We start from the raw sequence: 126,617 nt of genomic DNA on the forward strand, positions 1-126,617 counted from the left end.
GAATCAGTCTGTAAATGGAAGGAAAAGATAAACATTGAACAGAATAGGGTTGAAGAAGATGACAACGTGTAACCCATAATGGGAGAGGCATCAAAAGCATATGATTTAAATACATATGTGGCAAATCAATCGGATGCAACCATGGACAAATTATTAGCCAAGTTAGCAAAGATTAGTGAGGTGGCAATGGTTGATCTTCTAGAATTAAAGGAAGGAGAGATCTTGATTTTATTCTAGATAAGGATATAGACCGTAGACACTCCATTTTCGTACTTGCCCGATTAATCAATTCGTCAATCCAATTGTGACGGTTCCCAATAATTGATGAATATTCTAATATTTTTTATTATTACTAAATGTGTTTCCAAAATTCAGATGAGATATTTCAAACAAGCAAACTTTAGATATCATGCAACGCTAGGAAAATATGACTCAAAAGATATAAATCATTATTTTCAAACAAAAAGAAGCTTTACGAGAAAAATCACTAAAAAATTATTAAATTACCAAAATATCTCTAACATCAAAACATCCCTAAAGCCTACATTACGTTTAGGAAAATCTTTTCGAACACATAAAATAACAAATTAAATCAAATAAACCGTTTCATCAATTTTCATAAAATTCAACAAAATTACGAAAATACCCTCACAGGTTCACGATCATTTCACGCCAAAAACCTATAAGTGATACAAACCGATACTTTCATTACATTCCTTATCAAAAAATGATTTCAAAATATCTCAAGACATTGAAAAATAACATCTCAACACAAAAGTCCTCTTTGAGGGCAAAATGATAACTCTAAAATTTAAAATTTTAAAACTAATAAATAAAATATTAACTAACGTAAAGTGAAATCTTAATAAATTAAATTAAATTTTTTTAACAAATAAAATCAATTAATTAAGTCCAAGGGTCAAATTTTAAGTGGTGACCTATTTATTTAAGTGGGGCCCACATGATATTTAATAAAAAATTCTCCACCGGGGTTCCCACAGAATTAAAAATATAATTTAACAAAGAACCCTCCATTGGGAGGTTCTTCAAAAACTAAAAAATCTTCATTCTAAGTCAAAATTTAAATAAAATCTAATTAAATCCAAATTGAAACAACTTAACCTTATCTTTAAAAAACCCTAATCTCCCAAAAGCTCTTTAAATAAGGGCCTTCATCACCTAAATTCAATGGTCAAGAAAAATCCTATGAAAGAGAGGCCAAACTTTTTAAAAACTTTTCAAAACCCTAAATCTAAAGCCCCAAGTCCATAATTAACACCAACACCCTATTTTTTTTACTTAAAAAACACCTAGTAATTTTTAAAACACTATGAAAATAAAAAATATTCAGATCTAGGAAAAGAAAAACTCATCTTGAAAATCGAAAACAGATTTAACGATATAGATAAAATTAGGAAGATTTACATGAAGAACGCACTCTACTGGTTTCTAAGAAAATCGACCGTCGCAATCACCCAAGTAACGAAGGTAATCTTTTTATTTTAATTTTTAAATCATTTTTTTTGCAATGTAATTTTTTTTGAAAAAAGTAGAGATCGGCATTCGCCGGGTGGGATTGGTGCCTAACACCTTCCAATCCCGTAATATCATCCCTGGACCTTTTTTTTTTTGTAGTTCAGTACTTTTTATCTGTTTAGAGTCATGTTTCAGTTCCTAGACCATAAAATTAGGTAGTGACTCCCAAAAATCATAAAAAAAAATGGATCTGCTCTCATGGATCGAATGCGCTTTCATAGATTAATGTGTTAGAGGATAAGATGCATTGTATTATGGTGCATGAGATACACTGTATTATTGCCAGAGTATTTCGACACAAATGAAAGGTTGCGATGGAACATTTAAAATAAATCAATATTGGATATTCTAAAATATTTACATTAGGCTAGTTTCCATGTATCTTGGTTGATGTAATGTTTATAAATATCCTATAGTGGTTTATGTAATTATCATCCAATAAATTTAGTTATTTTACATGGCATTATAAGCTAAGCTCTATTGAGAGCACGATCTTGGTGCCTTGTTCTTCAACGATGGCGATACGTCATTGTTGGACCTAAATCTTGTTTTCTTTCACTAATATTTTACTTTTTTCTAATAAAAATCTTGTCTTCTTATATTTTTTTACAAACATCCCTACTTAAGGCCATCATGTCTCATGATCTCTGTTTAAAAATCTTTCCAATGGAAGTTCTATTGTGTAAGTTGCACATTCCTATCTCGTATGTTGTTGAGTTTGATGATATAAAATCATCATTCCTTTCTTTCTCGGGATTCTACTTATTTTAATCTCGGCAAACCAGCCCACCTCTCGTTTTACTGCTGTCAAGTACTTGGCCATTTGCTCTTATTTTGCCTCATATTCCCCGTTACACTGATTTGCAACTAGCTGAGAGTCTGTAAACACTGCCAATCTACCGATCTTGAGGTTTTTTGCCATTTTGAACCCATTTATGACGGCTTCATATTCTACCTCATTGTTAGAAGTCCGTATATGAGTTTTAGTATTTTTCTAGCCTACCATTGCTTGGGGTAACCAATAGTAGTCCAACGCCTGATCTAGAGTAATTTGACGATCCATCAACGAACATTCTCCATCTTGCCTGTTTATTCCATACCTCTGGTTCCCCTACCGCTTCATCTTCTTCCTCTTGTTCTTCCCAGCCCGAGTCTTCGATTGGGAAGTTTACTAGGAAATCCGCCAGCACCTGCCCCTTCAAAGTTGTTCGTGCCTCGAATTGTAGGTCGTACTCTCCAAGGATCATTACCCATCTCACCATCCACCTGGACTTCTCCAATTTGTACATCATATCTTTCAATGTGTGATCCGTTACTACCTAGACTTGATGTGATAGAAAGTAAGGTCGAAGCTTGTGTGCCGAGTAAACAAAGGACAAGCCAACCTTTTTAGTCTTCGTGTATCTAACTTTCGATGAGCCAAGTGTTTTGCTGACATAATAGATCGGATACTCTCGTCCTAAGTCCATTATGAATAGCACCAGACTTGTGGATTCTGTCGTGGCTGCTAAGTAGATCCTCAGCTTTTCCCCTTCCTCCGGAGTACTGAGTATGGGTGACTGCCCCAAATATTTTTTTCAAGCTGAGGAAGACTGTCTTGCACTCTTCGTTCCATGCAAATACTTTACCCTTTTTTAGCAGGCCGAACAATGGTCGACATCTGTCTGAGACTCGAGAAATGAGCCTGTTCAACACTGCGATTCTTCTTGCCAGCGTTTACAGTTGCTTTTGGTTTTTTGGGTTTGGCATCTCGATCAAAGATCGAATTTGGTCGGGATTTGCTTCAATTCCTCTCCTAGTGATGACATACCCGACGAACTTCTTGGAAGATATTCCAAATACGAACTTTTTTGGACTTAGCTTCATCTGATATCCTCTTAGTCGTTCTAACGTCTCTTCGAGGTCCCGTAAGTGATCTTCCGCCCTCTTGCTTTTTACTAGCAAGTCATTGATGTACACTTCGACTGTCCGCTCGATCATATCCCCAAACATTTTAGTTACTAACCTTTGATAAGTCGCCCATGCATTCTTCAGATCAAACGACATAATTTTAAAATAGAACAATTCTTGCTCGGTTGTGAAATACCATCCATGAATGACATTCTCTCATGCTCTGAGGTGGTATCCACCAACTTATCAATCCTTGGAAAGGGGAAGCTGTCTTTTGGGCAAACTTTATTAAGATTGGTGAAATCGATACATACTCTGACTCTTCTGTCCTTTTTTTGTACTACGACTAAGTTTGTTACCCACTCAGGGTATTCCACTTCTCTAATGAATCCTGCCTTTAGTAGCTTACCAAGCTCTTCATTCACCCCTTACCTCAGGCGCGACGACAATCTTTCAGGTTTTTGTTGAATTGGTCGAAATGTTGTATCAACGTTCAATCGATGGCATGCAACCGAGGAATCTATCCCCGACATATCTTCAAATGACCATGCGAACACGTCCTTGTTCACCTTCAACAGTTGCACCAGTATGCCCTGCTTTTGTGCTTGCAACGTCATCCCAATGCTAACAAGTTGCTCCCTAGTAGTGCCAAGGTCCACTCAGTCCACCTCTTCAACTACCATTACCTGTTCTTGCCCTGGTTCATGCTTTAGCCACTATAACTGCTCCTTTCTAGTGAGTGGCTCCTTTCTCTTCCTCTGGGTCTCAGTATCAGAACATTTCATCGACTTTAGAGCCAAGTTAAAACACATTGGCGTCATTTCCTAGTCTCCCCTAATTTTCATCACACCTTTCTTGCTCGAAAATTGGATTACTTGATGGTAAGTCAAGGGAACATCTTTTATATCGTGTATCCATCTTTTCTTGAGAATATCACTATAGGCTGAATTCGAGTTGATCACCATGAACCTTGTCATGACCACATTTTGCCTACAACAATAGAGAGAGTAATTTCTCCTACCAAACTACTAGGGGCTCCACTGAAATCAAACACTGTGGAATGGGTCGGAAGCAAGCTTTCTGACATTCCCATCTTCTTTGCTGCGTCCAAGAAGAGGATATCTACTGCACTCCCAATGTTTAAAAGAATTCTCCAAAGGTCCACGTTTTCGATTGGGAACATTATGATGAGCACGCCTTGATATAGCATAGTCAGGTTGTCCTCTGTAAATACTATCGCCTGCTCTCCAACTGTCGTGCTTAGCTTCCTTGCCACACTTACTACCAGGGCAACTTGGCTAATACTGATTTCATGGCGAATCTTCATTACCCTCACCCTGGCCAGTTGCCTTGACTGTCTCTCTGAATCATGCACCCCCGAGATTGTGTGCACCACCCGGCTGAAAGCGCCCTCGATCCGCGGGGTGCGCGGATCCACTTTTGAACCTTGAGGTTTGGGAGTCGCCACCTAGTTATTGTGGTCTAGGAACCAAACTGACTCTAACATGGATAAAAAAGAACTAATCTACTATAGAAATCTGAATCCGGGGATCATGTTACGGGGTTAGAAGGTGTTAGGCACCAACCCCGCCCAGCCAATGCCGGTCTCTACTTATCCTAAATAGATCTACATTGCTAATGATAAACCTAGATTAAAAAAACAAAAAAAACTTACCTTTGATCTGCAAAAGTGCTATTCCCTCAGATCTGGTGAAAACAGCTCCTTGTACCGTGTTCCTTACTTCGTTCTATCTCTGGATCTGATTTCTGATCTCCGAGGTAAGGTATCTCTTTCTTGGATCTGGGTGCTTCGAATTTGTTGTGGATTTTTAGGATGTTTTTGAGAGATTTTTGGGTGTTTTTTAGGCTAAAATCGGAGTAGGGGTGTTAGGGAAGGAGTTGGGGCTCCAAAATTAGGGTTTTGGGGAGGTTATGGAGGCTTCTTCACCTACTTTTTCTAGGGTTTTTTTTTATACGAAAATAGGGTGTGGAGGCTCCTATTTATAAAGTTTTTAGAAGCATTTAGGGTTTGATTAGGGTTTCTTTTAGGGTTTCAATTAGGGTTTTGACTTAGTCTTTAGGGTTTTAGGGTTTTGACTTTAGTCTTATGAGATTGACTTGATTAGTTTTAGATTAGGGTTTGGATTTAGGGTTTTGACCTTAGTCTTATGAGATTGACTTGATTAGTTTAGATTAGGGTTTTGATTTAGGGTTTTGACCTTAGTCTTATGAGATTGACTCGATTAGTACCTTGACTTCAGTCTTGCTTGATTTACTTTTAATTTTTGGAGAACCCCCTTCTATTATATCTTTAATTCTTTGGCCCCACAAATGGAAGGGTCCTTAAAGAAATATCCCACGAACCCTCAACAATTTTGTCTGAGAGTCCAATTAATCGATTTTTTAGGTTCAACTTTTTAAATTAATTTCATTAATGTTTCACTTTAATTATTTAATATTTTATTTATTAATTTCAAATTTTTTTAATTATGTAAATTGTGAAATTATCGTTTTGCCCTCGGAGAGGATTTTTTACGTTTTAAGTCGTTTTTCAATGTTCCAGGATGTTTTGGAATCAGTTTTTCGTAAGAAATTCAATGGGAATGTTGGTTTTTGTCATTTATGAAGTTTTTTGTATGAAATGATCGTGAACTTTATGAGGGGTATTTTCGTAATTTTGTCAAATTTTGTGAAAATTGGCGAAGTGGTTTACTTGGTTTCGATTTGTTGTTTTATGTGTTTGAACGGATTTTCCTAAGCGTAATGTAGGCTCTAAGGTTGTTTTGAGGTTAGGGGTATTTTGGTAATTTAATCATTTTTAGTGATTTTTATCGTGAAGCTTCTTTTTGGTTTGCAAGATGATGATTTCTATGTTTCTAGGGTCGTATTTTCCTAGCGTAGCGTGGTTTCTAAGTTTTGTCAGTTCGAGATACCTCATCCGGATTTCTGAAACATATTTGGTAACAAAATAAAGCATTGGAATAGACATCCATCATTGGGAACCTTTGCGATCGGGTTGACGACTTGATTAATCAGGCGGATGCAAAAATGAGGTGTCTACAGATGCCCCTCTTTGGCAGAGGGTTGAAGTAAACTATATAGCAAATCTATCTTGGTAGATTAGTGCGATATCCGAATGCCAAAGCTAGTGACAGTTCATTTTGCAGCCTGATTTAACAATTCGTCGGGGTATTCGGATCATTGAGCATAAAACTCTCCCCGAACTAGAAAAATGTCGGGTCCTTGAGCGCGAGCTCTCACTGGCAGTGTCAGATCCTTGAATTTTGAAAAATTCTCCTTGATTGATATAACAACGGTGCAAGTGTGTAGGCTCCAAATCTGAGATAGATTTCAAAGAGTTTGAGTTGGAAATGAGTCAAAATGAAGTAAATTTAAACTGAGCGTAAACTGAGCATAAATCCAAGAAAACCCTTGGCGACAACCGAGCAAGGTCCAAGATAACCCTTGGCGGCAACTGAGCAAAATCCAAGATAACCCTTGGCGGAAACTGAGCAAAGTCCAAGATAACCCTTGGCGGCATCTGAGCAAAATCCAAGATAACCCTTGGCGGAAACTGAGCAAAATCCAAGATAACCCTTGGCGGAAACTGAGCAAAATCCAAGATAACCCTTGGCGGCATCTGAGCAAAATCCAAGATAACCCTTGGCGGCAACTGAGCAAAATCCAAGATAACCCTTGGCGGAGACTGAGCAAAATCCAAGATAACCCTTGGCGGCATCTGCGCAAAATCCAAGATAACCCTTGGCGGAAACTGAGCAAAATCCAAGATAACCCTTGGCGGTATCTGAGCAAAATCCAAGATAACCCTTGGCGACAACTGAGCAAAATCCAAGATAACCCTTGGCGGAGACTGAGCAAAATCCAAGATAACCCTTGGCGGCATCTGCGCAAAATCCAAGATAACCCTTGGCGGAAACTGAGCAAAATCCAAGATAACCCTTGGCGGCAACTGAGCAAAATCCAAGATAACCCTTGGCGGTATCTGAGCAAAATCCAAGATAACCATTGGCGGCAACTGAGCAAAATCCAAGATAACCCTTGGCGGCATCTGAGCAAAATCCAAGATAACCCTTGGCGGCATCTGAGCAAAATCCAAGATAACCCTTGGCGGAGACTGAGCAAAATCCAAGATAACCCTTGGCGGCAACTGAGCAAAATCCAAGATAACCCTTGGCGGAAACTGAGCAAAATCCAAGATAACCCTTGGCGGAGACTGAGCAAAATCCAAGATAACCCTTGGCGGAAACTGAGCAAAATCCAAGATAACCCTTGGCGGAGAATGAGCAAAATCCAAGATAACCCTTGGCAGAAACTGAGCAAAATCCAAGATAACCCTTGGCGGAAACTGACTGAGTAAAACTGAGAACAAAGAGATAAATCTGGGAGAGAAACGATTGAAAATGAGTCTGGAGAAGAGTGGTTGAATCTGGGAATGAATAAATTTGAGACATAATGGATGTCCTATCTCCTATGTGAGATTCAGAATGCATTTGTTTGAATCTCAAGGTTTTATCAAAAAAGTTTTGTACATTAAAAACCTGAGTTTGAACCTCAAGAGTTTTTTGAAAGACTGCTATCAAGAGGGTAACCTTAAGTTTGGAGTTCTCATTATTTTTTTTAGGATTAACATTGCTCAAAAACAAAATGTCCCTAGTTTGACAATAAACATGGCATTGAAAATAATTGAACACATCATTAAAAAATGCCCCTAGTATAAGGGGGGAAATTACATATCTAGAGGAAAAAGAAAAAATGCCCCTTGTATGAAGGTTTGAAATATTTGATTACCACAAGCGCAATAAAGATCCAACTTTTAATTTTGATTAATTTTATTAAAGATTTTGAGTCAGGCTCAAGAGAACAAAATATTTCCTTTTGAGACTCATCATAGAGTTCACCATTCTCTTCATTGGTTCACTTGGGGAAGTAAGAATTTTCAGATCGATCGTAGACAAGATACTTGTGGCTTCTGAATCTATGTCTGGTTTAAGCTGAGTATTGAACTTAATTATTCGGATTTCTGATGTTTCAGCTCGAACTGCTCTCAGCTTGTGATTTTCTTCTGTTTTTTTTTTATTGCTCTAACTTTTGCCTAGATCGCCTTTTCAGGTTTTCAATCTATCGGGCTTGCTCTAACTTTTGCCTAGATCGCCTTTTCAGGTTTTCAATCTAACGAGCTTTTTCTTTTTTCTTGGCTCTGATTGTTGCCAAAGTTGTCCTTTCAGATTTTCAACTTTGCGAGCTTGCCTTAATTTTTGCCTAAGTCGCCCTTTTCGGGTTTTCAACTTAGCAGGCTTCATCATTTTTTTTTTTTATCTTTTCATTTTCCTCTGACCTTCTAGAATTACTGTGTGATCATGTTCTACTACCCTCCTTGACCTTTTCACACGGTACTTAGGAGGACTTTTATAGGTAGGCTTGGGACTGGGTATAAAAGAAAAGGATTTTAAGGCTCAAAAACCCAAATGCCCCTTGTGTGGCATTTCCTTTTAAATTATTTCTTTTTCTTTAAATTTTCTTCCCCATTTTGAATTTTTTTTCATTTCTTATTGTGTGGGGAAATAGAGATTTTTTTTTTTTATTGATGTGGTCAGGCCTGAAGTAACTTCTCAGGTTGCCTACGTACCCCAACATTTTGGGATCAGACCAAAACGTAGTTCAGATTTTTCCCTCCCCTAGGTTAGGTGATCAGGCTAAGAAATAAAAGGCACAATTTTTCTCTTTTTGAACAGGCTGCAAAGGGGTTGAGAAAGGAGATAAATAATTAGGTAATATGAAAATTGAATCGGTCAAAATGGCCTCCTTAAATGTAGTACCGTTTGATTTGGTCAAGGTTGGTTGGTTCTGGTAACTCAATTCCATCATGATCTTGAAGCCTGACAACTTTTCCTGGTAGTATCTCCTTGATGATGTACGGACCTCCCCAATTTGGTTTGAACTTCCCTCTAAGGTCAAAGATAGGTGCCCGATTCTCTTTGAGTACTAAATCCCCGACCTGTAAGTGACGAACTTTGATCTTTTTATCAAATGCACGGGCAACTCTCCTTTGATAAGCTTGCACGTGATACAAAGCTCTTAGTCGTTTTTCTTCAATCAAATTCAATTCTTCATACCGCTGGCGAACCCAATCTGTTTCTGACAACTGACTTTTCAACAAGACCCTCAGAGATAGAATTTCCATTTCAATTGGCAAGACTGCTTCCATGCCATACACTAAGGAGTAGGGAGTAGCTCCAGTAGAGGATCGAATTGAAGTTCGATATGCCCATAGTGCAAATGGCAGTTTTTCAGACCAATCTCGATGTGATTGACACATTTTCCTTATGATTATCTTGAAACTCTTACGAGTTGCTTCAACTGCTCCATTAATCTGAGGACGGTAGAGTGATGATCTGCGATGCCGGATTTTGAACTTTGTACACAGAATAATGACTTATGCTTTGAAGTACAACCCATTATCAGAGATCAGTTCAAAAGGTATCCTCATATCGACTGATAATATGTGATTTGCAACTCAAGATGTAGTAAGGATAGTGCTGATACATTTTATAACATCTTCTTTGATTCCATTGATATAGACGAGTCAATATATAATCCGTGTTAGACAACACCCAAACTTGCACCTAACATATCCTCATAGGCCCACGTGAACAAGTCTTCGAAATTTCTAAGAAAATTCATTATCCCCTTGTGTTCTTCTAGAGATAAGATGGTTTCTATTTGAATTTCTTTAGGAATTTATTTTTCTTCCGAGGTCAATGACCTTTGTTTTCTTGAGCCCGATTCTTATCTTCTTGCTCAGGAGGGGGTTCCTTATTAGAGGAATTTCTCTTTGAAGCCAGTTATTAGTTAACTCGTTAATGCGCTCGAGGTATTCAAAAATTTCCTTTATCCAATCAAATTCAGAAGGGGCGATAAACACCTCTATAGACTCGACGAACTAACTTGACTCAATAAGAAAGAGTAGACTCAATCTAAGGAGGACATGACCTTACTAGGAAAAAGGACTCGAGTTAACCCAAATGACTCATGAAAACTCAAGACTACCCAAAACGGGCTTGATGAGAACTGAGACATTGCTTACAACCGGTAGGATTGAAGCACTATGATTTTCAAAGAACAATTGGATGATGTTGAGAAATTTTGAGGTCATTTCTGACTGTTGACTTGATATTGACGTTTACTCTAACTGACCGGATTTACAACCCTAGCTAGACGATAGACAATTGAGCTTAGATACAATGATAACCCTTAAAACCTCTTTGAAAGTGAATTTAACCAATTTCAGTGTCACCCCCTTAATAACATTTTAAATGAACCCTGAGATTTTATAGAATTTTGTGCACCAATCCGTTAAACAATTCATCCATTCAAAGATTATTCAGAAGAAAAATAATTTTATTGCACTCTTGAAAAATATTGGAAAATAATGTTTTTATTTCACAAATCTGATTATTTTTTGTAACATTTTTTTGGTAGTTTTCCAAGGTCCATAAAAACTTTTCATGCAAAAATAGATCTTTTACAAATTATTTTTCCTTCTTTTTCTTTTCTTTTGGGAAAATATTTTCTTCTGAAAAATATTTTTTCTCTAAAAAATAGTTTTTTATTTGGAAAGTATCTTCTCTTGGAAAATATTTTTGGAAAACGTTTTTTCTTAGAAAACATTTTTTTTTTAGAGAATAACACTTTTTTTGGAAAACACTTCTTTTGGAAAATATTTTTTCTGGAAAATACTTTCCCTTTGTAAACTATTTTTCTTCTTTGAAAATTTGATTTCTATTTCGATTTAAATGGCCCGGTCCATCAGGATTGTTAGATCGAGTTGGGCTGGGTCATTTGCAAGAGATGGATTTTTTATTGGGTCGGTGCACCCATTTTGATTTTCAAAAATAACATTTTTTATCCTTGAGGACAATCATACACTCTGATCTCATCATTCACATACATCCATTTCATCATTCACATGCATTCTGATCTCATCATTCACATACATTCATACAAAGTCTCACAAGATTTCATTCAATGAACAACCCGGGAACACCCACGATAAGTTCGAGTCGTGACCTACTGGGAAGGTTTCTAGACTCTAAGCTTACTACGTGCAATGCATTTTCATCTGGCCACCCTTGCCCAAGCACACCTATATACCTTTCGATACGTTGTGACTTAGTTTGATATACCGTATAGGTGATAATCTAAAACCTCAATTCACTTCTCTGAAGCCAAAAATAACCAGTTTGATCTCCAGTTGAGAGGTGGCGCACAATGCTGAGCAAGGGCCCACTTAAATACCTCTTGTCTAGAATAGACGTAGTCTATCCCCCTCGTACAGTAGGGTACAGCAGGGCAAGATCTTGCTTAGGCACCGGTTTTGACCAAGAAGTGCAATTGATATACTTAGATTACCTTTTATACCTACGGGTACGAGTCAAGAGTTGTAGCTTTCATAAATGGTTTGGCATCCCACGAGGGGACCGACCACGTACTAGTACTACGTTGGCAATCGGGACATGTGACTGTGTGGCTCACAATAAGTCAAAGGCTCAGGTCGCTCCAGCCTGGGTGCATCAACATGCTTCTCAGAATCACCTGATCAGATGGTATTGATGCCCCCAGTTTGATATACCCTAAGGTACGTGACTGGAGTTGTGGGTTTCATGAATGACGTCGCATCTCCGAAGAGACCGGGCCACGCACTAGTGCCACGTTGGCTAAATGGGACGTGTAAGTGAGTAAAACAGTAAACGTGCATGTGGTGTGTGCAAAACAGGGTGGGGTGTGCCCGGGGCCTTTTCAAACAAGTGGCCCCATGGGTCCAATCAAACCAATCATTATAATATGGGTTACATGAATATTCAACATAAGCACTATTCCAATCACATAAATATTTAATCACGATCAACATTATGACCAACATCAAACATGTATTCCAAATGATATTATGGCATATTAAATAGGCAATTAACATGAATTAATAATATGGTCCGAATAATTGAAATAAGCCCATAGTTCCAAGTCTCAAAAAAAAAAAATTTATATGGTCCAATAAAAATTATTTTGGGTGACCCTAAGCAAAATGAGGTTCCAAATAATATTGTACTAAGAATGGGATGATAATTGTTGAAATAATAAGCCATGATCATCCTTAAACAAATTGAAAGAGAAAAGAAATTATATTATTTTTTCAAAGATTTTTTTATTAATTCAATCAAATATTGTACTAAGAATGGGATGGGGACTTTTCTTTAAAATCAAATAACCCTCTTTTTTTTTATAAAAAAGAAAAGAAAAAATAAAAATTTTAAAATCTAGAAGGCCAATGCATCAAAACTTTTTATTTGATAATCCAAATGAGCCCAACAATATTAAATAAGATGTAATATCTTACTTAGTGAGTTATGATAGCATAGCTCATTAAAAATGTTTCAACTCAAAGTTTTTCCTTACTGTTTGTCAAGGGCACACACCCAATTTTTATCATGCTGCCCCCAACATGTTGCCAGCATCAACACCTCAATTATTTTTTTTATTTTTTTATGTAGATGTTGCTGCTACAAGTATGACTCAAAACTCATGATCAAATTACAACACAGCACACAATTTCACAACTCATGACTCAATTTTTTTTATATGTGCTTGCCAACAACACAAATAATTACCTTTTATATATAGTGCTGGCAGCAACGCCATTCACACGTGCACACTTCAACACACTCTCTCCTTTCTCTCTGTATCTATAAAACCAAACCAAGTTTTCCCCCTTTTTTTTTTCAAAAAAATTTAATTAAGTAAATAAATAAATCATCTACCAAAAACCGAAGCTAAATAAAACAAAAACAAACTCTTCATGCCACGGTCTCCACGAATTCCATAAACCAAGATTTCCATTTTCCTCCATTACCGATTCAAAAATTCCGATATTTTCTCGCGTTGCAAGTTTGATTAAATACATGAGACAGTGGAATTCTTGATTCAAATCGAAAACCAACTTAGATTTTCCAAAAGAAACCAACACAAATTAAAAAAAAAAATAAAAAATCGATTAAGATCTACTAATTATCAAAAATCAACAACTTCTGAAATTATCTTCGTTTTGGTCATTGTGGGCCATATTGAGAATTGGTGTTTCGATCATGGAGAAACAATGTTTTTTTTTTTTTCCTTGAACAGAAGTTTGGATTTCGGTTTGAACCATGTGAGACAGGGAGATATGAAGGTGAGAGAGAGAGAGAGAGAGAGAGAGAGAGAGAGAGACGTTTCTCTCTCTCTTTGCTGATTTTCGTTTTTTCTGTTGGGGAAGGAGATAAAAACAGCAGAAACAGAATTCTGCTAATGGCACACCACACGGAAAAAAATAATTTTTGCAATTGTTTTTTTTTATTTTTTTTTCTTGGAATTCTCTCCTCATCATGAACAACATTAAAAAAGACACTTTTTCTATTTCTTAGTGCATCATTCACAAATAATTTATTTTTCACCAATAGCCACTTATGCTTAGTAACATGCCAAAAATCATCCAAATTTTTTTTTCTTTTTTTTTTATTATAAAAGAATATCATAACTCTCATCCCAACCACCATCATTCCATCCTCAATTTATGTCAATTTGAATCTTTCATTACTTAGGGTCATCCCAAAATGACCTTAGATTGAATCAAAAAGAAAAATTATGCCAAATCCGAAATATCCAAAATTGAAGCAAAGGGTATTAATAAAGGATAATACCAAAAAAAAAAAAATAATAATAATCCAAATAAAAAATGAGTCAACACCCATTATTTTAGACCATTACCTTCCTGAAATCCTGCATGATTCTAAGGTCATTCCGAATAACCCTTGATGATCCATAAAAATGTCAAAACAAAATATTCAACATCCAAACCAATGCTCAATAATTGAACAAAAAAGAATGATAAATAAAAAAAAAATAAACAACTAAACAAATAACTAAAAATAAAATAAAATAATTATAAAAAAACTAGGTCCTACTGGCAATGTTTCCCATACTTGGGGCTTTTCAAGTCTGATCCTCAAATGTCCCCAGTGGAGTCGCCACTGAAAGCGCCCTCGATCCGCGGGGTGCGCGGATCCGCTTTTGAACCTTGAGGTTTGGGAGTCGCCACCTAGTTATTGTGGTCTAGGAACCAAACTGACTCTAACATGGATAAAAAAGAACTAATCTACTATAGAAATCTGAATCCGGGGATCATGTTACGGGGTTAGAAGGTGTTAGGCACCAACCCCGCCCAGCCAATGCCGGTCTCTACTTATCCTAAATAGATCTACATTGCTAATGATAAACCTAGATTAAAAAAATAAAAAAAACTTACCTTTGATCTGCAAAAGTGCTATTCCCTCAGATCTGGTGAAAACAACTCCTTGTACCGTGTTCCTTACTTCGTTCTATCTCCGGATCTGATTTCTGATCTCCGAGGTAAGGTATCTCCTTCTTGGATCTGGGTGCTTCGAATTTGTTGTGGATTTTTAGGATGTTTTTGAGAGGTTTTTGGGTGTTTTTTAGGCTAAAATCGGAGTAGGGGTGTTAGGGAAGGAGTTGGGGCTCCAAAATTAGGGTTTTGGGGAGGTTATGGAGGCTTCTTCACCTACTTTTTCTAGGGTTTTTTTTATTATACGAAAATAGGGTGTGGAGGTTCCTATTTATAAAATTTTTAGAAGCATTTAGGGTTTGATTAGGGTTTCTTTTAGGGTTTCAATTAGGGTTTTGACTTAGTCTTTAGGGTTTTAGGGTTTTGACTTTAGTCTTATGAGATTGACTTGATTAGTTTTAGATTAGGGTTTGGATTTAGGGTTTTGACCTTAGTCTTATGAGATTGACTTGATTAGTTTAGATTAGGGTTTTGATTTAGGGTTTTGACCTTAGTCTTATGAGATTGACTCGATTAGTACCTTGACTTCAGTCTTGCTTGATTGACTTTAATTTTGACTTCAGTCTCACTTGGTTGACTTTAATACATTGACTTCAGTCTTGCTTGATTTACTTTTAATTTTTGGAGAACCCCCTTCTATTATATCTTTAATTCTTTGGCCCCCCAAATGGAGGGGTCCTTAAAGAAATATCCCACGAACCCTCAACAATTTTGCCTGAGAGTCCAATTAATCGATTTTTTAGGTTCAACTTTTTAAATTAATTTCATTAATGTTTCACTTTAATTATTTAATGTTTTATTTATTAATTTTGAATTTTTTTAATTATGTAAATTGTGAAATTACCGTTTTGCCCTCGGAGAGGATTTTTTACGTTTTAAGTCGTTTTTCAATGTTCCAGGATGTTTTGGAATCAGTTTTTCGTAAGGAATTCAATGGGAATGTTGGTTTTTGTCATTAAGGAAGTTTTTGTATGAAATGATAGTGAACTTTATGAGGGGTATTTTCGTAATTTTGTCAAATTTTGTGAAAATTGACGAAGTGGTTTACTTAGTTTCAATTTGTTGTTTTATGTGTTTGAACGGATTTTTCTAAGCGTAATGTAGGCTCTAAGGTTGTTTTGAGGTTAGGGGTATTTTGGTAATTTAATCATTTTTAGTGATTTTTATCGTGAAGCTTCTTTTTGGTTTGCAAGATGATGATTTCTATGTTTCTAGGGTCGTATTTTCCTAGCGTAGCGTGGTTTCTAAGTTTTGTCAGTTCGAGATACCTCATCCGGATTTCTAAAACATATCTGGTAACAAAATAAAGCATTGGAATAGACATCCATCATTGGGAACCTTTGCGATCGGGTTGACGATTTGATTAATCAGGCGGATGCAAAAATGAGGTGTCTACACCGGCATCCCTCTAGTTCACGTAGCCTATCCCCCTTGGGCAGTTGGGGTTGTGACTCTCAGTTTTCTTCCCTCTGGGCCTTTTGCCTTCCTTCGTTGGTAGAGGCCACATACTTCCTGAGCTTCCCATCCTCGATCATATCATAGATGATATGTCATAGTCTGTAGCAATCCTCGATCGGGTGGTCCTCCATTCTATGGTATTCACAATATGGCTTCCCCAGCTTGCCTCGATAATCCCGAGGTGGTTGGACGAAATCGGGGTCACTCTGTATGTATCTAAGTATCACCGACAGCTTTTCGTTAAGTGGGGTATACACTCGACCTCTCTTCCATCTTGACTGCTCCTTGGGGTCTCGTCATCTCTTCCTATTACCCTTCTCTCTCAGCTTGGTTACTACTTTTTGGGCTTCCTGACCTTCCTCACTATTAGCGACTATTTGTGCTTCCCGTTCCTTATTTTTCATCGACTCTTTTACCAAGATGTATTTCTTTACCTTTGCATACAAATCCTCAAGCCGTGCGGGGTCTGACTTTATCAGTGACTCATGCAACCGTGTCTTAGGGACGATTGCCGCCACATAACCTGCATATGTGGTTGCCTCATCCATACCCTAGACAGCTATTGCTTTTGTCAGGAATCAGGTAACAAAGGTATGTATACTATCACCAACTTCCTGTCGTAGGTTGAAAAACGTGTTAACCTCGACCTTTTTCTTTCGCAACTGCACAAATTGCTCGACAAACATCTCCTTTAGCTCGGATAAGCTAACTATCGACCTAGCTGGCAGCCCTTAGACCTAAGACATAGCCCCATGCCTTAGAGTAGAAGGGAAGAGTTTGCAGAGTAAAGGATCATCATTCTGGTACAGGACCATCTGACTCCTATAGTGGAGGACGTGGTCCATAGGGTCCCTCGTTCCATTGTACATCTCAAACTTGAACGGACGGAAAGCTCTTGTGGGGCTCGAAGCTCATGATCGCTGACGAAATGGTGTACCCCTCAGTTCGCAGATTGCATTCCGAGCCTTTTGCCCAAAGTAGTTCCCCGTGCGAGTTCCTCATCTCTCCTCCTCAGCATTTTTTCTACTTCCTCCCTAGTCATGGGATTTCGAGCCTCAGAACTCCCCTGTTGCATTCTCATTGTTGTAGAGTCGACTATTCGATCTACCTCAGTTTTTCTTGCTGTACGGAGTATATGACCCTGACTTTCCTCCCCTTATAAGCCTCTTCCAGTCTCAGTTCCCTTGCCTTACCGCTGCCTAAGCTCCTCGTTCTCTCTCTTAATTGTTGTAATTTCATTGTTTTACTTGTCCAACCCCCTACGCATCTTTTTCCTCATCTCCGTTAGTAAGCATGGGATCCTACGATGTTGGAGTAAGTCCACTAGTAAGAGGTTTGATGCTTCTCCACACACCTCACCTCTAGTTCTCAACATGTTGGTTATTTTTCTCCTTGTAAGTTTCCCACAAACAGCGCCAAATTGTAGATGCGCTTTTTCGCTCTATGAAAGCGCCCTCGATCCGTGGGGTCCGATTTTGATTTTTGAGGTTTGGGAGTCGCCACCTAGTTATTACAATCTAACATTCGAACATTGACTCTAAAAGACAAATAACACTTATCTACAAAAGAAAATATGGGTCCGGGGATCACGTTACAGGGTTGGAAGGTGTTAAGCACCAACCCTGCCCGGCAAACGCCGATCTCTACTTTTCCCAAATAAAACTACATTACTAAAAGACCTAAATAAATAATAAAAAAAATAAGAATGAAAAATACATAGATGATCACAACGATGGTTCCTTTAGAACTGACGGAGAGATTCCTTGCTTCTCTTCCGTTACTGCATCTGCTTCGGATCTCCAAAATGAAGTATCTTCTTCTTAGATCTAAGTGTTTTCTAATTTTTGATAGATTTTTAGGTGTTTTTGAAGGGTTTCTGGATATTATTTGAGCTAAAATTGGGGGTTGGATGATAAGTAAGGAGTTAGGACTTCAAAATTAGGGTTTTGGGAAGGTTGGGGAACCTTCTTGACCTACTTTTTCTAAGGTTTTCTCTTGACCTATGTGTAGACACCCAAATTTGAGCAGGTCCTCGACGCAAAAATCCCCAAAAACAATAATAAAAATCGTATTGAACCCTCAAAGCCCATACCTTCAAAAGTCTTATTTCCCTCTCAATAAATGGCCCAAGCCTACTCACGTGGCCCATGGACCCAAAACCTTCTCCCTATATCCCTAAACTCAACCCAACATAAACCCAACCCAACCTAAGCTCATCACCCAAAGCCCAACTCATTACCCAAACACAATCTAATCCATCATCTACATCAAATCAATCACCAATTTAACATCAAAAGATGACACATGTCATCATCTCCTTCCACCTCCCTCATCTAATTACCTACCTCCATCACCTTTCTCTAAAAAATCAACCAACCATATCACTTCTCTTCAAAAATCATCTCAACCCATACTCTACCTTAACCTAACCTATCACCCTTCTCTAATACCATCAACCACCCACATCACAACCCATATCTCCTACACCCTAACCCATTACCTTCCCTTAAAACACTCCCACAAAATCACATCAACCCATACCTCCTACCATCATCATCAAACTAACCCATACCTTTCTCTCTAATCAACCAACCATCATCACCAATCAATTTTTCTCAGCACCACATCATCTCTTCCCTTTTAACACATGTCATCATCTCATTACCCCTCCCAAAAATCCAAACACCTAACCCCTTACACAACCCATTCTCCTAAATCTGGATTCATGTAGCCAACCCCAAATGGTTGGGATAAGGTTTTATTGAGTGATTGTTAATCTATGGTAGTATGTATGTTTGTGTGAGTGGGTGTGCATGCAGGGTTCACACTTGGATAATGCATCTTAATCCCAAGGTCGATATACTAAGCCAGACAATTGTGAACACACAACTCTCAAGGGGTAATGGGTTCTTGTGACATTATTCTTATTAATCCTTGTACAATTTAATAGCGCATAGCAAAATATAGAGGAAGATGGAGAGTTCTCTATTCTTTGCAATGGGTTCTCTTGTGCTATCAAGGGACAGGTATGGGAAACAACATAGCTAAATTTAGCTCTGCATATCTAAATGTGGAGGAAAAAATTTAGATTGCTTTGTTACCATTTTGTCTCAGCTTTACTAATTGTTTTGTTCTTAGTGTGCATATTGGAAATTGGAACACATGTATGAGTTGTTTGAGGGTGGTGATCTGCTTGGAATGGTTCTTGGTTTCCCTTTCTATTGCTTGCTTTCTTTTACAACCTAATCAAGAAAATAGATACATGGACAGAGCTCTCATTATTTCACCCAGAACAAATATCCTTTCCTTCACAAGACCTGCCCAAACTTCTCCGACTATAACAGATAAATACATACATGAAAGACAAGAAACACAGGTCTTGAATTCCCTACCAACCTCATCCCTCTTCCTTGTCCTACTTCGTCAACTGCTTAATCTACGGTTGTATTTACTTCTTACCAACTGCCAAGACTCGGGATATATAGTACTTTAGGCCACTCCCTACATAGAATCATGTTCTAACACTTTCGGTAACTAAGTTTTAAACTAGCTACTATTGACATTTGTTTTCCATTAGTCTTTTTTAAGTATTGAGCAATGAATATTGGTTGTGGAAACATTGAAAAACACTCGTAGCCCTGAAGTTATTGAATGGTGTGCAATTGAACATAAAACTTATGTCATACCAACTTTGTGTAGTTCTTTGGTGATTTACTTATGAATTGGTGTAGGATTAGTAAAAGTTAGTGTGGTAATAGCATCTCTTTTATTATTTATTTTTGAGTTTTCAATGTATAGTATAAAAATCCGCCACTATAGATAAAAAATCTTATAGTGTCTCTTACCCAAACAAGTGAGTACAATACAATTAAAAGAATTTTTCATATGAAGATAGATAGTTTCCCTTGTTGAGTTTCTCATATTTTTTTATTTGCCTTTGAAACACCAATAGGTGTATTGCAGAGAAGATAGACTTGGCTTGCAAGTGGGGTTACAAAAGTGCAACTCTATACAATCACCAATATATTGCATCTGCCAGATCATCCTCTATTCTCATACAAACCCCAAATCAAATCTCTGAGTTAAGGATCTCTCTCTCACAAAACCCCGCATATTCATCTTTGTCAATTTGTTTTGACAGTACAAATTCTTATGAATTTGTATTAATTTTATTGCATTTGTTCTATTTTGAATCTAAACCCTAAAAAGCAACGCTTTATACGTTAATCTTCCGTTACAAAGATTTTGGATTGTGATATATAGATTTTATTTGTTTTTTGATTTAATTTGTCTTTCAATGATGTTGTTTGAAAGCCTAATTAGTTTTGTTTTTTTTATCATTGTTATCCAATCTATCCCTTTTAAGTCTCAATGAAACTAAATATCTAAATCTATATTTTTCAAAATTTTAATTTATTTATGGTCTAGTTTTCATGGTTGATGTTCATGATGACAATCCTCGCAAATTGAAACATTAGAAATTGCCACAGGAAGGATTTTCCAAGGTTCTTTATTTTATGGTACTTGAATTTTGTGATCATAGGGTTCTCAAATCTCAAGTCTTTTTTGCTTTTGATCGTCGACCTATTGTTCGAGATATTATCCCAATTTCTAATATTTTAGTTATCTTCTGGACCTATCAAAATTCAAAACCATTAATCAGGTAAGATTTCCTTATGATTTAAAATGAGATTGTTGTTAAAGGCATGTTAATTACAGTACTTCTCTCTATGATTGTTTGATATGTATGAAGGATAAAATGGGAGAATTTAACATGTTTTTATTTGCAGTACTGAAGTTGAGTGCCGATGATATTAAATGCCTCCGTAGTGCGGATGAGCTGTGCCCTTAATTAGTTATTTTAGCTAAGAGAAGGTGTGGAGAGCTTTGTGGATGGCTCCATCTACTAAGAGACATCGAATGAGAGATTCTAGATAACCAGGTTCGGGAACAAAATGAGTTGATTCGAGAAAGGAGTGGGCGACCTTAGAAGCCTTAGCTTTGAGGAGGATATCGAAGAGGGCATTGAAGAAGGTAGAGTCAGGGGAGAAACCTTGCAAAGAACATAGCTAATTGAAGGAGATGAGGGCATTGTTGGGATGTTTGATTACATATTGGGTTAAGTTTGGGAGGGGCATTTGGGTCTTTTCACATTGCTTGCTGGGGTCAAGGGAGCATGTCATCAATTTCAAAACATAGGTGTATCTCCAATATTCAACAAGACATGAGGGAGCATTTCATCAATTTTAAAATACAGGGGTATCTCCAATATTTAGCAAGAGCTGAGGGGGCAAGTGTAAAATAAGCATTTTTTTTTTCAAAACTTACTCTTTTAGCGACAGCTTAAAGACCTATTTTATTTATTTATTTTTTTATACAAAGTTATCCTGCAGCAATGGTAGTTATAAAGTCCAAATTTAATTTGGAATATAGCGACAATTTTTGAAACAGTTGGCTGTCTGTAAATCGTATGGCTGCAAAGCCTTTTGTGGCAATAGGAATTTGCAATGGTCATGACGGTTTTGTTCACTGTAGCGACGGCCAACGACCGTCGCTATAACCCCTTTTTTAATTTATAGCGTCTGTAATACATAAATTAGCGGCGGTTTTTGACCGCCACTATAAGGTTCTATATGATCTTTAGCTACACCACCAATAGTGGCGTTACACTTGGCCATCACTATTCATATAGCGGCGGTGTTTTTGGTATTTAAGACGGTTTTTGACCCCCGCTAAAAACATAAAATTTTGTAGTGATATTCCCTCAGATTTAAATTAATCTCGGAAAAATCTGTGTTTTTCCGCAAATCATAACAGTCATGTGGATGGAGATCCTCCACCTTGGATTGAGCCTCGAAAAGTTCTTCTAATTTACAATGATTGACCATTGCTTAGATACATAGAATATCTCATGTAGCTGAACACTTTCCATGCTTTTGGCCCCCAAATGCTTGAGGGTTCCAAATTACAATTTGCCAATTACAAAGCATCTCCAACACTGCTCATAAAAGAATTCATAAGTGAAAAAGTTATAAAAAGAGAAAGAGAGAGAGAATCTTAGAGAACCCAAATTTCTCTCCTTTCCCTCCAAAATTGTAAATAGAAGTAGGAAATACGAATGTATAAATGTAATCTTCTATTTAATATATTAAATTATTTTGACATTATTTAATTGTTAGAGTTCACAGAAGGTTTACAAAAGATTACATTTTCCACAGAAAGTTAAAAAATATCAATTGATTCTTCAATACATTTAAGGATGTTCTAACCATTTTAACAGAATTCTACAGTTATAGCCATTTCAACAGTCAAAAGTTTGAAAACCTTGGGAACTACATTTTGGGGGCGGAGGCTTCAAAGTTATTTTTGGCAAGAAAAGACGTAGGAAATTGTTATATTAATAAAAATATTTTTTTAACAGACCAAAAATAACTATGACAATAAAAACAAAGAATGTATTTGTGCTTAAGATGGTCGAGGATTTTTCTATCATTACATATTACAAAGTGACTCAAAAAATTCAATCCATCATTAGGGTCATCTTGCCATCCGAGCCTAATATAATGGGTTTGAGCTTCTTCAAATGCTTTTCGGGTTGGATTTAGATTTCAAGATCATTTTGTTTATCAAATGGGTCTTGTTTTGTTGGCATCTAAATCAAACACAACAGAGCTTATTTATTTATTGGTAAGCCTACTTTTAATGAGTTCAATAGCTCGGTGCTGCTGGGATTTGAACCTAGGTATCTGGTATCATCACCCAAAGTATGGTTGTATCGAAAAACGACCCATCATTGTTCCAGTTTGGTTTTCTTTTCCTAAGATTCTTTTATTCTGTTATGTGGAAGCACATTTAAGATCCTAGCCTCGGTTGTGGGTGAGGTTCTAGTAATTTATCATACTTTTGAGAAAGGGGTCGAAATTTCATTAAACTAAGCAAGTTTGGATTGAGTATGAATCATAAGGATCCTAGCAAGAAATTGACTATAGTTTCACTCCTCATTTTAGCAAAAGTTGTAACAAGATTGGGAACAAAGATTCCAACTACTGAATCAAGAAGGATAAACTTTTGAAGGAAGTCCAAGGTTTAGCTACAAAAGCTCAAACGAAAAGGAGTGAATGAAGACCAAAATAGAAAGGACTATTATCCATTAGAGAAGGAACGATTAAAAATAAAAACAATGATGAATGCACGCAGTCTTGGTACGCTGTTGACGTGGCAAGGACGCAGAACCGGACATATTTTTCTTGTGTATCCAGATGAAAACGATCTATGATTCTATGCCCTTGCCACATTAGCCGTGTACGCAACCACATACCAAGACCGCGTGCATTCATCGCAACTCTAAAAATAATGATGTAAGGCTGCATCAGTTGGTAAATGGAAGGAAAAGATAAACATTGCACAGAATGGGGTCGAAGAAGATGACAACGTGGAACCCATAATGGGTGAGGCATCGAAAGCATATGATTTAAATACATATGTGGCAAATCAATTGGATGCAACCATGGACAAATTATTAGCCAAGTGAGGTGGCAATGGTTGATCTTCTAGAATTAAAGGAAGGAGAGATCTTGATTTTATTCTAGATAAGGATATAGACTGTAGATACTCCATTTTCGCACTTGCCCAATTAATCAATTCGTCAACCCAATCGTGACGGTTCTTAATGATGGATGAATATTCTAATATTTTTTATTATACTAGATTTATTTCTAAAATTCAGATGAGATATTTTAAACAAGCAAACTTTAGATATCATGTAACGCTAGGAAAATATGACCCAAAAGATATAAATCATTATTTTCAAATAGAAAGAAGCTTTATGAGAAAAATCACTAAAAAATTATCAAATTACTAAAATACCTCTAATATCAAAACATCCTTAAAGCCTACATTACGTTTAGAAAAATCCTTTTGAACACATAAAACAACAAATTAAACCAAATAAATCGTTTTGTTAATTTTCATAAAATTCAACAAAATTATGAAAACACGCACACAGGGTCCACGTTCATTTCACGCTAAAAACCTATAAGTAACACAAACTGATACTTTTATTAAATTCCTTACGAAAAATGATTTCAAAATATCTCAAAACATCGAAAAATAACATCTCAGCACAAAAGTCCTCTTTGAGGGCAAAACGATAAATTTTCAACTCTAAAATTTAAAATTTTGAAACTAATAATTAAAACATTAACTAACGTAAAGTTAAATCTTAATAAATTAAATTAAAGTTTTTGAACAAATAAAATCAATTAATTAACTCCAAGGGTCAAATTTTAAGTGGTGACCCATTTATTTAAGTAGGACCCACATGATATTTAATAAAAAACCTCCACCGACGGTCCTAAAGAATTAAAAATATAATTTAACAAAGAACCCTCCATTGAGAGGTTCTTCAAAAACTAAAAAATTCTCATTCTAAGTAAGTCAAAATTTAAAATTCAAAATTTAAATAAAATATAATCAAATCCTAATTGAAACAACTTAACCTTATCTTTAAAAAACTCTAATCTCCCAAAAGCTCTTTAAATAAGGACCTTCATCACCTAAATTCAAAGGTCAAGAAAAACCATAGGAAAGAGAGGCCAAATTCTCTAAAAACTTTTCAAAACCCTAAATCCACCCACCCCCCTTTTTTTTACTTAAAAAACACCTAGAAATTCTTAAAACACCATGAAAATAAAAAAATATTCAGATCTAGGAAAAGAAAATCTCATCTTGAAAATCAAAAACAGATCTAGCGATAGAGATAAAAGCGGGAAGATTCACACGAAGAACGCATTCTGGTAGTTTATGAGAGAATCGACAGTCGCAATCACCCAGGTAACGAAGGTAATCTTTTTATTTTAATTTTTAAATCATTTTTTTTTTGCAATGTAATTTTTTTGAGAAAAGTAGAGATCGGTATTCGCCGGGTGGGATTGGTGCCTAACGCCTTCCAATCTCGTAACATCATCCCCAGACCCATTTTTTTTGTAGTTCAGTACTTTTTATCCGTTTAGAGTCATGTTTTGATTCCTAGACCGTAAAACTATGTGACGACTCCCAAAAAATATAAAAAATGAATCTGCTCTCATGGATTGAAGGTGCTTTCATACATCAATGTGTTAGAGGATAAGATGCATTGTATTATGGTCCATGAGACACATTGTATCATTGTCAGAGTATTTCGACACAAATGAAAGGTTGTGATGGAGAATTTAAAATATATCAATTAGGAGATTCTAAAATATTTATATTAGGCTAGTTTCCATGTATCTTGGTTGATGTAATGTTTATAAATATCCTATTGTGGTTTATGTAATTATCATCTAATAAATTTAGTTATTTTACTGGTATTATAAGTTAAGCTCTATTGAGAACATGATCTTGGTGCCCCGTTCTTCAACGATGGCGATACGACATTGTTGGACCTAAATCTTATTTTCTTTCATTAATATTTTACTTTTTTCTAATAAAAATCTTGTTTTTTTATATTTTTCTACAAACATCCCTACTTAAGGCCATCATGTCTCATGATCTCTATTTAAAAATCTTTCCAATGGGAGTTCTATTGTGTAAGTTGCACATTCCTATCCCGTATGTTGTTGAGTTTGATGATATAAAATCATCATTCCTTTGTTTCTCGGGATTCTACTTATTTTAACTGCCGCAAACCAGCTCTCTTCTCGTTTTACTACTGTCAAGTACTTGGCCATTCGCTCTTCTTTTGCCTCATACTCCCCATTACACTGCCAATCTACCAATCTTGAGGTTTTTTGCCATTTGAAGCCCATTTATGACAACTTCATATTTTGCCTCATTGTTAGAAGCCCCGTATATGAGTTTTAGTATTTTTCTAGCTTGTCATTGCTTGGGGTAACCAGCACTATTCCAACGCCTGATCTAGAATAATTTGACGATCCATCAACGAACATTCTCCATCCTGCCTGTTTACTCCATACCTCTGGCTCCCCTACCGCTTCATCTTCTTCCTCCTGTTCTTCCCAGCCCAAGCCTTCGATTGGGAAGTCTGCTAGGAAATCCGCCAACACCTGCCCTTCAAAGTTGTTCGTGCCTCGAATTGTAGGTCGTACTCCCCAAGGATCACTGCCCATCTCACCACCCACCCGGACTTCTCCGATCTGTACATCATATCTTTTAATGGGTGATCTGTTACTACCCAGAATTGATGTGATAGAAAGTAAGGTCGGAGCTTGTGTGTCGAGTAAACATAGGACAAGCCAACCTTTTCAGTCTTCGTGTATCTGACTTCCGATGAGCCAAGTGTTTTGCTGACATAATAGATCGGATACTTTCGTCCTAAGTCCATTATGAATAGCACCAAACTTGTGGATTCTGTCGTGGCTGCTAAGTAGATCCCCAACTCTTCCCCTTCCTTCGGAGTACTGAGTATGGGTAACTGCCCTAAAAAAATTTTCAAGCCGAGGAAGGTCATCTTGCACTCTTCGTTCCATGCAAATACTTTACCCTTTTTTAGCAGGCTGAACAACGATCGACATCTATCCGAGACTTGAGAAATGAACCTGTTCAACGTTGCGATTCTTCTTACCAATCTTTGGTCAGGATGTACTTCAATTCCTCTCCTAGTGATGACATACCCGAGGAACTTCCCGGAAGATATTCCAAATACGCACTTTTTTGGACTTAGCTTCATCTGATATCCTCTTAGTCGTTCCAACGTCTCCTCGAGGTCTCGTAAGTGATTTTTCGCCCTCTTGCTTTTTACTAACAAGTCATTGATGTACACTGCAACTGTCCGCCTGATCATATCCCCAAACATTTTAGTCACTAACCTTTGATAAGTCGCCTATGCATTCTTCAGATCAAACGACATAATTTTAAAATAGAACAATCTTTGCTAGGTTGTGAAAGACCATCCATGAATGACATTATCTCATGCCCCGAGGTGGCATCCACCAACCTATCGATCCTTGGAAAGGGGAAATTGTCTTTTGGGCAAGCTTTATTAAGATTAGTGAAATCGATACATACTCTGACTCTCCCGTCCTTTTTTGGTACGACGACTATGTTTGCTACCCACTCGGGGTATTCCACTTCTCTAATGAATCCTGTCTTTAGTAGTCTATCGAGCTCTTCATTCACCCCCTACCTCAGGCGCGACGACAATCTTCCGGGTTTCTATTGAACCGGTCGAAATGCTATGTCAACGTTCAATCGATGGTATGCAACCGAGGAATCTATCCCCGACATATATTCAAATGACCATGCGAACACGTCCTTGTTCACCTTCAACAGTTGCACCAGCATGCCCTGCTTTTGTGCTTGCAACATCATCCCAATGCTAACAAGTTGCTCTCTAGTAGTGCCAAGGTCCACTTGGTCCACCTCTTCAACTGCCATTACCTGCTCTTGCCCTACTATAATTGCTCATTTCTAGCGGGTGGCTGTTATCTTAATGTACGCACGCAAGTATACATATTGAAATAAGTAATAAAGTGATAAGAAAATATCGTTCCCACGGAGACTAAATACCAATCTATTGCTAATTACCAATTCATCTCAGTCTAATTTTATCCAAACAAAAGTAAAAATAGGATTTAAAAAATAAATAAGAAAATAACATAGAGAGTAAATTTGCAGATTTAAAATCAATGAGTGATAAAACCTAGGTTTATAATTTCTCCCAAACAATCCACTTGATTAAATTCTTTTTTCTTCTATGATAAATTAATCCACTCTAAATTCTCTACAAGCTTCTTCCGATGCTCATGTAAAAATACATTTCTAAACTAACTCTCTATATGTTTATGAGAATTAAATCAAGAAAAATTCATTAAGAATAAATTCTCATAAAGGATACACACGCAACGTGAGTATATGCCTATCTCAAATTAGCATATGTTATTCTATCTAGGTCATAAACACAAAATAACTCTATCGATATTATTAAGATTCACCGAATCAATTTAATCAATGGCTAGTTAATTAAATCGCATTAAATATAGAATAAAATAAACCATCACATGTGGAAGTAGTCAAAGAAGAAAGACAGAAAATTAATCAAGCATCATGAATGGGTTACATTATAACCCTAGAATAGAAATTAGTTTATCATTGAAAAGAAAACAAAATCACAAAAGTATTCAGCCCTTCTTAAAGATTACAAAGATCAAGAAAAGAGATAAAGTTCAGAAAAATAAAACTCAAGAGTCGAATCTCTAGCTCTCTTCCTCCTTCTTGATCTTGTGCCTCCAAGAAAAATAAAAAACTTCTCTCCCTAGAATAAGGGTTAATCGTTTCTATTATAGGTATAGAGTCATTAGGGTTTAAGAGTCCCAAAATCCGTCTCTAATTCGATCCCAAAATTCACGTGTAAAGCTGGAAATGTAAGCAGGCCATGGCCTCCAAACATGTCATGCCGCGGCTTGTATTTTTATATTTTTGTTGTACAATTCTTGAATTCCCACCACGGTTTTGTTTTCTATCGAGTTACGGCTTGAAGACTTTTTAGCTTGTATGCTTAGCTTCCTTCTTCCGAGAGTGAATCAATTTGAGTCAGAATTTTCTCTTAAATATTGACAAATATCCTAATGTTCTATACTGTTCCTAAACTGCAAAATAAGCATAAAAATAAAATAGAAACATATAATCACATAAAAAGTATAAAACAAATTAAACTTAAATAAAAACAACTAAAAGACTCTAAAATTAACAAAATATTATATTTAAAAGTTGTTAACTCGCAGGTATAAAACCCACTCATCAAATACCCCCAAACTTAACATTTTGATAGTCCTCGAGCAAAATAAAAACAAAGAAAAACCTAACTAAGGGAAAGAAATCTAAAACACAAATAAAACAAAAGTGATAATACTATCTTGATTCTCCACACTTACTTCAAAGATTATGCAAATTTCACAATTCTCCAAAAACTTTAGAAATTGAAACAGTCTAGATTTTCAACCCAATTGTCATTCAACCTCACCTTGAACCCCTAACATATGTGCAAACAATCCTTTATCACTTAATCAGTTTTCACCCCAAATCAGTTTATGCAATCAAAAGTAAACACAGGTAGTCTCTAGATATTGATATTGATGAACTCCATAGGCTTACTTTTCATGCTATTCTCCACTAATGTAGGTCGTCACTCAATCAAGAATCAATAGGACTTTTATTCTGCTTGTAATGTGTGACTGGACTAAAGGTAGGATAAAAGGAAATTTTGTGACTCAGATCACCCCTTAAGCACATCAATCTCTTAGGATTCTCACAGAGCGCGAGCTTAGATTTCAATAACAAGTCACTCCGCATTCTCAATCTTATTTCACTTCATTTCCTTGACAACCTTTTATTCATCAATTTTTTTTTTCATCATTTTTTTTCATACTTTTTTTAATAGCCCACTGCACCCCCAAACTTATCTGATTCAATGCATTCTTTAACCAGAAGAGATGTAGTAATAATTTTCTTTTCTTTTCTTTCAACATAAGTACTTTTCGAACCCTCAACTAAATATTCTTGAAACTTTGCCTTCCACATTCCTGAAACTTCACCTTCCACATGCCCGAAACTTCACCTTCAACTCTTATTTGCATAGCTCAAAATTATCCAGTAGCAATCAATATGCCTAAAAGGTGATAGGTCAAATTTTGGAAAAATGAGACAAAAAGGCTTTGTTAGAACTGTGGGTGCCAAAGAACATGGGAAACACGACTTAATGGAGAAGACTAGTGATAAAATCAACATACGTAAGCTTAAAAGGCTCAATTGATCCAAGAATAGCCTAAATCATGTCCCTAATCAAGTGCAACCTAGGATTTTGCCTCGAGTAACAATCAAATAAGTTCTAGAATTCATTGAGATCATGGATCACACTCAAAGGCATAAACATTTTTCAAGTGTATCAAAAAACTAAGTGCATCAAGATTATAAGCTCAATGTAAAAGAGTTCAAAATAAGACTGAATTTCATCAGAGTTAAGCACACAAACAAGTTCAACCTCTATCATCTTCTAAGAACCATGTATATACTCAATCAAAATCATTATCATTGGCTGCAGATTATTAGGCAAAAAATACCACACAACACAAATATATATATTTATACTAATTAATACTAACTTAAACACACCAAAACCTAAACTTAACACATGAAAATAAATAAATAAATAAAAGTTTCAGAAATGTACTACTCCCATCCCCAAACTTAATTATTACATTGTCCCCAATGTAATCAATTAGAATCAAAGGTAGGTAAAAGCACTTCCCTGAAATTTTTGTCGATGGTCAAGCTTCAACCGCATCATCATCCGCGCAATCTTTATTGATATTGTCATTCATTCCTGGCGATGGAATGAAATTAGGCGATCAAGGATATGGAGGCATCGTTGGAAATCGGTCTACATTCATGCCATTGTTGATGGCGAGTGCTTGCATCATGACATCCAAGTTGTTGTGGCCTTCATGCTGATGATAAGCTTACTGCACCAGCCATGTTGTTTGTCGTTGAATGTGATCGACATGCCATTGGCGATATTTGTGAAATGTACACCATTGCTCTACTTGTTGGTTTTCCAAATGGGCAAGACGGTCTGATAATGTGCGGGAAGGTAGTTCTGATTGTGGTTGTGGCTGCTTGGGCGAACTAGCTTCTGAAGTGTATTTTGTCTCCTTGAATTGAAGAATTATACGGGTTACAAGCTCTCGAGCTGGATGGAGCACTTCTTTTTTCCTTGCTCTATTGTACTCCCGCCACAAGACATAACTCAGTGATCAATGAAGGGAAAAACAACCCACCGCTATTCGATCGAATGCAATACACTATCGACTCTTAAATGATACGCCCCACATTTATTGATTTTCCTTTTATAATAGCAAACAACAGTATGGCCCTATCTTTGGCTACATCACTTAAATGAGCAGTAGGCATCATTCTTACTGCAATGAAGTAATTTCAGGCCTTTGCTTCCCTATCCAGAGTAGTTCTTGGAAATTTTTCACCCCCGTCTCTTGTCGTCTTCCATGTAGTGCCAAGCTTGGCCAAGAGCTCAAGTACTTCATTCAAATTTGGACCATATGTAAGGTATGTCGTGTATTCATCATTATTAATGTTGTGAAGTTGAAAGAAATTTAGCTTCAAACACAACGATTATATTCCCTCAGATCTAATAGAACCGTTCCTCGTACAGTACTCATTACTTCGTTCTGTTACCAGATTCGCTTCGGATCTTCAAGTTGAGGTATCTCTCCTTCTTAGATTTGTGAGTTTTCTAATTTTTTTATGGATTTCAAGGTGTTTTGGAAGGGTTTTTGGATTTTTTTGATCTAAAATTGGGGTATAGATGTTAGGGAAGGAGTTGAAACTTCAAAATTAGGGTTTTGAGAAGGTTGGGGAGGCTTCTTAACCTACTTTTTCTAGGATTTTTTTTTATACGAAAATAGGGAGTGGAGGCTCCTATTTATAAACTTTTTTAAGTGTCTTTTAGAAAGAGTTAAGATTTAATTATAATTCTTTTAGAAAGAGTTATTATTTAGTTATAATTCTATTAAATATAGTTATTATTTAATTAGAACTCTATTAGGGTTTTGACTTTTAGTCTCATTTGATTGACTTTAGTCTTACTTGGTTGACTTTTAATATCTTGACTTTATTCTTACTTGAGTGATTTTAAGATCTTGACTTTAGTCTTATTTGATTGAGTTTAATTTTTTGGAGAACCCCCTTTATTATATTTTTAATTCCTTAGGCCCCTAGATGGAGGGGTCCTTGAATAAATATCTTGGAAACCATCAATAATTTTGCCTGAGAGCCTGATTGATCGATTTTTTTGATTCAAAATTTTAAATTAATTTTATTAATGTTTCACTTTACATTATTTAATATTTTTCATTAATTTTGAAAATTTTAATTATTAAAATTATAAAATTACCATTTTACCCTCGGAGAGGACTTTTGCGTTTCAATTGTTCCAGGATGTTTTAGAATCGATTTTTCATAAGAAATTCAATGGGAATATTGGTTTGTGTCATTTATAAAAAATTTTGTGCAAAATGGTCGTGAACTTTATGAGGGGCATTTTCGTAATTTTGTCAAATTTTGTGAAAATTGGCGAAATGATTTATTTGATTTCAATTTGTTATTTTATGTGTTTGAAATGATTTTTCTAAGCGTAATGTAGGCTTTAGGATTTTCTTGAGGTTAGGGGTATTTTGGTAATTTGATAATTTTTTTAGTGAATTTTACCGTGAAGCTTCTTTTTATCTTCAAGATGATGATTTTTATGTTTTTGGGATTATATTTTTCTAGCGTAGTGTGGTTCCTACAGTTTTGTTAGTTCGAGATACCTCATCTGAATTTCTGAAACATATCCAGTAACAAATAAAACTTTGGAATAATCATCCATCATTGGGAACCATTACGATCAGGTTAACGAGTTGATTAATCAGGCGAGTGCAAAAATGGGGTGTCTACAGATGCCCCTCTTTGATAGAGGGTTGAAACAAACTAGATAGCAAATCTATTTTGATAGATAGTGCGATATCCGAATGCCAAAGCTAGTGACAATTTATTTTACAGCCTGATTTAGTAATTCGTCGAGACGTTCGGATCCTTGAGGGCAAAACTCTTCCTGACTAAAAAAAATGTCAGGTCCTTGAGCACGAGCTCTCACTGGCGGTGTCAGATCCTTGAATTTTAGAAAATTCTCCCTGACTAATGCAAAAGTGCACGTGTGTGCATTGGTGTGATGCTAATTTTGGAAAAGTGCGTTTCTATTTTGCACATTCATAAAAAAACTGAGTAAGGTGACTGAGCAAAACATGAAATCTGGGTAAAATTTGAGAAAAAATTTGAGTTTGAACAAAGAAAAATAAGATATGAGAAAAATTCGAGCAAAAGTTGAATGTCCTACTCTACCTACCCTGGGTGAAAGAGTAATAAACTTAGCTTTTTGGGGAGTTCTACTCTACCTACTTGGAGTGAAAAAGTAATAACCTAAGTGAAATAGTAATGAGCTAAGCTTTTTGGGAGTCCTACTCTATCTGCTCAGGGTGAAAGAGTAATGAATTAATTTTTTTGGAAAGTTTTACTCTACCTACTCGGAGTGAAAGAGTAATGAACTAATTTTTTTGGGAGTCTTATTCTACCTGCCTAGGGTGAAAGATTAATGAACTAATATTTTTTTTTGGGAAGTTCTACTCTACTTACTCGGAGTGAAAGAGTAATGAACTAATTTTTTTGGGAAGTTCTACTCTATCTGCTCAGGGTGAAAGAGTAATGAACTAATTTTTTTGGGAAGTTCTACTCTACCTACTTGGAGTGAAAAAGTAATGAACTAATTTTTTTTTGGGAGGTTCTACTTTACCTACTCGGAGTGAAAACGCAATGAACTAGCAAAATTCGAGAAAACCCTCGACGGCAACTGAGTAAAATCCAAGATAATCCTTGGCGACAACTGAGTAAAATCCAAGATAACCCTTTGCGGCAATTGAGTAAAATCCAAGATAACCCTTGGCGACATCTGAGCAAAATCCAAGATAACCCTTAGCGGCAACTGAACAAAATCCAAGATAACCCTTAGTAGCATCTGAGCAAAACTAGCAGAGGAATGAATGAATTTTGGGAAAGAATAAAAGAATCTGGAGATGAATGATTAAAATGAATCTAGATGAGATTGAAAATGAATCTAGAGAATAATGATTCAATCAGGGAATGAATGAATAAATCTGGAAGAGAATGATCAAATCCAAGAATGAATGGATCTAGAAAAATATTAATGAATTTGGAAACGAAAGAATGTCTTATCTCCTATTCTAGGTAAATGAGTTATTCTCTAGGAGAAAATCAAAATATGAGATCAGGAATGCTTTTGTTTGACCCTCAAGGGTTTTTTTTCAAAAGTTTTATGAATTTAAAACTTGAATTTTTATTTCTTTTGAACCTCAAGGATTTTTCAAAAAACTGTTATCAAGAGGGTCACCTTAAGTTTGCAGTTCCTATTATCTTTTAGGATTAACATTGCTCAAAAATAAAATGCCCCTAGTTTTACAATAAACATGGCATTGGAGATAATTGAATACATCATGCAAAAAAATGCCCCTAATATAAGGGGAAAATTACATATTTAGAGGAAAAAGAAAATGCCCCTTGTATGAAAGTTTGAAATCTTTGATTACCACAAGTGCAATAAAGGTTTAACTTTTAATTTTGACTTTTTATATTAAAGATTTTAAGTCTGGCTCAAAGAAATTGGAACAAAATATTTCTCTTTGAAATTCATCATAGAATTTGTTCTTTCTCCCCGTCGGTTCGCTTAGGGACATGAAACTCTTCAGATCAATAATAGATGAGATACTTGTATCCACTGAGTCTATATTTAGTTCAAACTGAGTATTGAAACTTGATCATTCGAACTTCTGATGTTTCGGCTCGGACTGTCTTTTCAGCTTCTCAACTCAACGAAGATTTTCTTTTATTTTTTGATTGCTCTAAGTTTTGCATAGATTGCCTTTTCAGGTTTTCAATCTAGCGAGTATGCTCTAGCTTTTACCTAGATTATCTTTTTAGGTTTTCGATCTAGCGAGCTTACAATTTTTTCTCTTTTATTTGCTCTGATTGTTGTCAAGATCGTCCTTTCAGATTTTCAACCTTGTGAGCTTGCCCTAATTTTTGCCTAAGTTGTCCTTTTGGATTTCCAACTTAGTAGGTTTTTTATCTTTTTTTTTCTTTTCCTTCCCTTCTGAACTTTTGGAGTTACTGTCTGATCATGCTTTATTACCTTCCTTAACTTTTTCTCACAGTACTTAGGAGGACTTTTATGGGTAGACTTAGGACTGGGCATAAAAAGAAATGAATTTTGAGGCTTAAAAACCTAAATGCCCCTTGTGTGGCATTTCCTTTTCAATTATTTTCTTTTTCCTTGAATTTTCTTTCCCATTTTGGATGATATTTCTTTTTCTTTTGAATTTGTTTTCTTTTTAGATTTTTTCTTTGACGGAGAATCTATTTTTTTTTATTTTGATGTGGTAGGGCCTCAAGTAACTTCTCAAGTTGCCTACGTACCCCAGCATTTTGGGATCAGACCAAAATATAGTTCGAATTTTTCCCTCCCCTAGGTTAGGTGATCGGGCTGAGAAATAAAAAAGTTTTTTTTTTTTACTTTATTATTTTTTTTTAAAGACTACAAAGGGCTGAGAAAGGAGATATTGAACTTTTGAACTTGGTAACAGGAAATTGATTTGATCAAAGATGACCTCCTTAAATATAGTACTGTTTGATCTGGTCAAGGTTGGTCGGTTCTGGTAATTCGATTCCATCATGATCTTGAAGTCTGACAACTTTTCCGAGTAATATTTCTTTGATGATGAACGATCCAACCCAATTTGATTTGAACTTCTCTCTAGGGTCAAAGATAAGTGCTCGATTTTCTTTGAGTATGAAATCCCCGACTTGTAAGAGACGGTCCTTGATCTTTTTGTCAAACGTACGGGCGATTCTTCTTTGATAAGCTTACAAGTAGTGCAAAGCTCTTAGTCATTTTTCTCCGATCAAGTTTAATTCTTTATACCATTGACTAACCTAATCTATTTCTAATAATTAACTTTCCTTGAAAGCCTTGAGATACGGGATTTCCATTTCAACTGGTAAGATTACTTCTATATCATACAATAGAAAGTAGGGAATAACTTCAGTGGAAGACTGTATTGAAGTATGATGTGCCTCTAGTGTGAATGGTAACTTCTTTAACTAATCCTGGTGTGATTGACACATTTCCTTGATTATTATTTGAGATATTTTATTGACTACTTCAACCTTTCCATTAATCTGAGAATGGTAGAGAGATAATGTGATGTCGAACCTCGAACTTTGAACACAGAGTGATAACCTAAGCTTTGATGTACGACCCATTATTAGAGGTCAATACCACTTCAACTGTTTCATTAATCTGAGACTGGTAATCTATTCTGGGAGCTCTACCATTTTGAGAAGTGTAGCACTAATACATTTTGTAACATCTTCATTGATATCATTTTCTCAAGTCAGTATCTATTATGTGTCAGACAACACCCAAGCTTGCACTTAACATATCCTCATAGGCCCACACGAATAAGTCTTTTAAAATTTCTGAGAAAATTCATTATCCCTTTATATTCCTCTAGGGATAGGATGATATCTATTTGAATCTCTTTAGGAATTATTTTCTGTTCCGAGGTCAATGACCTTTGCTTTCTTGATTAAAAGTTGAACCCGACTCTTATCTTTTTTGATTAAAAGTTGAGCCCGACTCTTATCTTTTTTGTTCAGGAAAGAAATCTATTAGATTATTAGTTAATTCATTAATGCGCTCGAGGTATTCAAAAATTTTCTTTATCCAATCAAATTCAGAAAAGGCGACAAACACCTCTATGACTCGACAAACTAAGTCGACTCAACAGAAAAAAGAGTCGACTCGAAAAGAAGACATGACTTTGTTGAAAAAAAAGGACTCAAACTAACTCAAATGACTCATGAAAACTCAAGACTACTCACAACGGACTCGATTATAGACTGAGGATTCAAGACAATGCTTATAACCGGCAATACTGAAGCACTATGATCTTCAGGGAATAACTGGGCGATGTTGAGAAATTCTGAAGTAATTTCTGACTGTTGACTTGATATTGACGTTTGTTAGACTTATAACCCTAGCTAGAAGATGGATAATTGAATTTAGGCACACTGATAACCATTAAACCTCATTGAAGGTGAATTTAATCAATTCTAGTATTACCCCCTTGATAACATTTTAAATAAACTCTGAAAATTCATGCAATGATTATTCAGAAGGAAAATAATTCTATTGCACTTTTGAAAATTATTGACAAATAATGTTTTCATTGAATAAAACTTTCACAAATCTAATTATTTTTTTGTATGTCATTTTCTTTTTAGAAAAATACATTTTAGTAATTTTTCAAAGTCCATGTAAAAAAGATAATTTCCAAGGTTCATGCAAAAATATATCTTTTGTAAATCATTTTTTCTTCCTTCTCTTTTCTTTTGGAAAATATTTTCCTTCTTTTAAAATGGGTCAGAACCCGAATTTAGAAAATGATTTGATTTCCATTTTGATCTAAATGGCCCGGCTCATTATGATTGTTGGATCGAGATGGACTGGGTCATTATGAATTATTGCAAGAAATAGATTCTTTATTGGGTCGGTGCACTCATTTTAATTTTCAAAAGAAATTTTTTTTATTTTTGAGGACAATCATACATTCTGATCTCATACATCATTCACATACATTCATCAATCACAAGGTCTCATTCAAATAACAACCCGGGAACACCCATGATAAGTTCGAGACGTGACTTATAAGAGATATTTCTAAACTTTAAGCTTGTTACGTGCAATACATTTTTATCTGGCCACCCTTGCTCAAGTACACCTATATACCTCTCGAGCGTACTCAATCAGATGGTACGTAGTGACTTAGTTTGATATATCGTATAGGTGATAATCCAAAACTCCAACTCACTTCTCTGAAGTCAAAAACAGCCAGTTTGATTCCTAGTTGAGAGATGGTGCACGATGCTGAACAAGGGCCCACTTAAATACCTCTCATTTAGAATAAACGTAGTCTATCCCCCTCGTACAGTAAGGTACAGCGGGGTAGGATCTTGCTTAGGCACTGGTTTTGACCAAGAAGTGCAATTGATGTACTTGGATTATCTTTAATATACCTACGATTATGAGTCAAGAGTTTTAGTTTTCATAAATGGTTTGGTATCCCACGAGGGGACCGACCACCTACTAATACTACGTTGGCAAAGGGACATGTGAGTGTGTGGCTTACAATATGTCAAAGGCTTAGGTCGCTCCAGCCTGGGTGCATCGATATACCTTTCAGAGTCACCTAATCAGACGGTACTGATGCCCCAATTTGATATACCCTAAGGTACGTGACTGGAGTTGTGATTTTTATGAATGATGTCGCATCTCCGAAGAAACCGGGCCATGCACTAGTGCCACGTTGGCTATATGGGACATGCAAGCGGGCAAAACAGTAAACGTGCATGTGGTGTGTGCAAAATAGGGTGAGATATGACCGGGCCTTTTCAAACAAATAGGCCCATGGGCCTGATCATACCATCACACATTGATACCATATGAATATTAGCTAAAATAAATATCAATCCTATAACATCATTAAGATCACCAATAAGCACATCAACTATATATCTGATTAAGATCAATGGTAAATCAATTAATGATCATGGCATAGAATAATTGATCAAATCCAAACATTACAATAGGCATAATTTTTATAATTTTTAAGGTTCAATCAATGATCACTTTTGGGTGATCCAAAATGAATCGAGATTCCAATAGATGTTACATTATGATATAATGATAATTATTGAGATGAGGAACAATAAACCCTCTTTTTTATTTTTAAATTATAAAAAAAAACTAGAAACACATCTCAAAAGAAAATCAAAGAGAAAGATCCTAGTGCCAAATGAACTCATTCTCAGGAACATTAACTGTATTAACACTAGATAAATTTGGATTTTCTGTGAATTAGAAAAATATAATCTGAACTTGTATCGATGATATCTAAGACTTTCGATAACGAAATCGAATGAATTCAGATTCTAAATTAATCTACTCGATGGGATCTACGTTTTATTAATAGGTGCCCAGACCTACTTTTGACTAGAATGTTTTGTAAAAACGTTTTAACATTTCTGTCCCAACCTTCATTCAACAACAATTTCATATTTACATATTGAACTTGCATCGATGATATCCAAGACTTTCGATAACGAAATTGAGTGAATTTAGGTTCTAAATTAATCTACTCATTGAGATCTACGTTTTATTAAAGGTTCCCAAACTTAATTCTTATTAGAATGTTTTATAAAAACGTTTTAACATTACTATCCCAATCTTCATTCAGCAACAATTCTAAATTTATAGATTGAACTTGCATCGATGATATCTAAGGCTCCTGATAACGAAATTGAGTGAATTCAGGTTCTAAATTAATTTACTCGATGGGATCTACGTTTTATTAAAAGTGTCCAGACCTAATTCTGACTAGAATGTTCTGTAAAAATGTTTTAACATTGCTGTCCCAACCTTTATTCAGCAACAATTCCAGATTTACATATTGAACTTGCATCGATGATATCCAAGGCTCCCAATAATGAAATCGAGTGAATTTAGGTTCTAAATTAATCTAATCGATGGGATCTACGTTTTATTAATAGATGCCCAGACTTAATTCTTACTAGAATATTCTGTAAAAATATTTTAACATTGCTGTCCCAACCTTCATCATTCCATCATTTTCATGTCAATTTGAATCTTTCATTATTTAGGGGTCATCAAAAAGTAACCCTTAATTGGATAAAAATACAATACCCAAAATCATCCACAATCAAGCCATAAAAATAAATAAATAAATAAATAAAATAAATCAAACTAAATAAAAAAACTAGGTCATCCTAGCAATGCTCTCATACTTGGGATTTTTCAAGTCTGATCCTCAATAGTTCCCAATGGAGTCGCCACTGAAAGAGCCCTCGATCCGTGGGGTACACGGATCCGCTTTTGACATTTGAGGTTTGGGAGTCGCCATCTAATTATTACGGTCTAGGAACCGAATATAGACTCAAAACGGATAAAAACCACTAATTTACTAAAAAATACTGAGTCTGAGGATCACATTACGAGATTGGAAGGTGTTAGGCGCCAACCCCGCCTGGCCAATACCGGTCTCTAATTTACCTTCAAACACAATGATTGTATTCCTTCAGATTTGATAGAACCGCTCCTCGTACAGTACTCCTTACTTTGTTCTGTTATCGAATTCGTTTCGGATCTCCAAGTTGAGGTATCTCCTTCTTAGATCTATGAGTTTTCTGATTTTTTTTTTATGGATTCTAAAGTGTTTTGGAAGGGTTTTTGGGTTTTTTTTATATCTAAAATTAGGGTATGAATGTTAGGGAAGGAGTTGGGTTTCCAAAATTAGGATTTTAGAGAGGTTGAGGAGGCTTCTTAACCTACTTTTTCTAGGATTTTTTCTTTGATACGAAAATAGGGTGTGGAGGATCCTATTTATAAACTTTTTTAAGTGCCTTTTAGATAGAGTTAAGGTTTAATTATAATTCTTTTAGAAAGAATTATTATTTAATTATAATTCTTTTATAAAAGAATTATTATTTAATTAGAACTCTATTAGGGTTTATTATTTGATTAGGATTACTTTAAATAGAATTATTATTTAATTAGAACTCTATTAGGGTTTTGACTTTTAGTCTCATTTGATTGACTTTAGTCTTACTTGGTTGACTTTTAATATCTTGACTTTAGTCTTACTTGAGTGACTTTAAGATCTTGACTTTAGTCTTACTTGATTGACTTTAACATTGACTATAGTCTTACTTGATTGAGTTTAATTTTTTGTAGAACCCCCTTTATTATATTTTTAATTCCTTGGGCCCCCAGATGGAGGGGTCCTTGAATAAATATCTTGGTAACCATCAACAATTTTGCCTAAGAGCCTGATTGATCGATTTTTTTGATTTAAAATTTTAAATTAATTTTATTAATATTTCACTTTACATTATTCAATATTTTATTTATTAATTTAGAAAATTTTCATTATTAAAATTTTAAAATTACAATTTTACCCTCGAAGATGACTTTTGTGTTTCAAGTCGATTTTTGATGTTACAGGATGTTTTAGAATCGATTTTTCATAAGGAATTCAATGAAAATATTGGTTTGTGTCATTTATAAAAAATTTTGTGCAAAATGGTTGTGAACTTTATGAGGGGTACTTTTGTAATTTTGTCGAATTTTGTGAAAATTGGCGAAATAATTTATTTGGTTTCGATTTGTTGTTTTATGTATTTGAAAAGATTTTCCTAAGCGTAATGTAGGCTCTAGGGTTTTTTTGAGGTTAGGGGTATTTTGATAATTTGATCATTTTTTTAGCGAATTTTACAATGAAGCTTCTTTTTATCTACAAGATGATGATTTCTATGTTTTTGGGATTATATTTTCTTAGTGTAGCGTGGTTCCTACAATTTTGTTAGTTCGAGATACCTCAGCTGAATTTCTGAAACATATCTAGAACAACTAAAGCATTGAAATAATCATCCATCATTGGGAACCGTTGCGATCAGGTTGACGAGTTGATTAATCAGGCGAGTGCAAAAATGGGGTGTCTACACTACTACCACACATCGACACTCTAGTCGACAGTACAGCTGGACACGGCATATTCTTATTCGTGGACGGCTTCTCAGGCTATAATCAGATAAAAATAGTAGAAGAATACTAGGAAAAGACTGCATTTATCACACCATGGGGTACTTTCCACTACAAATTCATGTCATTTGGGCTGAAGAATGCAGGGACGACTTACCAACGGGCAATGACCGTATTATTCCATGACATGATCCATAAAAAAATGGAGGTCTACGTAGACAACATGATCGCTAAATCTAGCATCGAAGAAGACCATTTGGTAAATCTCAAAAAATTGTTCGACAAACTCAGGAAGTACAGTTCGAGGCTAAATCTGGCAAAATGCATATTCGAGGCAACATCGGCCAAGCTATTGGGGTTCATCGTCAACAGAAGGGGCATCGAGATAGGTCTGGCAAAAATCAAGTATATCCTCGAGATGAAAGCACTCATTTTAGAGAGAGATGTTCGGGTATTCTTAGGGAGAATACAATATATTAGCCATTTCATCGCTCAGCTCACGCCTATCTATGAGCCAGTTTTCAAACTACTGAAGAAAGACACACCAAAGAAGTGGAATAAAGACTGTCAGGAAGCGTTTAATAAAATCAAACAATATCTACTCAATCCATCAGTCTTAGTCCCTCCTATTCCGGGACGACCTCTGTTGATGTACATCTCAGTACAAGAAATGTCAATGGGGTGTGTGCTAGGACAGCATGATGAATCAGGACAGAAGGAATAGGCCATCTATTATCTCAGGAAGAAATTTACTGAGTACGAGGCAAAATATTCGATACTTGAGAAGACTTATTGTGCATTAGTGTGGGCATCTCAATGACTGCGTCATTATTTGCTCAATTACTCAACTATGCTTATTGCTAGAATAGACCCCCTAAAGTACATTTTTGAGAAATCAGCATTAACAGGTCGAACAGTGAAGTGACAATTATTATTATCCGAGTTTGACATAACCTATGTCACTCAAAAAGCCATCAAAGGACAAGCAATTGCCAACCACCTGGCCAAGCACCTATTGCTTTATTACGAGCCATCAAAGACAAACTTTCTCGATGAAGCCATACTATTCACGGAGATTGAGGACGATGATGACGAACCAGGTTAGAAAATATACTTCGATGGAGCAGCTAATTAGAAAAGGAACAGAATAGGGACAGTCTTGATCAAGCTAGATGGGTCCCACGTGCCAATCGCCATTAGATTGAAATTACAATGTTCTAACAATGAGGCTGAATACGAAGCATGCATAACAGGGTTGAAAGCAGCACTGGATCTCAAGGTAGATGAGATCGATGTTTTTGGAGATTCAAGCGTAGTAGTCCATCAGACTACTGGTGAATAGAAAACCCGAGAGTAGAGACTAGTCCCTTACCACGAGTATCTGGAGGAGCTAAGCTCGTACTTTGACAGGATTTCATTCACATACATGCCAAGAGCTAAGAATCAATTCGCAGATGCACTAGCAACGCTCGCTTCTATGATTAACATTTCAGAAGACTTAATCATCGACCTTATTGAGATTGAAATAATAGATGAGGCGGTATACTGTCTACCTATCGAAGTAAAAGAATCTGAAAAAAAGCCGTGGTACTCAGACATCAAGGCATATCTCGAAGATCGAACCCTTTCCTTAGATGCACGCCTAATGATCGAAGGACTATTCAGAAATTGGCGGGACAATTCTTCTTGAGCAATAGTATTTTGTACAAAAAATCGCATCACGAGGTCTTGCTCTGGTGTGTGGCAGAAATAGAAGCAAAATGACTAATTGAGACTGTACATGGTAGAGTCTGTGGATCCCACATAAATGGTCATATGTTGGCGAAAAAGATTATACGGATGGGATATTATTGGACGACAATGGAAAGTGGCTACTTTCAACACGTCTGCAAATGCCACCTATGCCAGATTTATGCCAATAAAATCAATGCTCCACCTTCAAAACTACATAATATGACTACTCTTTGGCCTTTCTCGCTCTAGGACATGGACGTCATCAGACAGATCTCACCTAAAGCTACAAATGGCATCGTTTCATCCTCGTTGCTATTAACTACTTCACCAAATTGGTAGAAGCCGCGTCTTATGCTAACGTCACGAAAAGAAACATCCTGAAATTTGTCAAGAACAACATTATCTGCAGATATGGGCTTCCCAGCGGACTAGTGACTAATAATGCCAAAAACTTCAAGAACAAAGATATGATCAAGATGTGCGAAGACTTCCAGATCACTCATCACAACTCTGTACCCTACAGACCTAAGATGAATGGAGCAGTCGAAGCAGCCAACAAGAATATCAAGAAAATAATCAAGAAGATGACAGTTATATACAAAGATTGGCACGACATGTTGCCTTTTGCACTTCATGCCTATCGAACCTCGTTTAGGACTATGACTAGGGCAACTCCATATTCATTGGTCTATGAAATGAAAGTAATTTTGCCTGTAGAGGTTGAGATCCCTTCCCTCCGAATCTTAAAAGAAGTAGAGTTAGATGAAACTGAATGGATTCAAGCTCGCTTTGATCAACTAAATCTGATTGAGGAGAAATGTCTCGTAGCTATTTACCATGGACAGATATATTAGTGACGAATAGTCCGTGCCTACAACAAGAAAGTCAAACCTAAAGATTTCTCGCCAGGAAACCTTGTTCTGAAGAAATTCTACCAATCCAAGAAGACGCTAGGGGAAAGTTTCGACCAAAGTATGAGGGACCCTTCATCGTGCAAAAGGTAATGACAAGAGGAGCTCTGATCCTTACGGAGATGGACGGACAAGTCTTCCCGCAACTGATCAATGCTGACACTGTCAAGAAATACTACGCCTAAAAACCGACCCTGAGATGACAAAAGGTCATCTTTGCTATTTTAAACCAAATATCAACCCTAGTCAACCCCTTTGAGCCATCACGTTCATTTCTTAACCTAAGACTGGGGAAAGTAAAAAAAAAGTTAGAAGAAGATAAAATCAGCAAAATAAGCAAAACATTCAAATACTCCTGGCCCGCATGAGGATAAACTGTGAACAGTTAAAAACAAAAAAAAACAAAAAGGTCAAAAAACTCGGAAACTTGATCTTGGCTCTACCAAAATCTCCAGCCTAAACAAGTTCGAGACGCTGGGAGGAGACATAGATCACTTTTTCGAAATAAAAATAGACAAACCCCATGTCCAACCCACTTTAAATAAACTAAGACCCAGGCTTTAACCTTTTTGTATCTTTCCACTACCAGTAGCGTGAGCCAACGTTTCATCCTACTTAAATTCCTTGTTGATTAGGGAATGTTCTAGGGCAACATAATGACAGTAGCAACACCAATGATCTTGTGACTTAGTCCGGACCTCAAAGTCTTGTTAGTCGTTGGAAGACTCGAGAAGGGAATCCAGGTCGGATATTTGGAAAAAAAGAGTACTCGAAGTGAGTAACCGATCTCGCAGCTCAATTTGAGTTGTCGAACCACGAATAGTCATCAGCAAACTCGAAAGGTGAATCTAGATCAATTACTCAAGAAAGAGTGCCACTACAAGAGTAGAGTCGTTGATCTTGCAGCTCAACTTGAGTCACCAAGCCACAAAGACACAGAGACTCCGAATAAAATCGTAATGTAAAAATTTTAAAATACAAGCATAATCTGAAAGGGCATAGTGAAAACCTGAAAAGGCGCTATGAGTAAAAAAATCAGACTTTGACAAGATCAAAGCCACCAGCATGATGAAAATCTCAAAAAGGACATCGATGTGTAAAAATATGAAAATCGGGTCTGGTGAAAATCGTAATGGGCACCAAGGGCAATAAGGGTAAATTCAAAAAATATATTTAAAAAAAAACTCCTGACCCATAAGAGTAAAAACTGTGAACGGCAAAATCTTTCTAAAAAACCCGTAGTCCAAATAGAAAATAGTCTTCTGACACCAGGGCATTGGGGATGGCTCTAAAGGAACCGAAAGATAATTGACACTCGTATCCTCTGTGTTTGACAAAAATACCAGGATCGTCCTAGCCAAAAATTTTACAAACGTTGAATTTATCATACTCATTTGATAAAGATATCTCATTAGATTTCAAAAACTACTATTTTGGCCAATGACGACAAATCTAAGACTTATTCAACAAAACTTCGTGTTTTCAGGAACAATAGATACACCTGAGGCCAAGTAAGTACAAAACCTATTTTCTTTGCATTAATCTTTCAACCTTTTACATACATTCAGATAATGAAAAGAAAATACAAAAAGAGTGAATACAACGCAGTCAATCAAACATCATGGTGAGAAATGAAAAAAGAGTCAAGGCGTTCTTCCAAAGCACGAATCCGAACAGCCTGACTCATCATTACTTTTTTAGCATCAGAGCATCGCGACTCACCAGATATGCTTGAAAATCATCAAAATGAGAACACTGGACGAGTCGGTTATTCAACTCAGCAACTTCAGCTCGAAGCCTAGCCACTTTGCCACAATCACTAGACCCAGACTAGGCAAGGGCAGATGTCAGTCGAGCAATCACCTTCTGCATATTCTTCTCGGACTTAAACCAGATAGCCTAAATCCGACGATGATTAGTCTGAGACTCCTCCACTCGATCTCGATAATCAAAGAAGGATGAAGCACCTGGACGTGTTCGGGGAACTATCGACACCGATGGCCTCCCGGAGACAAGTTCTCGAATCCAATGTAAGTATGCCGGGAATAGGTTTGCTGCGAAGATGGGTCGATTCAGAACCTCAACTCGACTTCATTCTTTTACGAGTCGACTTAAAAGTGTAGTTGATAAAAGACCAACCAACTCATTGAAACTCTCAGGGATGAGCACACCCTGATCGTAATCAAACTATTGAAAAACCCGAAGTAGTATATAATGAGTTGCCCCGTGAAGACCAATCAAAACGAGGAAACAGGCACCACCAAATGCAATCACGGGAGACCCTCGTGATTGGAAGGTACCAACCCACCTCACTTCTTCATCATCAAGGTTGCCGATAAAGGAATACCACTCTTCTTTCCCATCCGAGATGAAGGGAGCAAATCACCTTGACATCATAAGTACGAGATCAACATTAACGCAAAATGGACGATTAACGACTTCAGTTGAAACCAGATGATCCATAAACCAAAGCTGCAAAAACAGGAGCATTCTAAACTTTGGAAACTAGTAAATATCAGTTTAAACTTAATCTAAGCTAAATCTGGAATTTACCTGTAGGAGTGGAGCACATCCTCAAAAAATTTGATCATGACCGAACGAACAAGCCGTGAGAGATTGGAACATCTCACTCGAGAGCATCGGTGCCAACCGACGACTCTCTCAGACTTGCTGAATCATATGAATGAGAGAAAGGTCCATGATGTCTCCGCCACCCGGAAACAGGAGTTGACTCACCACCATCAAAGTGAGAGCATTGAAATGAATTCATGGCTTCGAGAGATCTGTGAGGCATTTGATTAAGAAGGATTTCGATATTGTTTTCAAAACCGATCCACCATCCGGAATCTTCAAAAAATTACGGTTTATCCCCAAGAAGTCGGAAGTCTCACTTCGGTACTCATCGCGCAATGGTGGAACTACAACTGCACCTGATATTTCAAGCCCCAATAACACTTCAAGCTCCTCAATGGTGTGAGTCATTTCATGTTCCCTAAATCGAAAGAGATTGAGTTCGGGGATCCAATAACCTAGCATTGTCTCGATCAAACCCCATTCCAATGAAACCTTGGGCAAGGAAAGAGTGAATCCCAACTTATTCAAACACCATTAAGCCTTCTCGTCATTATCCATGCTATCTATCCAACTATTCAAGAAATGATCGATAATGCCATACATTTTCAAGTTGGAAAGAGTAGAGGGCACCTCCATGGAGCTTGAGAAGAAATTTTAAGGAAGAAAGAGAGTAAAAATCTGCCTAAAATGAGAAGAAGGGAAGTAAATCGTAAAAAATGAAATGTTAGGGCGAAATTGATGGTGAAGCAGGCTTAAATCATGAAGTAAATCATACTGGTCTATGTTTTAAACAAAGATAAAGTCAAATGTTGACTGATCCGTGCTTAAAATACGGATGAAATCATGATTAGCTTATCCGTGTTTTAAATACGGATGCAGTAAAATGTGATGCGTCCATGCCTAAAGAACGGATAAAAATCAAAATGATTTATCCATGCTTTAAGCACGGATGAAAGCTTGGTAGAGCTTATTCATGTTAAAAGCATGGACCAAAACATTTTAACCTGGGAGCCCTGAGTCAATGGATTTTTGACAACTCAGGACCATGTAACGGTCATCTCATGGCTCGACACCTTAAAATCATATGAAAAATAGTAGGAACTCCTACGTGCTCCATAAATGCGTTCAAAACTCTCGAAAGCTCTCAAAATATATACCGGGCATGTAGGAACTCGCCAAGATCATATTGGGTCATATTAGGCCTCCAAGAACCACCTCACTCACCATGGATCCCAAACGACTCACGTCACTCAAGAACACACTCGAAGGGTCCTTTGGACTCTAATCGCACCCTTTACCCGCTCATAGGCTCACCAACACTCAAAAGGGCTCAAAAGCCCTAATGATCGATATCACGCTCAAGAAGCCCGATGGGGCCCGAGTCAATTACACAAGTGATCGCAATGAAACAATAAGAAATAATTGACAGATATATATACACAAGTTTAAAATGTTTACAAAAATGTCTGGGTCTAATTCAAAAAAAAAATCTACATGTGTTGCAAGGTACAACAAAATCATATCGAGGGGGGAGCATCGCCCCAGGCACTCTGAGTCTTTGGGATAGCTCCAAAAGAAGACTCGACCACTGTACCAAAGCCAGACACCTCGGAAGAAGGTAGACCGTGCATCCGCAGTTGTCCCTCCGAATCAGTGAAGAATAGCTCCGCGTCTAGGGCAGCATCCTGCTCCGTAATGCCCGCGAGATCGGCACTAGGGACGGAGGGTCCGGTGGAAGGGTGTAGACACCCCATTTTTGTAGTTGCCCGATTAATCAACTCGTCAACCCGATCGCAACGGTTCCCAATGATAGATGTTTATTCCAATACTTTATTTGGTTATCAGATATGTTTTAGAAATCCAGATGAGGTATCTCAAACTGACAAAACTGTAGAAACCACGCTACGCTAGGAAAATATGACCCCAAAAACATAGAAATCATCTTTCATAATAAACAAATCTTTACAATAAAAATCACTAAAAAATGATTAAATTACTAAAATACCCCTAACCTCAAAACATTCCTAATAGGAAAATCTTTTCAAACACATAAAACAACAAATTGAAATCAAATAAATCATTTATACTCTCCCCAGACAAAATCACCAAGGTCAAGGGGGCATTTCATTAGTTTAAAAACACTAGCATATCTTTAACATTTATCAAAATGCAAAGGGGTATATCTAAATTACCCTTTTTCTATTTCAAGTCTTCAACCAGTTATTGAGACTTGGCACAACTCTTGAAACCCCTTGGCCATAAGCATAGAATGGGTCAGATTTAACCCAAGATTCAGGTAACCCAAAAATTGAATTTAGTGGGTTTAGATCCTTGGAGTGTATTCAAATAAAAAAAATGGTCTAATATAATTTATGTTTCATGACCCAAGTCGGATACGGATCCATCCTTAGATTTGCTCGATCCAAATTTATATTGCTTTGAAAACTATAAAGGTCATTTTTTTTTTTTTTGAATACCCTTGTTTTATAGTATGAATTTTTATACAATGAGAGTGTAAAATGGTAAAATAGAATATTATTGCAAGCTTGCAAAAAAGTAACATAGGCTAAAAAATCAACCATTCGAAGCTTATCCGATCTGACCCAACCTGGTTGGATCAAGATATGGTATTAGTTAGTAGGATTCGAGAAAAAAATCTTATCAATATAAAATTTCCAACTTAATTTGAATATGGATATAAACTCATGTCCCACTTGGGTCTGAACCATTTTATCTCCTACTTGGCAAAATGATCCGAAGTGAATACAAAATGACAACAATGAACTAGTTTGAACATCCTTCATGAAGACTTGCATTTGAAATAAGGTCATGTTTGGATACAATTATTCTTTAGTTTGATGGAGTTGTTTGGAGTTTCTTAGAATATAGACTTTAGACATCATTTTTTAAATGATATTTATAAGAAAAACCTGATGTTTGCTCTTCGGATAAGAAAGTGTGTTAAAGACGGTTTTTAGACATCGGATTTTTCAAATCGATGTTTAAACCGTAAAGATCGAACATAAATCAATGTCGAAAGTTCCGCACTTTTTTGCTCGATCCCTTCACTCATGAAAAATGCACTTTGGATGTCATGTTCTCAAAAATTGATGCTTGTTTAAAAAAGGAAAAAAAAAAGTGATGTGTAAAGTATTTTTTTTTTGTGATAGTTAATTATAAAGTATCTACTGATTCTTTATTTACATTTAATGGTATCTGGTCATTTAAATAGAATCCAACAATTATATCTATTTCAACAAGCAATAATCCCAAATTTTACACACATCACAACACTACAATAATTTACCAAAATGCCATTTCTTGTTTTCCCAACTGCAATACCTAGAAGCAATTCCCAATCATAGAAGCTGGCAACATTATGAAACACAATGCCACTGATCTGGATCAATAAAAATATTTAAAATGATTTAGCAAGATAACCCATAATTTGAGACAAAACAAGTCGAACAAGTCAATTTGGTATTACGGACAACCGGACGAGATGAGAAATCCATGAGTCTGGATCATTGGATAAATGAAGAATATTAAGGGCTGGCTCATAGATCAAGTGGTCTATTGGTGCAGAGTATCATAGGAGGGACCAACTACTTGAACATCACCTAGTACCCGTTGCACTTCATCACTTAAAATCATTTTCCTTCCAATGTTATGATTGCACTCCTAAGTCCAAAATAATAATAATAAATATATTGTTTTTCTTCTTCTTGAAAACAAGAGAGGAATAACAACACTAAAGCTTCATAAACTCTAAATTTAATTTTCAAAACTTCATGATCTACAAGTAGATTAAAAACCTATAAGAACTTTGAATGAAAGGTTTGGTGAAAATTTGTACCAACTTTGAAGAGGGCAGCCCGCTTCAAAATTTGGAGGAACCTTCCTCATCACAAGACACGTGGCATTTATAATTTATTGCACACCCCTACATTTCCACCAAAATTTGAAATACCTCCTTGAAGATGCCACATGTAATCCAATAGAGAGGGTTCCTTCAAGAGTTTGAAGTGGGCTGCCCGCTTCAAAGCTTTTTTCCATAACAAGTAGGGACATGTTAATAATAATAATAATAATAATAATAATAGTAATAATAATAATAATAAGGGTGAATTACCATTTCGTGAGCTGAAAATGAATTATTTGCTATTCGAGCTAACTGTTCATTTTAACTACCAAAACGTTAATGATCATGTTTTCATTGAAAAAAAAAAAAAAAACAAAAAAAACCCGAACTCTAACAAGTTCGATGGTTTAAAGTGAGAACCATTTCGCAAGTTTAAAGTGACAATTTCGCAGGTTTAAAGTGACTATTTCCAGTTAGCCAATTTAAACCTGGCCAAATTTGTTATTGTTCAAGTTTTGGTAATTATAATGAACAGTGAGCTTGAATTGTAAATTTGTCAAAAGTTGATAACTTTTTCGTAACTATCCCTAATAATAATCTTTTTTAGGATGGAGTGCAATCAGTTGTAAGTGATGTGCAACTTGTTGGTCCCTGCTCATTTTTGTGAAAACATGAATATATTGCAAGAAAAAATAGCTTTGAAGGGACATTAAAAAAAGAGACTTAACAGGAGTGATAAAATCCAAATGATACATAATTTACAACCAAAGTTAAAAAGGTTTCTGATCAACTAATCCCTCCATCAAACTGACGGTTAGGAAGATATGGATTCCAAAACCAAAAAAAATAAAAAATCTATCCCAAGGAAAAGGTGGAGTCATCCCTAGAAAGATATTACTCATTTCTAGGAAATATGTAATTTTCCTCCTATCCTAACCATATGCAAACATTTTGCAGGAGGGTACTTACATCAAAATGAACAGCTTAATCTTCCCTCCAAGTGCCTAAGTACTGCCCCTACAAATTATCCATCCAAGTGAAAAGAGAATGCTTTCATCCAAATCAACTATTATTAATGGAAATTTAAAACTAGAAAAGCCCCAATAAAAAAAATAAAAAAAAGTAAATATGCTAACCTTTTAAAGGAGGGTATCGAAATTGAAGTGTACGTACACAGTTCATTCTTTCCTCCAAGTGCCGCTACCATCTTCATCCAAGTCCAAAGGGAATGCTTTGAATTTTGGGCAGTAGAAAACCTTTAGGAGTCTTAAAAATGGCATTGCCTTTTGCATTCTCGGCCACTCCTCCTCCAATTCGTATAGGTGGTAAAGGTATAAGACTTCCAATTTCCAGACAGTTGTTGTATTATTGTTGTTAGAAACCTCATCATCTCCAAAGAATTCTGGACTCATATGCCTGAGATATTTACTATTGCCAATGCAAAGATACCTTAAATTGGGAAGAGAGGTTGGATTGAGCCAAATAGGTGTCTTTTCTCCTACTTCTCCATTAAGAAATAACTCTGAGAGCTGGTTAAGAGGTGAGAGTAGTTGATGATCTACTTTCCTTGCTAGTTGTAGTCGTTCCTCTGCATCATTGTTGTTGTTGTTGCTTAGAAATTCTATTTGCAACCACTCCAATTGTGTGAGCTCTGACAACACCTTCAGCTCCCCTTGTTCTATTCCATCTTCTGAATCTATCCACAACACAAGTTCACTGATTTGAGTCAATTTCTTCAACCCAGAAATGCGAAACCCCCCATCCTTGACTTTTGAATTCACAGTAAAAGAGAATATATACAGTTGTCGAAGGTTTCCAATCTCATTGGGGAGGAATTCTATAGACTCACAATCTAATAATTCCAAGGTGCGTAATTTCTCCAAGGATGCTATATTTTTTGGCAATCTCTTTAAATTAGGACAATTCATTAGGGTTAAAATTTGAAGGTTTTGACAGTTTCCAATAGAATCTGGAAGTCTCTCTAATCGGGAGTTTTCTATCTGAAGACAAACGAGATGCTTTAGTGATCCTATCCCATTCAACCAATCTACTCTTTTAAGAGTCCCCTGAGATGATAAATCCTTAAAAAAAATAACCAAAACCCTCAACCATTTTAATTGGCATAGCTTTGATTCTAGATTTAGAACCAACTCCTCACTCTCTTCTAAATTCAACCCTATTATTGTCCGCAATGATTTGAAATTGGTTTGCACCTCGGATATAAAGAGATTCATATCTGTGTTCATCACCATACCAACTCGACGACGTGATTGGATTTGGATAGAGGAAGACTCCCCCCCATCATTTATCCAAATAAAATTTTCTTCCTCTGCGACCCTTTTAATCATTTCTCTTACCATATCATGTACTCTAAACCAAACATTTTTTTCTCCAAAAGACTCAAATTCTACAAGTAATAAACATCGGCTGATTAATTCTTCGAAATACTCTCTTCCAATATCATATGCAGTCCTTCCTTGTTTCCCTACTCGGACAAAGCCCTCACCAATCCACCAAGAAATGATATCTTCAGATAATATACTATAATCTTCAGGATATACAGCCAAGCAAATCATACATGGTTTCAAATGAGAAGGAAGTTCATCATAACTTAATTGTAACATAGAAAAGATTGGTTCACCTTTCTTATCCAATTCTTCGCTTAGGTTCTTAGATATTCGCTCCCATTCCTTGCTCGAACTTCCTTTATTTATCATCATTCCTCCCACAACCTTGATTGCCAATGGGAGTCCTCCACATCTATCAACAATCTCCCTACCGATATTCTCAAGTTTTGAATTTGTACACTGACCTCCGTCCATTGAAAATACTGTTTTCATGAATAATGACCAACTGTCCTTATCAGAGAGAGGTCGTGAATGATGTGTGCGTGTCTCAGTGGCTCCCATTAAGCGAGCCACATCCACATCCCTTGTTGTGACAATGACACAACTGCTGCTGTGAACCAAAACTGCCTTCAAACTTTCCCACCATAAACCTTCATCTAGTCTCCATACATCATCCAGGATAACCAAACATTTCTTCTTCTCCAATATGTCCTGTAGTTCCTTCAGTAAATCATATAAATTGATGTTCGAGAAGTCTTTGGGCCCGCCAATTTTTTTCAACATACTCTTGATTGACTCTTCAAATTTGAAAGTTTGTGAAACAGTCACCATCAAGATATGATCGAAGTAATGCTCCACATCTTCATCATTATGTACCTTTTGAGCAAGGGTAGTTTTTCCAATCCCACCCATACCGACTATTCCAATGATGTTCAACGGTGACCCATGTGGGTTTAAGACCCACCGTTTAATTTTCTTCACATCTTCCTCCAGGCCTACTATTTCAGCCTTTTTCATTAGAATTGGGTAAGTCGCCGGTCGATGACTTCCTAACTGCTCTTGGTCCAAAGGAATAGGAGGAGTTGCAGGAAGGTAAGAACTCAACCTACCTCTATGAGTCTGTATTTCTTGATTTATCCCACCAAGCTTCTTTCCCAATCTATAACGGAATTTCCAGAATGAAGGAGAGCAATAACGCTTGAAGTTTGAGACCCTTTTTCTTCTTTCAAAATACAACTTGCAATCTAATAGAATATCCTCTGCATCATATAGTAACTCTCTCAATTGTCCCACACAAGTCTTAAGAACTTCATTTTGGTCCTTCTTTCTTACTCTTTCTAGTTGTTTGATGTAGCTCTGCATTAACATGAGCTCTTGATTCACGATCTTAAATTGCTTGTGGAATTCAAGCACATGGCAACTTTCATTTAGGAGACTTTCGACCAGTTTTTCTATGAGAATGTTTAGGATTGCATCCGCCATTTTCCTGCACATTTTTTTATCAAAATATCGCAATGTTTTAAAATGTAAAATTAGTAAAGGACAAAATTAACAACTTTAAAGTTAAATATAGTGTCATTGGCTATAGTTATTCCAATAGCAGAGAAGAAAACTAAAGCATTAATAGTGCAGGCAACTAGTCCAGGAGTTTAATATTAATCTTTAAATTGAACTTCAAAATCAAACCATGAAAAAATGGAAGATTAATGATATGTTTATTTGTGCATTTGTTGGGTAATTGATTTTGGTTGAAAACCAAATTTTCCATGATCACAAGTATATATCTTCTTAATCTTCCAGTCGGTCAAAGAATTTTCCATCGATAGAGAATTCTCTTACATTATATCCTTCTATCTATGAGAAAGTTTTTTTGAACAATTAATCATTTGCCTCCAAAAACAAACATAACCTAATATAGAATACATGAGCTTATGTTTCTATCTTTCAGAGTTATGTGTAGTAAGATTAGAAAAGTCGTTGCTGAGATAATTAATTATTACTAATAAAAATCTATCTATTTCTTGTAAATTTTAGAGATGCTTAACGTGCGAGCATATGTATGTATGAATGAGTATATAATGAGCTGATTTAATATGTCAACAATGTAATATATTATTAATTTGTACCTTATAGTGTACAATCCTGATTATACTTGTCATGTATTAATGAATCAGAGATCCATTAGTACTGGGACTAAATTGAAAGAAAAAAAAGGATAGAATGATCCTAATTTGATGTACTTTGAATTAAGTATAAAAGTCAAGATTTGGGGTTACAGCTTGAAGTCTAAATTCAACCTTCAAATCTCAAAACAAAATAGGACACTTGAAGCATGATGATGAAAATTGTTTAGAGGCTGAAAAGGTTGAAAATGACTAGTTTTAGGATGAAAACAAAAGGTTTTGGGTTCCAAATTTAAGACGAAGATATTGAGCTCATTAGTCATCAATTTGTTAATCTACAAAAGAAGACCAAGACAAAAGAGATTTTAAACAGTCTAAAAACATGGGGGAATTTCAAAATTTAATCAAAACATGGAGGGAATTGTCAACAATTTGTAAACCTTGGGAACTTCAATTTGGGAAGGGATTGGCTTTAAAGTTATTTCTCACAAGAAGAGACTTAGGAATTGTTATATTAATAAAAATATTTTTTTAACGGATCAAAAATAAAGATGGATGTTTAAAACAAAGGATGTATTGCTTTTAAGATGGTAGAGGATTTTTCTATTACTACATATTACAAAGTGATTCACTAAAAATTCAACCATTCATTAGGGTCATCTTGTTTTCCAAGCCGAATATTTATATATAAGAAATGCTAACGTCTAAAACCTCATGGGCACGTTAGCATTGTCCAACACTTTTGTTTTTCCAATAATACCACTCTTCTTTTTGTCTTTTAGTGAAAAATATATGTTAGTCTTTTACACAATAAATACATTTTTTATGCCATTAATAAAAACAGTTATTATGTTAGCATTAATTACCAAAGAATTTATTACAAAAAAAGATATTTAATTCAAAATACTTAAATGCTTATAGCATTTATTATGTAAACAAACATTTATTGTGTAAAAGACTAAATGAAGAAAGGTATTATTGAAAAAAAAAGTATTGGACAATGCTAACGTCCCTATGAAATATTGGACGTTAGCATTCCCCTATTATATAGCAGAGTGCAGTCCAACAGAGAAGGTATCACTATAACAGCCAAGAGAGATGAAGAACACTGGTGATCCTTCAAGGAATGTTTCAAGGTTAATTTACAGAAGTGGTTTCGATAACAAGACAAGGTGATAATGGAGGACCTCAACCGCCTTTGAAAGATCAAGGAACACCTTGTTAACCACAGAAAGCCTCTAATTATTTTGGAGAACTTGCTATTATCTTTAGCAAAGAAGATGTGGAGGCAGGTGCAATGAATTTCAGTTTGCCCAAATCGCAAAATTTTTTAGGAAACGACAAGGGTCTCAAGCTCACCTGGGAGTGGAGTTCGTTCAGAATGGCATCAAGATGGAAGCTTCTTGGATCATACGAAGTGATGACTCCTGACTTCAGACACGTTATGCTTAATTTCTCCATTCAAGAAGACATGGTGGCTGTTTGGTTAAAATAGTGAATTATGATGAGGGTTTTTAAGCGGAGTCTGCTTTTTCACCTAATGAAAAACAACCCACTGATCCTTCCATCTTGGATTTCTTTTCCTAAGATTCCTTTATTCTGTTATGAGGAAGCAAATTTAATATCTCTAGCCTCGGTTGTGGGTGAGGTGCTAGCGATTTTTCACACTACGAGAATGGGTATCAAGATTAAATGAAGTTAGGATATATGTTCTGCTGGACCTAGCAAACAATTGGCTATAGTTCTATTCCTCATTTTCGCAAAAGTTGTAACAAGATAGGGCATAGAAAAAAAAAATTAAAAATAATGACGTGAGACTGAATAAGCTGGTAAAGGGAAGGAAAAGATAAACAATGGACAGGTTGGAGTTGAAAAAGATGACGACTCGGAACCTATAATGGGTTACTCATCAAAAGCATATGATTTAAATAGTGATGTAGCAATACCACCATCGACAAATCATTAGCCAAGTTAGCAAAGATTAGTGAGATGGCAATGGTTGATCTTCTAGAATTAGAGGAAGGAGAAATCTTGCCGAATTTAAGATCTAGTAAGCTGGCTAATTCAAATATTGAACAGATCTTCAAGGAGACTTTAATGCAGTAATTCATCGAAATTGAAAGCAGAGGCAAGTCATCTCTTAACAAATATTCTATTGAAGAATTTATTAACTTATTAGTTCTTATTGAAGTTGTACTATTCGGGAATCAATTCACTTGGAGTAATAATCTTCTTAGAGAAATGAAGATATAGGCTTTGATTAGATAGAATTTTATTTCAACAAAATGGATTGAAGACCTTGGCAACCCAGGAATCCAGCATTTCCCAAGGCTAGGTTTAGACCATTGCCCTTTATTGCTATATAATACCAAAAAATGTTGCTTCGAGACCAAGAAAGTTCCATTTTCTTGAGTTTTGGGTGGAATTGATAAATTTGGAGGTCCAACTCAAAACCAATTGACAATGAGTGGTGAGGCCCAGGAAATTATAAGGAGAGAGATGAGGCAATGATTGTCCGATGTGGGACTAAACTCAACCAGAAATGAATGACTTTTTAGAGGTTGTGGAATAGTAATGGAATGTAAGCATATATGGAGGATTCCCCAATGTTTAAATTATTCTCAAAACTAAAGAGATTGAAGATTGAATTCCAGGAATGGAGTAAAGATGTTGAGGTAAATGTGGGCTTGGGAATTAAGGAGAAGGAAAAAAAGAAGAGGAACAAATTGAAATTGTTTTTGGGTCTTAATGGTTTGGGATCAGAAAGTCTATGAAGAATGTCAAGCAACAAAATTTGAGCACTCTGGCTATATCAAGCGTGAGGAGACATTTTGGAAGCAAAAACCCACATAAACTTGCTTAAGGATAGAGATCAAAATACCCAATCCTTTAACATGGAAACCCTTGTAAGAAGGGCCCGATACTGATTCGAAGGAGACATTGTGATTAGAGAATGACTGAATAATGTGGATGAAATTGGCATCAGGGATGTGGAATGTCCTCCCCTGGAGGATCAGCTTTTAGAAGGAATCCAGCCCTCAATCTCCAAGAGAAAAATGATTTGCTTACGAAGATGCAAGCAGAAGTAGAGGTTTGAAAGGCGATCAAAATCATGAACTATCATGGTAAGACAGGTCTGGATGGGTTCTCAGGACAATTTTACATTTGAGCATGAAATTATAAAGCAACACCTTCTAACAATTGTTTCTCATTTCTTCAAGGAGGGAGTTATTCCTAAGGAGGTGAATGCAACAGAGGTTATGTAACTTTTTATATAAAATTATTTCAAAGATTCTTGCTATTTGTCTGGGTGTTCGTTTACCTTCTATAATTTCAAAGGAACAAGGAACCTTTATAAAAGGAATGAGCATTGAAAATAATGCAATCATGGCCCATGAAGCTAATAGAGAGCTAAACAGAAAGATCAAGGAAGGGAACTTCACTCTCAAGATCGACATGTCGGAATGGAACTTCTTTAAGAGTTCGAGAGGACTAAGGCAAGGAAATAGTCTATCTCCTGCTTTATTTATTTTAGCAGAAGAGGTTCTGAGTAGAGGTCTAAATAATTTTGTTGATATGAGGAGACCCTCTCATAGACCATTTTCCAACACTAAGGAATGATGTCTAGATAGATGAGGTCTGGGCTAAAGGAGTTAGGGATTTGGAAAAGATAAATTATCAAATGGATGAGGAGGTTCAAAATCTGATTTGTTCCATGGAGCTTCATCAATGTAGGGTTGACAAAATTATTTGGTAAGAAAATAAATCTGGGTTATTTTTTATAAGCAGTACTTTGAACTCTATCAGAAGGTGAGACATGGGGGATCGTAGTTGGGAGAGAATTTGGAGCTTAGGGATTCCAAGTAATTAAAAGGAAAGTGCTCCTTTGGAAGATAAATGATTAAGTCCTGCTTAATCAATTCAGTTTAAAAGAAAAAGGGACCTCAACTTGCTTCCAGATGTGTCATGTGTCGAATTCAAGAGGAGCTATGTCTTTCTAGTGTAGCTTTGCACATGAGGCTTGGCTAAAATTAAGCAACCTAGTTGGTATAAGAACGTTTTCTAACCTCTACCTATTAATGGTTTGAATGGGGAAGGAAGAAGGATTTGAATGTCGAGAACAAGTTAATTCTCACGATAATGGGTATTAGTGCTTCAATTTTCGACAGTCCTCGAGCGAAAGAAATTTTGTCAGAGAAAGTTTTGGGTGATCAATTAGGACACCCAATTCTTAGGTCTAAATAGAGGGAATGCCTCAATCATTGATGTAGATTTTGTTGTGTATGTGAACACCTTAGTGAAGTTGACTTAGTAATTTGGTCAAATACCTATTGGGTATTTCACCAAACATATTGTATGTTACACCTTCCAAAACCTTGTTTGATAATAGCAATGAAGGATAAACCCAACTACTAGTAACCAATGCAAAGAAGATAAACAATCATGCAAAAGAATGAGTAAGAACACAATACTCACAACACAAGATCTTACATGATTCACCCAAAGGTTACATCCACGTATGTATGAGTGTTGGAGCTCGATTTCAACATGAAAAAATGGGACAAATTGATACAATTAGCCACTTCTATCAGTTAGAATTACCTTCTTCTAGATCAATCTTCCTAAACTTCTCATCTCTTGAGTTTCCTTTCTTTCTCTACTCTTTTCTTTAGAAAAGACTTCAGACTTCTTATAAAAGAAAATAAAACCACTCTTTTTTTAAAGCACCACATAAGTGTGCCACTTACATGAGTTACAAGCTCAATCCAAATTACCTTGGACTGACCTAAAAACACATACACTTGAACCGAGCCCAATAAATTTTGAAATTTTGTTGGAGAATTTTTTGGGTAATCAATTAGGTCACCCAATTCTGAGGTCAAAACAGGGGGAATGCCTCAGTGAGAGATGTAGATTCCTTATTCTTTACTTAAATTTTTTGCTCGCTTAGCCAAAAAGAGGAAAAAAAAAAGAGGTGTAGTCCTATAAAAAAAAACCCTGATCATACCCAAACTTGTACTATGCTTATTAAATACCACCTAATTTTCTATTAGTAATTCTACAGTCTTATATGTTAAAACAAAAAGAGACTGGGAGAGATGCAGTTTTGTTTATAACTATAGTTATTAATTGCATAAATAAATGGATATGTAGCCATTATATGGATAGTGATAGTGATATTTTAGCATTAAGTCTTGAAAATATGAATTGCCAGGTGGCATACTCAAATGATTCCAAGACGTGGATAAGTTTGAGAACAGTAGATCTGTACGCCTCATGATACACGATTCCCTCGAGATGCACTTTTTATGGGGAATTGCAATTGTGTATACCGAGGCGTTCAAATCTATGGTACCTGAACTTGTCACGTCATGGAGTCATTTGAGTATGCCTCTGGCTTATCAGGACTCTTTAGCATTTTATATTTTAAAGGATTTTTTTTGTTTTTTACCTTAAATAACGTAGTTACTTTAGCCTTTAAAAAAAATAATTAGCAAATGCTATTTACTATTCTTTAAGTTCAAATTTCTAATACTATTTCATACATTATAGTTTTGAAACATTTTATTAAATTCAATATTATGCGATGCCATTATGCTGAAAATAATGACAACACTTCTAAACCATTAAAGGCAATAAAAAATTAATCAATTGCATGAAAATGGCTATGAAGATGGGGGGTATTTGAATCATTTTATGTTAGTCTATCTTAGAAAACCATAGTCACCAAGTATGTCATCAAATTAAAAAAGTTTGAGTATCTCATATATTTACCAAAATATACAAAAGCATGACTTACAAAGGTTTATTGTTGCTTTTGATAGTTTCCCCTCTTTTGAATCTCCTACAAACATCCAATTGTTGAATATTTTCAAAATAAAATTAATACTTTATGATTTATTTGTTTGTTTTCCTTAAGTTAGATTTTGAGGTTTTTTGTGTATATAAAGTTTAGTCCTACGTCGCTCACAAGTAAGAAAGTGGAGTACCTTATAAGTTATAGTCAACATAGTTAGTTGTATTTGTGTCACACATTTAGGCTTTGATCCAGTGCTTCAAGGTGGTGCAAAGCACTACCCAGCACAATCACACGCATGCACGTGCAATGTGCGAAAGGGCGATTGGGCATTTAGGGCACTTTGAGCAACACTTTGCACTTCGCACGTACGCATTGTCGCGAGGAGCTGGGGAGCCTTAAAGTTTTTGAGATACGAAACCATCCAACGGTTGTTGTTGATTCATCACGTATGATGGATCGGGTCCGATGAACACCGTATAATCAAGTTAGTATCCGATCGGGAACCGATCGGATACGATGGATCGAAATAATACCGAATCGAGAACAATCAGGTGTGATGGATCGATTTAATACCCAATCAGAATCGATCAGGTGGGTTGGTTCATGATTGATATCCGATCATGAACGATCGGATCCATTAGATCAAATGGTAACTGATCGGACGCGATCAGAGCCATTAGATCAAACAGATTCTACTAAAAGGTGTTAATTAAAAGGCATGAGACACATAACTTTGATAGGGTGCAATCTGGATCGTTAGATCACAGATAAGACACAATCTAACGGCTATTAGACCAAGAGACATTAAATCATGACTCTTGGTCAACAGACACAAAATTGGCTATAAAAAGCAAACCAGAATCCAGATTTCTTCACTGAAAAATTATGTACTCTCTTCTCTCTAAGCTTAAGATCTAGGCATCATCAGTTTCTTATTTTTCCGAGTGTTCTAGGCTAAATCAGATCGTACATAATCTGATTTAGTATATTGAGTGTAAGGCTTCTTTGTATCCTGAAGGCAATTGTTCATCAATCCCTTGTGTACTTTGGTTCAACCAGTGTGGGAGAATATTTGTCTAAAAGAGATCGAATCTTTTCGAGCCTAGAAGTTATTTTTCTTCCTCCATCGTAATTTTCCAACACCAATTAGATAGTTTCGTTATTCTTACTCAAAGAAATTTCCAAACACTTACTGTATAATAGGAGAGAGAAACAAATTTACAAGAAAAAAATAATAAATAAAATATAAAGACTTATAGAATCTGTTTTGCCGCGAAAGAGAGCAAAAACCTGCCAAAGCCCTAAGCAAAGATACAAAAGCTAAAAAAAAGCATTTGACACGCAATAAAATAAGAAAAGGTTCAAATAGTTGGTACGAAGTGAGACCAAGGTTTACAAATACAATTTAGATACCATATGTTTTTTTTTCTTTTTTTCTGAATCGTATTTATTTATTTATTTTTTCACTTACAATTAGGTCTTGCTTGGTACACTACCAATCATTTGCATTTGCACGAAGGAATGGGAGAAAGAATCATTTGCCACCAAAGGGAGGACTTTATCAAGATTCAATTCTGGGGGACAAGATAATCTTTTTTACCTATATCTTTTGGTATCCCATCACGAGGAATGAAGGAATAAAAAACAAAAAAGTTTAAGAAGAAAATCATGACACATGTAACACTACTAACTCCAACAAAAAAAAAAACACTCATAGCTATAAGGAGATTTATCATATAAAGTAATCATTGGTGTTGATATATATACTAGAGTTCACCAGAGCCTATGGCATGGGCTCCCTCTCTTGAGTTAAGAGGGTAACAAAAAAAAATTAAAGTTGGAGAGGTATTATTATAAAAAATTAAGATTAAAGAGGTAAACGATGAAAAATAATAAAAGGGGTTAAATGGGTAAAAGGGAAAATATAATAAAGATGGGAGGTGAAGAATAAATGAAATAAAGTGGTTCCCAAGAAACCATAATTTGATGGAAGGGTATTATTAACAAAAATTGAGTTTAAATGGGTAAGAGAGAAAATATAGTAAAATTACATGAGGGGACATCCTCTTTAGGGTTAAAGGGGTAACGGTGGAAACAAATAGAATTGGAGAGGATTTATTAAAAAATTGAGATTAAAAGGGTAAAATATGAAAAATAATAAATTGGATTAAAGAGGTAGAAGAGAAAAAATAGTAAAATTAGATGAAATGAAGAATAAAAGAATTAAAGTGGGTCCCATGACACCATAACTTTATGGGAATTTTAACCTATAAAACTATAGATGATGGGAGGTTTGACCTAATTGGATTGTCTCCCATAATACTATAATTGATAGGACGTTTGTGCTACACACAATTGTGTTTTATTATATATGTATATGTACATTCCCCTAATGACTTTGATTAGGAGGCCGAAACACTAAGGTTGTTCTGTTCTTGTGTGTGTGTGTGGGGGGGGGGGGGGGGGGGGGCGGGGGGGCGGGGATCCGGTTTTTGAGTCTCCATTTACTAAGTTGGTTTGATAGAGAAGGGGAGAGGAATTCAACGGTTTGAGGGTTAAGGGATGAATAATCCTTTTAAGTTGAACATAAATTGAAGATGAAGATATTTGGTCATTTAAACTTATATTCTCGCATAAAACCTCTATCATTGGATATAAACATTTAAAAATGGAGGAGTATCTCAAATATTTATCGAAACTCGAGATCCATGAATAAATGATCATTTTATTCAAATAATAAGGACTTAAAGAAAAATATGTTGAGTTACGTCCTCTATTCTTGATTGGTGACTTTGGACTATGTTATGGATAGACACGGAGGGTCAAGCTCCCTGGTGAGCTCTTTGTCAATTTTACCCCTAAGAGTCATATATATTGGAAGCGTTCGGAGACCTAAAGAGTTCCAAACATTTTTCAAAATAGAGGTTAGAAGTTTCGGAATGTACTTATTTTTTATGAGGATGATTTTTATGGTGAAGAGACCATCCTCACCAAAAATCAGCTCATTCCGAAACTCCTAACTCTAGTTTACAAGTTGAAGAATCGTAGACCGTTCGATTTTTGTAAACTACTTTTGATAGGGTTAGAAGTTTCAGAATGGGCTGATTTTTTGTGAAGATGATCTTCTCATCATAGAGATCATCTTCACCAAAAATCAACCCATTCCTAAACTCATAACCTATACATTGAAAAAATGTTTGGCATAATGTTTGGCTCTCTTTAGGGCTTCCGAACGCCACCCTATATCGTTAGCATTGTCCAACAATTTTTTTTTCTAGTAATACCTCTCATCATTTTGTCTTTTAGTGAAAAAGACAAGGATATATTGGTCTTTTACATAATAAATGATTATTTACATAATAAATATCATGAGCATTTAAGTATTTTGAATTAAATGTCTTTTTTTGTAGTAAATGTTTTGGCAATCAATGTCAACATAGTAAATACATTTATTAATAACATAATAAATGTATTTATTAGGTAAAAGACTAACATACCCTTATTTTTCACTAAAAGACAAAACAATGAGGGTATTATCAGAAGAAAAGAGTATTGGACAATGCTAACATCCTTATGAGGTCTTATACATTAGCATTTCCTATGTATATATATATATACTTTTTCTTAATTTTGTGTTACCATAGAAAAAAAAAGAGTAGTCGCATAGTTGGAGTGATACAGATATAGTGGGAGATTGTAACTCGGATTCTTCTTTGGTTGATATAGTGAAATTGCCGCCCTCACCCATGCACGTAGGTCAATTATGATCAGACCATGTATATCTTGTGCCTTGTGTGATTACTTATTGTGTTTATTTCTATTCTTATTGATTTTATACTTCAATCCATGATTTTGTTGTAATAAAATAAAAATAACAAATAAAATAAAATATAGGAAATCATGATTTACAAGTGCTTATTGTTGCTTATATTAGTTTTTCTCCTTGGAGATTCTTTGCAACGACCCCAATTAAATAAGAGAGTAATTGATTAAACGTTTGTGTCACACACAACTATTTCAAGACAATTGTGTTTTGTTATATATATATATGAACATACCCCTAATGACTTTGACTGGGGGGAAGAAACACTAAGGTTATTTTGTTCTTGTGGAAAAACCCTTAGTGAAAAAATTCGCTACCAGGATTTTCGAACAACTACTAGATTAGGAGTTTAGGTTTTCATGATCTTTGCTAACCTATTTTGCAAGCTCTAAAGATATTGCTTCTTATACCACGAAACCCTAGTTGAAACTTATGTAGGTTCAAATAATCATAATAGAATGAGAAACAAGAGATGTGATGAGAGAGAGAGAGAGAGAGAGAGAGAGAGAGAGAGAGAGAGAGAGAGAGAGAAGAAAGAAGAAGAAGAAGAAGGGAGAAAGAGACCAAATCAGATTCAGTGGTGGACGGTGGGTGAAAATAGTTAAGTGGGTAAAATAAGCAAAAAAGTGGGTGCATATAGTGCCCCTTATATAATAAGAAAGGGAAATAATAAAAGGCAAAGTAGCTAAAAATTTACAATAGGGTAAAAAGTATGTTCTATATTTTTGTAAAAGAGATCAAGAACCTGCCTAAGCAAAGATACCACCATAGAAAATTTTTGATACACAAACACAGTGAGATAAGTTTCAAACATGCAAATTTCATATTGGATTAGAAGAAGATTTTTAAAAATTATAAAATGTGCTTTGGATATCATTTTATTTGTTTTTTTTATTACTTTTTTTCTTTTTCTTTTTCTTTTCTTGTGTATAGATTATAATTAGCAATTCTCTGAATATTTCACACATTATAAAATATTTTTTGGATTAATACAAGGACCAATATAACCTTTTTCTTGCACAACTCCTTCGAAAAATTGCAATTTTTTTGGTCTTCTTCGAATTATTAACTATCTATTCATATCCTTATTTAAACAATCTCTACGTAAATAGAGTAAAAATGTATCAATTTTTTTTCTTTATTTTTATATTTTTTTCACTCTCACATGGGAATGTTTTCCATGTTCTTCCTTTACAATTTAGGTTTCTCCATTAAACAAATGCTAAGCATCATCCATCATCTATGCTCAAAATTATTAGTTGTTTAACTCACTCTTACTTTATCTCTTCTATATCCTCCTCCCCCACCCTTATCTTATGAAAAGTAGTCTTATTCCCCGATAAGTAAAAGAGTCAATGCATTTATGAAAACTTGTATTTATATCTCAAGTCAATCATACAATATTTAAAATTAGGTAAATTTACCAAAACATGCACCAAAAATCGAATAATTCCTAAAACAGAGTACTATTGAACTTAATTTCGAAAATAGTAATTTACCATTTTCAAAATTAGTTTTTTTTTTTTTACTAAAATGGTACAAAAATATGAACAGTAAATTGATAATTTTTTTAAAAATTGAAAATACCCTTTTTAAATTTTATTAAAATTATGAATATACCCTTTGTCAATGGGATCCTATTGGCACTATACAAAATAAATTCTGATCTCATGTCAATTATATATATATATATTTTAAAAAAACTCAATGTCAACAGGTGCCTCTTAGCATGAGATCAAAATTTATATTTATACATTGCCAAAAGGATTCCATTGACAAATAACATCTAAAAAATAATACTTAATGTCAACATGATCCTTTTGATATCAGATTAGAGTTTATTTTTGGACAACGTCAAACATGATCCTTTGGACATGAGAACAAAATTTATTTTTGTACAATGTTAAAAGGATTCCATTGATACTGAACTTTATTTATATAAGTTAAAAAAGGGTATTTTCGATATACAAAATTACCACTTTACTGTTCATATATATATATATATAATATATTATTTTTTTTGTGGTGAAACAAATTATTTCAAAAACAGTAATTACTGTTTTCAGAAATAAGTTCTATAGTGCTCCGTTTTGTAAATTAATTCAAATTAGTGTTCCGTTTTGATAAATTTCTCTTAAAATTACTCGTGGAGAAATAGATTCACACCATATATGTTTGAAAAGTTGATTTATAAAGGGATGAGTTTGTAGATGAAGGATAATTATAATTGTAATAATTTTGTAAAGTTTGTTAATATGTTGAACTCGAATTATACTTGTGCCATTTTGAATCGTATTTTTGTCATCCTCCATCTTTTTTTTATCGTATTTTAATGAACTGCTGAATGTATATTTTTGAATCATACTCGAATTAATATCGTAAATAATTTTTGTTTCACACCTAACGGGTTAATATGTTACATAAATTAACCACTTTTTCTTTCTTTTGTTAAAGAAAGGGTACTTTAGTCATTTTAAATTAGTTGAAATGAGCTGATGCATTAAAGGGTACCCAGAAAACCCTTAAGCAATAATTGAATTTAGATCGGCTTTCATTTTGGGTAATTCTGCATTCAATTGAAGTGTTTCTATAAAATCACAAATTTTTGTGATTGAAACAAACGTTTTACATTATTTTCTAAAAGTTGGATGACATTTGGTGAAATAAAGATTTTGTGATTGAAACAAAGTTGCTAAAATTATCGATCTAAAACATAATTCTATTCGATTTGGTACCGATCCAATAAAGATTGGATCTAGGACTGATCTGGGATCTTAATATTAAGATTCAAATCCGATCCATCAACAATTGGATCAGATTTAGATTAGGCCAAATTTTTGTATACAAAATCTAAATCAAGTGTATATATTTCAACAAATATATAATTTATATACTTTCGAACTTATTATCATATCAGATACTTAACAGATCTGGACATGGTTGATCCAGATCCGATCCAATAAGATATCGGATTGAAACCTTATTGGAAATCAAATAATTGATCCAGACCCGAAGTTATCAGATCGGATTTCAGGTCTGATCCGATGCATTAACAGCCCTAATATAGTCCTACCAAAGGATGTCAATATTGCATTTTGTAGGCAGTTGAGTCTGAATTCATGGTCTGTATTTATTCTAAGGAATGCAGAATTGAGCCAGCAATACCAAGGATATACAAATCTAAAAGCTCAAAAAAAAATATATAAAATATAGTAAATTGAAAAATGACTTACGAGAGCTAGCTTATTGTTGTTTCTATAGTTTTCCTCTTTGGAGAATATTAGCCTACGGAGACACAATTAGATAATTTAATTAGTTTTACTGAAACAATGAATAAACATTATTTTATAAATTAGATTAAAAATACAAAATGCGAAGAAGCTAAAAAAAAAAAAAAACTTACAGATGGATGTAGGTTTTGCTGTGTTGCCGAAGAGAAAGGAGCTCGCCAAATGAAACGTTGTGGAAACAAACTAAGGTGAAAATTAATACATCTGAGATGAGTTCAAGGTATAAAGCCCAACTAAAGTGAAAAAGAACATAATATAATAACATTCTTTGGATTGTTGGGAGGAGAAAAGAATAAATTATGCTTTGATTAGGAAGTAGGTTATTCTTGGGACAAAACGTCTGTTATGCTTTGGATTAGGGGTGTCAATGGGTCGGTTCTGGTTCGGTTCTTATGATATTTGGAATCATAATCTTTATATTTTATCGATTTCAGTTTTTGTTGGTTTCGATTTTGATTTTAAAATAAATGAAATCGGAATCGAAATCATAAAAATCACGGGTACCCTTCGGTTCCGATTCTCAATAATCAAATTAGAAAAATTATTTCAAAATCATTATAATAAAAAATTCTTTCTAAAAAATAACATATTAATTATAAAGTATCACTTAATAATAATTTGTTCCACCAAAATGAGGATTTAATATTTTATTTTTAAATATTAAAATGTATTTCCTTTACGAGTAATAATTAAAAAAAAAATGACTCATCTTAAACTCAAATATTTAGTTTATGTGAAATTTGAAAATTTTTTATATCATATATGTTAATTTTAAAATATAGGATTTCCTTGAATCATGTATAGTATAAAAATAATTGACAAAATAAATCGGTACCGAGTACTCGTGGGTACCCATCGGATAGAACCTAATGGTTCCGGTTCCTATCAGTTCGGTTCCATATTAGACCCGATTCTAATCGATTTCAATAAAAAAAGAATCGGAACCGGCATTTTCAAATTTGATTTCCGGTTCAATTCCGGGTAAATGGGCCCCCGTGACACCCCTAGTTTGGATGGCGTGTCAGGCACTTCGTGCCCTCACTTTTCATTTTCCTGTGGTAAACACCTTACCTCTTCCTGACGTATAAAATCCTTAAAATGCCATGATCTCACATGGAAATTAATTAAACATCCTAATATGGGTGATGATTGTCTGCAACCTATTTTCTTGTAGCTTATAAACCGTTGAGCGTGTGCCACATCATCAAGACAATTACTTTGATATATTTAAGTTTAAGAGCTCATATCCGAGTTGGATATGGACCTATCCCAACATCTATCTGGATCCGAATATATATGCTTGAAAACTATATTTGTTTTATATGCAATCTCATAAATAATGAGTATATAATGGTAAAATAGAATATTATTATAAACTTCACAAAGTAAATAGGTAAAATAGCCAACATTCTAAAATTGTCCGAATAACCCGACCTGAGTTGGATCCGACCCAGGTATCACTATGTGAAACTTGAAAAATTCGACATAAAAATTTGACGGGCCAAGGCCCACGAATGTTAGAAATTGATTTGGACGTTTTAGGACAATCGAAATGATTGATGTTCCCATATTTGATGGCTTAGAGCTGTCAAATTTCTCTCATCCTTCATTAATTTGACAGTTTCGGCCTGTTAAAAAAAAAAATTTGACAATGAACAATTCGACGCTAATTCAATCTCTTAGTCCGTCGAATTTTTATAAATTTGATGCCCAAGACCATCAAATTGGGGCTTTTTTCACATTGTGTATGAACCATTTTATGCCCTATTGGCCAAATGCATCTGAAGCCAATAAATTGGTATCCGGTAGATACCTGAGAATCGAACAAAAAAAAAATTGACTGAGGCTTGTGTTGAACACAATGTCATTAAGACAATTTTGTTCCCGCAATTTGGTGCATACGGATCAATGAGCAATTGTCTCTTAGGATATAATAATCACATGTATAGAGGCAACGCTACAATCTACACGTTTAGCGAACCGAACATTAAAGTTGTACTCTCAAAGAATGCAGACGAGAAATCAGAATGCAAGCATGTTAAAAAAGAACAAAGAAGAAGAAATCAGAATGCAAGCATGTTAAAAGAACAAAGAAGAAGAGAAACTTTTGAATGAAAAAAACTAAGGTTGAAATGGCCTATTTATAGAATATAAAGAGACAAGGTGTATCTTAGGAAAATCAAAGTTCTAAGAGAAAAGAAAAGGATAGACCCAAATAAATAGTGGGACTCACTTAAATGAGAAGAATATGTTTCTAAGTGGTTTCGCCTCAAATAAATAGTGAGACCTGCTAAAATCGTAGCTCAAAAAGACCCACTCGGTCACAAAAATCTGGAAAAAATTGTAGATTTTTTCAATATAAAATATGACAACAGCAAACTAATTTGACCATCCATCACGAAGTATTGATTTTGAAATAGGATCATGCTTGGGTATAATTATAATCTTTAATTCAGAGAACCTGTTTGAGGTCTATTATATAGGACCTTAGCTTTTGGTGTAAACCTATAAACCTACAATCCAGCTTGAATCTCATGTGGAGTTCTACTGCATTCGTTTTATATTTATTTTCTACTTAAATTTTTTTTTTTCTTTATATCAAGAGAACAACATATTAAGGGAAGAAGGGCTACTAGGATTCATTAAAAATATGAGTAATGCTGGAGTGACATTGGGATTTACTTAGATTCTCACATTTTGACGTGGAGGTTCACACAACAATAGATGCTTTTTACTCAGATCTCAAGGAAAAATGTCTATGGCTATCACATCAACCCAGTGAGAATCACAGTGAAAAACAAAGTAATTTATAATTTTTGTTACTTACTTTGAATATTAATTTAAATATTAAGTAATGGATTTTAAGAGTACATAATAAAACAAATAGGTACTTTTGTAATGTTGAAAACTAAGCAACTGATTTTACCAAAAATGAGCTTGATTTTATTAATTTAAATATAAAAATAGAGGCATTTATGACCACTTAAATAATGGCGTCGAACCAATTCTACTTGGCACTTCTTTCATTATAAGAGTAAAGATATATGTACTACATGTTAAGGCTCTCCATCAACATGGACTGCTGGAATGCTAGGGATTTTAAAGAAAAATATTATTCCCTCAAAGATTGAAACTAATCTCGGGAAAATCTGTGTTTTTCCGTAAAATCATAACAGTCATGTCGATGGAGATCCTCAACCTTGGATCGAGCCTCAAAAAGTACTTCTAATTTACAATGATTGACCATTGCTTAGATACATAGATATCTCATGTAGCTGAACTACTTTTCATGCTTTTGGCCCCCAAATGCTTGAGGGTTCCAAATTACAATTTGCCAATTACAAACATCTCCAACACTACTCATAAAAGAATTCATGAGTGAAAACGTTATTAAAAGAGAGAGATAGAGAATCTTAGAGAACCCCAAATTTCTCTCCTTTCCCTCCAAAATTGTAAATAGAAGTAGGAAATGGGAATGTTAAATGTAATCTTTTATTTAATATATTAAATTATTTTGACATTATTTAATTGTTAGAGTTCACAAAAGGTTTACAAAAGATAACATTTTCCACAGAAAGTTAAAAATATCAATTGATTCTTCAATACATTGAGGATGTTCTAACCATTTTAACAGAATTCTACAGTTATAGCCATTTCAATCAAAAGTTTGAAAACCTTGGGAACTACATTTTGGGGGCGGAGGCTTCAAAGTTATTTTTGGCAAGAAAAGACGTAGGAAATTGTTATATTAATAAAAATATTTTTTTTAACAGACCAAAAATACAATAAAAACAAAGAAAGTATTTGTGTTTAAGATGGTCGAGGATTTTTCTATCATTACATATTACAAAGTGACTCACAAAAAATTCAATCCATCATTAGGGTCATCTTGCCATCCAAGCCTAATATAATGGGTTTGAGCTGCTCCAAATGCTTTTCGGGTTGGATCTAGATTCCAAGATCATTTTGTTTATCAAATGGGTCTTGTTTTGTTGGTATCTAAATCAAACACAATAAAGCTTATTTATTTATTTATTTATTAGTAAGTCTGCTTTTAATGAGTTCAATAACTCGGTGCTGCTGGTATTTGAACCCAGGTCTCTGGTATCATCACCCAAAGTATGGTTGTATCGAAAAACAACCCATCATTGTTCCAGTTTGGTTTTCTTTTCCTAAGATTCCTTATTCTGTTATGTGGAAGCAAATTTAAGATCCTAGCCTCGGTTGTGGGTGAGGTTCTAGTAATTTATGATACTTTTGAGAAAATGGTCGAAATTTCATGATGCTGACGTGGCAAGGGCGTAGAACCGCACATATTTTTCTTGTGTATCCAAATGAAAACGATCTATGATTCTATGCCCTTGCCACATTAGCCATGTACGCAACCACATACCAAGACTGCGTGCATTCATCACGACTCTAAAAATAATGATGTAAGGCTGAATCAGTTGGTAAATGAAAGGAAAAGATAAACATTGCACAGAATGGGGTTGAAGAAGATGACAACGTGGAACCCATAATGGGTGAGGCATCAAAAACATATGATTTAAATACATATGTGGCAAATCAATCGGATGCAACCATGGACAAATTATTAGCCAAGTTAGCAAAGATTAGTGAGGTGGCAATGGTTGATCTTCTAGAATTAGAGGAAGGAGAGATCTTGATTTTATTCTAGATAAGGATATAGACCGTAGACACTCCATTTTTGCACTTGCCCGATTAATCAACTCGTCAACCCAATTGTGATGGTTCCCAATGATGGATGAATATTCTAATGTTTTTTTATTATTACTAGATGTGTTTCTAAAATTCTTATGAGATATTTCAAACAAGAAAACTTTAGATATCATGCAACTCTAGGAAAATATGACCTAAAAGATATAAATCATTATTTTCAAACAGAAAGAAGCTTTACGAGAAAAATCATTCCTAAAGCCTACATTACGCTTAGAAAAATCCTTTCGAACACATAAAATAACAAATTAAATTAAATAAATTGTTTCGTCAATTTTCATAAAATTCAACAAAATTACAAAAACACCCTCACAGAATCCATGATCATTTCATGCCAAAAACTTATAAGTGACACAAACCAATACTTTCATTACATTCCTTACAAAAAAATAATTTCAAAATATCTCAAAACATCGAAAAATAACATCTTAACACAAAAGTCCTCTTTGAGGGCAAAAAACAACAATTTTTCAACTCCAAAATTTAAAATTTTGAAACTAATAATTAAAACATTAACTAACGTAAAGTGAAATCTTAATAAATTAAATTAAAATTTTTGAATAAATAAAATCAATTAATTAAGCCCAAGGGTCAAATTTTAAGTGGTGACCCATTTATTTAAGTGGGGCCCACATGATATTAAATAAAAAACCCTCCACCGGGGGTCCCAAAGAATTAAAAATATAATTTAACAAAGAACCCTCCATTGGGAGGTTCTTCAAAAACTAAAAAATTCTCATTCTAAGTCAAAATTTAAATAAAATATAATTAAACCCTAATTGAAACAACTTAACCTTGTCTTTAAAAAACCCTAATCTCCCAAAAGCTCTTTAAATAAGGGCTGTCATCACCTAAATTCAATGGTCAAGAAAAATCCTAGGAAAGAGAGGCCAAAACTCTCCAAAAACTTTTCAAAATCCTAAATCTAAAGCCCCAAGTCTATACCTTAACACCCATACCCTATTTTTTTTACTTAAAAAAAATATTCAGATCTAAGAAAAGAAAATCACATCTTGAAAATCGAAAATAGATCTAGCGATAGAGATAAAAAACGGGAAGATTCACACGAAGAACGCACTTTACTAGTTTATGAGAAAATCGACTATCGCAATCACCCAGGTAACGAATGTAGTCTTTTTATTTTGATTTTTAAATATTTTTTTTTTTGCAATGTAATTTTTTTGAGAAAAGTAAAGATCAGCATTCGCCAGGTGGGATTGGTGCCTAACACCTTCCAATTCCGTAATATCATCCCTGGACCCTTTTTTTTTGTAGTTCATTACTTTTTATCCGTTTAGAGTCATGTTTCAGTTCCTAGATCGTAAAACTAGGTGGCGACTCCCAAAAAACATAAAAAAAAATGGATCTGCTCTCATGAATCAAAGGCGCTTTCATAGATCAATGTGTTAGAGGATAAGATGCATTGTATTATAGTGCATGAGATACACTGTATCATTGCCAGAGTATTTCGACACAAATGAAAGGTTGCGATAGAGCATTTAAAATATATCAATTAGGATATTTTAAAATATTTACATTAGGCTAGTTTCCATGTATCTTGGTTGATGTAATATTTATAAATATCCTATAGTAGTTTATGTAATTATCATCCAATAAATTTAGTTATTTTACATGGCATTATAAGCTAAGCTCTATTGAGACCTCGATCTTGGTGCCCTGTTCTTCAACGATGGCGATACGTCATTGTTGGACCTAAATCTTGTTTTCTTTCACTAATATTTTACTTTTTTCTAATAAAAATCTTGCTTCTTGTATTTTTCTACAAACATCCCTACTTAAGGCCATCATGCCTCATGATCTCTATTTAAAAATCTTTCCAGTGGGAGTTCTATCGTGTAAGTTGCACATTCCTATCCCGTATGTTGTTGAGTTTGATGATATAAAATCATCATTCCTTTCTTTCTTGGGATTCTACTTATTTTAACCTCAGCAAACCAGTCCACCTCTCATTTTACTACTGTCAAGTACTTGGCCATTTGCTCTTCTTTTGCATCATACTTCCCGTTACACTGATTTACAACTAGCTGAGAGTCTATAAACACTGCCAATCTACCGATCTTGAGGTTGTTTGCCATTCTGAACCCATTTATGATGGCTTCATATTCTGCCTCATTGTTAGAAGCCCCGTATATGAGTTTTAGTATTTTTCTAGCCCGTCATTGCTTGGGGTAACCAATATTAGTCCAACGCCTGATCTAGAGTAATTTGACGATCCATCAACGAACATTCTCCATCCTGCCTGTTTACTCCATACCTCTGGCTCCCCTATCGCTTCATCTTCTTCCTCATGTTCTTTCTAGCCGAAGTCTTCGATCGAGAAGTCTGCTAGGAAATCCTCCAGCACCTGGCCCTTCAAAGTTGTTCGTGCCTCGAATTGTAGGTCGTACTCCCCAAGGATCACTGCCCATCTCACCATCCACCTAGACTTTTTCGATCTGTACATCATATCTTTCAATGGGTGATCCGTTACTACCCAGACTTGATGTGATATAAAGTAAGGTCGAAGCTTGTGTGCCGAGTAAACAAAGGACGAGCCAACCTTTTCAGTCTTCGTGTATCTGACTTTTGATGAGCCAAGTGTTTTGCTGACATAATAGATCGAATACTTTACCCTTGCAAATATTTTTTCAAGCCGAGGAAGGCCGTCTTGCATTCTTCGTTCCATGCAAATACTTTACCCTTTTTTAGTAGGCCAAACAATAGTCGACATCTGTCTAAGACTCGAGAAATGAACCTGTTCAACGCTGCGATTTTTCTTGCCAGCGTTTGCAGTTGCTTTTGGTTTTTTGGGTTCGGCATCTTGATCAAAGATCGAATTTGGTCGGGATTTACTTCAATTCCTCTCCTAGTGATGACATACCCGAGGAACTTTCCGCAAGATATTCCAAATACATACTTTTTTGGACTTAGCTTCATCTGATATCCTCTTAGTCGTTCTAACGTCTCTTCGAGGTCCCGTAAGTGATCTTCCACCCTCTTGCTTTTTACTAGCAAGTCATTGATGTACACTTCAACTGTCCGGCCGATCATATCCCCAAACATTTTAGTCAAAACCTTGATAAGTCGCCCATGCATTCTTCAGGTCAAACGACATAATTTTAAAATAGAACAATCCTTGCTCGGTTGTGAAAGACTATCCATGAATGACATTCTCTCATGCCCCGAGGTGGCATCCACCAACCTATCAATCCTTGGAAAGGGGAAGCTATCTTTTGGGCAAGTTTTATTAAGATTGGTTAAATCGATACATACTCTGAATCTTCCGTCCTTTTTTGGTACGGCGACTATGTTTGCTACCCACTCAGGGTATTCCACTTTTCTAATGAATCCTGCCTTTAGTAGCTTACCGAGCTCTTCATTCACCCCCTACCTCAGGTGCGGAGACAATCTTCCGGGTTTCTGACTCTTTCGTCCTTTTTCGGTACGGCGACTCCGTTTGCTACCCACTCGGGGTATTCCACTTCTCTAATGAATCCTGCCTATAGTAGCTTACCGAGCTCTTCATTCACCCCCTACCTCAGGTGCGGCGACACTCTTCCGTCCTTTTTTGGTAGGGCGACTACGTTTGCTACCCACTCGGGGTATTCCACTTCTCTAAAGAATCCTGCCTATAGTAGCTTATCGAACTCTTCATTCACCCCCTACCTCAGGTGCGACGACAATCTTCCAGGTTTCTGTTAAACTGGTTGAAATGTTGTATCAACGTTCAATCGATGGCATGCAACCGAGGAATCTATCCCCGACATATCTTCAAATGACCATGCGAACATATCCTTGTTCACCTTCAACAGTTGTACCAGCATGCCCTGCTTTTGTGGTTGCAACGTCGTCCCAATACTAACAAGTTGCTCCCTAGTAGTGTCGAGGTCCATTCAGTCCACCTCTTCAACTGCCATTGCCTGTTCTTGCCCTGGTTCATGCTTTAGCCACTATAATTGCTCTTTTCTAGCAAATGACTCCTTTCTCTTCCTCTGGGTCTCAGTATCAGAACATTTCATCGACTTTAGAGCCAAGTTAAAACACATTTGCGTCATTTCCTAGTCTCCCCTAATTTCCATCACACCTTCCTTGCTCGAAAATCGGATTACTTGATGGTAAGTCGAGGGAACATCCTTTATATCGTGTATCCATCTTCTCTTAAGAATATCATTATAAGCTGAATCCGAGTTGATCACCATGAACCTTGTCATGACCACCTTTTACCTACTATGACAGGGAGAGTAATTTCTCCTACCGAACTACTAGGGGCTCCACTGGAATCAAACACTGTGGAATGGGTCGGAAGCAAGCTTTCTGACATTTCCATCTTCTTTGCTACGTCCAAGAAAAGGATATCTATTGCACTCCCAATGTTTAAAAGGATTCTCCAGATGTCCACGTTTCTGATTGGGAGCACTATGATAAGCACGCCTTGATGTAGCGTAGTCAGGTTGTCCTCTGCAAATACTATCGCCTGCTCTCCGACTATTGTGCTTAGCTTCCTTGCCATACTTACCACCGAGGCAACTTGGCTAATATTGATTTCATGGCGAGTCTTTATTACCTCACCCTGGCCAGTTGCCTTGATTGTCTCTCTGAATCATGCATCCCCGAGATTGTGTGCACCACCCGGCATCCCTCTGGTGCACGTTGCCTATCCCTCTTAGGCAGTTGGGGTTGCAACTTTCGGTTTTCTGCCCTCTGGGCTTTATGCCTTCCCTCATTGGTAGAGGCCACATACTTCTTGAGCTTCCCATCCTCACTCATATCTTAGATGATATTGAAATCGCCTCGACCGTCCGCAGAATAACTGATTAGGGGTCCGATCTACGTATCTCGGGGATTTTAAAAGAATAGGGAGTCGCCACCTAGTTTAGGTCTAGGAACCAAAATTAACTCCAAATGGATATGGGTCGGTCCGTGGATCAGAGAGATGGATAAGGGGTCAGGTTACGGATTTCGGAAGGTGTTAGGCACCGAATCCGCCTGATCAAGATGATCAGTCTCTACTGCGATCCAAAATTATCTTATGGTCAACATTCAAAGATTAAAAGTCAAACTAAGGCCCAATCATCATCAAATTGCATCGGATTTACTAAACAAATCCTACGGTTAAAATAATTACATGATTTAATGAGGCATACATGACACCAAAAATTAATGGATCAATTCGATCATATTTTGAACAATACGAAATCGATTTCCAATGCCGCGTGTATAAGATTACTGAATTGGCTCATTGACAATATTTTATCAAAGAAATTCGATTTTTGAACCATTACGTGCACTAAATTCAGTGGGTTAACTCACAAATTTTGACTTGCCACGTGTATTAAATCGATGAGTTAACCACGTGCTTAATTTTAAAATAAAATCGATTCAAATTTTCAATGTCCCAAAAAATCAGCGAGTCGACTCGCAATTTGTTAATCAAAAGAATCCTAATTTTTTTTGGAATCGTCACGTGTATTAAATCGGTGATTTGACCCACGTGCCTAATTTTTTTTAAAAATTCAATTCGCATTCTCAATGGTCCCAAAATCAGCGAGTCGACTCGCAATTTTTATCATAAGAATCATAATTTTTTTTGGAATCGTCACGTGTATCAAATCGGTGATTTGACCCACGTGCCTAATTTTTTTTTAAAATTCGATTCGCATTCTCAATGGCCCCAAAATCAGCGAGTCGACTCGCAATTTTTATATCATAAGAATCCTAATTTTTTTTTGGAATCGTCACGTGTATTAAATCGGTGATTTAACCCACGTGCCTAATTTTTTTAAAAATACGATTCACATTCTCAATGGCCCCAAAATCAGCGAGTCGACTCGCAATTTTTATATCATAAGAATCATAATTTTTTTTTGGAATCGTCACGTGTATTAAATCGGTGATTTAACCCACGTGTCTAATTTTTAAAAAATTCGATTCGCATTTTCAATGGCCCCAAAATCAGCGAGTCAACTCACCAATCTTGATAAAAAAAAATCGATTTCTTTACCCTCCACTTGTACCAAAATTCATGAATTAATCCACATATTACTGAGTTGATTAATATCAATGTTAGCGGGTTGGCCCAATAACATCATAAATCGACAAATCGACCGGATAAATATCAACAATGAGCCGGTTCACTATCTTGATGTTAACAAGTTAACCAATCAATTTATCAACAAAATTTATGAATTGATCCACTAATAATTCGAAATCGTAAAAATTGCCATGGCGCCACGCCTACCCCAAAAATCGGTGTATCTATTTGGATGCATACGAAATCAAGAAATAATAAAAAATAAAATGAAGAAAAATAATAAAAATAAATAAATAAATAAAATAAAATAAAATAAAATAAACATAAAAAATAATTACCTTTGCCGGATGATTTTTGATGCGTGGATTCCTTCAACAAAGAATTCGAAATAATGTGAGTATTTGTTGTGTCAACTACTACGGCTGATGGATATAATGGATTGAATGTCGTAGTATAGATTCTTCACGGTGAATTAGATGGTAACACGTGATAGAGAAGATGATATGGTTGCTACGATAAGATTTTTAATGTGATGAGGTGATGGAGATGACGACTACTCCAATGAAATGAGGAAGATGTGGCTGATGTGATGAGGGTGTTAATATGATGAAATGACGAGGATGGTGGCTAGGCACTACATAGATGTATCGTGATGTTGTGAAGGGTAAGAGAGCTGAAAAATGTGGTTGGAAATGGTGATGTTGATGATGCTGAAAATGGGGCTACTAATGGAGATGTTAGTGATGGTAAATGGGGCTGCTAATGGTGATGTTGATGATGCTGAAAATGGGGCTGCTAATGGAGGAGAAAATTGCTTTTTATTTTTCTTGGACATGAATGGGTGTTGTTTTTTAATGAAGGCAGCCCAAAAAACGTTTTTTTTTTAAATTTATGGAGAGGAAGAAGATAGGGAAGGGTAGAGGTGCAAGGTAGAGAGAGGAAGGAATGTTAGAGAAGAAAACGTGGAGATGAGGAGACCACAACAGATTTTTAAAATGGAGAGAAAAAAAAGAAAAAAAAGTTGCAGGTTTTTCTTTTCCTTCAATGGCAGCCAAGCTAAAAAATGTCTCTCTTTAATTCGTTGCTTCCCCTCTCTTTTATAATGGTATTCCTCATCAAAAGGTGGGAGAGGGAGAGAGGGAGAGAGTGGGGAGAAAGAGGGAGAGAGGGGTGAGGACGTGAGTGTTGTGTGGGTGAAGAGAGAAGTTGGAGAAGAAGGAGTGGAATACGTGGGGACTTTTGAAATTTTTTATTTTTTTTATTTTTTTTATTTTTTAAAAGAATGAGAGAGGGGGATCCTACGCTACTCGTACTACAGTAACTCTCCGCCAATGAGTCGTGATTGGTTAAGTTAACGAATTGATTTTGTTTCCAATTAGTTGATTTCAAAATTTTTTTTTTTATTTTTTTTTAATCGATGTTGTGATTTGAAATTTAATTTGATATTTTATATTACATTTGAATTTGTATTGATTTTAAATTTTGATTTCGATTAGAATTTAATTTGAATTTTGATATTAAATTTGGTTGTTGGTTGATTTGATTTCGATTTTTGATTGATTGATCGTTCGATTTTATTTTTACATTTTAATTGGTTGGGTGATTCGTTTTTAATTTGAGTTTTAATTGTTTAATTTGAATTTAATTTTTAATTTAAATTTTGAATGGGTTGATTAATTTGCGTTTTAATTTGAAATTTAAATTGATTTCAATTTTTAATTGGTCGGTTGATTGGATTTCGATTTAAATGTGATCGAATGGATTTTAATTTGTTAATTACATTTTTGGTTGGTCGATTTAGTTGATTGATTTAAAATTTTAATTCAATTTTGCATTTTAATTGGTTGAGTGATTTTTAACTTGATTTTCAATTTGATTTTGATTTTGATTTTGTATTTTAATTGGTTTCTTAAAAATTTAATTTTTATTTTGTATTGAAATTTAATTTGATTTTAAGATTTTAAATTAATTTTAAATTTTCGATTTTAGTTTAATTTTTAATTTGAATTTTATTTTGGTTTAATTTTTTTATTTGAATTTTATTTTCCTAGGGATCAAGGTCTCTATGTTAGAGTTAGATGTTAAGGGGCGTTTTGGCCATTTTTACAATTTTTGACGATTTTTCTTGAATTTCTCTGTTTTCAACAATTTGGGTCCCATTAGACTCGAAATCACATTCTGAGTGCAATGGAGGTACTTTTGAGACATTTCGGACATCCAAAATTTATGAGGGGTATTTTCGTCATTTTGATGATTTTTTACAAATTTTTACCAATTTCTCTGTTTTCATCAATTTGGATCCCGTTAGACTCGAAATCACGTTCTGAGTGCAATAGGGGTACTTTTGAGACTTTTCGGACATCAAAAATTTATGAAGGGTATTTTCGTCATTTTTGTGATTTTTACAGATTTTTAGGAATTTTAACTTGAGTTTTCTTTCAGCCACTGTGTGAGTATTTCTAAGTTCTAAAGTTATATTTTTCTAGTGTAGCGAGGTCTCTAAGTTATCGAATTGTGTAACGAACCTATGCGTACATGCTTGCTAAGTCAGGTGTAAGATGTAGCGATCCTAAGCGTACGTAAATTTCTAGGTCGAGTAGTGACGAGTAGGGGGGATGAAAAGACTAGAAACGGAACGAATCAAGCGGTATTCACAAGCCTTCGAGTTCTTTTATATTCATCATTAAGAATCCATCAAAATCGGGTGACAAATTGTCGAATTAGGCAGATGCAATAATGGGGTGTCTACAGATGCCCCTCTTTGGCAGAGGGTGGAAGCAAACTAGATGCCCAATCTATTGTGGTAGATAATGCGACATCCGAATGCCAAAGCTAGTGACAGTCCATTTTGCAGCCTGATTTGGCAATTTGTCAAAGTGTCCAGATCCTTGAGAATAACCTCTCCTTGGAAAAATGTCAAATCCTTGAATTTTGAAAAAAATTCTCCTTGACTAATGCAAATGCAATGTGGGTGCACGTGTGTGCCATTGTGTAGTGATGATTTTGAAAATGCGCATCTCCATTCTGCACATTCATGCTGAGAGGATAGCAAACTGTGTAAGGTCAACATAAAATCCGTACAACATGTTTTGCAAAAATTCAGATAAAACTAAGTAAAATCTAAGAATAAACTGAGCAGGTCTGAGTAAAATCTGAGATGACCCTCGGCGGTATCTAAGCAAAATCCGAGAAAGAATCTCGGCAGGTCTAAGCAAAATCTGAGTAAGTCTGAGTAAAATTCGAGATGACCCTCGGCGGCATCTGAGCAAATTCGAGACGAATCTCGGCGGGTCTGAGCAAAATCTGAGTAAGTCTGAGTAAAATCCGAGATGACCCTCGGCAGTATCTGAGCAAAATCCGAGAAAACCCTCGGCGGTGTCTGAGCAAAATCTGAGTAGGTCTGAGTAAAATCCGAGATGACCCTCGGTGGCATCTGAGCAAATCCGAGACGAATCTCGACGGATCTGAGCAAAATCTGAGTAGGTCTGAGTAAAATACTAGAGTAAAAAATCTCACTCCACAGGAATCATTTTTTTTTTTTAGATGGTCAGGTCAACATTTGAACCTCAGGGGTTTTCAAAAAAAAAAATGCTATCGAAAGGGTAACCTTTAATTCCAGATTTTCCTTATCCTTTGGAACTGGAATTGATCAGGCTTAAGAACAACAACAACAACAACAACAACAAAAAAAAAAATGCCCCTAGTTTGATAGGACCTTATACTAGGGATAATTGAACATATTTTGAAATGATGTGCCTCTACTGTAAGGGAAAGATAAATACACTTCCAAACAAAAGGAGAGGTGCCCCTAAAATATGAAAATTTGAAGTCTTAGATTACCACCAGTGCAATAAGGATTCACTTTTAATTTCGATTTTATTGAAGATTATGAGTCAAGCTCATCTGTTGGGAACAAATATTCACTTTTGAGATTCATCTTAGAGATCACGTTCTTTCCCCTTTGGTTCACTTAGGAAAGTAAACTTTTCCAGATCAGTCGTAGACGAGATACATGTGTCTTGTAAGTCTTTGCCTGTCTTAAACTGGGTATTGAAGCTTAGTCATTTCAGATTTCTAACGCTCTGACTCGGCTCGTCTTTTCAGATTCTCGGCTCGATGGAGATTCTCTTTCGATTGCTCTACCTTTTGCCTAGATTGCCTGTTCAGGTTTTCAATCTAGCGAGCATGATCTAATTTTTGCCTAGACCGCCTTTTCAGGTTTTCGATTTAGCGAGCTTATAAATTTCTTTTTCTTTACTCTGATTGTTGCCAAGGCCGTCCTTTCGGATTTTCAACCTTGCGAGCTTGCCTTAATTTTTGCCTAAGCCGCCCTTTCAGGTTTTCAACCTAGCAGGCTTTTTTTTTTTTTTTTTTAAGTTCTGGAGTTACTGTCTGATCACGCTTGCTATTTTTCTCGACCTTTTCATGCAGTACTTAGGATGACTTCCATAGGTGGGCTTAGGAATAGGTTAAAAAAGAAAGGAGATTTGAGGCTCGAGAACCCAAATGCCCCTTGTGTGGCATTCCTTTAAAATAGTTTTCTTTTCCTTCCCCATGTTGACAAATTTTCTTTACGGGAAAACATATATATATATTTTTTTTGAACTGGTCGGGCCTGAAGTAACTTCTCAGGTTTCCTACGTACCCCAGAATTTTGGGATCAGACCAAAACGTAGTTCGAACATTTCCCTCCCCTAGGCTAGGTGAACGGGCTAAGAAAGAAGAAAGTTTTTTTTTTTTTTTAAATGGCTACAAGGGGCTGAGAAAGGAGATATTTAATTGGGTGACAGGAAAATTGGTTCGACCGAAGATGGCCTCCTCAAATGTAATACCGCTTGATCTGGTCAAGGTTTGTCGGTTTTGGTAATTCGATGCCATCGTGATCTTGGAGTTTGACAGCTTTCCCAGGCAGTACCTCCTTGACAATGAAAGGACCTCCCCAATTGGGCTTGAATTTGCCTCTAGGATCAAAGATGGGTGCTCGATTTTCTTTAAGTACGACGTCTCCAGCATGTAAGTTGCGAACTTTAACTCTTTTATCAAATGCCCGAGCGACTCTTTTCTGATAGACTTGCACTTGGTATAATGCTTTAAGTCGTTTTTCATCGATTAAGTTCAACTCTTCGTACCGGTGACGAACCCAGTCTGCTTCAGATAACTGACTTTTCATTAGAATTCTGAGGGACGGGATTTCCATTTCAACTGGCAAGACAGCTTCCATTCCGTATACTAGTGAATAAGGGGTGGCTCCGGTGGAAGATCGTATCGAGGTACGGTATGCCCAGAGTGCAAATGGTAATTTTTCAGACCAATCCCTATGAGATTGACACATCTTCCTGATGATTGTCTTGAGATTCTGATTAGCTGCTTCAACTGCTCCGTTAGTCTAAGGACGGTAGGGTGATGATTTGTGGTGTCGGATCTTGAACTTCGAACACAGGGAAATAAATTCAGCTTTGAAATGTGACCCGTTGTCAGAGATCAGTTCAGAAGGTACCCCATATCGACTGATAATATGTGTTTTGACGAACTTGGCAACTTTGGATGCAGTGAGAACAGCATATGAGGTAGCCTCCACCCATTTTGTAAAATAATCAATAGCCACGAGAATATACTCATGTCCATTCGATACTTTAGGAGTGATTTTGCCAATTATGTCGATACCCCAGACAGAAAATAGCCATAGCAAAGTCAAACCAACTAACTGAGATGGAGGTACATGTATGAGGTTAGCATGTACTTGACATTTATGGCAGGTCTTGACCAGGTTATGACAGTCTGTTTCCATTGTTGGCCAATAATACCCCTGTCTCATGATTCGTTTGGCTAACATTTTTCCACTCATATGCGGTCCACAGTCTTCGGAATGCAACTCTTCCATTAATCGTTCAGCTTGATTTTCGTCAACACATGACAAATGAATTCCATCATAAGACCTCTTATATAAGTTTCCTGCGCACAGAATGAACTGGGATGCGAATTTCTGTAAGGTTTGCCGTTCTTTCCTTGATGCTTCAACTGGAAACTCTTGTCTTTCCAATACTTTCTGGATGTCAGTGTACCATGGCTTTCCGTCAGGGAGTCGAGTAGCGATGTCGACCTGATGGCAATATGCAGGTTTATCTTTGATTTCTACTGTGATAGGCCTTAGTTCCATGCCTGAAGGCAAATGGATCATCGAAGAAAGCGTAGCCAGAGCATCAACGAATCTGTTCTCTTTCCTTGAAAGATGTTGGAACAAAATGGCTTTGAACTTCCTTACTAAATTTAGCAGATACTCGTGATAAGGCTTCAGTTTCACATCCTTAGTTTTCCATTCTTCCAACGACTGATGTATAATCAAGGCTGAATCTCCAAATACTTCAATTTTTATGATACCCAGATTCAAAGCAGCCTCGAGCCCGGCAATGCATGCTTCGTATTCAGCGATATTATTAGTATTGGAGAAAGCTAACTTAATAGCAATCAGAATGTGACATCTTTCAGGAGAGAATAAGACTGCCCCTATTCCGTACCCGTTCTGATTCGTCGCTCCATCAAAGTATAACCACCATACTTTATCTCGCAATTCTTCTTCAAGGTTCAAGATATTTTCATCTGGGAATTGATCGATAGGTCTTGTTCCTTCTGCCACTGGGTGATCCGTCAAGTATTCTGCTATTGCTCTTCCCTTGACAGACTTCTGCGTGACATGCGTAATATCGAATTCTGATAACAGCAACAACCAACGTGCAGTTCTACCTGTCAATGCCGACTTCTCGAAGAGATACTTTAGGGGGTCCATCCGAGATAACAGAATGATTGAATGAGAGAGCATGTAATGCCGAAGCCTTTGAGTAGCCCATACTAGTGCTAGGCAAGTCTTTTCGAGAGATGAATACTTTTGTTCATATTCTAACATCTTTTTACTGATATAGTAGATGGCCCTTTCTTTGTGATTGTCTTTGTCGTACTGTGCCAGCATGCATCCCATAGCTTCTTCCGTGACTGACAAGTAAAGGATGAGAGGTTCACCCGGGGTAGGTGGAACCAAAATGGGTGGATTTGAGAGATACTCCTTAACTTGGTCGAAAGCTTTTTGGCATTGCTCATTCCATACTGTGGGCTCGTTTTTCTTGAGAAGCTTGAATATAGGTCCGCACACATTAGTGAGCTGAGCGATAAATCTGCTGACATACTGAATTCTGCCTAAGAACCCCCGAATCTGTTTTTCGATCTTAGGAGGTGTCATTTCTTGTATAGCTTTGATTTTTCCAGGGTCTACTTCAATCCCCTTTTGACTGACTACGAATCCAAGTAATTTTTCAGAAGTCACTCCGAATACGCATTTTTGAGGATTAAGGCGTAACTGGTATTTTTGGATCCTTGTAAGAAACTTTTCTAATGCAGCGACGTGTCCCGATCGTTCTTTGGATTTCACTATCATGTCATTAACATAGACCTCGACCTCTTTGTGTATCATGTCGTGTAATAAGGTTGTAGCTGCTCTCTGATAGGTAGTCCCAGCGTTCTTCAAACCGAAAGGCATGACTTTGTAGCAAAATGTTCCCCATTGCGTGATGAATGATGTCTTTTGCATGTCGCGAGGGTCCATCTTTATCTGGTTGTACCCCGAAAACCCATCCATAAAAGAAAGCATGGCGTGCCCTACTGTATTATCGACCAATACATCTATGTGAGGCAACGGAAAACTATCTTTTGAACTGGCCTTATTTAAATCTCTGAAGTCCACGCACATTCTCACTTTCCCATCTTTTTTGGGAACTGGGACTACATTAGCAATCCATTATGGGTACTCCACCACTTCCAAGAATCCAGCATTGATCTGCTTAGTGACCTCTTTCTTAATTTTCAAATTTCATTCTGGCTTCATACGTCGGAGTTTCTGCTTTACTGACCGAGCATCTGGATGTAATGGAATCCAACGTTGGACGATATCTGTACTTACTCCTGGCATGTCCTCATACGACCACGCAAATACGTCCTTGAACTTTCTGAGCAAATCCACTATCCCTTCGCGTTCCTCGGGAGATAAGGTGACTCCAATTTGAATCTCTTGAGGAATATCTTTAGTCCCGAGATTGACTAATTCTGTTTCTTCCATTATAGGTTGAGCCCGACGTTCATCTTCTTGTTCAAGTTGTTTAATTAATTCGATAGGAGTTTCTTCATCAGAAGATTCATCTTTCGAAGTCAAATTATCAGTTAAATCATTATTGCACTCGGGGTAATCAGAAACTTCTTCTATTTCATTAAAGATAGATGGGGTGACAAGACTTACTGCAAACTCGACAGACTCATCATGACCAGACCCGACATACAACAAAGGACTCATTACATGGTAATTGGAAAGAGACCCGACTGCGGGTTTGATTATAGATTGTGGGTTTTGAATGCCACTTTTGACTGACAGGACTGACACATTTCCTTCTTCGATAAACATCTGAGCGATATTGAGTGAATCCACAGTTGTCTGCCAATCACCTGCTCCTTCAAATTCTTCAGATGCTCTATCTTCTTCCTTGTCAGGCCAACCCATCCCAAAGAAAATCTCAAATCCTGATTGGCGAGTACCTGTGAGGTGATCGATGAAAGGTTCGGAAAAACCACAATAAGGAAAATCTTTCCCTGCTTTTACGAAACGCCCATTAAGGATTTTGCGATAAGGCTTCATATTGATCAAATCGGTGACGTGCCCTTGTCTCCTCGCGTTTGCCTTATCTTTTCTGATCTTCCAATATCGAGCCCAATCTTCTTTGGTAGGTTCATACCCCAATCCGAATGTCCCAACTACTTCTTGAATGGCTGGTGCAGCTTTGATCCCCTGTTGTCTACGACCCAAACCCATTCCTGGGAAGAATCTCATGCTTTTGAACATGCTGGCCACACAACAACTGAACGTATTATCGATAGGTACCAGCTCTTTTGTAGAATTGTCCCATTGAATAGCATGAATATTTTCAAATTCAAACCCGCTGAGTTGTATTTCTTTTTGTTCGGGTTGAATTTCAGACAACGATTTATCCTTGGTTTCTATATCGTTCACAATCTCCATAATTTCGGCATCCCCATGAAGTGTGATCACCAAACCGTCCTTGATGAATTTAATCTTCTGATGCAAAGTAGAAGGTACGGCCTTGATCTGATGCAGCCACGGTCTCCCTAGTAATAGGTTAAAGGATGACTGAATATCCAAGACTTGGAATTCCACAGGGAAGTCTGCTATACCCGTGGATATTCGTAGCTGCAAAGTCCCTAGTACATCCCTTTTGGTATTATCATAAGCTCTAACGCCTTGGCTAGTTGGTTTGAAGTCGTCTGTCTTAAACCCGAGGCAAGTCGCAGTCTTCAGAGGACAGACATTTAATGCACTTCCATTATCTACCAAGACTAGAGGGACTCTCATTCCGTTGTAGTCAACAGTGATATACAGCGACTTTGTGTGGCTCGATCCTTCTTTCGGAAGATCTGAATCTGAGAAGGACAGACTATTTTCAGCATAGGTTGCCCCTATTATACTGGCTAATTGATCCGGAGATGTGTCGAGGGAAACTTGGGCTGCGCTTAACGCTTTGAGAATAGCTTCCCTGTGAGCTGTGGAGGCCATGAGCAAACCCCAAACTGAAATGTTGGCGCCCGCCTTTTTTAGCTGTTTGATCACGATATCATCCTCTTCAATAGTTACCTGAATGGGGTCTACTTTTTCCTTCCTTGCCAAGGCCGCTGGATTGTCAACACTGAGTTCTGGTGGCTTAAAGACTCTTCCTCCTCGTGTCATGTGCTTGACTTCTTCACAAGAGAGTGAAAATGGTTCGTCTTCTTCAGCCAATAGGTAAGGATCTTCATCTGTTACAGAGAATGGGCTTTTTGAGATCATTTGTGCCAATAGGTGACTGGTATATGATGGACTATCATAACGAGGTGGGGATAGACAGTATGATTCATCTTCAGTTAGATCAAATGGCTCATGGCTTGTGGCATAGACCTCATCATTGAAAGATATTCCAACAAGAGGATAACTAGGTGGTTTGGCATAGACTGGGTGGATGAGAGAGACTGGGTCGAATGGTAGTTAAGTGTTTGAAACCATATTCAATGTTGGCGGAGGTTGATATGCAGGTAATGGATTGGTATTGACATTTGGTGGTGTTGGGGTAGGAATGATGACTTTTTTTATCATCAATGAGATTTTGGATGGCATGGCGGAGAGAGATGCAATGATCAGTATGATGACCAGGGCTTTGATGGTATTCGCAAAAGATGTTAGGGTTATGTGAAGTTGGTAGGGGGTTTGGTAGAGGTCGAGACTGGAGAGGGGTGAGGAGCCCTTTTTTTAATAGTTTCTGGAAGGCCGTAGTGAGGGTCATCCCTAGATTTGTGAACTATCGAGGGGGGGCTCTACCCAAATTTGCCTGATTATTGATTCGAGCTGGAGGTTGAACTGGGGTAGTGGAAGTATTGGCTATATAGGCATGGTTGATGTTGGGTTTGGAATTAGTAAAGGGTTTTTTGGCTTTGTTGTCAGAAGAGTTGGAAAGAATCCCAGAGGCAAAAGCATCCTCAAGTTGGCTTCCAGCTTGTAACAGGGATTCAAATGTGGGGAGATACTGGGCAACTAAATGCTGGGCATACCCCTGCGAGAGGTTTTTCAAGATGATTGCCACTTGTTCCTTTTCTGATGGTCTATCCCACATCTGTGCAGCCTTAGCCCTCCAGCGGCTAATAAAATCGATAAATGTTTTCCCATTCTTCTGCTTAGTAGATTCCAAATCCCTTCTAGAAGTTTCGATTTCAGTGCTGTACTTGTACTGGTACCAGAACATTCTTGACATATTTTCCCATGTCCCAATTACAACTGAATCTTGGGACATCAACCATCGCAACGCTGATCCTGATAGAGTACGCTGGAACAATAATGTCATCTGTTCATCACTAAGGCCCATTGTACGCATGTTGGTGACATATACCTTGAGATGCGTTTTTGCGCAGCCTACTCCACTGAATTTTTCCATTTCTGGCATAACAAATTTCTCGGGCAGACGGATCTTAGGGATTTGATTCAAAGCCTCTATTCCTGCCGCGATTTCATCAATCCCTTTTATATTTTTCACGGCTGTTTCCAACTGAGTCATTCTGTTGGCTAACATTGGATTCTCATTAAAATGCTCCTCATTTCCGTCAAGCTCATAAACCTCATCCAGATTCTTAGCTGTGCTACCTTCCGGTCCCTTGCCCCTTTGATCATCAGGCTGGTCTCTTGTTGACTCAGAGATCTGTTCTAGCACTTCTACCTTGTTTTTTATGTTGTTCATATCCATTGCAAAGACTGCCAGGATCTTACGAATTTCCGCGAGTTCAGATTCAGAAGCCATTTTTGATGGTTCACTTGGCACTGATGTTCTTTCCAAACGACCTGACTCTCGACTCCAACCAGGTGGCGGACGCTTAAGTTTGGGCGCAATAGTATCCTGAAACCCCATCAAAGGTGAATTAAGAATTGATCCCTTTTGATAGCATTTACTTTTATTATTATAATTGATAAGTTGTGCTGGTCGAACTTATGTCTGATGAGGTGATTTATTGTTAATTAGGACCTTAAAAAAGAGACTTCTCATTAAAAATCGTACCAATGAGACAAATGCGAATACAAAAGAAATGAGGAGACTCTCCTCTTAAAGCAAAGATGACTCGATCTAGGACCCTACATGCTCTTCTACTTCTCTCTTTGCTCTTTTGAATGCTTGTTGATCTTCTGATTCAATAAGTAACCGATGGTCCCAAGCAGTAGCTATGTGTTCTACCAAGTGCACAGTCAACTCTTTAATAGGATGTCGATTCCTCGGAAGCATTGGGATCCATGAAGGGAATCCTATCTGTCTTGGTATAATCCTTGGGCAATAAAAAGATGTATTCAACAAACCAGTGAGCATTACGTGATCAGACCCTTTTGAAGCAAGCACGGTGCCTTCATCCATTCTTGATCCCAATCTATCCCAATTTACATCTTGTGTAGTCAAATTTGAGAGCCAGTCCTTCCAGTCTTCTATGGATGCAAAGTCCACCATGTTTCCTTTCTTGTGAATTTTCCCATTTACTTTCCTTGATTTACGGGAACTCTACGATGCGAAGTCGGATACATAACCACAGATAAAGCAAATGTAGACTTCCTCGAAATCCTGCCCCTCTTGGTGCATTCTCATTTGATAACCCCTCAAAAGTCTCGGCGAGTATTGTGGGGACTGGGTTAATCTTATTTTTAAGTTGTCCGGCAATATCTGCAAAGAAGCTTGGTAACTGATGACCCATCCTAAATGAAACCAGAAAATATGTTGACAATACCCCCAGACATAAAGTAAAATCCCTAGCCTTCCTGTGAGGTTCTGGAGCAAAATCCCCAGGATTTTCTTGTTCAGGAGTTTGGTGTACTTCTAAGAGTCTCTGCATGTTCAGTAAACCGTGGTCTGTGAATCTTCTTGCTTTTTTTGGCTTAACTCCTAACCCTTTCGAGAGTTCTTTTGTGAATTTGGATTTCGATGGAAGACCCAATGTGCTTATCCCCATAATATTACAATAATCTTCGTGAGTTGGACAAAGTGTGACTGAACCAAAACGGAATAAGTGGTAATTCGGATCCCAGAAATTGGCCGCGGCACATAAAAGGTTTCAATTGACAGTTACTGACTTGAGAGAGAATACGCTTTGAAGTCCATATGCACCAAAATTGTACTTTTCGACGGTGGTGAACGCATCTAAAGCTCTTTCCATCAACAATTGTACATCACCATGAGCCATCTAACCAAGAAACTAACTCTCATTACTGACATATTTAAAAACAAACCCCGTCCATTTTTGGTACGATTTTTAATGTGATTCAACCATTTTAATTTAAAGAAAGGTCCGATCCATTGAATAGAATTAACCAGAAAAGGTTCAGTTATCACATTCGGACCGATTCTATACAATGGATTCAAAAAACAATACATCACCTCATTGACATTTAATTGAACCAATTAACTCGATCGGCTCGTATATTGATCCAAAAGATCAACGTACCAATTGGGCTAATGGGCTGAAAAATGATGGGCCAACACAACTTTCTCAATTACCATTTATTGGGTTGGATCGATATTGCGGGTTCCATTTGAGCGGTGTGGATCGGTCCACCCACTTACCTTTTGATTAATTTGGAGAAAAGCAATCCGGGAGCACTTATGGTCGATTCGAGTCGTGGCCTAGTAGGACCGCGACTAAGTTCTAAGCTTTCTATATGATTGAAGCTAGGTTAGGACGAAGCTTAGGTCACTTCAGCCCGAAACACCGATATACTATTCCAGTTTTACCTAGTCAAGCAGTACGTGGTGTTCCAGTTTGATATACCCGAAGGTACTGTACTGAAGTTGTAGCGTTCACGGGCGTCCCCCGTGTCCCGAAGGACCAGGTTAGCTTAGATCCGGCTACTGGGTTTATAAGGACATGACATGACGCAAATATGCGTATGTATGCTCGTGAGTGTGTGCAAAGGGACAAAGTGCGCCCGGGGCGTTTTTCACAAATATCCAACCATTCAAATTAAATACATCCAATCATCAAACCAATCAACAGAGATAAATAATTGAATATATCTAATCACATGCCAATGAAAAAAAAAAAGACAAAATCTAACCTAATCTAAGATTCTCATTGAGTCAACTGGGTTGACTCGATGAAAAAGTCAACCTAAGGATAGTCTTGGATAGGGTCAAGTTTGACCCTAAAGTCCCCAGCGGAGTCGCCACTGAAATCGCCTCGACCCCCGTTGTCGTCCGCAGAATAGCTGATTAGGGGTCCGATCTACGTATCTCGGGGATTTTAAAAGAATAGGGAGTCGCCACCTAGTTTAGGTCTAGGAACCAAAATTAACTCCAAATGGATATGGGTTGGCCCGTGGATCAGAGAGATGGATAAGGGGTCAGGTTACGGATTTCGGAAGGTGTTAGGCACCGAATCCGCCTGATCAAGATGATCAGTCTCTACTACGATCCAAAATTATCTTATGGTCAACATTCAAAGATTAAAAGTCAAACTAAGGCCCAATCATCATCAAATTGCATCGGATTTACTAAACAAATCCTACGGTTAAAATAATTACATGATTTAATGAGGCATACATGACACCAAAAAATTAATGGATCAATTCGATCATATTTTGAACAATACGAAATCGATTTCCAATGCCGCGTGTATAAGATTACTGAATTGGCTCATTGACAATATTTTATCAAAGAAATTCGATTTTTGAACCATTACGTGCACTAAATTCAGTGGGTTAACTCACAAATTTTGACTTGCCACGTGTATTAAATCGATGAGTTAACCACGTGCTTAATTTAAAATAAAATCGATTCAAATTTTCAATGTCCCAAAAAATCAGCGAGTCGACTCGCAATTTGTTAATCAAAAGAATCCTAATTTTTTTTTGGAATCGTCACGTGTATTAAATCTGGTGATTTGACCCACGTGCCTAATTTTTTAAAAATTCGATTCGCATTCTCAATGGTCCCAAAATCAGCGAGTCGACTCGCAATTTTTATCATAAGAATCATAATTTTTTTTTGGAATCGTCAGGTGTATTAAATCGGTGATTTAACCCACGTGCCTAATTTTTTTTTTAAAAATTCGATTCGCATTCTCAATGGCCCCAAAATCAGCGAGTCAACTCGCAATTTTTATATCATAAGAATCCTAATTTTTTTTTTTGGAATCGTCACGTGTATTAAATCGATGATTTAACCCACGTGCCTAATTTTAAAAAAATTGATTCGCATTCTCAATTGCCCCAAAATCAGCGAGTCGACTTGCAATTTTTATATCATAAGAATCATAATTTTTTGTTTGGAATCGTCACGTGTATTAAATCGGTGATTTAACCCACGTGTCTAATTTTAAAAAATTCGATTCGCATTTTCAATGGCCCCAAAATCAGCGAGTCAACTCACCAATCTTGATAAAAAAAATCGATTTCTTTACCCTCCACGTGTACCAAAATTCATGAATTAATCCACATATTAGTGAGTTGATTAATATCAATGTTAGCGGGTTGGCCCAATAACATCATAAATCGACAAATCGACCGGATAAATATCAACAATGAGCCGGTTCACTATCTTGATGTTAACAAGTTAACCAATCAATTTATCAACAAAATTTGCGAATTGATCCACTAATAATTCGAAATCGTAAAAATTGCCATAGCGCCACGCCTACCCCAAAAATCGGTGTATCTATTCGGATGCATACGAAATCAAGAAATAATAAAAAAAAAAAATGAAGAAAAATAATAAAAATAAATAAATGAATAAATAAAATAAATAAAATGAACATAAAAAATAATTACCTTTGCCGGATGATTTTTGATGCGTGGATTCCTTCAACAAAGAATTCGAAATAATGTGAGTACTTGTTGTGTCAACTACTACGGCTGATAGATATAATGGATTGAATGTCGTAATATAGATTCTTCACGGTGAATTCGATGGTAACACGTGATAGAGAAGATGATATGGTTGCTACGATAAGATTTTTAATGTGATGAGGTGATGGAGATGATGACTACTCCAATGAAATGAGGAAGATGTGGCTGATGTGATGAGGGTGTTAATATGATGAAATGACGAGGATGGTGGCTAGGCAGCACATAGATGTATCGTGATGTTGTGAAGGGTAAGAGAGCTGAAAAATGTGGTTGGAAATGGTGATGTTGATGATGCTGAAAATGGGGCTACTAATGGAGATGTTAGTGATGGTAAATGGGGCTGCTAATGGTGATGTTGATGATGCTGAAAATAGGGCTACTAATGGAGATGTTAGTGATGGTAAATGGGGCTGCTAATGGTGATGTTGATGATGCTGAAAATGGGGCTGTGCTAATGGAGGAGAAAATTTACTTTTTTTTTTCTTGGACATGAATGCGTGCTGTTTTTTAATGGAGGCAGCCCAAAAAACGTTTTTTTTTTTTTTTAAATTTATGGAGAGGAAGAAGATAGGGAAGGGTTGAGGTGTGTAGAAGGAGAGAGAGGAGGAAGGAATTAGAGAGAAGAAAACGTGGAGATGAGGGAGACCACAACAGATTTTTAAAATGGAGAGAAAAAAAAAAAAAAGTTGCAGGTTTTTCTTTTCCTTCAATGGCAGCCAAGCTAAAAAATGTCTCTCTTAATTCGTTGCTTCCCCTCTCTTTTATAATGGTATTCCTCATCAAATGGGAGAGGGGAGAGGAGAGAGGGAGAGAGGGAGAAGTGGGGAGAGAAAGAGGGAGAGAGGGGTGAGGACGTGAGTGTTGTGTTGGTGAAGAGAGAAGTTGGAGAAGAAGGAGTGGAATACGTGGGGACTTTTGAAATTTTTTATTTTTTTTTTTTTTTATTTTTTAAAAGAATGAGAGAGGGGGATCCTACGCTACTCGTACTACAGTAACTCTCCGCCAATGAGTCGTGATTGGTTAAGTTAATGAATTGATTTTGTTTCCAATTAGTTGATTTCGAAATTTTTTTTTTTATTTTTTTTTAATCGATGTTGTTGATTTGAAATTTAATTTGATATTTTATATTACATTTGAATTTGTATTGATTTTAAATTTTGATTTCGATTAGAATTTAATTTGAATTTTGATATTAAATTGGTTGTTGGTTTGATTTGATTTCGAATTTTTGATTGATTGATCGTTCGATTTTATTTTTACATTTTAATTGGTTGGGTGATTCGTTTTTAATTTGAGTTTTAATTGTTTAATTTGAATTTAATTTTTAATTTAAATTTTGAACAGGTTGATTAATTTGCGTTTTAATTTGAAATTTAAATTGATTTCAATTTTTAATTGTTCGGTTGATTGGATTTCGATTTAAATGTGATCGAACGGATTTTAATTTGTTTATTACATTTTTGGTTGGTCGATTTGGTTGATTGATTTAAAATTTTAATTCAATTTTGCATTTTAATTGGTTGAGTGATTTTTAACTTGATTTTCAATTTGATTTTGATTTTGATTTTGTATTTTAATTGTTTTCTTAAAAATTTAATTTTTATTTTGTATTGAAATTTAATTTGATTTTTAAGATTTTAAATTAATTTTAAATTTTGGATTTTAGTTTAATTTTAATTTGAATTTTATTTTGGTTTAATTTTTTTATTTGAATTTTATTTTCCTAGGGATCAAAGGTCTCTATGTTAGAGTTAGATGTTAAGGGGGCGTTTTGGCCATTTTTACAATTTTTGACGATTTTTCTTGAATTTCTCTGTTTTCAACGATTTGGGTCCTGTTAGACTCGAAATCACATTCTGAGTGCAATGGAGGTACTTTTGAGACATTTCGGACATCCAAAATTTATGAGGGGTATTTTCGTCATTTTGATGATTTTTTACAAATTTTTACCAATTTCTCTGTTTTCACCGATTTGGATCCCGTTAGACTCGAAATCACGTTCTGAGTGCAATAGGGGTACTTTTGAGACTTTTCGGACATCAAAAATTTATGAAGGGTATTTTCGTCATTTTTGTGATTTTTACAGATTTTTAGGAATTTCAACTTGAGTTTTCTTTCAGCCACTGTGTGAGTATTTCTAAGTTCTAAAGTTATATTTTTTTAGCGTAGCGAGGTCTCTAAGTTATCGAATTGTGTAACGAACCTATGCGTACATGCTTGCTAAGTCAGGTGTAAGATGTAGCGATCCTAAGCGTGCGTAAATTTCTAGGTCGAGTAGTGACGAGTAGGGGGGATGAAAAGACTAGAAACGGAACGAATCAAGCGGTACTCACAAGCCTTCGAGTTCTTTTATATTCATCATTAGGAATCCATCAAAATCGGGTGACAAATTGTCGAATTAGGCAGATGCAATAATGGGGTGTCTACAGATATGTCGTAGTTTGTAGCAATCCTCGATCGGGTGGTCCTCCGTTCTATGGTATTCACAATATGGCTTCCCCAACTTCCCTCAATAATCCCGAGGTGGCTAGACAAAATTGGGGTCACTCTGTATGTGTCTAAGTATCACCGACAGCTTTTCATTGAGTGGGGTATACACTCGACCTCTCCTCCATCTTGATTGCTCCTTGGGATCTCGTCATCTCTTCTTACTACCCCTCTCTCTTAGCTTGGTTACTATTTTTTGGGCTTCCTGACCTTCTTCATTGTTAGCTACTATTTGTGCTTCCTGTCTCTTTTTTTTCATCGACTCTTTTACCAAGATGTATTTTTTTACCTTCGCATATAGATCCTCAAGCCGTGCGGGGTCTGACTGTATCATTGACTAATGCAATCGTGTCTTAGGGACGATTGCCGCGACATAACCTACACATGTGGTTGCCTCATCCATACCCTAGACAGCTATTACTTTTGTTAGGAATTAGGTAACAAAGGTATGTATACTCTCGCTGACTTCCTGTCGTAGGTTGAAAAACGTGTTAACCTCAACCTTCTTCTTTCGCAACTGCACAAATTGCTCCACGAACATCTCCTTTAGCTCAGAGAAACTAACTATCGACCCAGTCGATAGCCTTTAGAACTAAGACATAGCCCCATGCCTTAGAGTAGAAGGGAAGAGTTTGTAGAGTAAATGATCATCATTCTGGTACAGGACCATTTGATTCCTATAGTAGAGAACGTGGTCCACAGGGTCCCTCATTCCGTTGTACATCTCAAACTTAAGCGGACGGAAAGCTCTCGGGGGCTCGAAGCTCATGATCGCTGACGAAAATGGTGTACCCTTCAGTTCCCAGATTGCATTCTGAGCCTTTTGCCTAGAGTCTTTCCCCCGTGCAAGTTCCTCATCTCTCCTCATCAGCATTTCTTCTACTTCCTCCCTAGTCATGGGATTTCGAGCCTCAGAACTCCCCTGTTGCGTTATCATTGCTATAGAGTCGACTGATCGATCTGCCTCAATTTTTCTTGCTGTACGGAGGATATGGCCCTAATTTTCCTCCCCTTATAAGCCTCCTCCAATCTCAGTTCCCTCGTCCTACCGCTGCCTGAGTTCCTCGTTCTCTCTCCTAATTGCTGTAATTTCATTATTTTGCTTCTCCAACCCCCTACGCATCTTTTTCTTCATCTCCGTTAGTAAGCATGGGATCCTACGATATTGGGGTAGGTCCACTAGTAAGGGGTTTGATGGTTCTCCACACACCTCGCCTCTAGCTCTCACCATGTTGATCATTTTTCTCCTTGTAAGTTTCCCACAAATGGTGTCAAATTGTAGATGCGCTTTTTCGCTCTATAAAAGTCCCCCTCGATCCGTGGGATGCTCGGATTCACTTTTGATTTTTGAGGTTTGGGAGTCGCTACCTAGTTATTATGGTCTAGGAACCGAATATTGACTCTAAAAGGTAATTAACACTAATCTACGAAGGAAAATACGGGTCCGGGGATCACGTTACGGGGTTGGAAAGTGTTAGGCACCAACCCCGCCCAACTAACGCCAGTCTCTACTTTTTTCAAATAAAACTACATTGCTAAAAGACCTAAATAAAAAATAAAAAAAAATAAGAATGAAAAATACCTAGATAATCACAACGATAGTTCCCTCTGAGCTGGCGGAGAGATTCATTACTTGTGATTCCTTGCTTCATTTTCGTTACTAGATCTACTTCGGATCTCTAAAATGAAGTATTTTCTCCTTAGATCTAAGTGCTTCCTTATTTTTTATGTTTTGAAAGGTTTCTGGGTATTTTTTGAGCTAAAATTGGGGGTTGGATGATAAGTAAGGAGTTAAGGCTTCAAAATTAAGATTTTGAAAATGTTGGGGAGCCTCCTTGACCTACTTTTTCTAAGATTTTCTCTTGACCTATGAAAATAGGATGTAGAGGTCCCTATTTATAGATTTTTTTTAGGTATTTTTTAAATAGAGTTAATGTTTAATTATAATTCAATTAAATAGAGTTAGTGTTTAATTAAAATTATTTTAGATAGAGTTAGTGTTTGATTATAATTATATTAGATAGAATTAGTGTTTAATTAGAATTCTTTTAAGGTTAGTTTTACAGTTTAATTATATTTCTTTTAGGTAGTTTTAGAGTTTAATTAGAATTCTATTAGGATTTTGACTTAAGTCTCACTTGATTGACTTAAGTCTTACTTGATTGACTTTAATTTTAGGATTTTGACTTAAGTCTTACTTGATTAACTTTAATTTTACATTAATTAATTTTTTAAGTATTAATTTCAAAAAATTTAATTATTAAAATTATAAAATTATCGTTTTACCCTTAGAGAAGACTTTTTGTGTTTTAAGTTATTTTTCAATGTTCGAGGATGTTTTGGAATCAATTTTTCGTAAGAAATTCAATGGGAGTATTAGTTTGTGTCATTTATGAAATTTTTGTGCGAAATGGTCGTGAACTTTATGAGGAGCATTTTCGTAATTTTGTCGAATTTTGTGAAAATTAGTGAAATAGTTTATTTGATTTCGATTTGTTATTTTATGTGTTTGAAAGAGTTTTCCTAAGTGTAATGTAGGCTCTAGGGATGTTTTGAGATTATGGGTATTTTGCTAATTTGATCATTTTTTAGTGATTTTTATCGTAAAACTTTTTTTTTGTCTGCAAAATGATGATTTCTATGTTTTTTGAGTTATATTTTCCTAGCGTGGCGTAGTTTCTACAGTTTTGTTTGCTTGAGATACCTCATCCGAATTTCTAAAACATATCTGGTAACAAATGGAGCATTGAAATAACCATCTATCATTGGGAACCATCGCAATCGGGTTGACGAGTTGATTAATCAGGCAAGTGCAAAATGAAGAATCTACAGATGCCCCTCTTTGGCAGAGGGTTGAAGCAAACTAGATAGTAAAACTCTCCCCAAATAAGTGACAGATTCATTTTATAGCCTGATTTAGCGATTCGTCGGGATATTCGGATCCTTGAGGGTAAAACTCTCCCCAAACAAGTTTGTCAGGTCCTCGAGCTTAAACTCTCACTGACAATGTCAGATCCTCGAATTTTAGAAAATTCTCCCTGACTAAAGTAAAAATGCACGTGTGTGCAATGATGTGATGCTTATTGAGTAAAAATGTGTCAGGTCCTAGAGATCTTCTCTCATTGACAATAATGATTCAAAATTGAAATGTGCTTATGCAACGAAAGCAATCATGGCAAGGTTGAACAATGAGATAATTGGAGTCATAACATTGTAAGAACTTCGTTAAATCCTATTTGAAATTCTTTTTTAGAGTTCGAAAGAGTTTGAGTCTCGTTTATCGGACTCGAGCCTATTGTTGTCACGTTTCTTAAGCTAAGGAACTTAAACAATCCTGTTAATTCAATATGATTCAAACAAAGCTGGAGTCTCATTTCTTGGACTCTAAGTAAGGTTTATAAAAACTTAAACAATCCTATTAAAATTGGAGTCTCATGTCTCGGACTCAAACTAAGGTTTATAGGAACTTAAACAATCCTATTAATTCATTTTATGATTCAAAAAAAATTGGAGTCTCGTTTCTCGGACTCGAACTTACTAAGCCACATTTCTCGAACTAAGAAACTTGTAGACACGTGAATTTCTCCATAAGACGACCACCTCTACCAAGGATCAGAGTCTCCACCATTCATGTTGTAAATGGGTGTGAATAGTCACCCGACGTACATTTTTTGAAAAAATGACATTTTGGTATTTTAGTGACTCGCAATGGATAGGAACTAATCAAACCTAGAGATTTGGGGTAAGCCGTTCGATTGGAGAAAAAGGAAGGTGTTAGGCACCCTTTTCTCCCCGCCAAGTGGCGGTAACCTCAAAGAACTCGGTTAGTTTGATTAAAATAAGTAAAAAATAAAGTGCCACGTGTTGTATGTTTGTACTCTATGTAGGGATTTACTTTCGACTCGATCATAGGATGAAATCATTGATGGATATGATCCTAATAGATATAAGCCTTGAGGACCACTCATCCTAAGTTCATTTAAAACGAAATGAAGAGAATAGGGGATAATAGAATAGGGAGGAGGAGAAGGTAAAGAGAGAGAGAGAGAGGGGGGAGGTTCTTTGGACCCACTTTGTAGCTTCAACCTTGTTTCTCTTTCTTTTCTTCTTCGTCTTCTTCTTCTTCAATGTCTTCTAAGATCCTTAATAATTTATGAGAGTGAGATTCTTTTTTAAAAGGTAATATGAGGGAGTAGTAGAGATGAGAAGAGTTGAATTGAAATTTTTTTATAAGACTTGGTGTAGAGTTAATAAGAGATGATTGGTAAGGCTTGGTGGGAATTGGTAATAGTGGTTAACCAATAGGGGGAGGGTATTTATAGATGTTTAGGGGTATAATGGAGTGAAAGGTTAGGATAATGGATAATAGCATTGGTTTTAGAGGAGAAGGGTATGAAATTTAGAATGAAAGTGAGGGTAATTGTGTAATGAGTGAAAATGGGTAGTGTTTAGATCTAAATGGTTTGGATCCTACCCAAATTCATTTGGGTAGAGTGTTTGGTGGGGTGAGATGAGTGATGGTTGATAGGGAAATGGGAGTGTAAATGAGTTGTTTGGAGAATGAGTGTTAGGTTGGTTGAATAGGTGAGGCGTGTAGATTTAGGAGAATGGATTATGTAAGGGATTAGGTGTTTGGATTTTTGGAAGGGGTAATAGGATGATAACATGTGTTAAAAGAGAGAAGGTGATGTGGTAATGAGATGAATTGATTGGTGATGATGGTTGGTTGATTAGAAAGAAGCGTATGGGTTAGTTTAGTGATGATGGTGGGAGGTATGGGTTGAGGTGATTTTTAAAGTATTTTAAGGAAAAGTGATGGGTGGTTGATGGTGTTTAGAGAATAGTGATAGGTTAGGGTGTATAAGATATGGGTTGTGATGTGAGTGATTGATGGTGTTAGAGATGGATGATGGGTTAGGGTATGGGTGGTGATGGGTTGAGGTGATTTTTGGAGAGAGGTGATATGGATTAGATGAATTGTTTAGAAAATGATGATGGGGGTAAGTGATTAGATGGGGGATGTGGGAAAGGATGATGACATGTGTCATCTTTTGATGATAAAGTGGTGATTGGTTTAATGTGGATGATGGTTTATGGGTTAGGTTTGTGGGTTGGATAATGAATTAGATATGGATAATGATTTGTAGGTTTTGTAGTATTAGACTTGAGTTTTAGAGATGACTTTGGGTTACCTTGGAAATGGTTATAAGAGTTTGAGTTGTTTTTAGGGTTTAGGTAGTATGAGATTGAATTTAGGTTAGGGGTAAGGTGGGAAATTAATTTAGGAAAGGTTAAGGTTTGTGAGCTTTGAATAGGCTTAGGGTATTTGTAGGTTTGGAGGATGGAGTGGTGAAGGTAGAGGAAGGGTGGGTATCCCAAGTCTCATTTTTTTAATTTACTAATTTTTTTGATATTTTTACAATTTGTTGGTTTGATCAAAAATGCTACGTGTTGGCAAATCAGACCTTTTAGGCCCGTTGGAGAATTTTATCTAGTATTCGGGTATTCTTGGATACAAAGGAGGAGCGGTGAGGGTTGGGCAAGTGGAGGATAGGTCAAACCCCTTTGGTGGGTCCCTTAGACCATTGGGAGGTCTTAGGGGTTTCGGTTCGATTAAAATACCATTTTTTAGTGATTTGAGCTTTCGAGACCCGTTGGCTTATTTTGTTGGAAAATCGGTATTTTGAATGGAGTGGGGTAAATGGGAGCATGCTGAGCCTTTTGGTAGGCCCACTAACCCGTTGAGAGGTTTTAGGGGCTTCGATTTGATAAAAATGTCAAATTTTAATGCTTCGGGCCTTCGAGGCCCATTGGTCAAGTTTATTGAAAAACTACTATTTTTGAGCCCTTTCGAGTGAAGGCCCATTCAAATTGGAGTGTCTACAGAACTTAAACAATCCTGTTAATTCATTCTATGATTCAAAAAAAGTTAGAGTTTTGTTTCTCGGACTCGAACTTATTAAGCCACGTTTTTCGAGTTTAGATTTATAGAAACTTAAACAATTCTATTAATTCATTCTATGATTCAAAAAAAGTTGGAGTCTTGTTTCTCGGACTCAAACTTACTAAGCTACGTTTCTCAGACTTAGATTTATAGGAATTTAAACAATCTTATTAATTCATTCTATGACTCAAAAAATATTGGAGTCTCGTTTCTCGAACTCGAACTCACTAAGCCATGTTTCTCGGTCTCAAATTTTTGTAGGAACTTAAATAATCCTATTAATTCATTCTATGATTCAAAAAAAAATTGAAGTCTCTTTTCTCGGACTTGAACTTACTAAGCCATGTTTCTCAGGCTTAGATTTATAGGAACTTAAACAATCCTATTAATTCATTCTATGATTCAAAATCGAGCTCAAATTTTGAAAGATCGGGCCTTTATTGGCTTATCATGCATCTGGATTCATAATTATCATTGGACTTCATTGGACTCTTAAGTAAGATTTTTATTTTTATCATGTGGTTAAGAACAAAACTTTAGAATTAAATAATTTTCAAAAATACCCCTAGTTTCAAGATTGGCTTTAACTAGAACTTGATTACGAGACTAATGGAATGGATTACGCTTGAAAAAATATGGACTCTGATGTATGACAGATAGAAGAACTGACATTTCCTTAAATTAAATACTTTTAAGATTATCATATGTGCAATAAGGGATTAATCATTTTCTTTCAAATTTTTTTTGAAAAATGCTTGAGATGGACTTAAATTTTTTTGATAAATATTAGAATAGAAGATCTTTCTCTTCAAAGTGGTTGATGATTCTACATCTTCCATTAGCGAACACTTGAACAAGTAAACATACTCTTAAAGATCTTATAATGTTTAAGATGACTTTTGACCTTTTCGACTTCAACATTGTCTTCTTCGGATATGAGCTTTTGACTGAAAAATGAATGTTGTGGCTTGAATGGTTCTGCATTTCCTAGTTTTTGCACAAGCTTCCTTCTGAATTTTTCTTCTTGATAGGACCTTTCCTCCCATTTGATGATGTCCTAATTTTTGCTTAGGTTGCCTTTTTAGGTTTTCAACCTTGCAAAGTTTTTTTTTTATGGTTATACACTAACTTTTGCCTAATTCGTCTTTTCAGGTTTTTGACTTAGCGGACTTCTCTTTTTTCTCGATGATCTTGAATATTCAACTCAATAGCTTCTTGGTTCCCTACACCTTAACCGAGTCAATTAGCATTCAGGATGACATAATAGGTGGGCTTAAGACATGATTTAGAAAAAAAGGGTAAAAAGCTCTACTTCCCAAAATGCCCTTAGTCTAATATTCTCTATTTTTTGTCATTCTTTTGATTTTTTTCTAAATACCCCTAGTTTGGCATTCTTTTCTTTTTATTAATTTTTTTGATTCTTTTTTCTAATGCCCTTAGTTTGGCATTCTTTTCTTTTAAACCTTTCAATGGGGGATTTTCCTTTTAGATAACACTTTTCTTAAGAGAATACATTTTTTTTTGCATGACCAGGCCTAAAGTAACTTCTCAGGTTGCCTACGTACCCCAAATATTTCTTTTTCTTTTGGGATCAGGTCAAAACGTAGTTCATACTTAGACTTCCCTCCTGAGATTGGTTGGTATGGTTTAGAAAGAAATAGGCTATTTGAATTTTTTAGAGGCTGCAAGGGACTAAAGAAAGTTATCCTTTTTTTTAGGTAAGATAGGAAAATGGTTCGACTAAAGAAGGCCTTCTTTGGTGAAATACTACTTGATTTGGTCAAAGTTTCAAGAATTCAGTATATGGATTGCTCTATCAAGTAAGTTTTCTTTTGAAAAGGAAAAATCTTCAGTCTTCTTCTACAAAATTGAGTGTGATTGATTTCTTTGTATTTAACATTGACTCATTCAACCCTTTCCAAACTTCGAAGAAAATCTCATATTCTTTTACGAATGAGAACTTTTCTCTCTTGAGTGAAAAATATGATGGATCCCTTCTTGCGGATCTTAGCACCTTTGTCGATAGTTTCTTTTACATTATTCTTGACCGATAAACTTCGACTTTGAAGTTCACCCTCGACTTTATGTCTTGATTTATTTTGGTGTAATCTATTCTAAAGAGACCATGCAGGAATATTGTTGAATTTTTCAAGTAAATTTATTATTCTCTCATGTTCCCTTGAGGATAATGTATCACCAATTTGCACTTCTTGAGTGTACTATTTAATTCTAATATTTATTAAGTTTGATTAGTGAGCTCTAAGTCAATCTTCATGTTAGATATTATGCTCAAATCATTATTACACGAATGATAATTAGAAGCTTCTTTATTTATTATAATTAAAAAAATATGGACTAACAAACTCGATTAAAACTTGAAAATTAAAGAGAGACTAAAGTAACTGAAAAGACTGTCAAAAACTGAATTAAAACTAAAAGAAAACTCAGGGATGCTTATCTACAAAGTAGGAAGATCCTTTTGGGTGGATGGACTACTTGGATTTGACGTTGGTACTTTGATTAGACGACTCTTTTGACGGACCCAAAATGACACAGATGAGGGTTTAGAACGTTTAGGGGCAACTAAGATTAACCATCGATTCTAAAGGTTTGACTCTTAACCACATGATTAAAATTTTGATATAAATTAACCCTCCGATGGAAAATATCGAATCCAAATGCACTATAAGTCTATAATGACCAAGAATGTGAAAAAGATTAGTCACGGGTCTACCCCTAATTATGATAGAACTTTTGATCAGACAAATTAATTTAACCCTAAGATTAAATCTTTTTGGTATAAAATAGTCTGAATCTTTGAAAGTAAAATCAATTGATCCAATCAGTTTGATATTGATCAGTTTGATCCATTTATTGATTCGGCCAATTAATTTAATATTGCGGGTCTAGTTTGAACAGTCTGGATCGGTTCGGCCACTTGCCTATTGGTTGGATTGATTAGAGCAACCTGGGAATACCCATGGTCGGTTCGGGTCATGACCTATAGGAAGGTTCCTAGACTCTAGGTTTACTACGTGCAATGATAGTTCCCTCAGAGTTGGCGGAGAGATTCTTTGTTTCATTTCCGTTACTGGATCCGTTTTGGATTTTTAAGATGAAGTATCTTCTCCTTAGATCTAAGTGCTTCCTAATTTTTGATGGATTTTTGGGTATTTTTTAAGGGTTTCTAAGTATTTTTTGAGCTAAAATTGGGGGTTGGATGATAGCTAAGGTGTTAGGACTTCAAAATTAAGATTTTGGGAAGGTTGGGGAGCCTCATTGACTTACTTTTTCTAAGGTTTTCTCTTGACCGACGAAAATAGGTTGTAGAGGTCTCTATTTATAGATTTTTTTAGGTGCTTTTTAAATAGAGTTAATATTTAATTATAATTCTATTAGATAGAGTTAGTGTTTAATTAGAATTATTTTAGATAGAGTTAGTGTTTAATTAGAATTCTTTTAAGGTTAGTTTTAGAGTTTAATTATGTTTCTTTTAGGTAGTTTTAGAGTTTAATTAAAATTCTTTTAGGTAGTTTTAGAGTTTAATTAGAATTCTATTAGGGTTTTGACTTAAGTCTCACTTGATTGAATTAAGTCTTACTTGATTGACTTTAATTTTAGGATTTTGACTTAAGTCTTATTTAATTAACTTTAATTTTAATTAGGATTTCACTTTATAATAATTAATATTTTAATTATTAATTTTAAAATTTTTAATTATTAAAATTGTAAAATTATCGTTTTGCCCTCGGAGAGGATTTTTTACGTTTTAAGTTGTTTTTCAATGTTCCAGGATGTTTTGGAATCGATTTTTGTAAGGAATTCAATGAGAATATTAGTTTGTGTCATTTATGAAATTTTTTGTGAGAAATGTTCGTGAACTTTATGAGGGGCAATTTCATAATTTTGTCGCATTTTGTGAAAATTGGCGAAATAGTTTATTTGGTTTCGATTTGTTGTTTTATGTATTTGAAAGAGTTTTCCTAAGCATAATATAGACTTTAGGGATGTTTTGATATTAGGGGTATTTTGATAATTTGATCATTTTTTAGTGATTTTTATCGTAAAACTTCTTTTTGTCTACAAGATGATGATTTCTATGTTTTTAGAGTTATCTTTTCCTAGCGTAGCGTAGTTTCTACAATTTTGTTTGCTTGAAATACCTCATCCGAATTTCTAAAACATATCTGGTAACAAACGGAGCATTGGAATAGCCATCCATCATTGGGAACCGTCGTAATCGAGTTGACGAGTTGATTAATTAGGCAAGTACAAAAATGGGGTGTTTACATTCTACCTCAAGATCTCTCTTGAAAGCTCGAAGCTCGGAGGGCAGCCTGTTACAAGGTCACTCCGACGATCAAACTCGAATTAGTGCCGAACTAGTAAAGAGTTCTCAGAAAAAAAATTTCTAACCTTTGAAATGAGTTGCAACCTATTATTTATAGGTATCCTGATTGATGGATACCGATCTGTCAGGCCGTGCATTGTCACATATGTCCTTTTAGCGATGGTGATGTCACACCTGTTACATTAGCCATAAGTATTTTGAGCTGTAATTAAGCTCGGTAGTTCATATATACTCCGTGGGTCGGTAATTATTTCCCTTGAGTGCCACATGTTAGTAGCTCCGAGAATCACTACCTCAAAAAAGGTAAAATTCGCTATTTTTACAGCATTACACTCAGCAGCCCAAGTTTCACATTTATTTGGGCCGGCCCAATACACTTAAGAAAAAAATTCGACATCCCAAGCCTAACGAATCACCGAAATTTTTATTAAAAAAAAAAAAAAACCACCAAACCACTCGACCTTCTTCACCATTTTCATTTAGCCTTCTCAGCCATCTCAGCGAAGATGAAACCAGCAGATCGGAATCTCTCATCAAAGAAGCTTTTTGTTTATGTCGCCTTTGGGAAGAAACGAAACCTCACATTCAATTGAAGAAGTTTTCTTCTCAGCCATTTTTACCGATTTTTGAGTTTGAAGAAGTGTCTTCCATTTCAATCGAAATCAAAAATCCCTCTTGATTTGATTCTTGATTTGATTCGATCACTTTCACAATCAGGATTTGCGATTTCAATCACGATCTCTCGATCTCCCATTTCAACACCGAACGATCTCTCAATCGCACTTTTCGAATCGATAACTCATTCGACAATGGATTTGTAATCTCTCAGAGCTCAAATTGAAGAAGAAATAAGAGTTCAAGTCGAAAACCCTAAGAACTGATGCTCACTTATTAGTGCCACCGATCAAATCACTCCAAATCTCATCTGTAAGTCTATTTCTCTCAAAAACCCTAAAAAAAACTCCTAAAAAATCACTCTAGAATGTTAAATTGAACTTTAATGATCATGCTATTCATTTGTTCCTCTATTCATGTTTGTTCCTCTGTTCATGTGTTGTTTCTTACTATGCTTGCTTGAAAGGTTCATGCATGAATCATGAAAATTCATAGAATTTGGCTAAGTAATGTCTCTTTTTGTTGAAAACAAATCCATTATAGAACCTACAGGATTTTAGATAACTAAGCTTTGACATTGAACTCAATTAGATTTGTGATGAAGTATGAATTTTTAAACTTAGTATGTTACTGTTAATTTAATTTGTCTGAGTCTACATAAGAAGGAACAATGAAGTATGAACATTACCAGAATTTGAATAAAAACATAAAGGGCTGCTTTTAGTAGACAACAATTTAAGGGTTTGGCAACCAAAAACTTTGGAGTGCAATCTAATTCAACACTAAGAAGAATTAAGATGTTTAAAACAATAAAAATTTAGGACAAATAGTTGAAAAAATGTCCACATATTTGATAAGGAAATCTTTTCTATGTTCTGATGGTCTACATCACGATATAGATTGCGCTATCGAGGGTAGTAACCAATGGTTAATATGGTAGGAGCTCATGGCCCTTAAATTCAACCAAAACAATTAGAAGCATGCTTATCAAAGCTTGTTTAAATTGTAATAGTAAGCCTTTCTGACGTTGAATTATTTATTTTTATTAATAAAGTTATATGGGGTTTGTTAAGATCATGGTTCAAACTCATCATTTGTGGAGATGAGTTTTGCATCCATGCTTCAGATATTTAAAACAATTTTGGTGCCAATTGAAGTTCAATGACTTGTTATGCTTCATATTGGCCACTAAGCAAATCCTAGACCATCTGTTTGGTCTTTACCAAATAAACACATTTTCCCTCATTGGTATTCTTTCTTCTTTTATTTATTTATTTACCGTAGACCATCTGTTCCAGCCATAAGCTCTTTGTACACAAAACACACAACAGGTTCTAAGTCTGAGTTTCGAGAACCATAGATTTGTAAGTCTCAAGATACATGACTGCACTTCACCATAAAAAAATTACCCTCTATTGCTACATGATATGATTTATTTCTCACTTTTTATTAGCTTTGACATTCTTTTTGCGCTCTATGGTTTCCTTGCCTTTGATGTAAAATGTGCATGACTTGGTATTTTTTAACTTGTTTTGATGCAATCTCAGATTTACCTTGTACAAAACATCTGTGACTTCTAATTGGGCATGATGTACGACCTTGGTTCCTATTCCAAGGTTTATCCTCTCTCTCTCTCTCTCTCATTAAGATTGTAGTGATCTCATGATGATCAAAATGCTGCATTTTGTTTAGTATCTTAATTTTTGATAATTATGTGAACAATCCAATTGGAGCCAAAAACTATAATAAAATCGGTTTGGTGATGCTGCTTTCCTTAGCTCCTTGTATTTGTCATTTTGTTGATGCTTTCTAATGCAATTTGGTTTGCATTTATCATGCCAACTTGTTTTTTATAGTTATGTATGCTGTAGCTTTCCCCTGCAAAAAAAATTTGGGTTGATTTTGATAAAGTCACTAACTTGTTTTTTATTTTTGGGTGGTTACATTTCAAGATGTATCCTCAATAATAATGTCATTTTCTCGTCATGGTCCACGGGCTATTTGCATTCTTTCGGCAAATGGCGCTATATCCAATGTAACACTCTGTCAAGCAGGAACGTCTGGTGGAACAGTAACTTATGAGGTTTGTGTGGCTATTAATTACCTCCTGCCCCTTCATTCTAAGGCTTTTCTTTCTTGTGGAGTATATTCTCTTTGTATTTATATTTTAAGGTATCGTTGACTAGCCTCAAAGGTACTCTACCAGCAGCATTACTGTAAAAGAAATTGTTAAATTCTTTCCATAATTGAGTGTTGTATGTTAATTTGTATCATAATTTGTAAAACTGCTTTAATGCCTTATAAATTCCAAATATATATTTTTACTACTTTAGTGACTTGCAAATTACTAGTATAATTTTTCTTTTTAAGAAAAAAAAAAACTTTCTCACAGATCTAGTGGAAGGTTTCTCCTTGTTATTCCTTGTGTAGGCATCAATGCTCTAATTACTACATTTAGAAATTCTTATAGATACTTCACATACAACACTCAATTATGGAAACAGAAATTGAGATGCAGAACTTAACAACATCATCCAAAAGTCAGAACAATTTAACCCATATAAGCATTTTAGTTAGCTCACCTCATTGACATTCTAGAAGACTAGAACAAACATTTGTCAAAGATTATTGGTTATTTGATTAGCATTACGGCCTCCATATGACTTTGACATCATGTCAATACTTGCTTTTAAGGCAATCTATGGGAGGGCACCTTCCTCTTGAGGTGTATTGGTCATCTTTGAGAGCAAAATCTCGCCTTGCAGACTCCAAACTCATTCTGAAATATTTGTTCATGTGGTAAAAATAATCTATTCCTTTGATCTCCAAGGCATGTGACCTTTTACCTGCAGTCACAGGACACCTTGGTTGAAAGTTACGTCTCTCATATAGAGGTACTTTTCCCATGGTTCTCTCCCCGTGAAATTCTAAGGCCTACTTACATTTGTTTGCCTTTACTAGTATCCTTTTCATCCCATAGTATCCATGCCTGAAACAATTTCAATCCATAACCTTGGTCATTAAATGACAGAATGGTGATATTTCAACCAAACAATGCTTGTTTCAATCACACCCATTTTTTGTTTGAAAGAAGATATAATTTTTCATAAGAGCTTTCAAACTATTCTTCCTGGTGCAGAAATGGCAATCCAAACAGGCACTTTAAGTTCAACATACTTACATGTCCGAGAAGGTTGTGATGGTGATTTGGATGATAAAATCCTCTGTTCCTTATGCCACTTATTTGCGTAGGAGAAGTTGTCCGTGGCGGTTACTATGGTTGTCCAATCAAACAAAGGTAGTTCTTGCTCTTCCTTCCCACTTTTGTTATTAACTGCTAGTTAGGAATATTGTTGGAAAAATGAATTAGTATAAAGAAACAATGGGTAATGTCCCCGGGGCTACACTATAATAATTGCAGAGTTTCCCATCTTTATATATCATCATCATTACAACTACTCAATGAAAATCATCTCTGTCCTGTCCATGAAATGGCAAAAAAATTATAGAATAATAACTTGGGCGTTTTGGTTCCAAGAATGTTGGTGCTACCTATCAGATATTTGTGGCAATCATCTTGAAGGATTTTTCTTTTGCATTAGTGTATGTTTTCTTGTTTCTCATATCAAAAGTAAACAGAGGAATCTGACATGACATATTTTAGGCCCCAATAGATATATTTAGTTATTTGAATCATGTTTTGGTAAAAGCTAATGATCAGGATGATGGTAAGGAGATTTTTTTAGTCATTCATCGAAAATACAATGAGACTCCGCTTTAATAAGATCCAACAAAGTTCTCCTTTCTAGCTGGTACATCTCCAACCTTATGCAGATCATGCCCACAACTTCTTTGTTAATTTTAGCTTTAACATGTCCATTTTTATTGAAATAATTTGATAGATGGTGTGGTTCACCTAATTTAGTATATTTTTTCAGCAAATAAGTCTCACTTGGTTTGGGAGTCTAGACAACACTTCACCTTACATCGAAGGACATGATCTGTTCTTGAATGACACGTTTCAATGCAGGGCTGGATGTTGACATTCATATCAAAACCAGGCTAACACCTTAATTTCTTCTTTGGGAAGTGCAGGTGATAATGTCAAACCACCATCAAAGCAGAGAACAAGGTCAGTTTGGATCAGCCCATGACATGAAAAGTAACTTCTTACAAGCATGCTTAATGTAATATAATAGCACTGGAGACAATCAGACAATCACATATTTTATATTAGAAGATTTTTATAAGTGTTGAGAATGATTTACCTTCTTTCTTTCTCCCTATTTTCCAAAAAATGCACCCGATCACCAAACCCAAGAGAAGCATATATTATTATTATGTTCTCCTCGAGCTACTACTAGTCACTGGAGGCAAATCAAATTGCCATATGTAGGATTGAGGCCTGAATGTGTTTTGTGGTTGGTTGAAATTAGAGGTGTTACTTTTTGATGAATACAGGGAAAGCTCAGATTTTATAAAAGAATACATTTTCCCTGGTGGGTGCCTTTCATCATTGAGTAGACTAACATCCTCTATGGCTGCTGCATCTAGACTTTGGTAAAAATTTAAAGGATCATCACTATTATTACATTTATATCATCTTCTTTTTTATTTTTATTTTTATTTTATTCTGGAAATTCAACATTATGTGAAAGTATCGTTAATGCAGTGTGGAGCATCTGGAACATATAGGAATACATTACTACCAAACACTGAGGTATTGGAGGAATAATTTCATGGCAAAACAGAGGTACAACGAATACAAATAGTTTAATTTGAGGTCGTGAGGTCTACACGTAAAGAAATTTCCATATTCTTTTTAGATTCAAATATTGCATGTCATCTCATAAAAATCTCTGTTTATCCTTAGATTCTGATATTGTGTTACTTCTTGGATTCCAGTAAAATACTTGCATTGGGATTCGATGAGAAGTTCATCAAGACATGGGAATATTATTTTGTCTATTGTGCAGTTGGTTTTAAAACACGTACTCTCGGACAATGCAAACCAGCCCTGAATTTATGAAGTGGTAAGAATTTATGCAAATTCTTTTCATTTGAAACATTAATAGTTAGAATGGGTCCTGCATTACTTCTGATTTTAGCCGATTTCATTTTCTGCTTATGGGAGAATCACTTTGATAATCCGAGTCAAACTAACATCATCGAATTTTAGAATCAAATTATGGGTAAGAATTCTCCATTGATGATCAATGTTTGTTTATGTTTCATAGATGAACCTCTTGGACAATGCGGTGAAGATGTTACCTTACTGTGATGGCATAATGACACAGCTCCTGAAGGACTTCTCAAGTAATCGGTTAAGAAACAAAGAGATACATGGCTAGATATGGTTGGTTGCCAATTACAATAGATGAGTTGAGGAATGGTTTTCTTTGTCCCTCTACCACAAAACAATAATGATGAACTGCTGTTTGGCCCAACTACAAACCTTCATGGTCCATCACATTACGCTATCTGTCTTTGGGTTGGGGTGGCAATACTTTCTACTTGGTGTGTCAGACATGCTTAAACTTGGGGGAATGCTGGACTTTTTCTACTCCGAGGCTCTTGATAGAATGAGGAGCATGTGTACCTCATTGTCGTGGTGTTCAACTTCCACGGGGTACTTCCTTAGCTCTGTACTGGTCTCGATCACTAATGTAGCGAGTCGACGGTTTGGGCATGAGTGGTTGGGTGGAAACGATTTGAATCACAACCGATTGGACCTGTTTTACACACTTCTCTATGTTCTTAGTTTTCTCAATTTGCTTAACTATATGTATTGGGCTAAGCGATGCTAGACATGGGAAAATCAACTTTGAGAATTGCACTTTGGTTATGTTTGTACTATGTGTTACATTTTCTCAGTTGTGTAGACAAGAAGCTTATGTTAAACCTTGTGAATGTCTGACCCAATTACTTCAAATAAGCTAAAACATAACTAACCCGGGTTTAGTGATTATTTAGGTTTCATTGGCACAGCTCTACTTTCAATGGAAGTACTTCTGTGGAATCACTTTTATAAGCCCAGTCAAGTAGGAGTAAGCCCAATCCAAATGAACCTGACAAATTTGATGCACATCCAGATTGGATGAGTTCTAGTTGAGGACCTAAAATTTTTTTTAAAAAAGAATACCCTATAACAGTCGGCAACCGTAGCCTTTAAAAAATATTTTTTTAATAAAATACCCTATAGCGACGGCCAATAGCCGCTGTCGCTATAAGTCCATATACCGGCTGTTGCTGTATGTATTTGCGACGGGTTTTTCCTCTCTAGCGACGGTCGGAGACCGTCACTATATCCTTAAATTCTATGATTTTTAACCGCCGATTATTTTTTCGACAAGCCAAAATTTGACAGAAGAATTCGACGGTCGAGACTGTCGAATTGTCCCATAATTCGACGGTCGAGACTGTCGAATTGTCCCATAATTCGACGGTTTTGGACTGTCGAATTTTGAATTACCCTCCACAGATGCTACATTTTTTTGTAATTTCTTTAAATTAGAACAGTTTCTTAGGCTTAAAATTTGAAGGCTTTGAAGATTTCCATTAGAAAGTCTCTCTAATTCAAAGTTTTGTATCTGTAGACAAACGAGGTGCTGCCGTGATCCTATCCCATTTAACCAATCTGCTGTAAGGGGTTGAGATAAATATTTAAAATGAATATTCAAAACCCTTAACCATTTTAATTGGCATAGATTTGATCCCAAATTTAGAACAAACTCCTCACTGTCTTCTAAATAAAACCCTCATATCGTTCGCAACAATTTCAAATTGGTTTGCTCGGATATGAAGAGATTCATATCTGTGTTCCTTAAATTAGAGAAACAAATCCTTGTGCTACGTTAAATCCAACATCCTCAAAATACAAACAGAAAGAGAAGAAAAAAATTGTTGAGAAGGTTATCTAGGAATCTGAAGAGTACTCGAGTAATCAGGTTGATGATGACCAGGGAATCTTAGATGCCGAAGAAGCTTTCTCCAACTATGTCAGTGATGTGGGATCTAACCCAAATTTAGAGAACAGATCAGGCTTCAGAGGATCAATTCAATCAAGAGATCAAGCGGGGCAACACAGTTGTAGAAACTCTTCAAGGTAAACATAAAGCTTCTTATTCGTAGTATTTTGAATTTATTGACATGGTGTATCCCTTGGTTTACAGATCTGTGTAACCATAATTAGCTTAGAAGTCTTACTATTGTTTCTTCATTTTGTGGGTGGTGACATTACATGGCATTTGATCAGTTTTTTTCTTTTCTCGATTTGTTTCATGGCTTTTCATCTTGTGCTGGTGTACTTGAAAGAAACTTTTTTTTTTTTGATAAAATCTGATTTCATAGATCTATATTTGCCTCTGTTATATGATTCATATGGGGCATAAAGGATGTCGAACATGACTTTTACCTTCTCCCTCTTGCTGCAACTACTGACTTGGATGCGGCCCATGTCACTTCTGAAATCTTGTGATTTATAATGTCATATAAAATTAATTCTGAGTTTAGATTGTGTGGTAGAACCCTTGAGCATAATTTGATCAACGTAAATTCAACTGTTAACCATCTTATGGCAAAACTTAGCTGAACTTCATCCATTACACGAATTTGAACATGTGTATGAACTATAAACACGAAAATCATTGACTTAGATTTCTATGGATCTGTCTTGTCCTTTGCGGGTCTATAATTGTTCCTATATGCATCAGAGTTTCTACCAATTTATGGTGTAACTCAACCATGGCGCTTGATTTTGTAGGGAGGAGTAATGTTACTGGACATTACTAACATTCACTGAGGTGCATACTAAAATATCGGCATCATCATCATCATCATCATCATTGTTGTTGAAGCCTAATCTAAATTTGTCTTAATCCATCCATACCTTCTGTTATTATATGTGTGTGTATCAATTTATGGTCTTCTGGGTCTTCTTCACTCTTTAATTAAGAACCTTAAACTAACAAATTCAACTTTTTCTTAGTTTAACGTCTGTTAGAGAAATTTCTAAATTTCAAGCAATAGCTGATTAGTGATATTGAGATCCTCAATTTCTGTTAATAGTTCATAGTAACAAAGTCACGTTTGGGAATAATTTGGTAGGTAGAACATTCAAAGAAAAGGAAGACTGGAAAAATATATATTAATAATTATGATAAAAATATAAAAATGTAAGTTTATATATTAAAAATATATTATATTAAGATTATTTATCTCATCAATCCTCATAGCCCATCCATAATTGAAGAAGATGTTCAGTCACATCTATAAGTTTATGCTTGAATAGGTTCCCATGCTGATAAAATAGCATATTCGGCTTATAAAACTGATGGAATGGATTGGTAAAGTACTTTTTGGTAACACTATCCAAAATTGCCCTGAGTGGCTTCATGGGAAAAATTAGATTTTGAATTGTAAAGCTCATTTGTTAAGTGCGATAGTTTCCAGAGGTACAAAGGAAAAAAAACAGGCAGTTTCAACTGATGGCACATTCAAGGGAATCACTAAACGTCATTTTTCCTTTAACATATTCAATATTTGCGATCTTTCCCTTAAAAACAACTTACAAAACCCTATCTAAGACTTAACATAAATGAGGTGAAATATTTTAACATATATCACTATTTCCACTGAGTCTTCAAAGTGATAACATGCTATGTCTTCGTCTCTAAGACTTAACATAAATGAGCTAAATGCCATGGCCTTGAACATCTTTTGAACCCCTTAAGCTTTTATTTCCTTGAAATTTGTCATCTTCAATGCTGTTTAAGTAAAAATACCTGCCTTTTCTACCAACAATCCTTCATAGGCAAACTTCAATCCATGGTTTTCACCCTGAGCCTTAACCTGTTGTTGAAAACCCTTGATATTTCTATTTAAAATCAGTTATTTCGTCTTCTTCCCCCAAAATTCATATGACCTTCTTGAGATTTGTAAGTTTAGCTAGATTTATGTTTCATGACCCAAGTCGGATACAGATCCATCCTTAGATTTGCCCGATCCAAATTTATATTGCTTTGAAAACTATAAAGGTCATTTTATTTTATTTTTTTTATTTTTTTTTAATACCCTTGTTTTACAGTATGAAAAATGAGAGTGTAAAATGGTAAAATAGAATAATATTACAAGCTTGCAAAAGAGTATCATAGGCTAAAAAATCGAACATTCAAAACTTATCCGATTTGACCCAACCAGGGTCGGATCAAGATATGGTATTAGTTAGTAGGATTCGAGAAAAAATCTTATCAATATAAAAATTCCAACTTAATTTGAATATGGATATAATACTCATGTCCCACTTGGGTCTGAACCATTTTATCTCCTACTTGGCAAAATGATCCGAAGTGAATACAAAATAACAACAATGAACTAGTTTGAACATCCTTCATGAAGGCTTGCATTTGAAATAAGTTCATGTTTGGATACAATTATTCTTTAATTTGAAGGAGATGTTTGGAGTTTCTTAGAAAATAGACTTTAGACATCATTATTTAAATGATATTTATAAGAAAAACCTGATGTCTGTTCTTCGGATAAAAAAGTGTGTTAAAGACGGTTTATAGATATCGGATTTTTCAAATTGATGTTTAAACTTTAAAGATCAAACATAAATCAATGTCAAAAGTTCCGCACTTTTTTGCTCGATCCCTTCACTCATGAAAAATGCACTTTGGATGTCATTTTCTCAAAAACTGATGGTTGTTTAAAAAAGAAAAAAAAAAGTGATGTGAAAGTATTTTTTTTGTGATAGTTAATTATAAAGTATCAACTGATTCTTTATTTACATTTAATGGTATCTGGCCATTTAAATAGAATCCAACAGTTATATCTATTTCAACAAGCAATAATCCCAGACTTTACACACATCACAACACTACAATAATTTACCAAAATGCCATTTCTTGTTTTTCCCAACTGCAATACCTAGAAGCAATTCCCAATCATAGAAGCTGGCAACATTATCAAACACATGCCACTGATCTGGATCAATAAAAATATTTAAAATGATTTAGCAAGATAACCCATAATTTGAGACAAAACAAGTCGAACAAGTCAATTTGATATTACGGACAACCGGACAAGATGAGAAATCCATGAGTCTGAATGATTGGATAAATGAAGAATATTAAGGGCTGGCTCATAGATCAAGTGGGCTGCCCGCTTTAAAGTTTTTTTCCATAACAAGTAAGGGCAGGATAATAACAATAATAATAATAATAATAATAATAATAATAATAATCATAAGAGTGAATTACCATTTCCTGAGCTGAAAATGAATTATTTATTATTCGAGCTAACTGTTCATTTTAATTACCAAAACGTTAATGATCATGTTTTCGTTAAAAAAAAAACCCAGAACTCTAACGATTTCGACGGTTTTAAAGTGAGTACCATTTCGCAAGTTTAAAGTGACAATTTCACAGGTTTAAAGTGACTATTTCCAATTAGTCAATTTAAACCTGGCCGAATTTGTTATCTTTCAAGTTGTGGTAATTAAAATGAACAGTGAGCTTGGATTATAAATTCTTCAAAAGTTGAGAACTTTTTCGTAAATATCCCGAATAATAATCTTTTTTAGGATGGAGTGGAATCAATAGTAAGTGATGTGAAACTTGTTGGTCCGTGCTCATTTTTGTGAAAACATGAATATATTGCAAGAAATAATAGCTTTGAAGGGACATTAAAAAAAGAGACTTGTTTTATACAGGAGTGATAAAATCCAAATGATACATAATTTACAACCAAACTTAAAAAGATTTCTGATCGACTAATCCTTCCATCAAACTGACAGTTAGGAAGATTTGGATTCCAAAACAAAACAAAACAAACAAAAAAATGTATCCCAAGGAAAAAGTGGAGTCATCCCTAGAAAGATATTACTCATTTCTAGAAATATGTAAGTTTCCTCCTATCCTAACCATCTGTTTAATGGAGAAAAAGAAAGAGAGAAAAAATTAATATGCAAACATTTTGAAGGAGGGTACTTACATCAAAATGAACAGATTAATCTTTCCTCCAACTGCCCAAGTACTGGCCCTACAAATTATTCATCCAAGTGAAAACAGAATGCTTTCATCCAAATCAACTATTATTAATGAAAATTTAAAACTAGAAAAGCCCCAATAAAAATAAAAATAAATTAAATATGCGAACCTTTTAAAAGGAGGGTATCGAAATTGAAGTGTACGTACACAGTTCATTCTTTCCTCCAAGTGCCGCTACCATCTTCATCCAAGTCCAAAGGGAATGCTTTGAATTTTGGGCAGTAGAAAACCTTTAGGAGTCTTAAAAATGGCATTGCCTTTTGCATTCTCGGCCACTCCTCCTCCAATTCGTATAGGCAGTGAAGGTATAAGACTTCCAATTTCCAGACAGTTGTTGTATTATTGTTGTTAGAAACCTCATCATCTCCAAAGAATTCTGGACTCATATGCCTGAGATATTTACTATCATAAATAGTAAGATACCTTAAATTGGGAAGAGAGGTTGGACTGAGCCAAATAGGTGTCTTTTCTCCTACTTCTCCTTTAAGATATAACTCTGAGAGCTGGTTAAGAGGTGAGAGTAGTTGATGATCTACTTTCCTTGCTAGTCGCAGTCGTTCTTCTGCACCATTGTTGTCGTCGTTGTTGCTTGGAAATTGTATATACAACCACTCCAATTGTGTGAGCTCTGACAACACCTTCAGCTCCCCTTGTTCTATTCCATCTTCTGAATCTATGGAAAACACAAGTTCACTGATTTGAGTCAATTTTTTCAACCCAGAAATGCGAAACCCCCCATCCTTGACTTTTGAATTCACAGTAAAAGAGAATATACACAGTTGTCGAAGGTTTCCAATCTCACTGGGGAGGAATTCTATGCACTCACAACCTAATAAATCCAAGGTGCATAATTTCTCCAAGGATGCTATATTTTTTGGCAATCTCTTTAAATTAGGACAATTCATTAGGCTTAAAATTTGAAGGTTTTGACAGTTTCCGATAGAATCTGGAAGTCTCTCTAATCGGGAGTTTTCTATCCGAAGACAAACGAGATGCTTGAGTGATCCTATCCAACTCAACCAATCTACTCTTTTAAGAGTCTCCTGAGATGATAAATCCTTAAAACAAATAACCAAAACCCTCAACCATTTTAATTGGCCTAGCTTTGATTCCAGATTTAGAACCAACTCCTCACTCTCTTCTAAATCAAACCCTATTATTGTCCGCAATGATTTGAAATTGGTTTGCTCCTCGGATATAAAGAGATTCATATCTGTGTTCATCACCATACCTACTCGACGACGTGATTGCATTTGGATAGAGGAAAACTCCCCCCCTCATTTATCCAAATAAAATTTTCTTCCCCTGCAACCCTTCTAATCATTTCTCTTACCATATCATGTACTCTAAACCAAACATTTTTTGTCCCAAAAGACTCAAATTTTACAAGTAATAAACATCGGCTGATTAATTCTTCGAAATAGTCTCTCCCAATATCATATGCAGTCCTTCCTTGTTTCCCTACTCGAACAAAGCCCTCACCAATCCACCAAGAAATGATATCTTCAGATAATATACTATAATCTTCAGGATATACAGCCAAACACAGCAGACATGGTTTCAGATGAGAAGGAAGTTCATCATAACTTAATTGTAACATAGAAAAGATTGGTTCACCTTTCTTGTCCAATTCTTTGCTTAGGTTCTTAGATATTCGCTCCCATTCCTTGGTCGAACTTCCTTTATTTATCATCATTCCTCCAACAACCTTGATTGCCAATGGGAGTCCTCCACATCTATCAACAATCTCCTTACCGATATTCTCAAGCTCTGAATTCGTACACTGACCTCCTTCCACTGAAAATGCTGTTCTGATGAATAATGACCAACTATCCTTATCAGAGAGAGGTCGTGAATGATGTGTGCGTGACTCAGTGGCTCCCATTAAGCGAGCCACATCCACATCCCTTGTTGTGACAATGACACAACTACTGCTGTGAACCAAAACTGCTTTCAAACTTTCCCACCATAAGCCTTCATCTAGTCTCCATACATCATCCAGGATGACCAAACATTTCTTCTTCTCCAATATGTCCTGTAGTTCCTTCAGTAAATCATATAAATTGATGTTCGAGAAATCTCTGGACCCGCCAATTTTTTTCAACATAGTCTTGATTGACTCTTCAAATTTGAAAGTTTGTGAAACAGTCACCATCAAGATATGATCGAAGTAACGCTCCACATCAGCATCATTATGTACCTTTTGAGCAAGGGTGGTTTTTCCAATCCCACCCATACCGACTATTCCAATGATGTTCAACGGCAAACCATGTGGGTTTAAAACCCACCGTTTAATTTTCTTCACATCTTCCTCCAGGCCTACTATTTCAGCCTTTTTCATTAGAATTGGGTAAGTCGCCGGTCGATTACTTCCTAACTGCTCTTGGTCCAGAGGGATAGGAGGAGTTGCAAGAAGGTAAGAACTCAACCTACCTCTATGAGTCTGTATTTCTTGATTTATCCCACCAAGCTTCTTTCCCAATCTATAACGGAATTTCCAGAATGAAGGAGAGCAATAACGCTTGAACTTTGAGATCCTTTTTCTTCTTACTAAAAACAACTTGCAATCTGATAGAATATCCTCTGCATCATATAGTAACTCTCTCAATTGTCCCACACAAGTCTTAAGAACTTCATTTTGGTCCTTCCTCCTTACTCTCTCTACTTGTTTGATGTAGCTCTGCATTAACTCGAGCTCTTGATTCACAATCTTAAATTGCTTGTGGAATTCAAGCAGATGGCAACTTTCATTTAGGAGACTTTCAACCAGTTTTTCTATGAGAATGTTTAGGATTGCATCCGCCATTTTCCTGCACATTTTTTAACAAAATATCGCAATCTTTTAAAATGTAAAATTAGGAAAGGACAAAATTAACAACTTAAAAGTAAAATATAGTGTCATTGGCTATAGTTATTCCAATAGTAGAGAACAAAACTAAAGCATTAATAGTGCAAGCAAATAGTCCAGGACTTTAATATTAATCTTTAAATTGAACTTCAAAATCAAACAATGAAAAACGGGAGATTAATGGTTTGTTTATTTGTGCATTTGTTGGGTAATCAATTTTTGGTTGAAATCCAAATTTTCCACGATCACAAGTATATATTTTCTTAATCTTTCAATCTGTAAAAGAATTTTCCATGGGTAGAGAATTCTCTTAGATTAAATCCTTTCGCCTATGATAAAGTTTTTTCGACCAATTAATCATTTGCCTCCGAAAACAAACATATCCTAATATAGAATACATGAGCTTATGTTTCTATCTTTCAGAGTTATGTATACTAAGATTAGAAACGTCGTTGCTGAGATAATTAATAATTACTAATAAAAATCTATCTATTTCTTGTAAATTTTAGAGATGCTTAATTCACAGTAATGTATATAATTTGTGTGCACAAGGATATCCTGTCATTTGGAGTTTTCATTTTGAAGTGCAAGCATATGTATGTATGAATGAGTATATAATGAGTCGATTTAATATGTCAACAATGTAATATTATTAATTTGTACCATATAATGTACAATCTTGATTATAGTCATCGAAGCACTTATTGTAATTACTACAAATAAGATCATGTATTAATGAATCTGAGATCCATTAGTACTGGGACTAAATTGAAAGAAAAAAAGCATAGAATGATCCTAGTACTTTGAATTAAGTGGAAAAGTCAAGATTTGGGGTTACAGCTTGAAGTCTAAATTCAACCTTCAAATCTCAAAACAAAATAGGATATTTGAAGAATGATGATGAAAATTGTTTAGAGGTTGAAAAGCTTGAAAATGACTATTTTAGGAAGAAAACAAAGGGTTTTGGGTTCCAAATTTAAGACGAAGATATTGAGGTCATCAGTCATCACTTTATTAATCTACAAAAGAAGACCAAGACGAAGGAGATTTTAAATAGTCTAAAAACATTGAGGGAATTGTCAAAAGTTTGAAAACCTTGGGAACTTCAATTTGGGAAGGGATCGACTTCAAAGTTATTTCTCACAAGAAGAGACGTAGGGATTGTTATATTAATAAAAATATTTTTTTAACGGACCAAAAATAAAGATGGTTTACTAAAACAAAGGATGTATTGCTTTTAAGATGGTAGAGGATTTTTCTATTACTACATATTACAAAGTGACTCACTAAAAATTCTTTTCCAAGCCTAATATCTATATATAAGAAATGCTAACGTCTTAGACCTCAAGGGCACGTTAGCATTGTCCAACACTTTTGTTTTTACAATAATACCCCTCCTTTTTTTGTCTTTTAGTGAAAAATACAAGGACATTTTAGTCTTTTACACAATAAATATATTTATTATGCCATTAATAAAAGCATTTATTATGTTGGCATTGATTGCAAATAATTTACTACAAAAAAATATTTAATTCAAAATACTTAAATACTTATAGCATTTATTATGTAAACAACATTTATTGTGTAAAAGACTAAATGAGGAAGGGTATTATTGAAAAAAAAAGTGTTAGACAATGCTAACGTCCCCATGAATTATTGGACGTTAGCATTCTCCTATTATATGGGAGGGTGCAATCCAGTCGAGAAGGTATCACTATAACGGCCAAGAGAGATGGAGAACACTGGTGATCCTTCGAGGAATGTTTCAATAATAAGACAAGGTGATGATGGAGGACCTCAACTGCCTTTGAAAGATCAAGGAACGCCTCATTAAGCTTAGAAAGCCTCTAATTGTTTTGGAGAACTTGCTATTATCTTCAGCAAAGAAGATGTGGAGGCAGGTGCAATGAGATTTCAGTTTGCCCAAATGGCAAAATTTTTTAGGGAACGACAATGGTCTCAAGCTCACTTGGGAGTGGAGTTCGTTTGGAATGGCATCAAGATGGAAGCTTCATGGATCATATGAAGTAATGACCCTTGACTTCAGACACGTTATGCTTAATTTCTCCATTCAAGAAGACATGGTGGCTGTTTGGTTAAAATAAAGAATTATGATGAGGGTTTTTAAGCGGAGTCTGTTTTCTCGCCCAATGAAAAACAACCCACTGATCCTTCCATCTTGGATTACTCTTCCTAAGAGATTCCTTTATTCTGTTATGAGGAAGTAAATTTAAGATCTCTAGCCTCGGTTGTGGGTGAGGTGCTAGCAATTTTTCACACTACGAGAATGGGTATCAAGATTAAATGAAGTTAGGTTATATGTTCTGTTGGACCTAGCAACCAATTGACTATAGTTCTATTCTTCATTTTTGCAAAAGTTGTGACAAGATTGGGCATAGAAAAAGAAGAATTAAAAATAATGATGTGAGACTGAATAAGCTGGTAAAGGGAAGGAAACGATAAACAATGGACAGACTGGAGTTTAAGAAGATGACGACACAGAACCCATAATGATTTACTCATCAAAAACATATGATCTAAATAATGATGTAGCAATACCACCATGGACAAAGATTAGTGAGATGGCAGTGATTGATCTTCCAGAATTAGAGGAAGGAGAGATCTTGCCGAATTTAAGATCTAGTAAGCTAGCTCATTCAAATATATAACAGATCTTCCAGGAGACTTTAATGCAGTAATTCATCGAAACAGAAAACAGAGGCAGGTCATCTCTTAACAAAAATTCTATTGAAGAATTTATTAACTTAATGGTTCTTATTGAAGTTGTATTCTTCGGGAATTAATTCACTTAGAGTAATAATCTTCATAGAGAAAGGAAGATATGGGCTTGATTAGATAGAATTTTATTTCCACAATATGGATTGAAGACTTTGGCAACCCAGGAATCCAGCATTTCCCAAGGCTTGGTTCAGATCATTGCCCTACCAAAAAATGTTGCTTCGAGACCAAGAAAGTTCCATTTTCTTGAGTTTTGGGTGGAGATGATAAATTTGGAGGTCCACCTCAAAACCAATTGGCAATGAGTGGTGAGGCCTAGGAAGTTATAAGGACAGAAACGAGGCAATGATTGTTCGATGTAGGACTAAACTCAACAGGAAATGGATATTTTTTAGAGGAAATGGATAATTTTTTATATGTAAGCATATATGGAGGATTCCCCGATGTTTAGATTATTCTCAAAACCAAGAGAGTGAAGATTGAATTCCAGGAATGGAGTAAAGATGTTGGGATTAATGTGGGCTTGGGAATTAAGGAGAAGCAAAAAAGAAGAGAACAGATTGAAATTTTTTAGGTTCTCAATGGTTTGGGATCAGAAGGTCTATGAAGAGTGTCAAGCAGCAAAATTTGAGCATTCTGGCTTTATCAAGCGTGAGGAGATGTTTTGGAAGCAAAAATCCCACATAAACTTGCTTAAGGATAGAGATCAGAATACCCCCAATCCTTTGACTTGACAACCCAAGTAAGAAGGGCGGACACGTTGTGATTGGAGAATGACTTAATAATGTGGATGGAATTGGCATCACAGTCGTGGATTGCCCTCCCCTGGAGGATCGGCTTTTAGAAGGAATCAGCCCTCAATCTCTAAGAGCAAAATGATTTGCTTACGGAAATGCTAGAAGAAGAAAGGTTTGGGAGGCGATCAAAAGCATGAACTGTCATGGTAAGATGCAGGGGCGGAGCTACTAAGGAGCTGGTGGGGGCAATTGCCCCCACAGAACTTTAAGACTCCCCTGTATTTCAACTAATTACATCCCCATTTGTCCCCACTCCCTCATTTCTCTCCCCATTTGCCCCCACACCCCCCTTCAATTTTTGTTGATGACATTGCCTCTTGATCGGGCCTTCTCATATACTAATTGAAAATGATTTAAATATCCTTTTCTTCAACTTATAATAAAAAAAAACCTCTCCATAAAACCATTCATCTCTTCTTCAAGTTCTTCAACTATACAACTAACCATAGTTTGCCCCCACACCCCCTTCAATTTTTGTTGATGACATTGCCTCTTGACCAGGCCTTCTCATATACTAATTAAAAATGATCTAAATATCATTTTATTCAACTTATAATAATAAAAAAACCTCTCTCTCTAAAACCATTCATCTTCAAGTTCTTCAACTATACAACTAACCATAGTTTGCCCCCACACCCCTTCAATTTTTGTTGATGACATTGTCTCTTGACCAGGCCTTCTCATATACTAATTGAAAATATCCTTCTCTTCAACTTCTAATAGAAAAAACCTCTGAATTTCTCCCTAAAACCATTCAACTCTCATCAAGTTCAACTATACAACTAACCATAATTTCTCCTTAAAACAAGACCTTTTAGCAGTTGTTTCTCATTTCTTCAAGGAGGAGTTATTCCTAAGGAGGTGAATGCAACAGAGGTTATGTAACTTTTTTATAAAAATTATTTCAAAGATTCTTGCTATTTGTCTGGGTGTTCGTTTACCTTCTACAATTTCAATGGAACAAGGAACCTTTATCAAATGAATGAGCATTGACGATAATGTAATCATGGCCCATGAAGCTAATAGAGAGCTGAACATAAAGATCAAGGGAGGGAAAATCACTCTCAAGATCGACATGTCCAAAGCTTATGACAAGTCGGAATGGAACTTCTTTAAGAGTTCAAGAGGACTAAGGCAAGGAAATAATCTATCTCCTGCTTTATTTATTTTAGCAGAAGAGGTTCTGAGCAGAGGTCTAAATAAGTTTGTTGATATGAGGAGACCCTCTCATAGACGTTTTCCAACACTAAGGAATGATGTCTAGATAGATGAGGTTTGGGCTAAAGGAGTAAGGGATTTGGAAAAGATAAATTATCAAATGGATGAGGAGGTTCAAAATCTGATTTGTTCAATGGAGCTTCATCAATGTAGATTATTAGGTAAGAAAATAAATCTGGGTTATTTTCTACAAGCCGTGCTTTGAACTCTATCAAAAGGTGAGACATAGAAGATCGTAGTTGGGAGAGAATTTGGAGCTCAGGGATTCCAAGTAATTAAAATGAAAGTGCTTCAATTTAAAACCTTGGTTCTTGAAAAGGGGACCTCAACTTGGTTCTAGATGTGTCATGTGTTG

At 35.8% G+C, this 126,617-nt stretch overlaps 3 protein-coding genes across 8 annotated transcripts; 1 reads left to right on the forward strand and 2 right to left on the reverse strand.

Annotated features, from left to right (window-relative positions):
* Positions 1–50,056: 50,056 nt before the first annotated feature.
* LOC147382664 (disease resistance RPP13-like protein 4) lies at positions 50,057–121,658 on the reverse strand. 6 transcript variants are annotated; one of them, XM_086429230.1, is made up of 3 exons: positions 118,770–121,658; positions 118,605–118,652; positions 50,057–50,150 (listed from the first exon to the last, which is right to left on the reverse strand). In XM_086429230.1, the coding sequence occupies exon 1, from the start codon at positions 121,476–121,478 to the stop codon at positions 119,892–119,894; it is 1,587 nt and encodes a 528-aa protein (XP_086285356.1). In that variant the 5' UTR covers positions 121,479–121,658; the 3' UTR covers positions 50,057–50,150; positions 118,605–118,652; positions 118,770–119,891. The 6 variants fall into 6 exon arrangements, with proteins under 6 accessions (XP_086285356.1, XP_086285361.1, XP_086285360.1 ...); XM_086429235.1 differs by having other exon boundaries at positions 50,058–50,150; positions 118,605–118,646; XM_086429234.1 differs by lacking the exon at positions 50,057–50,150 and adding an exon at positions 117,240–117,596 and having other exon boundaries at positions 118,605–118,646.
* LOC147382665 (disease resistance RPP13-like protein 4) lies at positions 51,632–54,442 on the reverse strand. The gene has a single exon (XM_086428690.1). It carries the CDS (start codon positions 54,440–54,442, stop codon positions 51,791–51,793), a length of 2,652 nt encoding a protein of 883 aa, XP_086284816.1. The 3' UTR covers positions 51,632–51,790.
* Positions 110,066–113,036, forward strand: LOC147382666 (uncharacterized). The gene is made up of 6 exons (XM_086427337.1): positions 110,066–110,506; positions 110,752–110,910; positions 111,708–111,744; positions 112,285–112,365; positions 112,518–112,645; positions 112,850–113,036. The coding sequence occupies exons 2-5, from the start codon at positions 110,889–110,891 to the stop codon at positions 112,639–112,641; spliced, it is 264 nt and encodes an 87-aa protein (XP_086283463.1). The 5' UTR covers positions 110,066–110,506; positions 110,752–110,888; the 3' UTR covers positions 112,642–112,645; positions 112,850–113,036.
* Positions 121,659–126,617: the final 4,959 nt, after the last annotated feature.

Source organism: Akebia trifoliata, chromosome 16 (genome assembly GCF_017979445.1).
Source record: "Akebia trifoliata isolate Shusen 1 chromosome 16, ASM1797944v1, whole genome shotgun sequence".
Classification (NCBI taxonomy): domain Eukaryota; kingdom Viridiplantae; phylum Streptophyta; class Magnoliopsida; order Ranunculales; family Lardizabalaceae; genus Akebia; species Akebia trifoliata.

Bases quoted from the DNA above. Each gene is read 5' to 3' on its own strand.
- LOC147382665 (XM_086428690.1), bottom strand. From the start codon at position 54,442: ATGGCGGATGCAATCCTAAACATTCTCATAGAAAAACTGGTCGAAAGT.
- LOC147382666 (XM_086427337.1), top strand. From the start codon at position 110,889: ATGGTTGTCCAATCAAACAAAG. The intron at 111,745-112,284 runs GTCAGTTTGGAT...TCGTTAATGCAG, and splicing joins CCATCAAAGCAGAGAACAAG to TGTGGAGCATCTGGAACATA. The intron at 112,366-112,517 runs GTACAACGAATA...CTTGGATTCCAG, and splicing joins AATTTCATGGCAAAACAGAG to TAAAATACTTGCATTGGGAT.
- LOC147382664 (XM_086429230.1), bottom strand. From the start codon at position 121,478: ATGTGCAGGAAAATGGCGGATGCAATCCTAAACATTCTCATAGAAAAA.